This window comes from Thamnophis sirtalis, unplaced genomic scaffold (genome assembly GCF_051295495.1).
Source record: "Thamnophis sirtalis isolate CommonGarterSnake01/CBP01778 unplaced genomic scaffold, rThaSir2_p1.2 scaffold_2, whole genome shotgun sequence".
Lineage (NCBI taxonomy): Eukaryota > Metazoa > Chordata > Lepidosauria > Squamata > Natricidae > Thamnophis > Thamnophis sirtalis.
Window position 1 is genome coordinate 39,841,471 of NW_028261382.1, and position 140,230 is coordinate 39,981,700.

The 140,230-nt window shown below is 46.6% G+C and overlaps 8 protein-coding genes across 10 annotated transcripts; 1 reads left to right on the top strand and 7 right to left on the bottom strand.

Moving 5' to 3' along the window:
• Positions 1 to 4,420: 4,420 nt before the first annotated feature.
• On the bottom strand, positions 4,421 to 43,699 carry RORC (RAR related orphan receptor C). 3 transcript variants are annotated; one of them, XM_087705039.1, is made up of 11 exons: positions 43,463 to 43,699; positions 31,440 to 31,472; positions 12,522 to 12,607; positions 12,109 to 12,250; positions 10,826 to 11,326; positions 10,080 to 10,201; positions 9,667 to 9,799; positions 8,824 to 8,931; positions 7,638 to 7,748; positions 7,177 to 7,286; positions 4,421 to 6,192 (listed from the first exon to the last, which is right to left on the bottom strand). In XM_087705039.1, the coding sequence occupies exons 2-11, from the start codon at positions 31,456 to 31,458 to the stop codon at positions 6,025 to 6,027; spliced, it is 1,500 nt and encodes a 499-aa protein (XP_087561165.1). In that variant the 5' UTR covers positions 31,459 to 31,472; positions 43,463 to 43,699; the 3' UTR covers positions 4,421 to 6,024. The 3 variants fall into 3 exon arrangements, with proteins under 3 accessions (XP_087561165.1, XP_087561166.1, XP_087561167.1); XM_087705040.1 differs by lacking the exon at positions 43,463 to 43,699 and adding an exon at positions 37,429 to 37,536; XM_087705041.1 differs by lacking the exon at positions 43,463 to 43,699 and adding an exon at positions 37,442 to 37,481.
• A 5,646-nt stretch (positions 43,700 to 49,345) lies between these two features.
• Positions 49,346 to 53,090, bottom strand: C2CD4D (C2 calcium dependent domain containing 4D). Its single transcript, XM_087705042.1, is given in 3 exon segments — positions 49,346 to 50,492; positions 50,494 to 51,470; positions 52,757 to 53,090. Coding segments are annotated over 2 exon segments (1,056 nt in total). The 5' UTR covers positions 51,394 to 51,470; positions 52,757 to 53,090; the 3' UTR covers positions 49,346 to 50,336.
• A 2,826-nt stretch (positions 53,091 to 55,916) lies between these two features.
• LOC106543935 (acyl-coenzyme A thioesterase THEM4) lies at positions 55,917 to 61,181 on the bottom strand. The gene is made up of 6 exons (XM_087705045.1): positions 60,112 to 61,181; positions 59,660 to 59,813; positions 58,295 to 58,463; positions 57,855 to 57,965; positions 57,016 to 57,140; positions 55,917 to 56,638 (listed from the first exon to the last, which is right to left on the bottom strand). The coding sequence occupies exons 1-6, from the start codon at positions 60,235 to 60,237 to the stop codon at positions 56,580 to 56,582; spliced, it is 744 nt and encodes a 247-aa protein (XP_087561171.1). The 5' UTR covers positions 60,238 to 61,181; the 3' UTR covers positions 55,917 to 56,579.
• A 567-nt stretch (positions 61,182 to 61,748) lies between these two features.
• LOC106543944 (acyl-coenzyme A thioesterase THEM4) lies at positions 61,749 to 74,335 on the bottom strand. The gene is made up of 7 exons (XM_087705043.1): positions 73,969 to 74,335; positions 72,144 to 72,375; positions 71,018 to 71,177; positions 69,386 to 69,548; positions 67,754 to 67,864; positions 65,205 to 65,329; positions 61,749 to 64,910 (listed from the first exon to the last, which is right to left on the bottom strand). Exons 2-7 carry the CDS (start codon positions 72,273 to 72,275, stop codon positions 64,843 to 64,845), a joined length of 759 nt encoding a protein of 252 aa, XP_087561169.1. The 5' UTR covers positions 72,276 to 72,375; positions 73,969 to 74,335; the 3' UTR covers positions 61,749 to 64,842.
• Positions 74,336 to 77,509: 3,174 nt separating this feature from the next.
• Positions 77,510 to 88,581, bottom strand: S100A10 (S100 calcium binding protein A10). The gene is made up of 3 exons (XM_014060049.2): positions 88,473 to 88,581; positions 78,797 to 78,954; positions 77,510 to 77,987 (listed from the first exon to the last, which is right to left on the bottom strand). The coding sequence occupies exons 2-3, from the start codon at positions 78,926 to 78,928 to the stop codon at positions 77,823 to 77,825; spliced, it is 297 nt and encodes a 98-aa protein (XP_013915524.2). The 5' UTR covers positions 78,929 to 78,954; positions 88,473 to 88,581; the 3' UTR covers positions 77,510 to 77,822.
• Positions 88,582 to 93,100: 4,519 nt separating this feature from the next.
• Positions 93,101 to 99,165, bottom strand: S100A11 (S100 calcium binding protein A11). The gene is made up of 3 exons (XM_087705046.1): positions 99,006 to 99,165; positions 94,840 to 94,998; positions 93,101 to 93,390 (listed from the first exon to the last, which is right to left on the bottom strand). Exons 1-3 carry the CDS (start codon positions 99,006 to 99,008, stop codon positions 93,229 to 93,231), a joined length of 324 nt encoding a protein of 107 aa, XP_087561172.1. The 5' UTR covers positions 99,009 to 99,165; the 3' UTR covers positions 93,101 to 93,228.
• A 3,774-nt stretch (positions 99,166 to 102,939) lies between these two features.
• LOC148048645 (uncharacterized) lies at positions 102,940 to 106,697 on the bottom strand. The gene is made up of 2 exons (XM_087703689.1): positions 106,560 to 106,697; positions 102,940 to 105,987 (listed from the first exon to the last, which is right to left on the bottom strand). The coding sequence occupies exons 1-2, from the start codon at positions 106,695 to 106,697 to the stop codon at positions 102,940 to 102,942; spliced, it is 3,186 nt and encodes a 1,061-aa protein (XP_087559815.1).
• Positions 106,698 to 111,612: 4,915 nt separating this feature from the next.
• LOC148048646 (uncharacterized) lies at positions 111,613 to 113,767 on the top strand. The gene is made up of 2 exons (XM_087705047.1): positions 111,613 to 111,750; positions 111,885 to 113,767. The coding sequence occupies exons 1-2, from the start codon at positions 111,613 to 111,615 to the stop codon at positions 113,685 to 113,687; spliced, it is 1,941 nt and encodes a 646-aa protein (XP_087561173.1). The 3' UTR covers positions 113,688 to 113,767.
• Positions 113,768 to 140,230: the final 26,463 nt, after the last annotated feature.

Here is a 140,230-nt window from a genome sequence, read left to right on the forward strand (position 1 = left end):
CCCCCTAGAAAAGAGGCTAAGACTGGAGGAACAGAATAACAGTCGGGAGGGACCTGGGGAGGTCTTCTAGTCCAACCCCCTGCTTGAGCAGGAGACTCTAGACCATCTCAGACAAAGAGCTGTCCAGCCTCTTCCTGAAATCCTCCAGTGATGGAGAAGGAAGGAAGGAAGGAAGGAAGGAAGGAAGGAAGGAAGGAAGGAAGGAAAGCAAAATAACAGAATAAAAAGTAGGAAGGGACCTGGGGAGGTCTTCTAGTCCAACCCCCTGCTTGAGCAGGAGACCCTAGACCATCTCAGACAAAGAGCTGTCCAGCCTCTTCCTGAAATCCTCCAGTGATGGAGAAGGAAGGAAGGAAGGAAGGAAGGAAGGAAGGAAGGAAGGAAGGAAGGAAAGCAAAATAACAGAATGAAGAGTAGGAAGGGACCTTGGAGGTCTTCTAGCCCAACCCTCTGCTCAAGCAGGAGATCCTAGACCATTCCAGAACATATGCTAGTCCAATATCTTCTTAAAAAGTAATGGGGCATTCACAGCTTCTGGTGGCAAGCTGTTCCACTGGCTAATTGTTCTCACTGTCAGGGAATTTCTCCTTAATTCCAGGCATGGAATGGTTTCCACCCATTGCTTCTTGTCCTGCCTTTAGGGGCTTCGCGAGAAGAACATTCCTGGCTTAATCTTGGCCTCGAAAATCAAACCACTTTCTTTCTCTCTCCTCACCACTTCCAAACCACGAACCCTAACAATAACACACACACACACACACACACACACACCTTTATCATATTGTCCTTAGCGCACCAACAAAAAAAGATTTGGGAAAGCTTCCGCAGGGCCGCTTCAGAAGATAAATCTTTTTTTTTCCATCGCCGAAAGTTTAAGGGCCGGAACGTGAAACGGCTCGCTTGCTAAAGCTCTCCAACATTTCCTAGCCAAGCGCTGGGATTGAGATGTCGGGGGTGTGACTGATGAGCTCTGGGAGGCCCCAGTGGGTAGATGCTGCTATGTAGCAAATTGGGGGGGGTCTTTAGAGAAGTAGGAAAAGAAAAAGTGTTTTGGGTTAAGAAAAATATATTTTAAGGGAAGCAGAGACAGGGAGGGAATAAGAAAATATCCTGAAGGGTTTTTGGGGAGGAATTTGGAGAGGCCTGTTCGGTCCTCGCTCCTTTGACGGAGAACAAAGTGTGATGCAACGTTGGCACCTCGCACATTTTCAAGGGTGTGTGTGTGTGTGTGTGTGTGATGGCTTCCGCAGCATCCCCGGCTCGCAATTTGCACCTTAATGGGAACATTTAATTAACCCAATGCAGTCAAAGTAGGACAAGAAGAGGCAGCAAGAGAAGATGATTTTTTAAAATAAAAAAACAACAACAACCACCACCTTAAATGGGAGATTTTTATGCTTTGCAATTATGGATTTAACAGAGAGGATTGGGGGGGGGGGGAAATATCAGAATTTTCCCCTTTCTGTATATGAATTTTAAATAAATAGCAATACGTCGAGAATCAACCCCCCCTCCCCTCCTCATTTTTCCTCTGGTTTTTAATCCTGGGAGGATTAAATCCCCTTGCGCTCCAGGTCGGTGCAAACTTCTAGTCCTCATTGAGGAGCCTGGATTTAAAGAGCCGCTTCACTCGCGAAGGCACCGCATCGAATCCTGATATACAGGATTATAACAAGTCCCTGCTGTTGGATATGAAATCCCTGGGGCATTTTATCAGATGTTTGAGCTTACCTTGCTGGTTTTATGGCTGGGCAACTCCAAATTCCAAAGCTTCCGGTTTAAAAAAAAAATGAATCCCTTATAGGTAAAGGTGAAGGATCCCTTGGCACATATGTGGTTCCTGACTCTAGGGGGCGCTGTTCACCTCTGTTTCAAAGCCGAAGAGCCAGCGCTGTCCGAAGACGTCTCCGTGGTCATGTGGCCAGCATGATTCAACACCGAAGGAGCACGGAACGCTGTTCCCTTCCCACCAAAGGTGGTTCCTATTTGTCTACTTGCATTTTCTACGTCCTTTCGAACTGCTAGGTTGGCAGAAGCTGGGACAAGTCACGGGAGCTCACTCCGTTAAGCAGCGCCGGGGATTCGAACCGCCGACCTTTTCTGATCGACAAGCTCAGCGTCTTAAGCCACTGAGCCACTGGGTATAGGGACGGCCTTTTAAATCCCTTGGCCAAGAGTCTTCCTTCTGGATGTGGCGGTGGATTGACAACCCACACATTAACTGGGGCAGAGAAACGCCAGATGGGAAACCAGGCTCACCGCTGCGTCTTCCCCCGAAACTCCTCCATAAATCTGTATTTTTTTAAAAAAGTACAATTATATTTTAAGAGAGAGTCTCTCTCCCTGCCGGATTTTGCTGTCCTGACTCTTCGGAATCCGCCTATTTTTATTCCTCACCGAGGCCTTGGCACATTCAAACGCGACAACAATTGTGGGCTGAAATCGTTGCTCCGGATAGTTTCTTTAAAAAGAAGGTGTGGGGGGGAAAAAAGAGAGGTCTTTGCGTGTTACGTTAGCACCCACCCAAGGAAACGGGGGGGGGGGGGGGCGAAAGCTTCCTTTTTACCTTTCGGCCTCCCCCCGCTGAAACCACGCAGAGTTGCAACGGGGGACCTCCATTCAACGCAGCCCAGCCACGCGCAGAAAACCTCACCTTCCTTCAATCCCTTCATCCAATCTTTTGCAAGATTTCCTTGCAACTTCCCAGCAGCTTCTCCCGGTCCAACCCCCCCCTCCCCCAAGTGTCTGGATTCTCACCTGGGGCTTTTGCATGCCGGACCCCTGATTAGGGGTTAGGTTCACACATGCCAAGCTGCCCGAACTCGAACCCTACCGAGTCTCCTTTTTAACGGAGCGAGCGATTTTTGCAACTGCTTCCTGAACGAAATAAAAAACATCCAGCTTGAACCCTCTTCTGCTTCTAAAGAGAAGTCGGGCAGGTGCCTCGCCTGCAAACAGCTCAGAAATAGCTCAGAAATAGCTCAGAAATAGCTCAGAAATAGCTCAGAAATAGCTCAGAAACGAACGAACTGCATACCTGGGTCACACACCGGTCTAAGAGTCCGTCTCCCGTCCCTCCGTCGTCTCTCCTCTGTGTCTGTCATCCCAGCCTTGAGAACCTTCCCTTCTCGACTTTCTGCAATTTTTCTTCTGGCTCTTTTATTTATTTTTACCGCTGCTCAGCACTCACAGCAACAAAGCAGGACGACAACAACACACACACACACACACGCTCACATCCTCGCAAACCGAAGCCGCTGCCGGTTTTCATTCCAGCAACCCGACGGAAAAGAGAGCGCGTGAAATTGATCGATTGGCTCGAGAGTCCAAGATCAAAACCCGGCCCTACGTTTCCGGCTTAGGGTGGGTGGGTTTCCCACGCTGGGGAGCCCACCAATTGAGTCCCATTTTTTTTCCCCTGGAGAAAAAGAACTGTGGCTGATGGCTTATCGCGGTTTCCCTTATCGATGGGTGAAGGGTTTTGCGGGCTGTAAACTGGTAACAGGACGGGTTAATTTTGTTCGATTAATTGTGTGCATGTCATCAACAAACAGTCTCAGATTCTTAAGCATGGATGTTTGTTTTTTCCTACTGCATGAAGCAAACTCCTCATCCCGACAAAAAACTCTTTTATTAATTTGCTGTGAATTCTGCTCCTTCACATCCAACAAAGTCTTTCAAGGGAGGATTTACGGTCACAGACCTTATCTGGCTTGGAGAGCTGCCAAGCCGATCTCTGCAGAACTTGGCCAGGAGTCTCGGAGAGTCACGAACCGATGAAGCGAACTAATGGTCTCCTGCAAACTCCACTCCCTTGTCGCTCCTCTTTTATGTCCTCTGGGAGGGGCCATTCACTGTCCACCTTACTCCCAAGTTAACCCCTGTTCTTTAGCTGTTCCCTTCGTTTGGTAACTCTGCACATGCGCACACTGGGAACAGGCTCCAGCTGTTCTTCTGCCTCACTGATGTCTGACTCCGAAGGCAGCTGAGAACTGACTTCGCAACTAACAAGATCAAGATAGGTCTGGGGGCTTCAAGGTGTGTGTGTGTGGGGGGGGAGATACTTTATTTTCCCAATCATCGCACATTTTAATCTGCACGTCCCTTAACAGCCGAGAAGTGTCCCATTTCTAAAATTTAAATTTCTAGCGGTGTCTAAAGCGGCCACTGAATTCTGACCATTCAGCAACTTATTCCAAAGATCACGAAGGGACATCAGAATAATTAAAAGACCGTTTGCCAGGACCGTAGATGAGAAAATTGGAACTCCTCCTGTGCGGATTTGATCCGTTGCCTTTCCAATGCTCAGCGGGTTGCCTTTCCACGTGGAAACCCCCCCCCCCAAATAAAACAAGGGTAATAGCAATAAGAAAAATAAAGTGAGCCAGCAAACGAATAAAAAAGACTCCAACCGCCGTACCAATTTGCACCGTGGTTTAATTAAATTAAAAAGTAGGCTAAAAGGTTTCTAAAGACCAACTTCTCTCCACATAGCTTGAAAAAAAATAAAACTTTTTCAACCGGTTATATTTACACAGCCTCCCCCACCCCCTCCCCAACCCGTTCTTTAAATATTTCAAACTATTTTTTTTTTTAGAAATCCAAGGAAAAAGATTAGAAGAATAGAAAAAAAGCCCTGGAGTTTTGGTCCACGTACAGTAGTGGATTTTTCTGTGCAAATGGTGAGTGGCGTCACCCTTTTTCTTGACGGAAAAGCTAAGAGCATCTCAATTCGCGAGGGTTTTAAATATCAGACCAACACGGGGTTACCTGGCGGTTTATAGCAATAGCATATAGACTTATATACCGCTTCATAGGGCTTTCAGCCCTCTCTAAGCGGTTTACAGAGTCAGCATATTGCCCCCAACAACAATCCGGGTCCTCATTTCACCCACCTCGGAAGGATGGAAGGCTGAGTCAACCTTGAGCCAGTGAGATTTGAACAGCCGAACTGCAAAATTGCCGTCAGCTGAAGTAGCCTGCAGTGCTGCATTTAACCACTGCGCCACCTCGGCTCTCTTGGTTTATCCAAGATTGTCGTCTTATCAATTCCCACATGGGTGAAGCTATTACCGGAAGTGTCAAGATGCCAGTCGGAATGCTGGCCGGGGAAATACCAGCTTTTCTACCTGATCCCCGAAAAAAAAGCTTCTTAAAATTGACCAGCTGATTGGCGGGGAGGATCGGCTCCCGGAATACTCCCAATCAGCTGTTCCCAGCTGCAGGGATTGCCACAGACCCTCCGCGCTTCGTGGTTTTGGCTACATTTGGTGTATAAGACGCACCCCAATTTTCACCTTCTTTCAGGCGGGGGGGAAAAGTGCGTCTTATACTCCGAAAAATTTGGTTTCTAGATTGCCACTCCAAAAGGTGCTTAGGTGTATCCTGACAAACACACTTTTGGGCAAGTCCAGAAGTTGAGGTCAACTTGGCGAAGTGACAGTACAAAGAGAAAGAAAGGGGGGCAGGGGTGTGTGTGAAACAGCCAAGGATTCCTTTGTTATCAAAATACAGACTTAGCAGAAAAATAAAATCTATCGTAAAGAAGTGCATCTCTCCCTCTCTCTAGAAATGCTTACATATATATACATTTCTTTTGAACTTGGCCAACGGTCTCTTGCCGTTAAAATGGCACAAATGAGGTATTTTGGGGCATCGGCCGAGCGTGTTTGCGGCGTCCGGCGTTGCCTTCCCACAAATCTGTATCAGGGTGGATTTCTCTGTCTCGCACAATCCCCCACTTATTGCTTCTTGCCTCCATGGCAGCTAAACCCTTAAACGTAAACTGGAACACTTTGAGGGGTCCCTCCGAGGGGGGGGGGAGACAGGTGACCCTGGCTTGTTTTTCTTCCAGGATGAAGCGGGACGCCCCCAAAATGAGGACAGACGAGCGATGACCCACTCCTTGTCCACTCTCGCCGGCTCTCTTTGTTGACTGCTTCCCTCGAGCCGATTCTTCGTTTCGCGCCTGGCTTCCAGGGGACCGCGAGGCGACGCCTCCTCAGCTTGTGAGGAGGGGAGGGTTTACACCCCTGTGGGCCCCTGGATCAGCGGGTCGGAGTCTGAACTGAAGAGCTCTTTGTACAGCGGTGGGAAAACCGCGTGGACGAACATGGGGTAGGTCTGGCGGAAGGACCAGAGCTTCTCCACGTGCTGGGAACAGAGACTTCGCAACTTTCCTTTGGGCGGCAACTGGAGAGGGAGAAAGTGGGAGAGAACGAGATACTCTCACCTGGGTCTGGCTCAGCTGGAAGGGGCCCCATTGTAGGAGATGACCAGGCTGAGCCCGAAAGAGGGGTCAAACACATCCATAAGACACGAATCCCTGCATGGCCGTAAGAGATCTAATTCCAGCCCATCTTGAATGCCTTTATTATCTCCCGCTCTTTTCCCCTTAACAGTCAGTTGGCCAGATTCTTGCAGAGAGCTTAAGCTTGCAAAAAAAAAAAAACCTTTACACTCATTTCAACTCATTTGAACTAAGTCACAAATCCCTGCATGGCCACAAGAGATCTACGTCCAGCCCGTCTTTAATGCCTTTATTATCTCCCGCTCTTTTCCCCTTAACAGTCAGTTGGCCAGATTCTTGCAGAGAGCTTAAGCTTAAAAAAAAAAACCTTTACACTCATTTGAACTGCCCGAATCTCTCTGATTTCCCTGGTGTTTTGACACCCATCAAGATTCACGCCATGCCGGCTTGTCCCAGAGAGATTAGTTACTGCTTTGGAGCTAAAGTTTCACCTAATCTTTGGTTTTTCATTCCTAGGTGTAAAGTCTTGCTTTTCTCTACGTTTAAATTTCATTGCGTTGAGTAGGGCCCAGGGTTCAAGTCTGCCAAGATCCATTTGGACTCTTTGAGCTTGTCCTCTGGGGTCCTGCCAGCAATTTGGATAAGCACCAGGAAGCAAGACGAGAAGCAACGGATGGAAACTAATCAAGGAGAGAAGCAACCTAGAACTAAGGAGGAATTTCCTGACAGGGAGGACAATTAACCTGCGGAACGACTTGCCTCCAGAAGGTGCTTCATCACTGGTGATTTTTTACGAAAATATTGGAAAGCCATTTGTCTGAATTGATATAGGGTCTCCTGTTGGGCTAGAAGACCTCCAAGGTCCCTTCCGACTCTGTTCTTCTGTATTCTTTCCTCCGCTCTTCGAAACCCTGGTCGAGACTCACCTTTGCCAAAATGCCTTCCCGGTGGTTTTTCTGCAACATCTGTCTGAAGGCCACTTCGAGGTTGTTTTGCAAATAGGCCACTTTGCTTCTCTCTTGCAGCCACGGGCGATCTGCAAAACAGAGAGAGAGAGAAAGAAACCTGCTGGGTTTGCGAAAGCCAACGGTGGGATCTCAGATGACTGCAGCAGGCTTGGGAGGGGTGCAACTCATTGGGGAATGTGATTTATGACACAGACTGAAGGGAGGGAAGGAGCAGGGGTACAGTTCAGTATGACACTGACTGCGACAAGAGCTTGCCTGTGGTGATCCTAATAAATGACTAGTTTTGTATTGAAACTTGGCTCGATACTCATGAATCAATTAGGGCATAACCTCCTCAACTCTGCAACAGTCAATGGAGTGCAGTCAAAAGAGCGAGAGGGCTGAAGTTGAACTCCGCCACCAGAAAACTTGGTTCTTACTTGCGTTGATCAACACCAAGGCTGTGAAAAGAGCAATTTCGTTCTCGGAGAAGTGGAGCGAACACAGGCTGTGTGTGAAGTCAAAGATGGAGTTGATCAGTTCGCTGCAACCTGAGGAAAGCAAGACTCGTTGTTCAAACCACACTCCAAAGAGGAGGAGGAGGCAAAGAAAGAGAAGTCGGAGAAGAGGAAGAGGCGAAGGAAGACGAGGAGGAAGAGGAAGAAAAGGAGGAGACAGGAGGAAAGAGGAGAGGGGGGGAAGAAGAGGAGGAGGAGGAGCAGACAAAAAAGAGAAGAGAAGGAAGGAGGAAGAGGAGGAAGGTGAGAATGAAGAGGAGACAGAGGAAAGAAGAGGAGAGGAAGAGGAGCAGGAAGAAGAAGAGGAGGAGGAGCAGATGAAAAAGAGGAGGAGGAGAGAAGGAAGGAGGAAGAGGAGGAGGAGAGGAGGAAGGTGAGAATGAAGAGGAGGAGACAGAGGAAAGAAGAAGAGAGGAAGAGGAGGAGGAGAGGAGGAAGAGGAGGAGAAGAGAAGGAAGGAGGAAGAGGAGGAGGAGAGGAGGAAGAGGAGAACATCTATGGAAGTTCTCAGTCGTCCAGATCATGGTTATCCCCAAAGTGCTTTTTTCAAGAGGCAACTGGACTTCCTCGTTGTTCTGTGAAGACATTTTGCTTCTCACCCAAGAAGCTTCCTCGAGTTCTGACTGAATGGTGGGGAACAGAAGGATTCCTGCAAGGAGTATCCATCTTTCCGGTCCTCTCCATCCAGTCAGAGCTGAAGAACCTTCTTGGATGAGAAGTGAAACGTCTTCAAACCCACCCACCTACCCCCAATGAAAGTCCAGTTGCCTCTTAAAAAGGCACCTTTGGGACGAGGAAGAGGAGGAGGAGGAGGAAGAGGAGGAGGAGGAGACACAGAAGGAAAAAGAGGAGTGGGAGAAGGAAGGACAGAACAATTTAATGTTCCTCTCTGGGGAAGTTAGATGTATCTTGGAAACCAACTCCTGGAGCTGCAACCACTTCACAATGCCAGTTGACGTTCCTCAAACTTTCTCAAGGAGCAGCCTTCCACCTTGCCCCCCAAAACTATTTGCTAGACCCCTCTTCTAGGCCCTACTTTAGACCCCCAACTCCAAATCTATGGGGGGATTCCATCCTTCTTGACCCAGCAAGTAGGACGCTCTCGTACCTAGAGATTTGAAGACTTCTGGGCCAGCGTATTTGCCCTCAAAGAAGACTGTCCGGTTCTCAGAATTGAAGGCTCGGCACATCCTCACCAGAACGACCTCCATGGCACCTGAAAGGGGGGAGAAGAATGACATCAGCCCAGTCAATCCTTCCATTTTTTGGGGGGTGGGGAGAGGAACTTGGGTTGAACTCCTCAGCTTGGACCGAAATGGGTATGTTCTGCACCCCTTAATGATTGCTCGTTCTGGTCCCTCCCCATGTTTGGGACAGGAACAATTTTGGGGACTTTCTCACGCTTCTCATCCAGCCGAACAAAAGTTCTCTAGTTGGGTTACTAAATAACAAGAAGATGGTGAAAAAGATTGAAAACATTAAGAGCAAGGTAAAGGTTCTCATATGTGCTAGTCGTTCCCAACTCTAGGGGGCGGTGCTCATCTCCGTTTCAAAGCCGAAGAGCCAGCGCTGTCCGAAGACGTCTCCCTGGTCATGTGGCCGGCATGACTCAACGCCGAATGCACATGGAACGCTGTTACCTTCCCACCAAAGGTGGTCCCTATTTTTCCACTTGCATTTTTTACATTCTTTCGGACTGCTAGGTTGGCAGAAGCTGGGGCAAGTAACGGGAGCTCACTCCGTTACGCGGCGCTGGGGGTTCGAACTGCCAAACTGCCGATCAACAAGTTCAGCGTCTTAGAATCTCAGCCACCCGTCATAAAAATGGCCCTTAAAAAATCACACGATAAAAGGAAGCATCGTTTTGTTCTCCAGTGGAAAGGCAGTGGTAGGAACCCGAGCCACAAAAGGACTCTCGGGAACTCAGTGCGGCATCATTCGCACCCCTTACCTGCTTTGAGAAGCACGATCTGGTCGTTCTGGCAAAGGTCCATGAAGCCCCCCATCCGCTTGGCGAACTCCACCACATATTGGATGGCTTCCGTGATGCGGCAGGCGCAACGTTCCCACATTTCCTCCATAGTCTAATGGGAGAGAGAGAGAGAGAGAAAGAGAAGATGATGAAGAAGTTTGGGTGGATTGCGAGCAAACAGAGGGGAGTAAAGGTTCAGAGGAACTAGCACTGAAGACGTTCCCTAGTTGGGTCATGAAATCTCTGCAAGGAAACCACCCAGCTCAGAAAGCAACAAGGACACCACAGTCGTCGTCGTCGTTGTCCTTGTCCTCCTCCTCCTCCTCCTCCTCCTTAATCAGAACTTTAAGATGCGTTTTTTCTCTCTGAGAGTGGGTGGAACCCCATTGTACCTTCTTCTGGTAGCTCCCAATTTCTTCTCGGGTGAAGGTTTCCCACCTCAGCAGCTGGAGGTCTTCCAAGCGAAGCTGACAGGTCTCCCGGTAGGACTTGAGGACATTCTGGGTTAAGTGCTCTGCAGGGTGAAGACAACAAGATGGCCCCATATCTGCAAACTGGAATCCCACAGAAGATGTCCTGGGTCCAGCCTCAGCTGCCTTGGCTTCTGTTGCTTGCCCTAAGCCTGAACTTGAGAAGTTGGCTCAAAACCCCATGTTTTGTCTTGGACAAGAAGACCTCCAAGGTCCCTTCCAACTCTGTTATTCTGTATTCTGAGCAGGGGCTGGACTAGAAGACCTCCAAGGTGCCTTCCAACTCTGTTATTCTGTATTCTGAGCAGGGGGCTGGACTAGAAGACCTCCAAGGTGCCTTCCAACTCTGTTATTCTGTATTCTGAGCAGGGGGCTGGACTAGAAGACCTCCAAGGTGCCTTCCAATTCATTCTGTATTCTGAGCAGTGGGTAGACTAGAAGACCTCTGAGGTCCCTTCCAACTCTATTATTCTATATTCTGGGCAACGGATCAGACTAGAAGACCTCCAAAGTCCCTTCCAACTCTGTTATTCTGTATTCTGAGCAGGGGGTGGACTAGAAGACCTCCAAGGTCCCTTCCAATTCTTGTTATTCTTCTGAAGACTCCCACACTGCCCACTTAATACTTCTTTTTCTTCCAGCCTTTCTGAAAACCTCCATTCACTCACCAATCTCCGTTAGCGAAGGATGCGGGCACTCCAAGAAGCCGGTGAAGCTCGGGTTGGCATAGACGTCAAGGGTCTCGCTGGCTGCTGTGTGATCTGCTCTGGTGACATTCGGGGACAGGAGGTCTGGTGACGCCTGCGTCTCCATAGCGTAATAGACGCTGGTCCTGGGTTCTACCTTGATGACCCCAGGACCATACCCTTTCTTGAAGAAGTCCTGCTGGTCCTCACCCAGGAGTATCTGCGCCTTGGGGAGTCCGTTAGAGTAGGCCAAGCCCGCCGTCTCATCTGGAGACTGGCTAAGGCGGGTCTGTCTGGTGAGGAGTGCAGGGGAGCCTTCTCGGAAATCTGGAGAAGGGTCCAGCTTGAGTTGACCGTTGGCCATGCCCAAGGAGAAGGTGGAGCTCTCTCCGCCTTGATGTTGTTGTTGCTGCTGCAGCTGTTTCTGGACTTCGGCGTGGAGGCTGTCTCGTTGCTTCTTCGACATCCGGCCAAATTTGACAGCTGGAAGAGAAGATGAATTAGGGGATGGTTCTCTAGAGATAAAAATGGACTTAAAACATGAGCAATTTTGAGTTTATTCAGGAGTCACTTGACGCTCCTGAACATCTCCAACCTGATTCTTCTCCCCCTTGTCCCACTTTGCGGTGTGTCACCGCCAAAGTGAGGCAAGGGACAGAGGGAATGTCTCCAAATCTGAGTGCGCCATGTTGCGTTTAGAAATCCGGGGAAATCTTAGAAGACTTGGGAACTGTTAAGATATTTAATTTAGTAACTGGAACAGTAAATAAATATAAGTATAATCTTTATTGTCATTGTACTTAAATACAATGAAATTGGTTGTATGGGCCAGAACACAGAGTTGTGGTTGATTGGTTGGAGAGAGGAGGCTCCTGCATGAGAAAATGTATGCTATGATTGATTGCTGTGGGTGTAAAAGGGGAGTTTCCCTTTTTCCCGCTTTTTTCTTCTGTGTGCTCTGTTTACTGCTGTGTAATTTACCTCATACGATTTACCTCACACGATTTACCTCACACGATTTACCTCACACGATTTACCTCACGTGATTTACCTCACACGATTTACCTCATGCGATTTACCTCATGCAATTTACCTCATGTTAGTGTGCTCCTGACTATCTTGTCTGCTGTCGATATAGATGTTTAAATATACTTATTTACATAAAATTACAAGTTCCTGTCAGTGTCTCTAACTTCGTTTGGACACCAGCTGCGCAATTCCCTGACAGGAGCCCTCCCTGAGGTGCACCTCAACATGGGTCTTACCGTCACGGGACATGCCGAGGCTGAGACATTTCTGCAGGCGACAGTGTTGGCAGCGGTTGCGGCTGGTGCGGTCAATTGGACAGTTTTGTTGCCGAGTACAAGAATAGGTCATGTTCCCTTGCTGGCTGCGTCGGAAGAAACCCTGGAGAGGAAGCCAAGAAGATGAACTGAGAAGATGGATCTTTGGTAACTTCACTGGTGGCCTCCAAGATGTTGTGAAGCCCAACAGTCCAGTGGTCCATCAGTGAAGAGAGCCAAAATTGGTTCAGTAGAGATTTATGGCCATCTGCTTCCAGAAAAAGGAGACCCTTCCTCCCCCAGGAGAATCTTCTACATAGAAGAGGGAACAATTATGGCCAAGAGGACTCAGGCCAACGCTCAAGATCCCAGCGATCGAGGAGACCATTCCCCACCTTGCATCCTTCGCAAGTGATGACCCCGTAGTGGATCCCGGAAGATTTGTCTCCACAGATCTTGCAGGGGATCACTTCAATCTGGGCTGTGTGGGGAAAAGAAGACAAGAAGAAGTTGGACTCTTGAGAGAAGCACGCGGGAAGCAGTGGGGGAACCAGCAAGCGGACAAGCCGTGTTCTGATCAAACCAGGATCCGCAGATGGTCCTTTTTTTTCACTGTTGGAGAAAGTCAACTACCAAGATTAGACAGCAATTCTCCAGCTGTTAGTCAAAAGACCTTGCAGTGTTCATCACAGTCCACCAGAGGGCAGTGTTGCCCACGTTCGCGGTAGTGACTTTCACAAGGACCCCCCCCCCCAAAAAAAGTACTTGGTGGAAAACAGACCTTTAACATCCTTCCCTTGCCAAGGTGTACATCCCACCAAAAATTGTGCATAAATCAGTGATAGAGGCTGTGGAGGGAGATGTTGTGGCCCACCAGTGGCCAGTGGAGCTGGTAGTAGATTCGGACAGTGAGGAGGGTTGGGGAGGAAGATGGGCCAGTTCTGGAGTCTGGGGAAGGCTCGGATGAGGGCTCTGTGTCGGAGGCAGAGAGTGGGCCAGGGCCGTCTGACAGTTATCAGCTGCCTTCAGAGTCAGACATCAGTGGGGCAGAAGAACAGCTGGAGCCTGTTCCCAGTGTGCGCATGCGCAGAGTTGCCGGACGAAGGGAACAGCTAAAGAACAGGAGTCGACTTGGGAGTCAAGCCACAGGTGGACGGTGAATGGCCCCTCCCAGAGGAAATAAAAGAGGAGCGACAGGGGAGTGGAGTTTGCAGGAGACCATCAGTTCGCTTAATTGGTTCGTGACTCTCCGAGACTCCTGGCCAAGTTCTGCAGAGATCGGCCTGGCAGCTCTCCAAGCGAGATAAGGTCTGTGACCGTAAATCCTCCCTCGAAAGACTTTGCTGGATGGGAAGGAGCAGAATTCACGGGAAATTAATAAACGGGTTTTTTGTCAGGACGAGGAGTTTCCTTCATGCTCTGGGGAAGCCTCGGTCAGAACAGGAGGTACAATCCAGACCGGGAAGATGGAAGGGCAGTACAGCTAAGTTCCTGCCTTACAATACTTCATTTAATAACCACTAGACGTTACAACAGCACAGAAAAAAAGTGACTGATGATCAGTGTTCACACTTACGGCCATGCTAGCATCACATGATTAACATTCAGATGCCTGGCAATGGATTCATATTTATGACGTTCGCAGCGTCCCGGGGTCACGCGATCTGTTTTCGTGAACTTCTGACAAGCAAAGTAACGGGGAAGCCCGATTCACTTAATAACTGCATGTCTCACTTAACCACTGCCGTGATTCGCTTCTCAACGGGGGCAAGCGAGGTTGTAAAATGGGGTAAAACGCGGTCAACACAAGCCTCCCTTTTTTTCCCCCCGACGCCGGGGCGACGTCGAACGGCCGCTAAACAACTCGAGGACTCCCGTACGTGCGCAATCTCCCTTCCCCATCGCCTCACCTGCCGCTATCTCCCTCCGATCTCCCCCACCCCCCAACCCCGTCGTCACAAAACAACGAGCGGAAAAGACAAAAAAAAAGGAGAGAAGGCATCGCAAAAAAAAAACCACAACGGCCCGATATTTTCTTCCCCTTCGACTTCAAACGCCCGATACTGGTAAGCCAAGACTTTGGGGGGAGCTGAGTTGAGTCAGCTTTTCAGTTACTCAGCCGGTACTCCTTGACGGAGTTGCCAGTAAGAAGCACTCTCACTTTTAGCCAAAAAATAAAAAATAAAAATAAAATTTTTTTTTGTGTGGTCCTGCCGGTAAATTAGACTTTTCAACTCGAGGTCAACAGGGTGCAGCCAATCGAAAGCACGCGCGCGCGCACACACACACACAAACACACACACACACATACACACACAGGTGTGTGTGTGTGTGTGTGCGTGAAGAATACACTGTGGTCAGGAACCAGCATGCTTTTCTTCCCCCCTCACCCACGACTCCCCGTCCGGTGACGGACTTGCTGGGGTTACTACGGCGTCCACGGACACAGGAGGGCTGGCCCAGGGGTGACCAGTGATACTGGCTCACTGCTGTCCGCGGGGTTTTATTTGTGAGTGTGGGGGGGGGGGTGTCTGCATTTCGAAAGGGAGGGACGGGGGGACCCTGGGCCCTCAAGTCTGGCTTACTCCGATGTCCCGCAGTGGGCCCCCCCCCTCCACGCTTCCCCTGGCACAGCAGAGTATTCTTGCACCAAGGGGACGGTCGAGGGTCAACTCCAGCCAGGAAGAGCTGACCTCCCACCTCCATTTCGGTTGGGGTCTTTTTTTCTCATTTATTTAAGAGCCAAGGTGGCGCAGTGGTTAAATGCAGCACTGCAGGCTACTGCTAGATCAGCAGTTCAGCGGTTCAAATCCCACCGGCTCAGGGTTGACTCAGCCTTCCATCCTTCCGAGGTGGGTGAAATGAGGACCCGGATTGTTGGGGGCGATATGCTGACTCTCTGTAAACCGCTTAGAGAGGCCTGAAAGGCCTATGAAGCGGTATATAAGTCTACTGCTATTGCTATTGCTATATTGCTATTATTCCAACCTTCCCTTTTTCTGAACCAAAACCCTTCTTTGCACCTGTTTGCGAACACAACACACACCCCCCCCCAAAACCCACACCGGCACTCGAGATGGGATGCCTCCCCTCCCCGCTCCCCTTCACCCCCCTCCACTCCCCCCCTCCCCACGGCACAGGGGTGCCCACAATCTGGGGAGAAGGAGGGAAGATCCGTTAACACTTTCCCCACATGAATCAAACCGACGAGCTGCTCGAGCTTTTTGAGACGGGGACTCAACTCCCCCGCGCACCCGAGGAGGAGGACGAGTTACTCAGCGCTCTCTCGGATGCTGACAAAAGAAGAACTCGGGGGAGGGGCTCCCCCCCAATCTTAAGAACGAACAAAGTTTGGTTAGAACGGAGGAAATGCTCCAACGCTGGAGGTCTTTAAGAGGAGGTGGGGATATCTGCTTGTCTGAAGTGGTGTAGGGTTTCCTGCCTAAGCAGGGGGTTGGACTAGAAGGCCTCCGAGGTCCCTTCCAACTCTCTTGTTCTATTCTATTCTATATTCTATATTCTATTCTTCATTCCAATATTTATTCTATTTTTCATTTCAATATTTATTCTATTCTATTCTATTCTATTCTATAGATTCCATATTCTATTCTATTCTATTCTCCATATTCTATTCTATTCTATTCTATCATATCCTATCAATTCCATCTTCTCTTCTCTTCTCTTCCATTCCATCTTCTATTCTAATTCTATTCTATTCTTCATTCCAATATTTATTCTATTTTTCATTTCAATATTTATTATATTCTATTCTATAGATTCCATCTTCTATTCTATTCGATTCCATCTTCTATTCTATTCTATTCTATTCCATATTCTATTCTATTCTATTCTATCGATTCCATCTTCTCTACTCTTCTATTCGATTCCATATTCTATTCTATTCTATTCTATTCTATTCTATTCTATCGATTCCATATTCTATTCTATTCTATTCTATTCTATCGATTCCATATTCTATCCTGTTCTGTTCTTTTCTATTGATTCCATATTCTATTCTATTCTATTCTATACTATTTATTCTACTCTATCGATTCCATCTTCTATTCTGTTCTTTTCTTTTCTATTCTATCGATTCCATCTTCTATTCTATTCTATTCTCTATAGAAAGGAAGATAAAAGAAAAAAATAAGGGGGAAGAGAAGGAGGAAGGAGAGAAGGAAGGAGAGAAGGAAGGAGAGAAGGAGGAAGAGAAGGCAGAGGAAGTGAAGGAGGGAGGAGGGAGGGAGGGAGGGAAAGGAGAGAGGGAGAGAGGAAGGAAGGAAGAAAGGAAGGAAGGCTCACGCTCTATTCTCTGCAGAAGACAATAGCCACCTCCATTCCCAGATGCTCTAATTTCTCTGGGGCAATTAAGGGCAAGAATTCCCACTTTCCCAATGAAACCAGCCCTATAAATAGGCATTTCCACCCACGCCACGAGCTTAATTGACGCCTTCCACTTCCCTGCCTGGCTAATTTGGCAGCCGGCGACCGAAATAGCGACTCCTGATAAGATTCCTCCCTCCCTCCCTACGGGGGCCACCCTGGGACGCCCCACCCCACCCCTGCGAAGCATCCTGAGCCCTCGCCCTGCCCGGAAAGATGGAGTAGCTTTGATGGTTTCAATGGGCCTTTCCTTTTTCTACACCAGGGAGAGAGAGAGAAGGAGAGAGAGTGAATGAGGAAGGGAGGGAGAGAGAGAGGGAGAGAGAGATGGAGGGAAGGAGGGAGCGAGAGAAGGAGAAAGAGAGAGGGGGGAGAGAGGGAGGAAGGAGAGAGAGAGGGAAAATATGTCTTTTTTCCAAAGAGATACTCATTTTTGTTTTACTGAGCATATCCTTCCACCCTGTGTCTCTTTTCCTTTTTCCTTTCCTTTTCTCCTTCACTCCTTCCCCCCTTCCTTTTCTCCTTCTGTTCATTCCTTCCCATCTTTCTTTGGAAAGAGAAGCTATCTATTCCTTCCTTCCTCCCTCTTTCTTTCTTTCTTTCTTTCTTTCTTCTTTCTTTCTTCTTTCTTTCTTTTTCTTTCTTTCTTTCCTTCCTTCCTCCTTCTTTCTTTCTTTCCTTCCTTTCTTTTTTCCTTCCTTCTTTCTTTCTTTCCTTCCTTTCTTTTTTCCTTCTTTCCTTCCTTCCTTCCTTCTTTCCTTCCTTCTTTTCTTCCTTCCTTCCTTTCTCTTTCCTTCCTTCCTTCCTTCCTTCCTTCTTTCTTTCTTTCTTTCTTTCTTTCTTTCTTCTTTCCTTCCTTCCTTCCTTCCTTCCTTCCTTCCTTCCTTCCTTCCTTCCTTTCTCCTTCCTTCCTTCCTTCCTTCCTTCCTTCCTTCCTTCCTTCCTTCCTTCTTTCTTTCTTTCTTTCTTTCTTTCTTTCTTTCTTTCTTTCTTTCTTTCTTTCTTCCTCTCTCTCCCCCTTGGTCCTTCTTTCCATTCCAAGCCAGCTGAAGCTGATAAAGATCAGAGGAATCCTCGGTCCGCCTACCTTCTCCTCTTGGCCTCTCTGGTTTCGTGGCCCGGCCCTGCCTCCCAGGCCATCCAGAGGACCAACGCCACCCCAAGGCTTTCTAAAGCTCTCCGCCACCCTTGCTGGACGGGCACTGCCAAGCACAGCTGGCAAGCACCCAGGTCTGGAGTACCCATAAGAAGAGAATGGATCTGCGCTGAATAAGCCTAGCACTGATGATGTTACCTAGTTTGGTTATGAAACATCTGCAAGAAAACACGGAGCCCAGAGAACACCCTGGAGCCCACAGCCCTCCCCCACTCCACTCCGCAAACCCCTCTCCCTTTTCCAGCACTGATGCGGCTATCTAGCTTGGTAACGAGACGTCTGCAAGGAAACCACCCAGCTCAGATATCACCCAGGATTCCATAGCCTTCTCCTCCTCCTCCTCTTCTCCTTCACAAACTCTTTTAGCCCTGATGATGTTACCCAGTTGGGTCACGAAAAGCACGAAGCAGATCCCTGGTCCCAATAAAACCCCTTTTATGAAACGAATGCAAATTCCTCTCCTTCGCCTTCAGGCCCAGGCCTGGCAAAAAGTATTTCAAAGGAGTATTTATGACGACAGACCTTATCTATCTTGGAAAGCTGCCATGTAAATATTTTCCAAATGAGGAATGACTTGGGCACAGAGTCTCTGAGATTCACGGACAGATCTTCACACTCCTGAAACGAATCTAACGAACGAACGAATGGTTTTCTGCAAAAAAAACCCTTCCCTTTCGTTCATCTTTTATGTCCTCTGGGAGTACACCAACAGAGTTAGGAAAATTTTGAAATCTAAATTGAATGGTGGAAATACAATCAAGGCCATAAATACCTGGGCAATACCAGTTATAAGATACACAGCTGGCATAGTTAACTGGACACAAGCTGATTTGGACCTTTGGGACCGAAAAACCAGGAAACTAATGACAATGCACTACAGTTTACATCCACGTGGTGATACTGATAGACTATATCTGCCCCAAAAATCAGGTGGCAGAGGATTATTACAAGTGAAGCAAACAGTTGAAGAAGAAAAACATGCACTGGCTGATTATTTAAAAGAAAGTCAAGAACATCTATTAATCGAAGTAAAGAACAAAAATCTACTGAAGGCCCAACAGACAAAACAAGAATACAGAAAAGATGTGATAAAATCAAGAATGGAGAGTTGGCAGAACAAAGCACTGCATGGCCAATTTCTGGAAAAAATAAAAGATAAAGTGGACAGTGAACAAACTTGGTGATGGTTAACAGCAGGTACATTAAAGAAAGAAACAGAGTCACTAATCCTGGCTGCGCAAGAACAAGCTATCCGCACAAATGCCATTAAGGCCAAAATCGAAAAATCCTCTGATGATACCAGATGCAGACTTTGCAAAGAAGCTGATGAAACTGTTGATCACATACTCAGCTGCTGTAAAAAAATCGCACAGACTGATTATAAATTGCGGCACAATTCAGTAGCACAAATGATCCATTGGAACTTGTGCAAAAATTATAATATTAAAACAGCAACAAACTGGTGGGAACTTCAGCCTGAAAAAGTCACCGAAAATCAGATGGTCAAGATCTTGTGGGATTTCCGTATACAAACGGACAAAATACTGGCGCATAATACACCAGACATCACACTGGTTGAGAAAAACAAGGTCACAATCAAAGACATCGCAATACCAGGTGATAGCAGGGTCGCCGAGAAAAAACATGAAAAAATCGCAAGATACCAGGACTTAAAAATCGAAGCTCAACGACTATGGCACAAACCAGCAGTGGTAATTCCAGTGGTAATCGGCACACTGGGTGCTATTCCAAAAGCACTGGAATTACATTTAAAACAGTTAAAACTTGACAAAATCACCATCAGTCAAATGCAAAAAGCCGCACTGCTTGGATCTGCACGCATATTACGAAAATACGTTACGACGTCCTAGGCCCCTGGGTGGGGCCCGACTAGTAACCAATGCCAAATCCGGCGAAACAACCGGCTGCTGTGATACAATTCTGTTGTAATAATAATAATAATAAAATGATTAAAAACTTGGTGTGGGAAGACGCTGAGCTGAGTTATTTTTTCCTTTCATATACATTCACAAATATACATTCTTGTTGAAAGGAAGAAGGGGGAAGGAAGAAAGAGGGAAGGAGAGGAGGGTGGAAGGGAGAGGAAGAGAAGGAGAGAGGGTAGGAAGGGGAAGAGGAAGAGGAGCGGGAGAAAGGCAAGGGAGGAAGGAAGGAGAGGAAGAAGGAAGAAAGTAGAAAAGGGAGGGAGGGAGAAAAGAAAGGGAAAACGAGGTGGAAGGGATGGTAAATAAAGCAATATATAAAGTATATTATAACCTACTAAAGGAAATAATAAATGTATAAGAATGACAAATGTATAGAAGAATAACATCTATGTGAATGCATACTTGAAATGTTATGTAAGAGAATAACAAATACTTTTTTTTCTGGAAATAATAATAATAAAATGATAAAAAACTTGGTGTGGGAAGACGCTGAGATAAGTCGCTCTATCAGAAGCCGTCAATCAGAACCCGAGTTCATTCTTCACCACAATCAGTCCTTTTGCCCCCGCCAAGAAGCTGGTTTTTTTTTGTCACCCAACAACTCTTGGGTTGAGTCATTCCCCCCCCACCCCAAAATCCAGCTGAAATTGCTGAGATCCAAACACACCCCTCCCTGCCCCCCCTCCCTGCCCCCTCCATTTTCAAATATCATCTTGCTTCCTCCCCCCCGCACCATCCAGCGACTTGCAAAGAAGCACAATCCACAGCCCCTTCTGCCTCATCGTCAAGATTGCAATCGGCAAAACGCCGGCGCGATATTTATCTTGGAAGTGGCAAGATTTCTCCGCTCGAGTTCAACATGTGTGTTTGGTGAGTGAGTGAGTGCGTGTGTGTGTGTGTGTGTGTGTGTAGCGACAAACTTGAGAGCAGGGAGGAATTGACTCAACCCAACCCAGAGATCACACATCCAGGTGGCCCTCGGATCAAAATTGCAGGTGGCACACAGAGAACAGCGAGGCTAAAATTGGTTTTTCCTCGGCTGTTTGTTGCCGCTGTTGCAGTTCGCACAAACCCCTTCCTTTATTTCTTTCTTTCTTTTTGTTTCTTTTATAAATGGAAGTTTTTATTTATTTTTTATTACAGATTTTGACACGTTTTACAAACCAAGTTTTCCCTTTTTTACATCCTCTTACGCAGACAATCCATCTTACACCATCGTTCTGTTTCAAATTTCGCCCGTCTCATTCCCTTTCCATGTTTTGGATCTTAAAAGCTTATTTTCTCCTTAATACGTAAACAATATATCCTTCATGGCCGCTTCAGAGTTAAACCAAATTTCATGTTTCATCTGTTAAGTCTGTTTTACCGTAATTGGCACACGTGCTCCGTTTTTACACATAGAGAGCACTTAACTCAATGAATTATCCGCAGTTAATCATATTACTATGATTCCCTTGTATCTTAGTTAGCTACATGCCGTTAACAATATTAATAAATTCCACTTTAATCTGCTAATACATCCCTTCTTTCCTTTCCTCCTCCTTTAACCATTTTCTCTCGGTCGCTCAAAAATTCCACTTCTTTTTAATTTCTTTCCTTCCTGCCATTCTCCTAGTTTCTTCTTTTTCTTCTTTTTATAATTATTGTACCTTTTTTTTTTCCAAAACCGCTTTACTCACTTTTAATTCCATTATTCTAGCAGGATATTTTCTAGTTTTCCTCCACTATATTCTTCCTGGTTGTTCGATTGTTACAAGAAACGCCTCTTTTAAGGGGGCTGCATGTCAGCAGTGGCCTCCCTCCCCAACAGGAGCAAACAAGGATCAATGCAAAAAAAAATATCTTTCTTATTTGGGGAGGCGGTCCAGCCTCTCTTGGAGGGTCAAAAAACCTCCTTCAAACTTTTATATTTTAACTCACAGCCTGACAGGTAGGCTCAGCCAAGGGGCAGCCACGAGCCTCGAGATTTGAACTCGGGACAGCCCGGTTTTTATGATATCGTCCCACGGGCTGCCTCCCCAAATTATTATTATTAGCCTCCAAGCCTTCAAAAAGCAGAATTGTCCAGTTGTGAGTTTCCACGGGTGAATGATCATCTCAGCATCTCCAAAGCTGTCCAGATCTTGGGAAAAGGGAATTCTGGGAATCGCCGGAGCGGCAAAAACTCCTCACATTGGACGAAGAACAAAATTTTTAACAAGGGGAGGTGGAAGATTAAGAGATAAATAAGTCTTAGCAGCTTTGCTCCACGTTGCAGTCTGGAAATGCTCTTTTAAGGAAGGTGCTGAGAACGCTTTGCAAAATACATGAGGATATTAAAAAAAGAATCCTTTGACACACACACACTCATCCAGGAAGGGGCTAATCCTCGCCCTTACGACCTCAATCGAGCCTCAAACTCCTGTCGCAAAGTGAGACCTTTGCAAAGTGAGTCTTGCTTCGTTTTTACGACCTCCTTTGCCCCGGTTGCTAAATTAATTTCTGCAGTGGGTAACCCGGCTGTTAAGTGAAACCTGGCTTCCCCGGGGGTCGCAAAAGCGGATCGCGCGACACCCCGTCCCACCCCACCCTCGGGGACACTGCAACGGTCGTAAGTACGAACTGCTTGCCAAGCGTTTTGAATTTTGAGCCCCTGATCACGGCGAGGCTGCAAAGATGCCTGTGAAAAACGCTCGCCTTTTTTTCCAAGCTCGTCGTAACTTGAAACGGTCAGTAAATGAACATTGGTAAATCTAGGACTATCTGTAAGAGCATCTCCACCCCGTTGGCAGAAAATGGCTTTCTTTTTCTCTCTCTTCAGATTTCTCATGCCTTCCTTTTTTGTGCTGGCACGAAAAATCTGAAAAAATCATATTTCTGCCGAAGTATTTTGGGTCCCTATTCTCTTCGGGATGAGTTTGGCCGGACAAGTCCATTTTTATCTATTTATTTGTCAAATTTATTTATTTATCGCACTGCATCTTGACCCAAGAGGCAAAATAAAGCATTGACTCTCCGACAGGGAAACGAGGAGACTTGCAAAAGTTAGAAAGGAAAGGAAGGAGAAACCATGAAATTAAATGGTTCATGTTAAATTAAAACCATGCCGTGTTTTGCAAATTTGCAATCTGGGCAAAATCTGCATTTATATGCCCAATACGTGAGGATAAAGCAAGTGAAAACAAGGGGTTTGCAGAACTGACAGATTTTAGCCAGTCATTTTCATACAACACCTTTGTGTGCATGGTGGAGTGAAATGTATATAAAAGAGGCATTTCTGAAAATGTATCATCGGTTTTATTTTTAGCTTCAGTTCGGGAATGGCTTTAAATCAAACCTAAGCCACCAAAAGTGGGGTGTGGGGGGGGGGAGGGAAGAAACGTAATTATCAGCGTATTTAAAAAGTTATCTCTGCTGTAGGATGGGAATTGTTGAAGGTTTGGGGAATATTACACTGATAGAACCTGAATATCGGCTTGAAGAAAGCTACTGGCTTCCCACCCCATTCCCTGTATGATGCAGTCCTTCTCTTAACAACTTTTAAAATTATTCCCACTCTTGTCTGTTTCTTTTTTATAAAATCATTTTCCAATTTTTAAATTCGTTTTCCAATCTGCAATTTTTCTGCTCAATTAAAATGAAAAAGAAATCCACCAATCTGGAAAGTTTTGAGTAATTAAAACAAGCCTTGTTTTAAGATAGAATAATGTATGTATGTATGTATGTATGTATGTATGTATGTATGTATGTATCTATCTATCTATCTATCTATCTATCTATCTATCTATCTATCTATCTATCTATCTATCTATCTATCTATCTATCTATCATCTACCTCTATCTATCTATCTATCTATCTATCTATCTATCTATCTATCTATCTATCTATCTATCTATCTATCTATCTATCTATCTATCTATCTATCTATCTATCTATCTAACTAACTAAATAACTAAATAACTATCTATCATCTATCTATCTACCTACCTACCTACCTTATCTATCTCTCTCTCTCTCTCTCTCTATCTATCTATCTCTATCTATCTATCTCTATCTCTATCTCTATATCATCTATATCTATATCTATCTATCTATCTATCTATCTATCTATCTATCTATCTATCTATCTATCTATCTATCTATCTAACTAAATAACTAAATAACTAAATAACTAAATAACTAAATAACTAAATAACTAAATAACTAAATAACTAAATAACTATCTATCATCTATCATCTATCTATCTATCTATCTATCTATCTATCTATCTATCTATCTATCTATCTATCTATCTATCTACCTACCTACCTACCTACCTACCTACCTACCTACCTTATCTCTCTCTCTCTCCCTCTCTATCTATCTATCTATCTATCTATCTATCTATCTATCTATCTATCTATCTATCATCTATCTATCATCTATCTATCTATCTATCTATCTATCTATCTATCTATCTATCTATCTATCTATCTATCTATCTATCATCTTATTTTTCCTTCTATTGTTTGATGGGACATTTTCAGTCAATGAGCCTGCTAATCAACTCCTTTTCTGGATAAATATGCCATGCATATACAACAGAAGGAAAAATAATATACATAAAATACTATCTAAAATATTTTATGTATTTATAAAATTAAATATATAAAAATAATATTTAAAAACCGTATCTGGGCTCTTCCAAAAGCTTGTTTGTTTTCTCAGCTATCTTGGCTACAAATTTGTGAAGTTTATAGACAGTTAAAAAAATAACCATTGCAAATCTCTTTCTAAATAGAAATAAATTTCTGTATATTTTCTTTCTCTCCTGTTCTACTCCTGGGCAATTTTTAAAAAACCTAATCAGGGCAAAAATCTTTTCTTTCAACCGCTTCAAAAACAGTTCCTTGCATTAACACGGCACAGAAATAATATTTGAGAAATATCTTTAAAGATCCGGCTAATGCAAGTGGGCACTTTTGGATGAATGAAAACATTTTGACAATTTTAAATTTTCAAATCTGAACCTCGAGAGAAGGAAAAAAAAATGTCGCATCTCCCAGGGAGGAATTTGCAAATAACGTCTTTAAAACTCCATCCTCACTTTGAAAAATGCAGAAAAGGAGAGCGAACAATTGAAAAAGAACCAACATCCTTTAAGAAATATTTCAAAATATTCGGAAGAGGCGGTGTGTTTTACAAATATATTCTGAGGACGCAAACGTTGCATAAACCTTTCCATGTTTCGGTTCTGTTTTGGCTGCGAATTTGCAGAAAAACCCGACTAGGTTTTTCCATCAAAAAAGGAAAAAGAAGGATTTTGAAAGCAAAATCTCTCCAACTGCGTCGACTATCAAAAAAAAAAAAAGGACCTATTTAGCCATAGGGAATAAAAGAAATCAGAAAAAAGTGATTATTTTCTCTTTGATTTCCTTTTTTTTTCTTCGCTTTGCAAATTTTCTTTGCTATTCGTACTTTACGCCTTAGAAGAGACACAAAAAGGGCATTTTTGACACAAGGCAAACAAATTGTCTCAAAAGAAGGATCCCCAAAACCCTACTGGTTCTCACAGTCAGAAACGCACCACTAAAAAGACCCCCCATCCTACCACACCAAAAGGTTTCCTGAAAAAAGCAATTATGCATCTCTGAATCTCGGTTTTGCAATGTGAGAAATCGAGAATTTCAGTTCGATAAATCTAGCGCTTTTGACAGATTTTACAACTTTAGCAATTTACGATAGGGATGCTTCCATCTTTCTCATTTTAGAATGAATGGATATATATGCGCACATCTTGCGGAGAGAGAGAGAGAGAGAGAGGGAGAGAGAGAGAGAGAGAGAGAGAGAGAGAGAGAGAGAGAGAGAGAGAGAGAGTTGGAAAAAGGGATGTATTTAGGTCAGATTGGGGACAGATCTTAAAATTCCTTGTGAGGTTTTAAAAAAAAGGAGTTGTGAAAATGTATGTGGTTTCCTCTCTGCTTTAATATAGTGAATTTGTGGGAAAGAGAAAAGGGGGAAGGAGAGAAAGAAAGAAAGAAAAAGAAAGAAGAAAGAAGAGAAAAAGAGAAAGAAAAAGAAAGAAAATAAAGAGAAAGAGAAAAAAAGAAAAAGAATAGAGAGAGAGAGAGAGAGAGAAAGAAAGAAAGAAAGAAAGAAAGAAAGAAAGAAAGATAGATAGATAGATAGATAGACTTTCATTAATTTTCGGTGCAATGGAACAATTTATCCGTTCTCCGAGGGGAACTGGGGCTGAATTTACATCAAAATTGTTCTGTTTTTCCCAGGTTGCTACAGCGTAATTCTACAAATGGAGGTAAATATCATTTTTAAGTCTTGTTTATTGTTTATTTTTATTTCTTTATTCAATTTCTATTCAATTAACTACCAGAGTTATTAATGCACATAAGAGATAGGATGAATAGTCTTCCTTCCTTCCTCTTTCTTTCTTTCTTTCTTTCTTTCTTTCTTTTTTTCTTTCTTTCTTTCTTTCTTTCTTCCCTATTGCTTGCTTTTTCTCTCTTTTTTCTTTCTTTGCTCTCTCTTCCCCTTTTTCTTTCCTTTTCCTTCCACTTTCCTTCATTCTCTATTACTCCCCCCACCCCTTCCCCTCCTCTTTTTCCTCCTTCTCACTCGGTGGCTCAGCGGCCAAGACGCTGAGCTTGCCGATCAGAAAAGTTGGCAGTTTGGCGGTTCGAATCCCTACTACAAGGTCTCTTGTGTGAGCAGGGGGTTGGACTAGATGACCTCCAAGGTCCCTTCCAACTCTGTTTACTGTTTGTCTTCTTCCGATTTACAGTGAGTACTTGCTGCTAAGAGGCCCAGGATTTCTCTTGAGTTCCTCTTGATATTGCACAATGAAACCTCTCCGTGCTGGGTTTATCTTATCTTATCTGTCCTTATCTTGTGTCTAGTTTCATCTTATTTCCAGGAGACACCTAAAGACGCATTCAGAGTTTCCGAAACGGTGAACAAGCCCGACAAATCGCAACCATCAGAGAAATCACGAACCATAACACTCATCCACCGCGCCCTGAGACAAGCACATCCCAGATGAAATCGAACCTGTGTTTTTTCAAGACGCGGCAGCGTAGAAAAAAAGGATGCCACAGTTAACCTGGCTTGTTTCCTGCCCCCCCAAACTGAGATTCTGCGAGAATTTTCTGGGATTCCGCAAGAGGATGGTTAAAAGAAGGAGGGAAGCCGATTTTCTCCCATGGGAGTCGTGCCTCTTGAAGAGGAATTTGCAGAAACATTTATTCCCTTCTTAAACTTTCAGTTTCAAGAAGTTTGGGGAAACTTTCCTTTCCTTTTTAAAGTTAAGCTTCAAGAAGTCTGAAGCAACTTTTCCGTTTTAAAGTTCGAGAACTTTAAAGAAGCAACTTTTCCTTTTTAAAAAGCTTCAAGAAGTTTGAAGCAACTTTAGTTTTTTAAAAGCTTCAAGAAGTTTGAAGCAACTTTTCCTTTTTAAAAAGCTTCAGGAAGTTTGAAGCAACTTTAGTTTTTTAAAAGTTTCAAGAACTTTGAAGCAACTTTTCCTTTTTAAAAAGCTTCAAGGAGTTTGAAGCAACTTTAGTTTTTTAAAAGTTTCAAGAACTTTGAAGCAACTTTTCCTTTTTAAAAAGCTTCAAGAAGTTTGAAGCAACTTTAGTTTTTTAAAAGTTTCAAGAACTTTGAAGCAACTTTTCCTTTTTAAAAAGCTTCAGGAAGTTTGAAGCAACTTTAGTTTTTTAAAAGTTTCAAGAAGTTTGAAGCAACTTTTCCTTTTTTTTTTTTTAAAGCTTCAAGAAATCTGAAGAAACTTTAAAAAAAAGTTTTAAGGAGTTTGGAGAAACTTTTCATTTTAAAAAGTTTCAAGAACTTTGAAGCAACTTTTCTTTTTCAAAAGTTTCAAGAAGTTTAAAGAAACTTTTTTCCCCCGTTTTTTACATTTTAAGACCCGAACAAGTTTGGAAACTTCTGCTCCCCGTGTACCAAGCAGATGCCCGCTCCGACATGCCATCCCCAGTGCCGGTACCTCGCATGATGCCAGTGGGCCGTGGGGCAGCTTCAGAGAGGCAGGTGCCTTGATTCTGCCACACCTGTTCAGCTGGGAGATGCCAGGTGCCGAGATCGAACCTCGGAGGCCGCTCTGCGAACGTCCGTCCAATTTTCTACAACTTCCTTTCTCGTTTCGGAAAAGGCGACCTGGGAGCGAGTGAGTCTCCAGGTAATGTACTCACCTCAAGACTGTCGTTCCCGGGGGCCAATCGGAAGCCCCGTCTGCATTTTGGGGGTGGGGAAAAAGAAGGGAGAAACCGACGGCAGTGGGCTGGAAAGTTTGAAAACCGCAAAGAGGAAAAAAGAGCGAGAAACAGAACAACCACAAAAAGGACCAAGTTTCCATTAGCAAAAGAAAAAAGAAAGAGCAAGAGGGATGTGTTTTTTGGGGGGGGGGGTGTTCCTACTTGGAGAGAAAGAGACAGGGGCTCGCCAGCAAGTCTTTCAAGATTTGTGCTGAAGACAGCTCCCTCTCTCTCTCTCTCTCTCTCTCTCTCTCTCTCTCTCGTCTCGATGGAATGCAGATTGGCTCACTGATTCGAGCGATCTGTCTTTGGCCGATCTTGTTTGTCCGGTGTCTGTCGCTCTTTCTGCAGGTACGGAGAAGTCGGTGATGGGGAGGGAGTGAAGATGGGGTGGGGGTGGGATATAATCTTGAAATCCCTTATGAAAAGGGCAGCCTCTCTTAGGATCCTGGAAATTTCAAAAGCTGGGGAAACACCTTGATTTAAGCAATTAAAACTGCTGTTGAACTCTGAACAAAAAACTATCTCTCTCTTTCTCTCCCTCTCTCTCTCTCTCCATCTATCTATCTATCTATCTATCTATCTATCTATCTATCTATCTATCTATCTATCTATCTATCTATCTATCTATCTATCTATCTATCTATCTACCTACCTACCTACCTACCTACCTACCTACCTACCTACCTACCTACCTACCTACATTATTTCTATCAATCAATCTATCTTCATTTCTCTCTCTCTCTCACTCTCATCTATCTATCTATCTATCTATCTATCTATCTATCTATCTATCTATCTATCTATTTACCTACATTATTTCTATCAATCAATCTATCTTCATTTCTCTCTCTCTCTCTCTCTCATCTATCTATCACCTATCTATCTATCTATCTATCTATCTATCTATCTATCTATCTATCTACCTACCTACCTACCTACCTACCTACCTACCTACCTATCATCCATCTATCTATCTATCTATCTATCTATCTATCTATCTATCTATCTATCTATCTATCTATCTATCTATCATCTATCTATCTCTGTCTATCTACCTACATTCTATCTATCTATCTATCTATCTATCTATCTATCTATCTATCTATCTATCTATCTATCTATCTATCTACATTATTTCAATCCATCTATATGTCTGTCTGTCTGTCTATTTACCTACCTACATTATTTCTATCTGTCTGTCTGTCTATCTATGAAAAAAATCATGAGCCAATTTTAATTTATTTTTGTTTATCAAATTTTGGTACAGCCAAACTCACTCACAGAGTTGACTCTGGACTGTTCATAGCTAAATTGGCTTTTCAGCATCTTTCAAGACAGATATATATATATATATATATCAATGAGATCTTAATAATTATACACTAAATTAAGATTGTTGGGACGTCTATTCAAAATCTTTGGTAAACCTAAGGCTTCCCTCCTTCCTCCTCCAGGCCCTTTTAAAAAAAACATTTAACTGATTATAAATGATTGGGGATAATTAAGGCCTCCTCCGTTCGTTTTATCCGATGAGAAATTCTCTTTTCAACCCTAAAAGCGGGATTATTATTATTATTATTATTATTATTATTATTTATTTATTTATTTATTTTTAAAAATGCCCTCTATTTATCTGAATTAGTGTCACTTAGATCAGATGTACGATGTGGAAATTTAATCAATGAATAGGGTTTTTTTTTAAAAAAATTAAATGCTCTACTCGCTGAGGTTTTTGGGATCTTTTGTGAGAGAACAGGACAGTTTCCAATGATTCGGTTAATCCAGAAAAAATATTATTTTTAAAAGGGTTTAAAAAAGCCAAACCTGATTTCTCTGTGATTTCCCCCCCCCTCTGGGTGGGGAATGGCATGGGATAGTCCCAATTTTACATCTCACCCGCTTTTCTAAGAGAGATGACTATATAAAGTCAAACCAGGCTGGTCCGTGTTTTTTTTGGGGGGGGGGTCACCACAGCCCCGAAGAGAATGACGTCAGGTGGAAAGATTCATTTCCAGTACAGACCCTTCCCCCCCCCCAATTTTGGGTGCTGGTGGGGGCCACAAGGGGACCGGGCACGCCACAGAGGATGCAACAACCCATGATGCTCATCGGGCACACAGGATGGGGTTGCATCGCGCACGTAAACTGTGCCAGGTACCCCACAAAGAGGAAGCTAAGGTGTGCCCACCTCCCACGCCTAGAGGCCCCAAATTTCTGGGGAAAACAAAACAAAACACCAAGACCAAAACAACCCCCAGATTTGGGGGACTGACAAAAACAAAATAATTTTGTATATAGAGAAACTACTTATATGATATATAAAAAGACAATAATGATTTTAATGTATAAGAGTGGGAGGATTTGAACACCTTGGTATAATTGTAGGTAGTGACCATTTTATATTAGAAAGATCTTTGCATATTAAATGGATCAATGATGATGTAAGGAACAATTGATATATACATGAATTGAAATACTTAACCACTCTATGGATTAATCATTAATGATGGGGAACTATTCTTGGAACTCTGGATGATTGGTGACATTGTGGTCAATTGAAAACATGAATGAATATTATAAATTAATGGGAATTCTTTGTTCCAATCTCCGCTTTTTCTTCTTGGAAATAGGTGGTATTATAATACTTTAAAGGCTTATTGTTATTTGATAGATAATTATGAATTTAAGGAAATATGGATTGCTACAAATGAAAGAGTATTAATGGTAATTTGAACACATAATGCTCAATGACGGCGAAATATTCAGTTAAGAGAATGATAACAACCAATTTAAGAAATACATAAAACGGTCGAACGACAGAATGATAGAATAATAGAATGTCAAGGAGAATAAATTTAAGAAAACAACCGAAAGATAAAAATGACAGAACCATAGAATCACATATAATAAATTTAAGGAATGAAATGAAATAACCGAATGATAAAATGATAGAATAATAACGCCGCATTTAAGAAATACATAAAACGACCGAATGACAGAGTAATAGAATGTGCAATGATAATGAATTTAAGAAATAAAGAAAACAACTGAATGGATAATACAAAGGAATAACGATAACAAATTTAAGAAATACATAAATGACAGGATGACGAAATGATATAATAAGAGAGCGATAACGGTAGCAAGTGTAAGGGATAAATAAAATGACAGAACGATAGAAAAATCGAGTGGTAACAACTGAAAACAATGTTAAGGAATTAAATACATTGATAAGAGTAATAAGAACTGAGAATGAACAAATGTTAAGAAATGAAAGGACAGAAAGACAGAATAATCGAGGGATAATGGCAGCAAACAAATGTAAATAAATAAAACGATGGGGGGGTCATAGAATCATAGAGTCCTAGGGCTGCAGGGGACCTCAGAGGCCATCTAGTCCAACCCCACAAACCTGCCCAAGGCAGAAATCCTTCTGGAAAAAATGGCGATCTGATCTTTCCTTGAAAACTTTGCAAACTCCAAATTGAGCGCCTTTCCCACCGTCCTGGTTTCTCCCCCTCCCCAGTGAAACCCAGAAGCCTCCCCCCCACCCCGCCCAGCCCCCGCCATGGGTACTCACAGGTGTGCGTCTTCTTCATGGCCGCAGCAGCTCCTGAAAGAAAGGAGGAGGAGGAAGAGGTGAAACCAGGGCCTCTCGGGGCCACGGAGATGCCAGCTTTGAAACAGCCCTTCCCAAAAGCATCAATCTTGCCTCTCGCCCACGTCCCTCCTGACAGGCTCTTGGCTAAGATGCTGTGACGTCATGGGAGGTTTTCCCACAAGGAGCCACCAGCCACGGGAGGTGAGCCCATGGCCCACCTGTTGCAACAGGGGAGGCAAAGCACCATGGGCTTGGAGGAGGAGGAGGAGGAGGAGGAGGAAGAGAAAGAAGAAGAAGAAAAGAGGAAGAAGAGGAAGAGGAGGAGGAGGAGGAGAAGTGGGGGAGGAGGAAGGAAGGAAGGAGAAGAAGGAGAAGATAGGAGGAGGAAGAAGAGAAAGAACGAAAGAGGAAGAAGAGGAGGAGGGGCAAGGAAGAAGAAGGAGGAGGAGAAGGAGAAGAGTAGGAGGAAGAAGAGAAAGAAGAAAAGAGGAAGAAGAGGAGGAGGAGGAAGGAGAAGAGGAGGAGACGGAAGAAGGAGAAGAGGAGGAGGAGGAAGGAAGAAGAAGGAGAAGGAGAAGAGGAGGAAGGAGGAAGAAGAAGGAGGAGGAGGAAGAGAAAGAAGAAGAGGAGGAGGAAGGAGAATAAGGAGAAGAGGAAGAGGGGGAAGAAGAAAAGGACAAGGAGGAAGGAAGAAGGAGAAGAGGAAGAGGAGGAGAAAGAGGAGAAGAGGAAGGAAGGAGAAGAAGGAGAAGGAGAAGAGGCGGAGGAAGAATCTTTGGTGCTCTCTGAGCTTGGTGGCTTTCTTGCAGACATTTAATTACCCAACTAGGTAACATCATCAGTGCTACAGGAGTGTTGGGTTTGCAGGGAAGAAGATAAGATGATGATGATGATGAAGAGGAGGAGGAGGAATGAGAGGGGGAGGAAGAGGAGGAAAAGGAAAAAGACAACAACTGTGGGCTCCTCGGTGCTTTCCCCACAAATATTTCATGACCCAGCTAGGTAACACCATCAGTGCTAGAAAGGAGAAAGGGTTTCGCGGGGAGGACAGGAGAATGAGAATAAGGAGGGGAGGAGGAGGAGGAGGAGGAGGAGGAAGAAGAAGAAGAGAAAGAAGAAGAAAAGAGGAAGAAGAAGGAGGAGAAGAAGGAGAAGAGGAGGAAGAAGAAGAGAAAGAAGAAAAGAGGAAGAAGAAGAAGAAGAGGAGGAGGAGAAGCAGGAAGGACATGAGAAGGGAGGGGAGAGCTTCAAAGGAGCAGCACCCCCCCCCAGCCCCAAAAAGCCATGGGAGAAAAGGGGGGCCGCCATTTATTTTCGGCCACAAGGGGGCAGCCTTTCGATCACACCTATCTTGGCTGGAGTTGGGTTCCTCCTCCCCTTCCCCCCCACCCCCGGGAGTGGGGAGGGGCAGAATGGGGCACGATAACCAGCCCTCCCCCTCCCAGTTCTAAAGTGAGGAGAGTCTCACCCGCTTCTTCACACTTCTCTAATCGACGGGGTCGGGAGTTCGAATTCTGACACAAACACACACAGCCCGGAAGAGCGATACCCCCCCTCCCAAACCTTGCTATGCAGGCATACCAAAGGGAGTTTGAGAGTTTATCCTTGTTTGAGCACGTTTAAGAAACGAAACAAAACAACTAAGCCACTTTTCCAAACTTTTGCAAACTTTTAGGCATTAACGCAACCACAACACACAATGTCTAAAATGCAACAAATCTCATTCTCCCCACAAACACTTCCCTATTTTGGAATCACCTCTCCTGGATTATTCCCAACGCAGCTGGGATATTCTCGGTCTCTGCCAGTGCACTGCAGGAATCAGGCAACCGAGAAGGGCCAGGCCTTCCTACTTAAGCAGAAAACAAGGCTGCTAGTCCTCATGAGCCCCAGAGAGTTTTGCTTTTTTGGGGGGGGGGGGTTGGTTTTTTTTGCAAGGAAATATCAAAAGCCGCTTCTGGGTGACTGCTGCAGAATTTCAGCGTTGATCTTCCTTGATATAAATCGACAGATCGGAGTTTGCGGCTTTCGTGAGGAGATGAAAAGATTGGCAGAAGAGTGCAGGCTGAAATTTGAGAGAGAGAGAGAGGGTGGGGGAGAGAGAGTGAATGAGGGAGGGAGAGGAAGAGGAGAGAGAGGAGGGGAGACAGAGTGAATGAGGGAGGGAGAGAGAGAGGAGAGAGAGGGAGGGAGGGAAGGAGAGAAAGAGGAGGAGAGAGATAGGACAGAGGAGAGAGGGGACAGAGTGTGAATGAGGGAAGGAGGGAGAGAAGGAGAGAGAGAGAGGGAGGGAAGGAGAGAGAGAGAAGGAGAGAGAGAGAGGGAGGCAGGGAAGGAGAGAAAGAGGGGGGAGAGAGAGGACAGAGGAGAGAGGGGGAGAGAATGAGGGAGGAAGAGAAGGAGAGAGAGAGGAGGGGAGACAGAGTGAATGAGGGAGGGGGAGAGAGAGAAGGAGAGAGAGAGAGAGGGAGGGAAGGAGAGAGAGAGAGAAGAAGACAGTGAGTGAGGGAAGGAAGGAGAGAAAGAGGAGGAGGAGAGAGAGAGGACAGAGGAGAGAAGGGGGCAGAGAGTGAATGTGGGAGGGAGAGAAGGAGAGAGAGAGGAGGAGAGACAGAGTGAATGAATGAGGGAGGGAGGGAGAGGAGAGAGAGAGGGAGGGAGGGAAGGAGAGAGAGAGGAGAGAAAGAGAGGGAGGGAGGGAAGGAGAGAAAGAGGAGGGAGAGAGAGGACAGAGGAGAGAGGGGGAGAGAGTGAATGAGTGAGGGAGGGAAGGAGAGAGAGGGGGAGGGAGGGAAGGAGAGAAAGAGGGGGGGAGAGAGGACAGAGGTGAGAGAGGGGGGGAAGGAGAGGGAAGGAGAGAAAGAGAGAGGGAGGGCAGGAGGAACTCACAAACAAACCTGTCTTTTTATCTCTGAATTTCTTTCTTTTTTTAAAAAAATCCTCAAACAGGCAATTTTGCCGACTGAAAACATAAAAATGCCAGTATCACCACGGGCCGAGCCAGAAGTAGCCAACTCTGCAAAAGTTATTTATTATTTAAACATTGAAATAATATTTAAAAATGATTTAGAAATTATTTTAAAAATGAAACGAAAAAGTTCTTTCGTTTGTTCAGTATTTGGATAATAATAAAAGCTACTTTTTTCTCTTTTTGGGGGGCTTCCGAAGATCCCCCTTCATTCAGGTTTGTTGCTAAGACCATGCAAAATACGAAAATGGGCCCTGATTCCATCCACACGCCAGGAAAAACGCGAGAAAAAGGGCCGGTTTAAAGAAAAGAGGAGAAAATGTAGCTGAGAAAGGATTAATTATTTTGGCAACAAAGGGAACCGAACTTCCACCATGGTTACCTACAAGCAAACACTCCAGGTAGCTTTGTCTGAGGCCAAACAGTTCGCAGAGGGTTTCTTCTCTTTGTGTTCCTTCCCCCAAATAATAATAATAATAAATAATAATAATAATTTACCTGCACTTGAACATTCTTATGCTACAAAAAACCAGCTTACTTGGAACAGCTTCTATCCTCCAAAGTTACCTTAATGGTTTCTAGGTCCTTGGTTAGGACTCGAGCTGTTGAGCTACCAACCAGCCCCAAATCTCACCAAAGATTAACATAATAATAATAATAATAATAATAATAATAATAATAATAATAATAATAGTAATGATGCTAGAGCTGGGTCTACTCTGGTTAAAAGGCCATACAAAATTTCTTTTTATGACTAGCTGATAAATGGATATTGATATGTTTGCCGCCTTGATACAGAAAGATAAATGATAATTAGATAGATGATAGATAATAGATAATATAGATAGATTAGATAGATGATATAGATAGATGATTGATGATAGATTAGATAGATGATAATTAGATAGATGATTGATAGATAGATGGATGGATAGATAGATAGATATAATGTAGGTAAATAGATAGACAGATGTAAATAGATAGAAATAATGAAGATAGATAGATAGATAGATGATAGATAGATAGATGATAGATAGATAGATAGATAGATAGATAGATAGATAGGATAGATGATAGATTAGATAGATGATAATTAGATTGGTAGATAGATGATTGATAGATGATTGATAGATAATAGATAAATAGATAGATAGATAGGATAGATAGATAGATAGATAGATAGATAGATAGATAGATAAGATAGATAGATAGATAGATAGATGATAGATAGATAGATAGATGATAGATAGATAGATAGATAGATAGATAGATAGATAGATAGATAGGATAGATGATAGATTAGATAGATGATAATTAGATTGGTAGATAGATGATTGATAGATGATTGATAGATAATAGATAGATAGATAGATAGATAGATAGGATAGATAGATAGGATAGATAGATAGATAGATAGATAGATAGGATAGATGATAGATTAGATAGATGATAATTAGATTGGTAGATAGATGATTGATAGATGATTGATAGAAGATAGATAGATAGATAGATAGATAGATAGATAGATAGATAGATAGATAGGATAGATAGATAGATAGGATAGATAGATAGATAGATAGATAGATAGATAGATAGATAGATAGATAGGATAGATGATAGATTAGATAGATGATAATTAGATGATAGATAGATAGATAGATAGATAGATAGATAAGATAGATAGATAGATAGATAGATAGATAGATAGATAGATAGGATAGATGATAGATTAGATAGATGATAATTAGATGATAGATAGATAGATAGATAGATAGATAGATAGATAGATAAGATAGATAGATAGATAGATAGATAGATAGATAGATAGATAGATAGATAGATAGGATAGATAGATAGATAGATAGATAGATAGATAGATAGATAGATAGATAGATAGGATAGATAGATAGATAGATAGATAGATAGATAGATAGATAGATAGATAGATAGATAGATAGGATAGATGATAGATTAGATAGATGATAATTAGATGATAGATAGATAGATAGATAGATAGATAGATAGATAGATAAGATAGATAGATAGATAGATAGATAGATAAGATAGATAGATAGATAGATAGATAGATAGATAGATAGATAGGATAGATAGATAGATAGATAGATAGATAGATAGATAGATAGGATAGATGATAGATTAGATAGATGATAATTAGATGATAGATAGATAGATAGATAGATAGATAAGATAGATAGATAGATAGATAGATAGATAGATAAGATAGATAGATAGATAGATAGATAGATAGATAGATAGATAGATAGGATAGATAGATAGATAGATAGATAGATAGATAGATAGATAGGATAGATGATAGATTAGATAGATGATAATTAGATTGGTAGATAGATGATTGATAGATGATTGATAGAAGATAGATAGATAGATAGATAGATAGGATAGATAGATAGATAGGATAGATAGATAGATAGATAGATAGATAGATAGATAGATAGATAGATAGATAGATAGATAGATAGATAGAGATAGATGATAGATTAGATAGATGATAATTAGATGATAGATAGATAGATAGATAGATAGATAGATAGGATAGATGATAGATTAGATAGATGATAATTAGATGATAGATAGATAGATAGATAGATAGATAGATAGATAGATAGATAGATAGATAGATAGATAGATAGATAGGAAACGTAGCATGGGTTTCAGCCGGAAGGCAGCCAAGCTCATTCTGCCATCTTGCTCCTTGGAAGCAATGGGTATATAGATATACTGTCTATCTGGTGGGTGGGGGGGTGGGTGGGGGTGGGAAAGAGGTGAGGTTAATTCTTTGGGGGGGGGGTCTTTTCAAAGGCTTCCTAAGGGTTGCCCAAGGCAGAAGGAAAAAGAGTGGCTGGAAAGACACCGAGGACGCCCTCCCCAAATCTCCTCCCCCAAAGACTCCTGCTGGGGAATCGGCTTCTGGGCGCCTGAGCTGCTGTCAGCCCGTCCTCACTTGAACTCGGCACTTACATAACTCCCTTACCAGGTCCTGGCAGGCAGCCAGTCCCGGGGCGCGGAGCCAACGCCAGCCAGCTGCAAAGCTTCTCTGCGTCTCCAGGCTGTAAAGTCAAAACTGAGAGAGAGGGAGGGGGAGGGGGGGAGGGAGGGAGAGGGAAAGAGAGAAAGAGTGAAAGAAATAAAGAGACAGAGAAAGAAAAAGAGAGAAAGAAAAAGAGAGAAAAATACAAATAAAGAGGGAGAGAAAGACAGAGAGAGAAAGAGAAAGAGGGACAAAGAGAAATAAAGAGAAAGAGAGAAAGAGAGAGAGACAGAAAAAGAGAAAGGAACAAAGAGAAATAAAGAGAGAGAGAGAGAAAGAGAGACAGAAAAAGAGAAAAATGAAGAGAAATAAAGAGAGAAAGAGAAAGAGAAAGACAAAGAGAGAAAGACAGAGAGAAAGAGAGCCAAAGAGAAATAAAGAGAGAAAGAGAAATAAAGAGAAAGACAGAGAGAGAGAGAGAAAGAGAGACAGAAAAAGAGAAAGGAACAAAGAGAAATAAAGAGAGAAAGAGAGAGATACAGAAAGAAAAAGAGAGAAAGAAAGAGAGAGAAAAATCAAAACAAAGAAAGAGAGAGAGAAAGACAGAGAGAAAGAGAGAAAGAGGGACAAAGAGAAATAAAGAGAGAAAGAGAAATAAAGAGAGGGAAAGGGAGAGAGATAAAGACAGAAAAAGAGAAAGAGGGACGAAGAGAAATAAAGACAGAAAGAGAAAGAGAGAGAGAGAGAGATTAAGACAGGGAGAAAAGAGAAAGAGGGAGGAAGAGAAATAAAGAGAGAGAGAGAGAGAAATGGAGAAAGAAATAAAGATTGGCTGAATCCAAGCCTGCCCTCTCCCAAGAGATTTGCGCTAAGGGTGAAAAATCTAGTGGCAAGGAGTTCCAGAGACCCAGGGATTCAGCTGATCTCGTGCCCAGGGCCGCTCAGCCAGCGTGGCAGAAGATGGGGGCTGCCCCTAACGCAAAGCAGGTCAGCTCCGGTGCCAAGGAAGCTCACGCAGCGCGTTGGCACCGAATTCCTCCCTTGGCTGTCCTACCTCGCAGGGTTGCTGAGAGGACGGGAGGCGGGGAGAGGAGAACGGGGAGGGGAGGGGTTTGAGCCAGTCCGCTCAATGCCCAGCCGAGTCTTAAGCGGTGCCAGGATTAATTCGAACCCTGCTGGCACCGCGAAGGCGCCGTTCACCGCATCGGCCGTCCAACGCAGACGTCACGTCGAGACGCATGCCACCACACACAACACAACACACCGGCACACAAACGCCCACTCCTTCTCCACTGGGAGGGACTCTAGGCCCCGCCCAAGCTGGCTCGCAACTCCCCGCACACCCAGAGTGGCGTAAGGAGGTGGTGTAAGAACAGGGGGGGTGCCTTACGGGTGAGACACAGACGCCGAACTCGCACAGGGTGCCTGGATGGCAAGCGGGCCCATCGCAAAGGTTTATCCAGCATCCATTCCGTGCTACGTTGGAAAGGAGGCCACTCAGAAATCAACCCCTCTGCGGGAATCAGGCCTGATTTGCATAGCCCCACCCCCAGCCTTCCTTAATTGGCCCTGCCGGAGCAGAGGGGATTCTGGGACCATTTCCCTTCCAAGGGACACTCTCCTCCCTGCCCGCTTTAGCATTCTCTGAGCATGCACAGAGTTCTTTCCGCCTCCAATCAGGAATATTTGAGGCCAATCAAGGAGCTAGTCCTCAGCCTCGCTCTTAGTCTCTCTTTGCAAATTCCCGGACGGAGGTTGGGAGACCCAAAGCCCACCCCGTGTCCAATTTTCCCCACCTCTTTCCGGTACCCCAAAGGATACAGGTAGCCTTCGACTTACGACGGTTCATTTAGCGACCATTCAAACTTACGACGGCACTGAAAAAAGGGTATTTTCACACTTACGACCGTTGTGGCATCTCCAGGGTCAGGTGATCAAAATTCAGACGCTCTGGGCAAACTGACTCATATTTATGACAGTCGTAGCATCCCAGGTGGGGGTTCTACATGATCCTCTTTTGCGACCTTCCGACAAGCCAGGTCCACGGGGGGAGTCGGATTCACTTAATGACCGTGTTACTGACTTAACGACGGCGGTGATTCGCTTACGAACTTGGGTGGCCAGAAAGGTCGTAAAACGAGGTAAAATTCTGCTGGACGAAAGTTCCTCACTTAGCAGCAGAAACCCGGGGCTCAATCACTGTCATAAGGTCGAGGACTGCCTGTGTTCGTGTGCAATTGATATTTGCAAGAAGGAAAATTGCGGCCTTGAGAAGATTCTGGAAGGGTGAGCCGCTTGGCTTCCCGACGGGCTGAAGCTTTCAAAACAGAGGAAATTCCCGGGCAGGGCGAGAAGAAATGACAAGCAGTGAAACTGACTAGATCAGCTTCGGATTCCTTCTCAGGGCTGGAGAAACAGACCGGATCAAAGACAGTGTCAATTTCTAAGCCGGGACTTAGTTAGTTGACTCGGTTGCCTAACCAGGATAAACAAAAGTTTATTTGGCAACAGTGTCGGCCTTTGGAAGCGCTTTGGAAGGATCCGGGAAAACTGACCCAAGTCCGGTCAGTTTCCAGGCCAAGGAAACAAAAACAGGAAGGAGTAAATAAGGCCTCGAGATTTGCTGCGGGGCCCTTCAAGAAGGAGGGGGCTACCCCGGTTTCAACCAGGTCCGAAGCCCCCTTGGGTATCCCCGGCTTCAAATGGTTGGCTTAAAGCCTACCTTGCAGGGCTGTGAGTCGCATCCTACCAAGGTGGGGAAAAGAAAGAAGTTGAATTGGATGTGATTTCCTCCAGCGCTTTGCAGGGTAAAAGGAAGAGTAATAGTAATAGTAATAATAGTAATAGTAAGAGCTTTCGCACAACATTAAAGAGAGTAACAAACAGCCCAACTATTTCCTTTTTGCAGGTAATATATGAGACAGGTAATATATGAGACAGGTAATATATGAGACAGGTAATATAGGATGCATATATTTTAAGAAGGTAGCAACCCGTATCAACCATTAGTTGATACAGTCCATGGTTTTTGTAAAGCATTTTTTAATGTTCAGTTGCCTGGATTTCATGTTTAATGGATAAAGTAAATAATAATAACAATACTACTACTACTACTACTACTACTACTACTACTACTACTAGTAATAATAATAGTAATAATAATAGTAGTAGTAATACTAATACTAATACTACCACCACTACTATTAATAATAATAATGCTAATACTACTACTACTACTACCACTAATACTAATACCACTAATACTAATACTAATACTAATAGTAGTAATACTACTACTATTACTAACACGAACAATACTAATAATCGTAATAATATTAGTAGTAATACTAATGCCAATACTAATACTACTACTAATACCACTAATACCACTAATAATACTACTAATACTAATACCGCTAATACTACTAATACTAATAGTAGTAATAACACTACTACTACTACTACTACTACTAACACTAACAATACATCATCATCATCATCATCATCATCACTACTACTACTACTACTAGTGATGATGATGATGATGATGATGATGTCTGGAGACAGCAGAAGAGAAGAGAAAGAAGTGTCTGTCTGTCTGTCTGTCTGTCTTCTATCTTAAGAGCCAAGGTGGCACAGTGGTTAAATGCAGCACTGCAGGCTACTGCTAGATCAGCAGTTCAGCGGTTCAAATCTCAGCGGCTCAGGGTCGACTCAGCCTTCCATCCTTCCGAGGTGGGTGAAATGAGGACCCGGATTGTTGTTGGGGGCGATATGCTGACTCTCTGTAAACCGCTTAGAGAGGCCTGAAAGGCCTATGAAGCGGTATATAAGTCTACTGCTACTACTACTACTATCTATCATCTGCCTCCCCACCTTTCCAAGAGGGGCTGCGCTGGGGGTCAAAGGGCAAAAGGGGTGATTGGGGAAAGAGGCTGTGGATGCCGGCAGCGAAACCAGAAACTGGCAAGGCAAGTTGGCAATCTCACATATTTCTCTGCCTCAAAGCCAGATACCATCTCTCTCTCTCTCTTCCCTCTTCTCTCTCTCTCTTCCCTCTCTCTCTCTCTCTCTCTCTCTCTTCCCTCTCTCTCTCTCTCTCTCTTCCCTCTCTCTCTCTCTTCCCTCTCTCTCTCTCTCTCTCTCTCTCGTCACTTTTCTCTTTCTTTCTCTGTCTGCCTTTCTCTATCTCTCCTCTCCTCTCTTTCTCTCTCTTTGCTTTTTCTCTTTCTCTATCTTTCTCTTCCTCTTTATCTCTCCTTTCTCTTTGCTTTTCTCTTTTTCTGTCTCTTTTTCTCTTTTTCTTTCTCTTTTCTTTCTCTTCCCTTTGTTTCTCTCTTTCTGTCTCTTTCTCTTTATCTCTATTTCTATCTCTTCTGTTCTATCTCTCTCTCTCCTCTTTCTCTTTGCTTCTCTCTTTTTCTGTCTCTTTATCTATCTTTCTCTTTTCTTTCTCTTTTCTTTGTTTCTCTCTTTCTTTCTGTCGCTGTCTCTATCTCTCACTTTATCTCTATTTCTCCCTCTTCTCTCTTTCCTCTTTCTTTTTGCTGCTTTCTCTGTCTCTTTATCTATATTATACTTTCTCTCTCTTCTCTTTCTCTTCTCTTTGCTTCTCTCTTTCTGTCTCTTTCTCTATCTTTCTTTTTATCTCTATTTCTATCTCTTCTATCTATCCCTCTCCTCTTTCTCTTTGCTTCTATCTTTCTCTTTCTCTCTTTCCTCTTTCTCTTCTCTTTGCTTCTCTCTTTTTGTCTCTTTCTCTCTTTCCCTTCTCTGATCTTCTCTCTCTCTCTATCTCTCTCTCTCTATCTCTCTTTCTTTCTTTCTCTGTCTCTCCTCTCTCTCCCCCACAAAACCAGGGCTGCAAAGTACTGCAAATTACTTAATTGAGGTCCTGGGCAGCTGGAGACAGGTTTGTCAACAATCTCCAGAGCGCTCCACTCCTTCATGAGGACTAGAATCCTGCAGGAGAAGCCAAGCTTGCTAAGATGGTGAACACACACACACACACACACAAAAGTTGGTTGGGGGGGGGGGCAATCAAGCAGAAGTTGACTGGGAAATGATTTGGGGATTCCCCCTTGCCCATTGCAAGGGGAGGAGGATCCCTGTCCAGCCACATGGGAGTGGTAGTCCTGCCTTAAGCAGGACAAGGTTTTAGTAGAGGTTTCTGAGATGAATCCAAGTGGTCTTGTGTCCCCCCCCACTCCCCCCACAAGACCCAGACCTCGTCCCTGCCAGACTCCCATAATCCTCACCCAACGGGCCGAGGACGATGGGAATTGGTGGCCCAGCCTAGCCAAAAGCAGGAAGCTTAAAGGAAGCTGCTCTGGGGATGTGAAACGGGGAAGGGGGAGGGAAATACCTCCCACTATCCTTGCCCCCTCCTCTTGCAAATGGGGCAAACCCACCCCCCCATGGGGGTAGAAGGCAGCCTCCGAGCCCCCCACCCCAAACTTCTCCACGCCTGGGCTGTGCAAGGCAGAAAGTTTTTTAAAAGACCCCCTCCCTTAAATAAAAGCAGAAAAGAGCCCCCCTCCCGAACAATGGGGGGGTGTAATAGACAATGAAGGTGACCCCAAGATTAGAGGGGGGGTCGCGAATCCTCACCCCACCGCTTCCCAGGTACGCACGACCCCGCGGCCCATGCGGCGCAGCCAGAGCCCTTGGAATGGCGGGAGAGCCTTACCTGGGGAATGGGCGTCCCGGCCGCCCCACCCTCGCGCAAATTCAACCGGTGAAGCTCGCTTCCACGCTCCGCCCATCCGCCGGACCCTATTCTTCCGGGATGATGGGCTTTGTGGTGCAGCCCGATGAAGGGGAGATTTCCCCACCCCCACAGAGACCCCCCTCCCTTCCTTGAAGCGGTCATTCCACCGGTGAAGCTTAAGGGGGGGCGTAAAGGGGGCGCCGCGCCCGTTTCCCCCCTGCGCGCAGCAGCCGGCTATTCGCCCGGCGAAGCTGCCTTTCCTCTCCTCGGAAAACAAGTGATTCTCCCCCCCCCCTCCGGAGCTGAAGCCTTACCTGTGGCATGCCTGCCTGCCTGCCTGCCTGCCTTCCTCTCCCCTGGCTGCTCCTGCTTCGCTCTGCGGAGGCGTGGCGAGGCCGGCAGAAGCTCCCCAGGTGAGGCTGGAGAGGCGCTCACCTGGGCAAGCTCGGGCTTCACCCGACGAACTCCCGCCTGGCAAAACGGGGCTGCCGAATAGTCCTGAATCAATCCCGGTTCATCCTAATTGGAGAGGCGGGCGGGGGTCCCGCGGGGCAGAGAGAGAGACCCCACCCCCACCCCCCCTTTGCCAGGCAGACAGGGCACCGGGGAAGCCGCGCCCCCCCCCTCTCGGGCTCCCGCCGACAGCGCTCGATTGGCCGCGGCTGCAGCAGCCGCCCAGCTGCCTTACACAACTCGGCGCCGCTGGATCGGGGCCAGCCCCCCCCTTTCCCTTCCCTCGGCTTCCCCCTCCCCCCTCCCCTCGCCACGCCGAAGCCGCGTGAGCCGCCCGCCCCCGCCGCACGTGCGCTCCCGCGTGCAAAAAGCCCTTGCACGCCCAGCTGGAGAGAAGGAGGCGAGACTGTGTGTGTGTGTGTGTGTAAAAGAAAAGGAGGTTGCGGGGCGAGTAAAAACTCCGCTCGGGTTCTTTGCACGCCCAGCCGCAGAGAAAGCGGGGCTCTATGTGTGTGTGTGTGTGTGCGTGTGTGCGTGTGTGTGAACGCGTGTAAAAGAAAGGGAGGTTGCGGGGCATGTAAAAACTCCGCTCGGGTCTCTTGCACGCCCAGCTGTGTGTATGTATGAGAGAGCGAAAGTGATAGATAGATAGATAGATAGATAGATAGATAGATAGATAGATAGATAGATAGATAGATAGATAGATAGATAGATAGATAGATAGATAGATATGAGAGAGGGAGAGATATAGATCGATAGATAGATAGATAGATAGATAGATAGATAGATAGATAGATAGATAGATATGAGAGAGGGAGAGATATAGAATAGATAGATAGATAGATAGATAGATAGATAGATAGATAGATAGATATGAGAGGGAGAGATATAGAATAGATAGATAGATAGATAGATAGATAGATAGATAGATAGATAGATAGATAGATAGATAGATAGATATGAGAGAGGGAGAGATATAGAATAGATAGATAGATAGATAGATAGATAGATAGATAGATAGATAGATATGAGAGAGGGAGAGATAGATAGATAGATAGATAGATAGATAGATATGAGAGAGGGAGAGATATAGATAGATAGATAGATAGATAGATAGATAGATAGATAGATAGATAGATAGATAAAGATATAGATAGATAAAGATATAGATAGATAGATAGATAGATAGATAGATAGATATAGATATAGATATAGATAGATAAAGATATAGATAGATAGATAGATAGATAGATAGATAGATAGATAGATAGATAGATAGACAGATAGACAGATAGATATAGATATAGATAGATAAAGATATAGATAGATAGATAGATAGATAGATAGATAGATAGATATAGATATAGATAGATAAAGATATAGATAGATAGATAGATAGATAGATAGATATAGATATAGATAGATAAAGATATAGATAGATAGATAGATAGATAGATAGATAGATAGATAGATAGACAGATAGATAGATATGAGAGAGGGAGAGATATAGATAGATAGATAGATAGATAGATAGATAGATAGATAGATAGATAGATAGATAGATATGAGAGAGGGAGAGATATAGATAGATAGATAGATAGATAGATAGATAGATAGATAGATAGATAGATAGATAGACAGACAGACAGACGGACAGACAGGTAGATAGATGATAAAGAGAGAGAGGGAGAGAGACGGGGGGGTAACGGCGTGTGTGTGTCAGAGAGAGAGAGCGCACGCACACGTGTGCTTGCAAAAATGCCCCTGTGGCCCTTGGTACTTGCAGAGGCGGCCTGGTTGTGTGTGTGTGTGTGTGTGTGTGTGTGTGTGTGTGTGTGTGTGTGTGTGTATTAAAAGGGGGCAGAGACAGACGTGCAAAAACTCCACTCAGGCTCTCGAAAGAAGGCGTGACCCATGTACGTGTGATTGTGTGTGTAATAATAAAGAGAGAGAGACAGAGAGAGTTAAAAGTTGCCTTTCAAGTGAGCTCCCTGTGCCAGGACCAGTCTACCAGACTCTGGAAGGAGATGCCCGAGTACAGAACTCCTCCTCCCAGGGACAGGCAGGGGATGATGGGTTGCTGCTCCCCAGCCCTCCCAACGGGGGGCGCCAGTCAACCCTGCCCGGGAAGGAAGGAGGGGCGGCACCCCCATCCCCCCCACGGGCTTCTCCCCTCCCCCCACCCTTTCGGCTGGGCACACCCTCACCAGGGATAATTATTGTTTACGTGCTCCGCTGGCTGGGGCACATGGATCCTCGCCCTGGGGCTGCTGCGGTGGTTCAGGCCGTCGGAGGGGTGGTGGTGTGTAGTGTGCAGTGGCATCTCACCTGTGCCAGGTGCCAAACCGCCTTCCCCAAATGCCAACCTGGGGATCCTCCCACCGTCCCGCAGAGGCTGATGGGGTTTATGCAATCTCTACTCGCTGGGCAGGCAGCAACTCCAACCGGAAGATTGGAAATCTCAAATTCTGGTTTGTGGAAAGGGGGCCAAGAGGTGATGCCACCACAATTGCAAAATAAACGCACCCATTCACTGGGTTTAGCTCGGCCTCTCCATCCAGAGTAGATTTGCTTACGAAACAAACCTTTTTATTCTCCCAAGGAAATCTAGTCAAAAGCCATAATATATATTAATATCTATCTATCTATCTATCTATCTATCTATCTATCTATCTATCTATCTATCTATCTATCTATCTATCTATCATCTATCTATCATCTATCTATCATCTATCTATGTCCATCTCTCTCTTCTATCTATCTATCTATCTATCTATCTATCTATCTATCTATCTATCTATCTATCTATCTATCTATCATCTATCTATCATCTATCTATCTATCTATCTATCTATCTATCTATCTATCTATCATCTATCTATCTATCTATCATCTATCTATCTATCTATCTATCTATCTATCTATCTATCTATCTATCTATCTATCTATCATCTATCTATGTCCATCTCTCTCTTCTATCTATCTATCTATCTATCTATCTATCTATCTATCTATCTATCTATCTATCATCTATCTATCTATCTATCTATCATCTATCTATCTATCTATCTATCTATCTATCTATCTCTATCTATCTATCTATCTATCTATCTATCTATCTATCTATCTATCTATCATCTATCTATCATCTATATCTATCTATCATCTATCTATCTATCTATCATCTATCTATCTATCTATCTATCTATCTATCTATCTATCTATCTATCTATCTATCTATCTATCTATCTATCATCTATCTATGTCCATCTCTCTCTTTATCTATCTATCTATCTATCTATCTATCTATCTATCTATCTATCTATCTATCTATCTATCTATCTATCTATCTATCTATCTATTATCTATCTATCTATCTATCTATCTATCTATCATCTATGTCCATCTCTCTCTTCTATCTATCTATCTATCTATCTATCTATCTATCTATCTATCTATCTATCTATCTATCTATCTATCTATCATCTATCTATGTCCATCTCTCTCTTCTATCTATCTATCTATCTATCTATCTATCTATCTATCTATCTATCTATCTATCTATCTATCTATCTATCTATCTATCATCTATCTATCTATCTATCTATCTATCTATCTATCTATCTATCATCTATCTATCTATCTATCTATCTATCTATCTATCTATCTATCTATCTATCTATCTATCTGTTTTCCTCCCCTACTTCTCCCTGGGGAGGGGGTGGCGTCCCACGGCTGTGCTGCCCCCTGGTGGAGAGGCCCTTCCCGCACCCCAGAAAAGCAGGCTGCGTCCTGCCCAACCTTTCGGGGTGCCAAGCGAGCCCTTGCCAGCTGCCTTATATAACTTCGGGAGTGACTCACCCGGCTTTTGATCCCAAGAGCGGAGAATAGTTTTGATATTAGTGCCAGGAACGTTGCAAGGAGCTAGTCCTCAAGGCAAAAAACAAAAACATTACCAAGACGGGCAAACTTGTGACGGGCACAGGGAGAAATCCATCGGGTGGACGGCTGGACCAGGCCAGGAGGGTTTTTAGCTGACCTTCAGAAGCCTCTCCGGAGTGTGGCCTTGCTTTCTTCGCTCCGGTTGAGCCTCCCTGTTTAAGAGCAGTCTACCTCGAGAACCTCCAGGGGGCAAAACCCATGGGCAGAGATGTCTCCGTCCTCTTCTCCCGTGCGTCTCTGCATCTAGACTTTTGAGTCTGCTCGTTCCCTCCTCTTCCTCTTGAGGGAATAAGACCGCGCTTTTCTTTCACTTCCCGTCCTACCTCGCAGGGGGATATCGCAAAGCGGTATCGGCCTGCAGCTGGCAGGCCCAAATTCCAAGAAAAGGCTTCGATCCACAGCGGGTATCCCGGGATACCCGAATAAATATTAAAAATATGTAATATTTTTAATATTAAAAATATTAAAAAATATTACAACTTTTGGGACAGAGATGCAAAACGGAATTAATTCGCCGTCGAATAACCACTTTTATTTTGAATCCCACTTTTTAAGCAATAACTCGAGGCAGCAATCATATCGGACGCCCCTTCCTCCTGATATTTTTTAAACTTAACAGGCTGCCCAACTTTCAATGACTCCATCGAAGGAGTAGTTAAAGTGCCAAAGTTTTTAAAACTTTGGGAAAAGTTTGCAGTCCTCATGGGGGACCCGAAGTGTATTATTAACGGCTCTTCCTTGTTATTAATTTTATCGGGAGCTCTTGACGAAGCATCTGGAGGTGACGCCCTCCTAATAAGAGTCTTTTTAATGAAAGGGATCAAATCCGCCAGATGTAGTTTGACGCTGGGTGTGTTTTGCCGTTTTTCAAACAGGTAAGATGTATTTCACCTATGCATTTAATCAATTATCATCATTACTTAGAAGGCAGCTATGTGTTAAACCTGCTTATAAAATCTCAGGGTCAAATATATACATTTCTTTTCGACGAATGCATTTTTTCCTGGGCTCGGTCCTTCCTTATCGCCACCGAATCAGCTTATAAAGAAAAGTCAGGGTACTAGTCCTCAGCACGGCTAGAATTTAAAATGTTCTGAAAGGAGGAGGATCTGGGTGCCCTAGTGAGACTTTTCCTAGCTGAAAGTTAGCAAACGGACTCAGATACAGAAATGGAAGCGGTTCCGTGGGTTTAAACACATTTGCCAAGGATAAAAGTAGAATAAATCGATTTTTTCCCCCCCACCAGTAAAGTTGGGGAAACTTAGAACGCTGGTCCCAGCCCGCCCTCGTGTGGTTGGACCAGGTATGGCAAGCATCTTCTGAACTATTCATAAATGAGGAATCTAAATGAAAAACTATTAAAAGTATTAAAAAGAGAGCCGAACGCTTGCAGTGACATCCTATTTTTTTAAATTTCTAAATTTTGCAAAGCTTCTCTCTCCCCCCTCCCTCCCCGGTGCCAAGAGAGGCCCTCTTGTGGCCGAGCCGGGCATTGCAAGAGGAAAAGGCAGGGAAAATTACCTTTAAAAGGAGTGCAATTTTTTTTTTAATTAGTGAATTCACTATTCAGTGATTTAAGGGCAACTTTGACTTGGAAATCTACAGGGAAGGAGAAAAAAGAAGCGAGCAGTAAATGGCTCCCTCTGGTGGCTGCAAACGGTTTTCTCACCATGAAAAGAAATGCTGCCCTCTGGTGGCAAAAGTTGGGTACGTGGACAACAGGTAGTTTTAAAAAAATGAAGGAACTCCGTTAAGTAGCCAAGTTAAACAAGAAACGAGGCCCAAACATGTGTAAAAAAACAACACACTTTATACTTTTATATTTTTAATACAGCCCGTAATGGCAATTTTGTGACTTTAAACACAACGCACACCTAAAACAACGTTGTGTGAAATGAAGACAAAGGGATTTCTGAAAAGGGAGCGGCTGGCTCAGCTTTCTAGCCAGCTGCTCTCTCGGAGAAGAGATTATTATGAGAATTACAGGCTTGGGATATGCTGAGGCCATCTAGTCCAACCCCTGGTTTAATGCCAGTTCAACCCCTTGCAAGGCTGGGCTGTGTGCGAAACATCCATCATTCGGCTGCAACACCACAATTCTGGGATTCTCCTCAAATGTGGGGGGCTGCCCCACCAATGACGGGGTGCAGACAATTCCAAAGCAGATATGGGTCGAATGAAAAACCGGATGGAATTCCATTGCTTCTATCGTCGACTGATTCCTGCTATACCACCGTCGGCCTCAAGGTGGCAGTGACACCCCGGGCGGCAGAGCTCCCTCTGGTGGCCGTTGCCTGCATTGAGCGCACAGGTACTCCTCAACTTAATGCCTCTCGTCGAGCCGGGGATGGAGGCGGTTGTTGTGCCTGGTTTTAGGACTTTCCTTGCCCGCGGCCATTAAGTGAATCATGCCCTTAAGCAAATCGGGGCCCATGTACTGAATCTATTGACTTCGCAGGGGATCATGTGACCCCTGCAACTGTCCTACTTGCCAAGTGCCCTAATTCTAATCACGTCACCTTGGGGAGGCTGTGCCGGTCGTAATGCGAGGATTGGCCCTAAGTCTCTTTTTTTAAAGCACCATCATAACATTGAACGGTCGCTAAGTGAGTGGACGTACGTCAAGGACCGCCTACGTCAAAGCGTAGACCCTGTGGGCAGAAGTCACTTCTTAGCCTCTCCGTCATGAAGGATGAAGGTTAACCTCCATTTACAGCGATGGTTGGCCCTCCTGTCCTCCGCGAGGACATCTATACCACCCCCAGTCCTTCTCGGCCAAGCGCCCCCCCCCATTCAGGGCAGAAGAGAATCCAGCGGGACGTCACACTCGCCCAACACGACGTCGCGCCGCAGGCTGCACGATTTGTTCAGCACTTTCATCCTCAGGCTGCGCCGCGGGAGCTCCTCCGGGGACACCCCGTCGAAGAAGAAGTCCTCGTTGAAGATGGGGGTTGCGGGTCCTCTTGATGATGGCGCTGCGCTGCCTTTGACCCGGGCCGGGGCGCAGCTGCAGGACCACGCAGCAGTGGATGTGGCGAAGGCTGCCCTGCGGCGAGTAGAAGCCTTCCGCGCTCACCAGCCGCACCCGTAGGCTGCCCGGCGGCTGGAGGTACTCGCTGGAAAGGCGCAGCTGCCCGCCTTGGCTGACCGTCAAGGTGACCTCTTTGGTCAGCCGCTGGCGGCAGCGCATCAAGTCCAGGGGGAACAGCGGCGACAGGGACCAAGCGCTCGGCGAGATCCAGGGAGGGTCGGCCTCGCGGCGCAAGCAGCAGGGACTGGTGTCCGTGGAACTGGTGTCCTCTGTGGAGTAAGAGCTGGGGCGCAGCATGTGAGGGGAGCGGCATGCCAAACGCCGCCGGTGCCCGTAGCCATGGCACGGCAGAAGCCCACTGAGAGGACGTGTGGGCACGGGGGAATTATACGGGGAGTTTTCTGCGGAAGAAGCGGTGTCACTATCCAGGCCTGGAGCGGGCTGCGGAAAGGGCCTTGTCCGTGGGGAGGAGAAGCAGCCGGCTTGCCCTCGGTGGGGCGCGGGTCTGCTGTGGAACAACGATTCCCGCCGCCAGGTATTGGGGCTTTCGGGCAGGCACCCCAAGTCCATCGGGGTTGGCAGGTGGATCATAGTGGGAGCGCCTGGGAGTCGTGCTCCGGCCCGGTGTCTCTCCCGCACCGTGACGCCCTCGTTTTTGACCGTGGAGGTCTGCGCCTCGCTCGGCCTGGGGCTCCCAGCCGCACGGCGGCCTTGGAGGGTGGCGAGGTTGGGCGGGATGAAAAAGGAGGGGATGGTGTCGGGGGTCAGCACGTTGGGGCACGCGGGTCGGGCGCCGCGCGTCTTTCTCTTGGAAAACATCTCAGATCGGGCCGAGGGAGCAAAAACCGCAAGCTCGCCCCGAGACGAAAGGAGCCATCGGGACGAATCACGTCGACCTGGGAGGAAATCGAAGGAAAACCAGTTAGAACCAATCGGACCCATCGCTCCGCCTGCAACCTCCAATCAAGCCCGCTTCCTTCAACCAGCTTCCGCCACCTCGAAAAGTTTTCAGACCTCACGAGGACTAGTGGCTTGTCTCGGAAGCAACGGGCCTTTTGATGTGTTTATGGCTAAGCTTGGCTGGTTTGGATCCATTTATTTTTTAAAAAAATGTGATTTTCAGGCTTGTTTCCTGTGGACAAATGGATAAATAAGTAAATACACTGAAAAGCAGCAACAAAATCGGCCGAAAAACCTTGGGCAGGTGACCCCCAAAAAACAACACCCCCAGGAAGTCCCGGTTAATTCCTCGAAGGGGAGCCCCTCCCCTTCCCCGCCGATGTAGTTTTTGGCAGCGGGAAGAAGACAATCAATTGAAACCCGGAGAACTTGCTGGAAACAAACCCCCCTCTCCTGCCTCGCCTCCCTGTCACGGTTCCTGGGATTTTACAACGGAGACAAAACCTCCTATGTTTGGCAGAAGGGGAGACAAAAAAGGCCCCAAAATGGGTTTTCCAGCCTCCTTCCGCTTGGGAAAGAGTGCCAAGAGGTGATTTGTGCCCCCGCCGCAAAGCCACTGAGTTCGTGAATGTGGCCGCCTGCCCAGGTGTGGCTTCGAAACAGGTGTTGACGGGGGATTAAGTCCCGTCGTCGGGGAAATGTCAGGAGGCGTGGAAGACCAGGCACGACAAATCCCCAGCGAACAACTGGCAAGTGTGTGCGTGTCTGTGTGTGTCTGTGAGACCTACCCACGCTTCCCCCCATCTTCTTTCCTCGTTCGCCCTCCCCTCCAAACCTGCTGACCCATTTGGCAGCAGGAGAGCGGGGCCTCTGAGCATGCGCAGAGTGTAAAAGGAATCCAAGAGGGTCAGGGAGATGCCTTGGGTGGGAGATTTCGGGGAGGGGGAAATATCAAAGCTTTTAAGCTTCATAGTTTACGCTATTTCCACGCCGGAGGTGAGAACGGCGTGGCGCAAATGTCAAATATATCCGGAGGAAGAAGCTTTGGGGCAGGAGAAAAACTGGGGAAAAAAGTTAAGGAAGATTGTGAAAGTTGTGTTGTTTTTTTCCCCTCCCACACCCCCAACCCGTTATCCTTGCAAAACCATACAAAGGGGACGAAAATACAGATTTGTCCCCGCAAGGATAATGGAAGGGGGGGGCCCTTGTACCTGCTGGTACGAGAAACTGCACACCCCTCCACTTTCCAAATGCCCCATCCCTCTTAGAACCCCCCAATTACCTGGACATCCTTTCTCCTCCTCCTCCTCTCTTCCTTCATCCTTTTCCAACCTGCCTGCGTGGCCCTCCGACACTCCGACTGGCACGACACAAACTTTCCATGTTGTTGTTTATCGTCTGGAGCGTTGCGACGTCACCGTGGGTTGTTGCTTCAGCTGCAAACGAAGCCGGTCTCGTTTGGGGTCTCACGCCACGGCAAATAAACAACCCACCACATTCCCACAGGTCAAAGTTCAACGTTTTGTCGGTCGGGAAAGCATCCCGGCTCAAAACTGAGCCGCCATCCGATCGGAAGCGGGCTTTGGGATTTGGACGCCGTCGAGCCAGCCTCTCAATGTCTCTGCAAAAGGCTTTTCCTCCTGCCGTTGGCAAGCTGCCCCCTCTCCGATCAGGTTTGGCACACAAGAGCCAGAACAAAGGGGCCATTCTTTGAAGCCCGGAGAAATGTTTGCACACCGTGCCAGGCCAAGGAAACATGGACCGCCTCCCTGCCGCGAGGTGTGCCCGTTGTTGCAATCCTCCAGGCCGACGGTTGATTGACTGGCCCTCTCTCGTTCGGCCCGCGTGGTGTTTTCTTTTTAATTAACCCATCATTGTTTGTGTAGAAAACACAATAGTGCTGTTGCTAACCTGGGTAACAAAGACACACAACTTTTTCCCGCAATGTCCCGTGTGTGTGTTTGTGTCCAAAATTGGATTGCTCCCATTAGCGGAATATTTAGGGGAAAACGACGAAGGAGAGGAGAAAAAAAAATGTGTGTTGCGTGTTATCGATACACAGTCCTTGACTTACAACAGTGTTTAGTGACTTTTCAAAGCTACCACGCACTGAAAAGTGGAAGGGGGCAGTTTCTCAAACTTATGCCCGTTGCAGAGATCCCCGTGGAGTCAAAACTCAGATGTTTGGAAACCACTGGCTCATATTTATGACAGTTGTATGTTCCGGAGTCGTGTGTCATGTGATCCCGGGGTTCATAGGATCCCTTTCTGTGACCTTCTTGACGAGCAAAGTCAACAGAGAAGCCAGATTCGTTTAACAACCGTTTTCAGGTAATGAGGATTTAATAGCTGCCGGCTGATGTAAGGTTGTAAGCCGTAAACTGTCAGCTGATGCAATGAGAATGAGTCGAAACGCTGACAGCTGTGTTACTAACTTAAGAACTGTGGGGATTCGCTTAACAATGGTGACAAAGTTGTAAAAGGGGGCAAAACTCATCTGACAAACGTCTCGCTTAGAGGCAGAAATTCCGGGCTCAATTATCGTCGTTAAGTGGAAGCCTGTGTAAGTGTCTTTTATGGCCTGATGAGCTACGGGAATGTCTCTTTTTCTGCCCATTATGCAACTGAGGGCTAAGCTGTCTCTTATCTGTCTGTTCCCAAGGCAGAAACTCTTCCACTCGTTCCTCAAGGCCATTCCCACATCCCATTAAACATTGCCCGTTCTCTTTGAGAGACTGAAAATGCTCTCGGGAGGCTAAATGTTTCCTTTTGGCCCAGTTGGGCCTCCTTAGACTGCAATCCTCATGCTTCATGAGCCTATTCTTTTACTCATCCAGTTGCCACAATATAAAAAAAGATGTGGAGACTCTGGGATGGGTGCAGAGAAGAGCAACGAAGACGATTAGGGGACCGGAGGCCAAAAACTATGAATGACGGTTGCAGGAATTGGGAACGTCACTTGCAGTTAGCAATAGCAGTTAGACTTATATACCGCTTCATAGGGCTTTCAGGCCTCTCTAAGCGGTTTACAGAGTCAGCATATCGCCCCCCACAGTCTGGGTCCTCATTTCACCCACCTCGGAAGGATGGAAGGCTGAGTCAACCTTGAGCCGGTGTGATTAGAACCGCTGAACTGCAGATAAGTCAGCTGAAGTGGCCTGCAGTACTGCACCACCTCGGCTCTTGAAAAGAAGGACTAGGGCGGGACGGGACATGATAGCAGGGTGCTGATATTTGAGGGGGGGGGGCACCTGTTCTCCAAAGCAGGATGAGAAGCAACGGATGGAAACTAATTCTAGGCGAGGACCAATTTAGAACGAAGGAGAAATTTCCTGGCAGTGAGACCAATGGAACAGCTCGCCTTCTGAAGTTGGGTTTTTAAAAGAAGAGATTGGGCCTCCTGCTTGAGCAGGGGGTTGGACTAGAGGACCTCCAAGGTCCCTTCCAGCTCTGGGATTGTTATTTATTCCGTTCAACACAAGGCCACGCCTCTATTCTACTTCAGCACCAGGGACAGCTGCCAAAATGCCAGGATGACGGACAGCTCCCTGTTTAGCCAGGAGCCAAAGATTTCAAAATGTGTTAGCGATGATCTCCAAAACCTTCCTCGTGAACCCAGAGCCTCTCCAGGAGATGGATGCTTAAGCCCCCATTGTTAAGTGACACCAGTTTTAGGAGGGGGGGAAAAAGAGGGGGTTACGACTCAATTTTTCACAGGAAAGCCACTTTTGAGAACAAAATAGATTCAGGGCACTTGAATTTATATAGAGTATATAAATAAACATTTCTCACCCACAAAATAAATTGCCATTAAGCATTCCGTTATTTTTTTTAAGTATTAAGAACCAAGTTGACTATCTGCTTCATGAAGCTAATCCAGAGCTGTTCTCTACCAAAGAAGACACTTCATTAGGAAAATATAATTAATAGGGACCACATCTTGGCTTGGAAAGCAAACAGCATTAAGTCTGGATAGTATTTGAATGGATACTAAAATAAGAGCAGTTGAGAAATATCTCCGAAGAAGGTAATAACAAGCCACTTCCTTACTGTGGCCAAATAATTATTCTCCAAATAATTAACGACATTCACTTAATGTTTGTTTTTTTTAATTTTGCAAAAGGAAGCTTTCATCACCTGGACTATAAACATATTTAGAAACTTGGGAAGGCAGGGGGGGAAAAAACCCTGTTCCCATTCCTGTAAGATGATGGGTCTTCTGGCAGAACTGGGAGAAGATTCTAGATTTCCCGCTTGCAAAATCAAGAGGAGATCATGAATCATTTTGAAAGTCTATTCCCCACCGCCCCCCGGGAAGAGAAACAAGGTTTTGAGTCTCCAATCCCAGCTTCTCCTTCAAGGGTGTGCAAATAACACTTATCCGGCTGTTTTTCCAACCCCCCCCCCCCAAAAAAAGTTGAGATTTCAGGAAACTTTGTGAGTGTTTTGCCCCGCCAGTGTAACTGGCAGCTGATTCAGACAGTGAGGAGGGTTGGGGAGGAACCTGGGCCAGTCCTGGAGTCTGGGAAAGGCTCTGATGAGGGGTCTGTGTCGGAGGCAGAAAGGGGGCCAGGGCCGTCTGACAATTATCAGCTGCCTTCGGAGTTGGACATCAGTGAGGCAGAAGAACAGCTGGAGCCTGTTCCCAGTGTGTGCATGCACAGAGTTGCCAGAGGAAGGGAACAGCTAAAGAACAGGGGTCGACTTGGGAGTAAAGCCACAGATGAATGGCCCCTCCCATGGGGAATAAAAGAGGAGCAGAAGGGGAGTGGAGTTTGCAGGAGACAATTAGTTAGTTTGTTCATTCGTTCGTTTCAGGAGTGTGAAGATCTGTCCGTGAATCTCTGAGACTCTGTGCCCAAGTCATTCCTCATTTGGAAAATATTTACATGGCAGCTTTCCAAGCTAGATAAGGTCTGTGGTCATAAATACTCCTTTGAAAGACTGTTCGCCAGGCCTGGGCTGCGTGTGGAAGGAGAGGAATTCACACGCGTTTCATAAAAGGGGTTTTTTGTCGGGACCAGGAATCTGCCTCGCGCTTTTCTTGAGGAAGTCTCGGTCGGAAGAGTGAGAATCCCACAAACGGCCGCCGTTGGCGGGGAAAATCAGTTGGAGTTGGTCACTGGATGGGAAGAAGTCTTCACGTCCAGATGGATCAAGAGAGCTGCAGCCGGGGAGACAAAGAGATGGAGAAAAGGATTGGATTTGAGGAGGAAATTGTTGGGAGAGGAGATGTGGATGCTTTTCTCCCTTTGGCTGAGTTGTGTCTCCGGGGGTTCCACCACACCTGCTGAACCACACCCGCCCTGCAGAAGAACAAGAGACACCTGTCCTCCACCCGGCCCATCTGCGCTAAAAGGGAGGAGAAACCCAGAAGATGAGAAAAAGGAGACAAGGAAAACAGAAAGGTGAGTAGATAAACGTGGATTGCGCCCTTTTCTTGTTTTTCTTTTCTTCCGAAGGAAGCTCAAAAGAGACCTTTTTTTCCCAAGGATGAGAGCCAACCAGAGGGCCCCCGCTGGATTCTACAGGTGAACTCACCTGTGGCTTCTGCGTGAAGGTTTTGTGCATCAGCGCTCTGCACACACCCGGACAGAAATATCTTCTTCTCTTCTACTTTCTCCACCTTGGTTTCCACGAGGACTACAGAGCCCAGCGGGATGAGGCTGGAAGGGGGAAGGATGGTTAAATCTCTCTGTGGGTTCTCCCCTGCCTGCAGCCAAAGCAGAGGGATCTATCCAGGCTGGTTGGTCTGGCTTTGCTAAGATCCAAGTGGAAATACAGGCTAGGAATTCAGGCAGTCCTCATTCAGTGACTGTGCAAAGCTACGATGCGACTTAGGGCCATTTCCACACTGACAACCCTGGCTGCATTCCCCGTGGCCGCACAGTTCGTAATTCAGATCCTCGGCAACTGACTTGTATTTACGACAGTTGCAGTGTCCCCTGGGGTGTGTGTGTGTGTCACACGATCCCCTTTTGCGACCGGCAAAGCCAACGGGGAAGCCCGCTTCATTTAACGGCGGCGTTATGAAATTGAAAACCGGAGGGATTCCCTTAACAAGGGTGGCAAGGAAGGATCATAAAGTGGGGGGGGGGGGCGCGAAACCTCTCCGAACAAATGTCTCACTTAGCAACAGAAACCTCGGGCTTCATTGTAGTCGCAAGACGAGGACCGCCTATAGGCCGGAGAAGCAAGCCGCCCGTCTCTCTCCGAGACGGCGTAATAGAAAGACAAGAGTTGGTAGAATCGGACAAAATTCACGGCACCGGCGTCTCACTCAGCCACGGAAAAATCTGGGGCTCAACCGTGGTTATTAGCCGAGGGACCCCTCCGCGCTCAACCTGGGGGGCGCCAGGAGACACCGAGTCCTCGCTTACCTCTTGTAGTTCACGGAAAGGTTGGCGGTCAGCACGATGCCGAAGGCGCAGATGCCGCAACTCGCAAAGGTGTGATCCAGGATGGCGGCCACGGCCCCCCCGTGCACGAATCTGGATCGAGGCGGGAGTCGACATCGGAAGAGGCGGGAGGGGACCGGAAAAAGCGCGGGGAAGAGCAACAGTTAGAGGACAGGAGGCTAAAACATACGAAGAACGGTTGCAGGAACTGGGGATGTCCAGTTTTAAGGAAAAGAAGGACTAGGGGAGGACATGATAGCATCTTCTAGTATTTGAGGGGCTGCTTGGGGAGGGGGGGGGAGATTGGACTAGATGACCAAAAGGTCCCTTCTTGTTAATTTTATTCAACGTTAGAAAACAGACTGGAAGAATGTCCGACGGGATGTGGAGACGCGGCCTCCGATCAACCTCTCCAAGCTCACCCGATCATCCCTTCCAAATAGGACCCCGGTTGGAGAAGGACCATCATCCGTCTCTCCGAGTCGTTGTAAAACATGGCAAACTCGAACCCGCGGCCTTCGGTAGCCACGTTTCGGACGAACAAGCAGGCGTCTTGATGCTTTCTCGGCGTGTACCCTGATTTGCTGCGGACTACGAAAGGGAGGCGGGGAGGAAAAAAAAAACGACGAAAGAAAAAACGAAGAGATTTAAAGTTTGGAAAAAGTAAATTCTCTTTATTTTTATTAGATTTGCGGTTCGGGCTAAAATAAAACAGAGATCAGAAATGCTGTCCCCCCCAGGGAGGAGGAAAAATCATCCAGACATAGAATATTTGGCGGGGGGGGGGGAAGTAAAATTGGTTGCAGGGAGTGGGGGGGGTCACGATTGGGAGTTAATTTTTGAACCAGGCTACGAAAGAAATCAAGGGTGGCTCAGTGGCTAAGACGCTGTGCTTGTTGATCAAAAAAGAGCAGTTCGAATCCCCAGCGCCGCATAACGGAGCGAGCTCCCGTTACTTGTCCCAGCTTCCGTCAACCTAGCAGTTCGAAATCACACAAAAAACGCAAGTAGAAAAATAGGAGCCACCTTTGGTGGGAAGGGAACAGTGTTCCGTGCGCCTTCGGCGTTGAGTCATGCCGGCCACATGACCACGGAGACGTCTTCGGACAGCGCTGGCTCTTCGGCTTTGAAAACGGAGATGAGCACCGCCCCCTAGAGTTGGGAACGACTAGCGCAGATGTGCAAGGGGAATTCTTACCTTTAGAATATTTGGGGTGGGGGGGAAGGAGAATTGGTTGGGGGGATGTCACAAGGGTGACGATTGGGAATTAATTTTTGAACCAGGCTACGGGAGAAAAGTTGGTGGAAAATTATCCCCGCATGTTAAAAGCAAAACTTGGATTTGGGAATTTTCTTCCGCTTCAGAGGTGGGTCTCTTGTCCTTAATTGCACCCACATTATCTGACCCCCCAACCAGCATCTTACACACCCATAACTTGAGCTCAGGTTTCTGAGAGCTGGAAGCCCACTCATCTTCAAGAGGCCAAGTTGAGGACCGCGACCTTTAACTTGTGACGTGTTTTGAGAGCCAGAACTTGCATCCTACGACCTGAGGGCATCTAAGGTGGCATTACCCAAGAATTGCCAAATTGAAGATGGGTGGAGTTCCAACTCCCAGAAATCGGAATTCGCCCATCTCCGCAAGGTTGAGCAACCCCCGTGGAGGGGAAGGACCACGATTCGGGCAAACCAAAGGACGAAGACGGAGAACTTTCCTAACAAGCGGACGTTTGGAGAAGGAAGGCCGCTCCGGGAGGAAATTTTTTGAGCGGGATGGAAAGACTGACCTGGCATACTGTCCACGCAGTTGTTATAACTGGGTATGCGTTCCCACGGCCCGTCCTCGGACATCTTGGTGAACTTCTCAAACTGGGCCATCATCTCTCGGCTCCAACTTGGGTTGGGGAGACCAAAGTCCTTGAGAGACTGGTGGGGCTGTTGCTGGGAAGGAAGGAAGACAAGATACTTGCGTTGAGGGACCCCACTCATGCCCACAAGATGCTTCAAGGCACATGGGTGGGTTATTTGCAGGTCTTCTATCTTCTCTGTCCATCCCGTCAGGTCTCTTAGGCTCGGAGTTCCCTCTCTGAATGCAGGAGGCTCAACCTTCTGAGGATCCTCCAGCAGCATCTCCTTAGGATCCCAGAACCTTTTAGATGGTCCTCCAAAACCAGGGATGAAGAGGTTTATTTGGAGAGGGTGGTCCTCCCCTTCTTTTTAAACCCTCCCCAATACTCACTGTGGAGGTCCTTCGGGACAGCACACGGGGATGTTGCACCAAGAGTCCTTTCGTTGTTGACTCACGAGGTATCCTGGTGGCCAATCCTTTGACCCTCTGGTTGACGCTCCTCAAAACGCGATGCATTCTGAACCGTCTGAGCTCTTGGGAAGGGTGTCTTCTGCTCTGAAGCTCTTTCTACGGGCAGAACTCAACTCCCAACAGCTTTAATAGGTCCCTCCCTTCCGTCAGCAGTGGAGGAAGTTCACCCAGGACCAATTGGACTTAAGGCTATTGTTCCTTCCTTCCAGGGAAGACACACCCTCAAAATCGAGAAGGACTTGAGAAGTTTCCTTCTTGGAAAAGATCAAAGAGTAGATCAAATAAGCATGCTTGTTGCTTGGCAGGCTTTGAAGATGTCCACAGTTAGGATTATGGTTAGAGTTAGAGGTGCAAGCAGAGATGATACATAGCTCCATCATGCTCAACTTGACAGACGCGGGCCCTCCTATTAGTAAGAAAGCATCTCCCGAGCGAAGGCAAATATGTTTCCCAAGATAATGATGTGAGATTAAATTTGGGTCGGTCACCAGAGATTCTTCTCTTCCAAGCTTTGGAACTCACGCTGGAACCCATCTTCAGGGAATTTCCACTGGAAGACAAGCTTCGGGCTGTTCCGTGACTTGTGTTCATGTGATGCAGCAACTACAATTGTCGTCCGATTGCCGTGTTGATGGCTGGCGACCGGCTGTCGTTTCCTTGTGCCGCCAATCCCCCGGGGCTCCTAAGTGTTTGATAGGCTGGTGGGAATTCAGCACTCCTGTTGACGGACGAAGGGCCCGTTTCCCAATCACTTCCCTGGCTGTTTTTGGGCCTGCTCGGCCAACAATCGTAGTTGCTGCGGAATTGAATGCGTGTCCTTGTTGGCTGCGATGCGAGGCTACCAAGGACCGACTGCTTGCTTGTGTTCTTATCTCTCGATCTTGCAAAAGATCTCCTTAAGAAACAATCCACTTTGGCTTGAGCACAGCCAGGGACCAGGAATACTGATGGTGAGACCAAAGTTTTTCTCACCAGGTTGTCATTTCCCAAATCTGGTTCCCAGTTGTATCTCGGACACCTTTATGAGGTTTGCTTGGCCATAGCCATGTTCTCGGACATGGGTCGGCAACCTTAAACACTATCCATAGAGCCACAAATGTCCTAACCGGAAACCCCCATTCAATTCTGGAGCCGACTGGAAGTCCGGTTCCCCCCACTGTAATCTCCCTCCTAGTGTGGCGTCCTTTTTCCTCCACCTGCCCTAACCGAAAGCCCTATCAATTGTGGAGCCGACCGGTGACAGAGAGCCGCAACAGAGGGACGAAAGAGCCACATGCGGCTCTGGAGCCGCAGATTGCTGATCCTTTTTCTAGGAAGTTTTTCCCTCTTCCAAAAACCAACTTGTTCCTGGAACCTGTGTTTAAGAGTATTTCTCCACCTGGGGGACTCTTAAATTAAAATTAATGAGGGGTTTGGAAATTATCTCCCCACCCCCACCCCCAATCCTTGACTTGTGGCCATTTTCCTGCTTAGCACCCAGCTGGCATCAGGAAAATCAGGAAGAACAGCAGGAATTTACGCAAACCGGTTCCCAAGGATGAAACAAGATACACATAAAAGAGTGAGTACATTTATTGTTCTCGTTTGCAATCGCCAGGCTGTCATTCAAACCAACATGTAATAAAAACACGTGCGTAAAAGGTAAGTGCCTGTCAAGCGTGCAGCGTGTCCCACACTGAGCATTCTCAAGGCGTTTCCATACACAAGACAAACATGACATATCGAAAAGGAGAAGTTCATTTTGGAATGTTGCGGAGAAGTACGTAGGAAGAATACAAAAAGAGAAGTTCCTATAATGTCCTAAACTATCGGCTGTTTCACCTCTGTTCTATCTTACACCCACGCCTGGCTTCCTGTGCCCCTCCTTTACAACTTGCCACGCTGCTCCAGTAAGGTTTGTTGCAACTTAATAAAAACGAATTAATCCCTCATAATTGTCTCCTATTAGTTGGTTTTGTCGTTAAATCAAATCCTTAATTTTTTCAACACCACTACTCCGTGGGGAATAGACAGCGTGAAGTTTCCACTTAATTCCGAAAACCTAGGACACAGTTTTTGTCACCTGAGCTGTGAAGTTCACATGCTTCAGGAACAAAATGAACAGGTAGAATCCATTTAAACACACATTAACTACAAGGATGAAACTTTTCTCGTGTCCTTTTGGATTGGAGACATCTTAAGTTTCAATTACCTTGAGGGTGCAACAAAGACTTAAGACACGCCTAAGAATTTCAACAGACAGTACATCAAATTAATCGTCCAATTACCTAGGAATTTCCCATTCAATACATGGCTTAGGACCAGGATACCTGCGAGACCGTTCTCATAACTCGGCAAGTGTTGCCACGAGCCGTCCTCGGACATCTTGGCGAACTTCTCAAACTGGTCCATCATCTCTCGGCTCCCAACTTGGGGTTGGGGAAGCCAAGGTCCTGGAGAGGCTGGTGGGGCCGTTGGTGGGAAGGAAGACAAGATACTTGCGTTGAGGGACCCCACAGGACGCTTCAAGGGACATGGGTGGGTTATTTGCAGGTCTTCTATCTTCTCTGTCCATCCCGCCAGGTCTCTTAGGCTCCGAGTTCCCTCTCTGAATGCAGGAGGCTCAACCTTCTGAGGATCCTCCAGCATCTCCTTAGGATCCCAGAACCTTTTAGATGGTCCTCCAAAACCAGGGATGAAGAAGTTTATTTGGAGAGGGTGGTCCTTCGGGACAGCAAACGGGGATGTTGCACCAAGAGTCCTTTCGTTGTTGACTCACGAGGTTTCCTGGTGGCCAATCCTTTTGACCCTCTGGTTGACGCTCCTCAAAACACGATGCATTCTGAACCGTCTGAACCGCTGAGCTCTTGGGAAGCGTGTCTTCTTCTCTGAAGCTCTTTCTTCGGGCAGAACTCAACTCCCAACAGTTTTAAGAGTCCCCTCCCTTCCATCAGCAGTGGGGGAAAGTCACCCAGGACCAGTTGGAGTAAGCCTATAGTGTCTTCCTTCCAGTGAAGATACACCCTCAAAATCTAGGAGGACTTGAGAAGTGGCTGGTCCCCCCCTCCCCAAATGATTTATGCCAAGAACTTTCCACAATAAACCTGGATACGTTCACCTGGCCTTAATCCCAGATTCGTGGGCACATTCTCTCCGAGATTGAACCAGCAACCTGTTGCTCAACTGGCACTGAAGATGCCAAGTTACACAAGAGAGGCCGAGTTCTATGTAACGCATCTCTGGTATTTCTCCACCCAGGGGACCCTTAAATTAAAATTAACGAATGACCATACAGGCCGTGAGGGATGTGGACATGGTCTCCTCTTTTGCCATCCCTGACCCTGTGACCGTTTTTCTCCTTAGCTCCCAGCCGTCATCAGGAAAGCCAGGAAGAAAAAGAATTTACGCAAAACGTTTCCCAAGGACGAAACAAGAGCAGACACATTGTAGAGAATAAATTATATTTTAACTTTCTCGTTTGCAATTTCGCGGTTACTCAAACCAACATGTAAAATACTTGTGTAGAAGTAGGGTAAGTACTAAATAATCCTCCCACAAGGCACTCAGAAGGCGGGGCAAAGAGGTAGGCATCTAACGAGGCACCCCAAGGCATAAGGTTTGGCACCGCACAGACCGCGAGAAGACCCAGTGAAGAGGTTGTTGAATGCGGGATGCTGTGATTGTCAGCACTTGGGCAGAAACCTTCTCAGGTGTCGGTGACCAACCAGGTAAGGCTGCCCCGCTGGACCGTACGGCACCTGGGGGGGGTCTCCCTTTTCACTCAACCTCCTTCTCTGCAACCATCCCCAAGAAGAGCGGCTCTCAAAAGCGACAATCTGGATATAAGATAGATCAGGGGCCGGCAAGCTGTGGCTCCGGAGCCGCATGTGGCTCTTTTCATCCCTCGGCTGCGGCTCCCTGTTCGCTGGTCGGCTCCACAATTGATAGGGCTTTCGATTAGGACCGGTAGAGGAAGGAGGAGGCCGCGCTAGGTGAAGACTCTATGGTGGGGGAACCGGGCTTCCGGTCAGCTCCAGAATTGAACGGGGGGGCATCCGGAGAGGACTTTTGTGGCTCCTTTTGAGTGTTTAAGGTTAGATTCCGACCCCCTGGGTTAGAATGTCACTGTGGAGAGTCCTCCTCTTCCTCCTCAAACCCCACTCCTTCTAGCCTTGTTGCCGTTGCAAACTTGGGTCCAGAAACATCTGCAAGGAAACCACCCAGGAGAGAGAGACACCCCCCCCCCACCATCCCCAACAACCCCACAGTCCAATATCGATGTTTTTCTTCGACTCCACCCGTTCGGAAGCTCGGCCCAAAAGAAAACTTCTGCCACGTGTAAAAGGGTGAAAATAAAAACACACGCTCGAAGGGTCGAGAATCGGGGAGCGAGTTCGAAAGCAGCCGGAAAACACCCATCGGGCTTCAGAACCAGGGCACCCAGATCAAGAGTTACAAGGTGACAACCCGACGGGAAATATAGCTTTTTGGGATTCACGGCCTCCTCCGCCACCAAGGTGCCAAACAGGTGTGAGAGTTCCAATTTTGACCTGTTGTTGTTCCCCCCCAGTTGTGCAAAGAAGGCAGGAGAGACACCGATGAAGCTCTGAGCGGGGCTTGTAGTGGGAGAGCTGAGGAAGAGGAAGGGGGAGCTGGGTCTGTGGATGTCCGTTAAAGGAAGATGCTGGGATCCGTTTCTTTCTGGGGCGAAGAGGAGGGCTGCAGTTCGATGAAGAGACCTTAAAAAAAAAAACCAGGAGAGAAACAAAGGAGAAATAGACAATTCGAGGCTAGGAAAGTAGGATATTAGCGAAAACCGAATCAGGCAATCAAGGTAGCCACTCCTGCCCTCTATTTCTCAACACCTGGAGGGCTTTTGACCACGCTGCTTGGGATTCTGGGAACTGTAGTCTGGGGAATGGGGGGGGGGAAGGGAAACCCAGGTTGAAGTGACTCTGTACAGGTAACTCTCGACAGATCACTGAGTGGCCGCTCAAAGTTACGACCGCGGCCCTATGCTACGACAGACTTACCGGTGGCCTCTGCATGGAGGGTCTGACCGTCCGCGCTCCGGATTTCGCCGCTGGCAAAGATCTTCCTGCCTTCGATTTTGTCCACCCTGGAGTCCACCAGGACCACGGAGCCCAAGGCCACGGGACTGAATGAAGGGGGAGGGAAAAAGGCCAAGGGTTACCAGACGCCAGCAGGTTCCTCACTCAGCAACCGCGGCAAGGGAGTTGACTTAACAAACAGAAACCTGAGCTTCTATTGCCGTCGTAAGTTCAAGGCAGCCTGCCTGGACAATGCAAACACAATACTATTCAAAAAAAATAATACAAAGACATGTCTGGTGGTCATTCTTTTCCCCCCAATCTTGTTAGGAGGCTGAGAGATTCACTTTTGGAACAAAACCAAACCTTACAGAAAGGGTTTGTTTATATTCTTATGGGGAAAAAAAGTTGTGATTTGATGTCAATGCCTTAATTTTAAAGCGACAGAGAGAGAGTCAATGTTTCTTTCTCGGATAACTCAAATGTTAAATATTAACCCTGGAATTAAAAAGGAAAAAAACCCTCAAAATTGGCACACCCGGAAGAGTTGAGAAATGTCCCATCTGCCCAATTCCGATTTTGGTTCTTCTTCTACAAAGACGATTAAGGGGACTGGAGGCTAAAACATATGAGGAACGGTTGCAGGAACTGGGTATGTCTAGTTTAAGAGAAAGAAGGACTATGGGAGACATGATAGCAGTCTTCCTGTATCTCAGGGGCTGCCACAAAGAAGAGGGAGTCAAACTATTCTCCAAAGCACCAGAGGGCAGGACAAGAAGCAATGGGTGGAAACTAATCAAGGAGAGAAGCAACTTAGAACTAAGGAGACAATTCCTGACAGTCAGAACAATTAATCAGTGGAACAGAAGTTGCCTCCAGAAGTTGTGAATGCTCCAACACTGGAGATTTTTACGAAGAGGTTGGATAGCCATTAGTCTGAAGTGGTGTAGGGTTTCCTGCCTAAGCAGGGGGTTGGACTAGAAGACCTCCAAGGTCCCTTCCAACTCTGTTATTCTATTCTATTCTTTAGTCTATTCTATTCTTTAGTCTATTCTATTCCTATTCTATTCTATTCTACATTCCAATATTTATTCTATTCTATTCTATTTCTATTCCTATTCTCTTCTCTTTTTTTCAATATATTTTTATTATTTTTACATTCAAAACAATGCAGTGCCCCAAAGTCGGAGTGACTATACATTAAACATTATATACAGCTAGTCACAACTATTGACAATTAGCCTACTAAATACATTATCAATCCTTCTGTCCAAACACAGTATATAGAGTTTCTTCCAGTCTTGTCCCCTTGTCTTATACCAGTCATAAAATCTGTTCCAGACTTCAAAATATTCCGATTCCCCTTCATTTTTAAGTTCGAGAGTGAGCCTATCTGCTTCCGCGCAGGCCAACACTTTTCTGATTATATCTAGCTCTGACGGTGTATTTTCTTTTTCCCCAATACTGCGCATAAGTTATGCGCGCCGTAGTTAGTACATGAATAATTAAATAAAGTGTATCTTTCTTAAACCCCTCCGGTAGGTGGCGCAGTGGTTAAATGCAGCACTGCAGGCTACTGCTAGATCAGCAGTTCAGCGGTTCAAATCTCACCGGCTCAGGGTTGACTCAGCCTTCCATCCTTCCGAGGTGGGTAAAATGAGGACCCAGATTGTTGGGGGCGATATGCTGACTCTCTGTAAACCGCTTAGAGAGGCCTGAAAGGCCTATGAAGCGGTATATAAGTCTACTGCTATTGCTATTCTTTATTCTGTATTCCTATTCCTATTCCTATATTCTATTCTATTCTATTCTTATTTCCTATTCTATTCTATATTCCTATTCTATTCTTATTTCCTATTCTATATTCTATTCTTTATTCCAATTCTATTCTATCCTTATTTCCTATTCTATATTCAATTCTATTCTTTACTCTATTGTATTCCTATTTCTATTTCCATTCCTATATTCTATTCTAATTTCCTATTCTATATTCTATTCTATTCTTTATTCTGTATTCCTATTACTATTTCTATTCCTATATTCTATTCTATTTCCATTCCTATATTCTATTCTATTCTTATTTCCTATTCTATATTCTATTCTATTTTTTATTCTATTGTATTCCTATTTCTATTTCCATTCCTATATTCTATTCTAATTTCCTATTCTATATTCTATTCTATTCCAAGAGCCAAGGTGGCGCAGTGGTTAAATGCAGCACTGCAGGCTACTGCTAGATCAGCAGTTCAGCGGTTCAAATCTCACCGGCTCAGGGTTGACTCAGCCTTCCATCCTTCCGAGGTGGGTAAAATGAGGACCCAGATTGTTGGGGGCAATATGCTGACTCTCTGTAAACCGCTTAGAGAGGGCTGAAAGCCCTATGAAGCGGTATATAAGTCTAACTGCTACTGCTATTGCTATTATACCTAGGAGAAAAACTTCAGGTTTAAACAAGATTTGGTCTCCCACCATTCCCTATTCTCTCCAAAACAAACCTTAATTCAATTCTCCTTTCTTAAGGAGGCACTGACCTCTTGTAGTTTATGTTGAGGTTAGCGGTCACCACCTTGTGGGTGATGAAGATGACGCTGGCCCCTACCGTGCTGTCCAGGATAGTGGCGATGGCGCCGCCGTGGGCGAACCTTGAGAAGAGGCAGAATAAAAATAAAGCTGAATGAGAGATACTTGAAGAAAGAGGGAAGTTGCAAACTCACAAAACGGGATTTAAACCAGGACGGGGTGGCTGAGCTTTGTTGGGTGAAGGTTCAATGCCAGGGGATGATCCATATAGAGAGATCCATATTTATTGATGATTAAACTTGTATTTAGGGACACGGTGGCTCAGTGGCTGAGACGCTGAGCTTGTCAATCAGAAAGGTTGGCAGTTCGGCGGTTCGAATCCCTAGTGCCGCGTAATGAAGTGAGCTCCCGTGACTTGTCCCAGCTTCTGCCAACCTAGCAGTTCGAAAGCACGTAAAAAATGCAAGTAGAAAAATAGGAACCATCTTTGGTGGGAAGGTAATAACAGCGTTCTCTGCACCTTCGGCATTGAGTCATGTCGGCCACATGACCATGGAGACGTCTTCAGACAGAGCTGGCTCTTCGGCTTTGAAACGGAGATGAGCAGCGCCCCCTAGAGTCGGGAGCGACTAGCGCAGATGTGCGAGGGGAACCTTTACCTTAAACTTGTATGTATTTATTAAATTGATTTGCCTCCACCTCATCACCAGATGATGCTGGACGGCTGACGACATTGAAAGGAATAGAACAATAGTTTAGTATCACTGAATGGCACAGAGACAGAAACAGAACCTCTAAGTGAAGATTTCCTAGCTACAAGAAATGAACTTAAATATAAACACACACACACACAAATGTATTTTTGCAGCTTAGAACGACGTTTCTAATCGTCCTGTTAAGATTTCAAATTTTATATTCTGTGTGTCGTGTTTTACTCCCGTGTTCTTACTGAAATAGGATGGGAATGTGCCACAGGTAAAGATTCCCCTCGTATATTGGTGCTGGTCATTCCCGACTCTAGGGGGCGCTGCTCATCTCCGTTTCAAAGCCGAAGAGCCAGCGCCGTGCGAAGACGTCTCCCTTGGTCATGTGGCCGGCGTGACTCGATGCCGAAGGCGCCCGGAACGCTGTTCCCTTCCCACCAAAGGTGGTTCCTATTTTTCTACTCGCATTCTTTATGTGCTCTCGAACTGCTAGGCGCTGGGGATTCGAACTGCCAAACTGCCGACCTTTCTGATTGACAAGCTCAGCGTCTTAGCCACTAAGCCACCGAGTCCCTCTGAATTATATTAGAGCCACCTTTTGATAGAATAGCAATCAAGAAGGAGATGAAGCCTGCAGAATCTTGGTTTCCTTATTTTCCAAAGCACCAGAAAGCAGCAGGGCAAGAAACAACGGATGGAAAGAATCTGGAACTAAGGAAAAACTTACTAACAGGGAGAATTAATCAGTGGAACAGAAGTTGCCTCCGTTAAGTTGTGAGTTACTCCATCACTGGAGACTGGAGAGCCACTTGTCTGAAACGGTAGAGGGTCTCCTGCTTGAGCAGAGGGTTGGACTAGAAGACCTCCAAGGTCCCTTCTCTTCTGATTTATACTCTGAATTATTTAAACTGGGTTTGGTGTTTTTTTCTTAAGGCTCACCCCAAACGCCCCTCGAGGTAGGGCCCTATTTGGAAGACGGCCGCCACCCTCCTCTCCGAAGGTTTCAGGAACATGGCGTACTCAAAGCCCAAGCCTTCCCCTTCGATACTTCGGAGAAAGAGGCGGTTTTTTTGGTTTCCGAGTTCTTCCTTTTGGCGTCCTTCTGCAGAAGCAACAACAACAACAAAAAAAAGGCAGCATTAGTCGAGTTTGGACCTCCTAAGTGAAACTAGAGGTAGTCCTCAACTTACAACCACGACAATTTATGTTGCTAAGCGAGGCGGGAGATGTTTGCCCCGTTTTCTGGCAACGGCTAAATACGAGGCACCTGAATTTTGACCTCGTGGATGCTGCAATGCTCTCAGGTCTAAAAAAAATATGACTGCAAACACACTTCAGTGTGCTCTACTTTCAAACCGTCACTAAATGAACAGTCGCAAGCCAAGGACGTTTCGTACCATTTTTTGGGATGGGTCAGAGAAAGGAACCAGCGGTGAGCTGGAGGTGATACGACTAACCTTAGCCTTCGACTAACAGCCATCCATTTAGGACACCGTTCAGTTACAAGGTCACTGGGAAAAATCACTTGCAACTGGGTCCTCTCTTTTAGAACTAGAACAACGAAGAGAGAAAGGGAAAGCAAAAAGGGAGGAAGGGAGGAAAGAAGAGAAAGAGAGATGGAAGAAAGGAAGAGAAGAAAAGGGAAGAAAGGAAAGAAAGAAAGAAAGAAAAGAAAGAAAGAAAGAAAGAAAAGAGAGACAGATAGAGAGTGAGAAGGAAGGAAGGAAAGAAAAAAAGAAGCTTGCCTGGAAAATGACCAGAGAAACTTTGGTAAGATGGCAGCTTCTGAAGAAAGAAAGAAAGGAAAGAGAAAAAGAAAGAAAGAAAGAAAGAAAGAAAGAAAGAAAGAAAGAAGGAAAGAAAGAAGGAAGGAAAAGCTTTCCTGGAAAATGATCAGAGAAACTTTGGTAAGATGGAAGCTTCTGAAGAAAGAAAGAAAGAAAGAAAGAAAGAAAGAAAGAAAGAAAGAAAGAAAGAAAGAAAGAAAGAAAAGAGAGACAGATAGAGAGTGAGAAGGAAGGAAGGAAAGAAAAAAAGAAGCTTGCCTGGAAAATGACCAGAGAAACTTTGGTAAGATGGCAGCTTCTGAAGAAAGAAAGGAAAGAGAAAAAGAAAGAAAGAAAGAAAGAAAGAAAGAAAGAAAGAAAGAAGGAAGGAAGGAAAAGCTTTCCTGGAAAATGATCAGAGAAACTTTGGTAAGATGGAAGCTTCTGAAGAAAGAAAGAAAGAAAGAAAGAAAGAAAGAAAGAAAGAAAGAAAGAAAGAAAGAGGAAGGAAGGAAAGAATGAAAAGCTTTCCTGGAAAATGACCAGAGAAACTTTGGTAAGATGGCAGCTTCTGAAGAAAGAAAGAAAGAAAGAAAGAAAGAAAGAAAGAAAGAAAGAAAGAAAGAAAGAAAGAAAGAAAGAAAGAAAGAGGAAGGAAGGAAGAAAAGAAAGAAAAGCTTGCCTGGAAGATGATCAGAGAAACTTCGGTAAGATGGAAGCTTCTGAAGAAAGAAAGAAGGAAAGACAGAAAGACAGAAAGACAGAAAGAGGAAGGAAGGAAGGAAGAAAAGAAAGAAAAGCTTGCCTGGAAGATGATCAGAGAAACTTCGGTAAGATGGGAGCTTCTTCCAGCTGCCATCCTTCGTCATCTCCATGTAGCGGTTGAACTGGAGCATCATTTCTTGGCTCCAGCTGGGGTTGGGGACAGCCCGGTCTACACTTTTCTCTGACGTGAGTATAAAAGCCTGAAAAACAGAAAGTGGACATTAGAACGTGCAACAAGAAGTCCAGAGGGGACCTTGGAGATCTTCTAGTCCAACCCCCAACATTAGCCCAATGTTGTACGCTAGTAAAATAACCGCAGAGGGGAAAACAAGGGCCGGGGGATTTAAACTCAAACTACTTCAAACATGCCTCAAATCTCTGAAGCTCACCTGCCCTGGTCACTTGGGGAAGAGATGTCACCTTGGGTCACCCACCAAACCTGGCGTAGAAGAGGGATGGGCAACCCCGGGCCCCTTTATGACCTTTGGACTCCAACTCCCAGAATTCCCGGGAGTTGAAGTCCACAGGTCGTAAAGGGGCCAGAGGTGCTCATCCCTGGTTTAAAACAGGGTGGATTTGATTTAAATCAAGTCAATTTAAATCACGATTTAAATCACGATTTAAATCACTAGTAAAAAGGCTGGATTTCAATCAACTTGATTTCAATCAACTTGATTTCAATCGTGAGTTTTAAAGAGCCACTGGCTCCTCCTCTGACCCACTCAGAATATACAGCCTCGTGCTACCTAACCTCCATTTCATGCTGAATAAATTATGAATGTGTCTTAAATAGAAAACTATCTTTAGATAGATTGTTTACTCCAAAAGCATTTTATTAAAATACATTTGATAAAAAAGCAAAAAAATCCAATTAAAAAATTTAAAAATCTAACATATATATTTTTTTAAAAAAATGATTCTTATCCACCCTGGCTTAAAAGCCACGAAACCTGGCTTGATGGAGTTATGCTAAACCCAATGGAAACAAGCTACGATGCATGCAACAGTGTTTATCAGACACAACCAGAGCTTGCGTGAAGACGGTGGCTGAAAATTCACCGCCAATCAAAGTTATCCCCCCCCCCCAAAAAAAACTAAACCCCCTCCCAAGATTCTCAGGGCTGGTTAGGAAAAAAGAACGAATAAACTCTTTTTGTGATACTCACGTGTGAATTTCCTTGTAGCTTGTGGGAGAAACGCTGGGGGACCCCCGTGGGAAGGATTGTGCCCTGTGCCCCATTTCTAGGGGTCACGAAGCAAGGAAGACCTCTTCCTAACCTCGCCCAGTTCCTCAGCATGACTTCCGTGATTCAAAAGAGCAGCCTCCTTATTGGCAGCCAAATTCAGCTCTTCCTCCAGGTAAACAAGAGGCAAGAGAGGAAAATGTCAGTGCTCCACCTGTCCAACGAATGTGAGTGACAGTTTAACCACAGACCCAGCTTTAATCTTGTTGCTAAACTTAACTGAACTTAGTTCCCCATCCTTTCTGGGTTCTCACGGACTCTAGTCCTCATTTTCCCCAGCCGGTAGGCCAGATTTTTATTGATTGATTTATTTTTCATCAAGCATGAATTAGGTAACACATATATTGTGTAAACATCATTATGAATACATGAAATGGATACGATTGCAAGGGAATATTAGGACAGGACAATAAAGGATTCTAATACCCACACACGTGTGTGTGTATATATGTGTGTGTGTATTAGAATCCTTTATTGGCCAAGTGTGATTAGACACACAAGGAATTTGTCTCTGGTGCATAAGCTGTGTATGTATGTGTGTGCATGTGTGCGTGTATGTATGTCTGTCTGTCTGTGTGTGTGTGTTTGAATGTGTATGTATATATGTGTATTAAAATTCTTTTTTGGCCACCTGTGATTAGACACACAAGGAATTTGTCTCTGGTGCATAAACTGTGTGTGTGTATGTGTGTGTGTGTATAATATATATATATATATCCGTGTGTGTGTGTATGTATATTATATATATATATGTGTGTGTGTGTATATTATATATATATATGTGTTTGTATGTATGTATGTATATTATATATATATATATATATATATATATATATATATATATGTGTGTGTGTGTGTGTGTGTGTGTGTGTGTGTGTGTGTGTGTGTATTAGAATCCTTTATTGGCCAAGTGTGATTAGATACACAAGGAATTTGTCTCTGGTGCATAAGCTGTGTATGTATGTGTGTGCATGTGTGTGTATGTATGTATGTATGTATATATGTATATGTGTGTGTTTGTGTGTGTATGTATGTATGTATATGTATGTGTGTGTGTGTGTGAATGTGTATGTACATATGTGTATTAAAATCCTTGGCCACCTGTGATTAGACGCACAAGGAATTTGCCTGCAATGCATAGGCTCTCTGTGTACACACACACACACACACACACACTTATACACTGGAGACAAATTCCTTGTGTGTCTAATAGCACTTGCCCAATAAAGGATTCTAATTCTAACCCCCCCCCCACACCCCTAATCTATAATCTATACCTATTTATAGCCATATTTCTAGATCTATACTCCATAATTATACATTATAGATCATTACGTACATTCCATGTCGGTGTGCGTGTGTGTGTGTATCACCAATATGTAACTATAATCCATCCATCCATCCATCTAGTTCCACATATTCTCTCACATGATGACCTTTATTTTTTGACTCCTGCCTGCTTAAACGACGCCAGGGTTTTATTTTTATTTTGTCTCGACAAAGAATTCACCGAGGAGGCCGAAGCCACCAAATGGGGGATTATTTCAGTGCCCCCCCTCCCCTCTCTCCCCCCTTTGGGAAACTCAGCAGGCCTACCTGGCAGGGCTGTCATTCCTCTCAGGCGCCGCCTGGAAGGGAAGGGAAGGCCGTATCCCCAGCACGACCCCTTGCCCTTTGACCTCCTTCCCTGCCCGCGTGACCCCCCCTGACCTCCGACCCCCAACCGCCGAGCGCGCGCCTGACTCACCTGCCTCTCCCTCGGGAATGAGCTGCGAGGTCAGACGCCGGCTCATGACGTCACGCGAGGGAGGGGGCGTGGCCGCGCGTCACGTTCGTTGTCGTCGTCTTCTTTGTGGGCGGGGCTGTCCCCGACGCATGCGCGGCTCCGCGCTCTCTTCAGGCGTAAGGGGGTGGTGGTGCACGCAGCGCATGCGCCCGCCCTTCAGCGCGCTCCTCTCTCTTTTTTTCCCCCCCACTCGCTCGCCGAGGTAAGGAAATGTCTCCTCGCCTTATGGAGAAGAATATGGTGATGTCTCGCTTACCAACACACACACACACTTCCTCACTATTTAGCCGCCCGATCCCTCCCAGGCGTTCTGTGCCTTTAAAGGGGGTCTGTCACTCAAGGCGAGGTATCCAATCAGGCGCTGCCCTGCCTCCCCAGTTCTTCTAAGACTCTCATGCATTGGTCCTTAGATGTGCCAGTCCGGCCCACTCGGATGCCCCAATCACGTGCCTTCCCTAAGCATTGCTCTTCTCCCATTGGATAAGCCGACCGGCAATCTAGTGTGGCGTGACGAGCCGCACCCCCAGCCTTACACATCAAACCGTGACTCAGCAGGGTGCCGCTGACGTATCCATTCGCCTTCCCTGATTGGCCAAGGGGAGTGTCAATCGCGACCTGGGTGGAACCTCCCTCTTGCAGAGCCAAAAAGTGCTTTTTGCACGAGCAGCGGCCTTTTGCACATGCTCAGAGGCCCCAAAACTCTCATTTAAGACCTTTCTGGCCCTTGAGTGCTTTTGTGCATGGGGCAAAAATCCCCTTTTCCCAAGGGAAAGGCATTCCCTGAGCATGTGCAGAGTTCCCCAAGGAAACCACCCCTCTTTTTTCAAAGCAGCTGGCAGCATCTTTCCTTCTGCAGAAAGCCGCAGCCTTTGGGCATAGCAATAGCAATAGCAATAGCAGTTAGACTTATATACCGCTTCATGGGGCTTTCAGCCCTCTCTAAGCGGTTTACAGAGTCAGCATATTGCCCCCAACAACAATCCGGGTTCTCATTTCACCCACCTCGGAAGGATGGAAGGCTGAGTCAACCTTGAGCCGGTGAGATTAGAACCGCTGAACTGCAGATAGCAGTCAGCTGAAGTAGCCTGCAGTACTACACCCTAACCACTGCGCCACCTCGGCATCAAGATGACTTCACTCTGCAGCGGGAGTGGACCAAAAACGTTTACCAGAGGTTGCTGGCAGAAGAAGAACCAGCATTAAATCATGGCTTAACGCCCGCCTGGAACTGTCCCCGATGAATCATGCAAGGGAAAAAAAAATTAAATACGAAGCTCATCTCGTGCCAAGAACATCGGCTCTGCTTGGGCTGCAGCCTCAAACTGGAAAAAAGGGAAAGACCCTTCCGCAGCTGGAAGGCGAGCCTCTCAGGGAGCTTGCCTCCACCCAATTCCTGACCTGCTGGTTTTCCTTTATGCAAGGATTTTTAAAAACAGCCGCAAAAATAGGCAGGAAAAATAGCTTAACTTAATAGCAATAGCAGTTAGACTTATATACCGCTTCATAGGGCTTTCAGCCCTCTCTAAGCAGTTTACAGAGTCAGCATATCGCCCCCCCACAGTCTGGGTCCTCATTTCACCCACCTTGGAAGGATGGAAGGCTGAGTCAACCTTGAGCCGGTGAGATTAGAACCGCTGAACTGCAGATAGCAGTCAGCTGAAGTGGCCTGCAGTACTGCACCCTAACCACTGCGCCACCTCGGCTCTTGATGATAGAAACACCTCCAAAAAGAAGGACGTCTCCTTTACAACTTCTACATCTCTACTGTTGCATGGGAATTTTTGGGAGTTGAAGTCTGGCTGTTCTTTAAAATTGCTGAAACATTTGGTTTAAAAAAAGGAGCAAAAAACTCCCCTTTTCGAAAAGCTAATAAACACAACAAAAGTCTTGTCGCTCATCTGGATTCGCCCCGTTCCTTTCCCTCCCCCTTTCGGGCACGAAAACCAGGCCACGGACGGATCGGAAGAACATTTCCCTTCCCATTCAAATCGGAAGTGCGTTTTCGAGATGGCAAGGATCAAAAATGCAAAAAGAAAGGATTTTAGGAAGGTTATTTGTTGGATGCATTTCAAAGTCCCTTCTTCCCCCATCTGGAAATGTTTGCAAAGACCAGCAATTAAGAATGACTGGTTTGGCCATGTCTGATTTCTCTCTATTGTCTTGGCAACCTTCAGTATTTTTGGCTTAAACCCCAAGGGCAGGAAACATGCAGAGGGATGAATCACCCCAGCCACCGCACCAGAAAATCACCCTCCCCTCTTTCAAAAGCCTGCCTAGGCTTGTGAAAATCACAAGTGTGGTTTGCCATGTTACTCCACTCCAGAAAACAACTCTTACCATCTCCCGAGTCTAGAAAATTCTGTGTTTCGTATTGGGCAAAGTCTTCCCCCTTCGGCCTCCCGGGATTGCTATGGAGCTGGGCAGTTTTAGCAATAGCAATAGCAGTTAGACTTATATACCGCTTCATAGGGCTTTCAGCCCTCTCTAAGCGGTTTACAGAGTCAGCGTATTGCCCCCAACAATCTGGGTCCTCATTTCACCCACCTCGGAAGGATGGAAGGCTGAGTCAACCCTGAGCCGGTGAGATTTGAACCGCCAAACTGCAGCTAACAGTCAGCTGAAGTAGCCTGCAGTGCTGCACTCTAACCACTGCGCCACCTCGGCTCTAAGTCTTGACTTTGAGGCCATCAATTCATCAAAAAAGAAAGAACTCCTGCCCTCAAACCATAACAGGAAGGAAAACAGCCCAAGACCCGCTAATAATATTCTACTAGCGCAAATAGGGACGTGGGGGCTCAATGGCCGAGGCGCTGAGCTTGTCGATCAGAAAGGTCGGCAGTTCGACTTCCTAGCGCCGCGTAACAGAGCGAGCTCCCGTGACTTGTCCCGGCTTCTGCCAACCTAGCAGTTTGAAAGCACGTAAAAATGCAAGTAGAAAAATAGGGAACCATCTTTGGTGGGAAGATAACAGCGTCCTGTGCGCCTTTGGCATTTAGTCATACCGGCCACATCATCACGGAGACATCTTCAGGTAGTGCTGACTCTTCGGCTTTGAAACGGAGATAACCACCGCCCCCTAGAGTCGGGAACGACGCACGCATGTGCAAGGGGAACTTTTACCTTTTCAGCTCAAATATTGCAGATGAAAACGGAGTGCAGGGTTTGTTTCCTAAGCCATTTATTTATCCCAATGGGAAACAAACACCCATTTATTTGAAAATTTTCTCTTGCTGCTCCGTTAAAAAGAAACCCCTCTCGCAATCAAAATTATTCTGATTAGATTCAGGCACTTCTCTTAAAATTATTTTTTTTCTGAATAGAGCTCCACCGTTTCCCTCCCGTGCCGCTGATTCGTGTTTTGAAACTACCTAGGATGAGACACACAATCGTGGTTTGATGCCAGACCGTTATTAAAAACCTTTGGAGCCTGTCCAGACTACTAGTATAGTTATTGGAGTTTTATTCCCGCTAATCATAATAATAGAATAGACAGACCAATACAAAAAAAAAAGAGAGAGATTTATTTTTGGGCCTAGGACACAGCATGAGGGCAAACCGAAGCGCATTTCCTGGTGGAAACAAGGTGGCCTGTTATGTGTTTTTTTCACAATTTGATATTAGGGGTTAGTTTCTCCTGGACGTTGTCAGCTCTGGTGGTTAGGCCTGGGACAACACGTGCCACTTCGAAGCAGAATGGACTGGCTTGGACGGGGGATCAGGCAGGCGAGGGCGCGCATGGCGGGCACCGTTGAAGCTCTCCCTGGGCCGAAACGGGCCGTCAGTGCTTGGGAAAGAGCCAGCTGAGTCTGCCCGCTTCAGTACTTCTTTCCCGTCGGCTTCATTTTCTTAACGTAATACTCGTTGCAGCCGTTGGTCAACCCGGCAAAGAGGGACAGGTAGCCTTCAAAGCTGATTTTGCCGTCCCGGCATTCCTCCAGGTTCTTCATGATCCGGTCGATAGCCATGGGGTCCTTCTGATTCTAGAGGTGGGTTTGAAAAAAAAAGGGCAGGAGGAAAAGATGAGATGGTCATGACGGAGGAGATGAGGAAGACGAGGATGGGGAGATGATGGTGATGGAGGAGGAGGATGAGATGGTTATACGGTTATGGGGAAGGAAGAGGAGAAGACGAAGAGGTTGAGGAGATGGTCATGATGAAGGAGAAGGAGATGAGGTGGAAGATGAGATGATTGTGATGAAGGGGATGATAGGGTTGAAGAGATGGTCATGATTTAGAAGGAGATGAGAAGATGGAGGATGAGGGGATGGAGAAAGGATGGGGTGATTATGATGGAGAAGGAGGAGATGAGGTTGAGGAGATCGTCACGAGAAGGAGGTGAGATGGAGGAGGATGAGGAGATGATCATGATAGAAAAGGAGGATTGGATGGTTATGATGGAGAAAGAGAAAGTGAGGTGGAGAAGAAGAGGAGGAGATGACAATGAGAAGGAAGAACATGTGAGGATCGTGGTGGAGAAGGTGGAGGAGGAGATGTTGGGAGGACCACGAAGGAGAAGAGATGATGATCAAGATGGAGGTGACGAGAAGGACAAGATAAGATGATCAGGATGGAGGACACGATGAGATGAGACGGAGAAGATGATGATGGGGAAGATGATGAGAAGGAGGACGAATAAGATTATCATGATGATGGGGAAGACAACAAGAAGGAGACGGTTAGAATGGAGGACGAGAAGGAGAGAAAGGAGAAGGAAGGGTGTTCGTTTCACAGGGGCGACTCTCTACCAGAGAAAGGGGAGGACACCCCCACACCGCTTCTCTTCACTCACCTCCATGTACCCCGGCACCTCTTTTTCCATCAGCACCCGCAGGTCCTCCTTGGTTAGGTAGTTCTTGTCGCCGGCAAATTTGTGGAAGGTAAACATGACAGTCTCCATAGCATGCTCCAGCTGGGAAGGCATCTTGGCAGGGGTTTCAAGGAGGCAGACTGAGTCGAAGGAAGGAAGGAATGAAGGAGAGAGAGAAGGGAAGAAAGAAAAAAAGAAGGAGGCAGGAAAGAGAAAAAGAAAAAGAAAGAGAGGCAAGAAAGAAAGGGGAAAAAAGGAAAAAGGAAGGAAGGAGGCAAGAAAAAAGTAAGAGGCAAGAAAGAGAAAGAAAGAAGAGGAAAGGAAGAAAGGAAGGCAAGGAGAAAAAAGAAGGGACAAGAAAGAAAGGGAGAGAAAAACAAGGGAAAGAAAGAAAAAAGGCAAAGAAAGAAAGAAAGAGAAAGAAAGAAAGAAAGGCAAGGAGAAAAAAGTAAAGAGATAAGAAAGAAAGGGCGAGAAAAAGAAAAGAAAGGCAAAAACGAGAGGGAAAGAAAGCGAAGCAGGAAAGAAAGAGGGAAAAAAGGCAAGGAAGAAACAGAAAGAAAGAGAAGGGAAAGAAAGAAAAAAGGCAAGAAAGAAAGAAAGAAAAGCAAGAAAAAAGTAAGAGGCAAGAAAGAAAGGCAAGGAGAAAAAAGAAGAGACAAGAAAAGGGAGAGAAAAAGAAAAAGGCAAAAAAGAGAGGGAAAGAAAGCGAAGCAGGAAAGAAAGAGGGAAAGAAAGAAAAAAAGGCAAGAAAGAAATGGAAAGAAAGAAAGAAAGGCAAGGAGAGAAAAGAAGGAAGAGGCAAGAAAAAAGGAAAGGAAAAAAGGCAGGAAAGAAAGAAAAGAAAGAAAAAAGCAGGAAAGAGGGAAAGAAAAAAAAGTTATTTATAGGTTATTCCCTCTTCTCATCAAATCCCAGGAGGGTTGGAGAATCTCGCCCAACAACGACCCAACCCATGTCGGTAATTTTAGAACAATAGTCCTCAACTTACAACCATTTGGGATTTAGCGACTGTTGGATGTTGCAAGGGCGATGGGGAAAAATGACTTTGCAACCATGACTCACAGCCGTTGCAGCAGCCCCATGGCTCAAGTGATCGGAATTCGGTGCTTGGCAACCACCATGTATTTTGCAAACGGTTGTGGCTTCCTGGGGTTGCATGATCCCATTTGGGGAATATAATCAATAATGGGAAAACCAGGGATTCGTTTAACGACCGTGCGATGACGCGAACCGCAGTGATCAGCCGAATAACCGTGTGTGTGTGTGTATGTGTTTTTTACAAAAGGCCATAAAATTGGGCTCGTTTTGACTCGAATTTTTATTTGGAGCGAACACAAATCAACCGGCACGGAATCGATAAGAGACCACATCATTTTAAAAAAAAGAATTCCTATGTTATAAATTCTCAAAAGTTTGGAGTTATCGCGCAAACTGTCCGAAGAAACGAGGGTCACCATTTTTGCCGTTTTGTAAAAAAAAAAAAACACCCACAAAAACCAAACCCTCCTTTGCATCGCCTAAACCCCTTCGAATCCATCCTTGGATGCTTTCAAAAAGAAGGGGGTTGGACTAGATGACCTACAAGGTCCCTTCCCAGCGTCTGTTTCTGAATGGAATCCGCCCATTTCCCCAGCTGGCGAGGCCCTTCCAGACAGGAGAAAGTCCAACTTTCCCGTTGCCCAAGTCTCATTCTGACCCTGCCTCGTTGGATAAAGGCCAGCTGCTACAGCTCGCACAAACACACACACACACCCCACAACCGGATGTCTAATTGCAGGCACACGTCTCTCGTCCCCCCCGGGAGGCTGATCCACGCAGAGAGGAATGAGCAGAGTACAATCCTGGGTCGAAGATTACCTAAACGGATCTCTCTCGCGCGGGGTGACTCACCCCAGGCGAGTAATACACCGAAGAATTTAGGACTCGCCTTTCTGGTTTAAGGAAGGGCCGGTGGAACTCCACGCCCCGACTCCTGTCACCGTTGCACAGTGGAATTTATGGCATTTGCAATGCACCTAATCCTGGGGGGGGGGGGGAGGAATAGAATGGGGAAAGGAGATTTTAGGAAGGAAGGAAGGGGAAAGAGAAAAAGAAAGGCGGTAGGAAAGAAACAGAAATAAGGAAAGGATGAAGGAAAGGAAGGAAGGGAAGAAAAGGAAGGAAGGAAAGGAGAGAAAGAAGAAAGGAAAGAAGGAAGGAAAGAAAAGAAAGAAGGAAGGGAAAGAAAAAGGACAAAAAAAGGAAGGGAAAAGAGAAAAAGAAAGGAAAGAAGAAATAAGGAAAGGAAAGGACAAAGGAAAGAAAGGAAGGAAGAAAGGGAAGAAAAGGAAGGAAGGAAAGGAGAAAGAAGAAAGGAAATAAGGAAAGAAAGAAGAAAAAAAGGAAGGAAGGAAGGGAAAGAAAAAGGAAGAAAAAAGGAAGGGAAAAGAGAAAGAAAGGAAAGAAGAAATAAGGAAAGGAAAGGACGAAGGAAATGAAGAAAGGGAAGAAAAGGAAGGAAGGAAAGGAGAAAGAAGAAAGGAAATAAGGAAAGAAAAGAAAAAAGGAAGGAAGGGAAAGAAAAAGGAAGAAAAAAGGAAGGGATAAGAGAAAGAAAGGAAAGAAGAAATAAGGAAAGGAATGGAAAGGACAAAGGAAGAAAAGAGGAAGGAAAGAAAAGAAAGGAAGGAAAAGTGAAAGGAGGAAGTGAGGAAAGAAAGGAAAAAAAAGGAAAGGAGTGGAAAGGAAGGAAGGAAAGAAAAAAAGGAAGGAAAGGAAGAAGAAAAAGGAAAGAAATAAGGAAAGGAGGAAGGAAAAGACAGAAGGAAGAAAAAAAGAAAGGAAAGAAAAATCCACAGAACTCTGCCTTAAGCTAACGTGGCCAATTCAAAATTGGAAGTATTCAATTTTGTAAAAAAAGAAAGACTTTTACTTCTCCCAGCCAGGTGAAATTAAGTTGGACACCTCGGTTAGAGGTGAATTTCGTTTGCCACGTGGCTTTATTCTTATTCGCAAAGACTGGATACTTTTAAACCCCTGGCGGTGTTCCCCGCTCCCCCCCCCCAGAGACCCCTGTCTCTGGATCCAATATTCCTTAGAAATGCTGATTATTTTGAAAGTTTTGATACACTGCGACTCTGAAAAGCTTTCTACTTGTATCCGCTGATTTGGCCTTCGACACATTGTTCTTCCGCAGGTTGTTACACTCCCCCCCCCCACAAAACCACACCCAGGCAGGGTTGTACCAGAGAGAATCTAAAGTTCAATCCCATCATTTTTGACTTTCGCTCTCCCTGGGCAGCAAACGGGACCCAGTTGATTCCTGCGAAACCGGAAACAATTTGAAAAACCAGATCGATTTGGCGGTGCCCAGAATCTTCCCTTTGCCAGAACTGCATTTTTCTTTTCAGCCCAAATAATAACAATTGTTCTCCTTCCACATTCCCTCCTGCAAACTTTCCCCAGCACAAAAAGTGGCACCATCACCCTGAGATTAAAATTGTTCTTTTTTGTGTCTGTGTGTGTCTGTTTTGCAGCCTGGCACCGAGGGGAAGTAACGGAGCTTCACCGCAAAAACCAACGGCTGATTCACTCCTGATTGTAGCTTCCAGAGGGGCGTTCCCCTAAGATGGCTTTGAAAGAGCGCAGAGGGAGAAGTGAGTCCCCCTCCATCTCCTCCTCCTCATCGTTGCAATGAGTAAGCAAAAGTGTGATTTGGGCACTATGCCCACCGTCCCGGCCTTTGCTGCAATCCCAGCACAGTTTTTTTTCCTGCCACCCATGGGTGTGTCCCCCGACTCCCTTAGCATCATTTCTCAGCCCTCGGAGCTGTGCTTCTATTGAATGAACTCAAACCCCTTTGAGCCGAACCAAAAATAAGAATAATAAAATTCAGCTTCCAAAAGCAACCACTTCACAACGGAGATATAAAAAGCAGAAGAAACTTCTTTTTTTTTTAAAAAAAAATAAAGTTTCCCCTCCGGTACATTTCTCCCTGCGGGACGTGGTCAGCCTTAAAGCTCCAAACCTTGCTCTCTTAGGGACTAGCAACTTGGTTCTTTTAAATCTCTCCTTGTAAAAGTAACTTCGGGATCATCCTTTTTCCCTGTGTTTTTTTTTTTTTGGAGATCCCTTCGGCTAAAGAGCTTTGGATGAAATGAAACCCCAGTTAAAGCATAGAATGCAATTCTTGATTTAGAAAAAAAAAACCAACATTTTCTGTGAAAAAAAATATAAGCTAAATATTGGTAGATATCTAAATAAGCTAAATTTTGGTAGTTATTTAAATAAACTAAATATTGGTAGATATCTAAATAAGCTAAATATTGGTAGTTATTTAAATAAACTAAATATTGGGAGATATTTAAATAAACTAAATATTGGGAGATATTTAAATAAGCTAAATATTGGGAGATATTTAAATAAGCTAAATATTGGGAGATATTTAAATAAACTAAATATTGGGAGATATTTAAATAAGCTAAATATTGGGAGATATTTAAATAAGTTAAATATTGGGAGATATTTAAATAAACTAAATATTGGGAGATATTTAAATAAGCTAAATATTGGGAGATATTTACATAAACTAAATATTGGGAAATATTTAAACTAAATATTGGGAGATGTTTAAATAAACTGGATTAAGGTAGGTATTTAAATAAGCTAGATATTGGTACATATTTAAATTTGTGGGGAGCGTACATGCAATAAACTCAACAGCCAAATTTGCTCTTGTTTGTTAAAATTGAGGTTTTTTCCCCCCTCCTAGTACAGTGATGGTGAACCTTTTGGGCACCAAGTGCCGAAAAAGTCGCACGGAAACATCGCACAAGCGCTCGTCAGCGCCAAGCTCCAGAAAAGCCGAACTTTCCGGGTGCTGGCATGCATAGGCGCCCGATAATCAGCTGGCCCGCGGGCACGCGCGCACCGGTTTTCGGCACCGCCGCGCGCGCCAAGGACAGCTGATCATCGCGTGTGCATGCGCGCCCGAAACCAGGGAGGCAAACAGGCAAGGCCGCGCGTGATGGGCCACTGCTTTGAGCCTGCTTGCCATGGGTTAAATATCACGGCCCTGGCAAATACTTCTGTGCCCTTTCCGCAAAGCACAGGAGATCGCGCTCTCCTGTCTCAGCCTGGGTGGTAGAGTGCTCTTAAAAAGGTAGGCTCTCTCTTTCTCTCTCTCTAGCTCAGAGGTCGTGAGTCTGTTGGTTTCGAAAGCTGCCTAAATTAGTGTTCGTGCCTTGCTTGGCCTGGGGTAGGGTTTATTTTAAGTACCCTTTATTTGGCCAAGTGTGATCAGACACACAAGGGTGGGTTTTTTTTTTTTAAAGCTCCTGAAAATTCACCGGGGCCCCTTTCCGCCCCCCCCACCTCTACCCACCCACCGCTTCTCATCCAGGAATTAAAAATGACGCCTCGAAACTTTGCAAGAGAAACAAAGAGAGAAGGCTTTGCTTGTTTACATCTGTTGGGCAAGACAATTCTCCTCCTCTCCTTCCTAAACATCCACCCTATGGGAGTGTAATGGAGTCTCTTTTTTCTGACAGTTTTTTCCGATCCTTCGGAGGAGGGCTGGGTGTGGCTGTTTCCTACCCAGAAACTCCGAAGTCTGCCTTGCCAGACATGAATGCTAGCCAAGCCCTGGAGATGGGAGACTGTGAGATTTCTAAACAGCCAGCAGGGAGGCCCTCAAGCTTTTCCAAGAACATATTGCAAAGTCCTTTCATGATGCAGAGAAAGAGAGAGAGAGACTAGAGAGAGACAGCGAAAGAGAGAGAAACATATATATATATATAGAGAAAGAGAGAGACAGAGAAATAGAATAAGAAACAGAAAGAGAGAAAGAGAGAGACTAGAGAGAGACAGCAAAAGAGAGAGAAACATATGTATACAGAGAGAGAAACATAACAGAGAGAGAAACAGACAGAGACGGAGAAATAGAATAAGAAACAGAGAGAAACAGACAGACACACACAGAGAGAAATAGAATAAGAAACAGAAAGAGAGGGACTAGAGTGAGACAGCAAAAGAGATAGAAACATATGTATACAGAGAGAGAAACAGACAGAGAGAGAAACAGACAGAGACGGAGAAATAGAATAAGAAACAGAGAGAAACAGAGAGAGAAACAGAGACAGACACACACACAGAGAAATAGTATAAGAAACAGAAAGAGAGAAAGAGAGACTAGAGAGAGACAGCAAAAGAGAGAGAAACAGAGAGAAACAGAGACAGACACACACAGAGAGAAATAGAATAAGAAACACAGAGAGAAAAGCAAAAAGAGAAACAGACAGACACAAACACAGAGAGAGAAATAAAATGAGAAACTGAAAGAGAGAAAGAAAGAAAAAAACAGTGAGAGAAAGAAAGGCAGAGAGAGAAAGAAATGGAGGGAGGGAAGTAAGGAAGGGCGATAGAAGGAGAAGGAAAGGAAAGAAAAAAGAAATGGAGAAAGAGGGAAGAAAAACTAGAGACAGAAAGAAGGAAATATGGATATAGATAGATAGATAGATAGATAGATAGATAGATAGATAGATAGATAGATGGATTTGCAAGCCAAGATTCCTATTTATGCTCATTTGCAAGCTATATGCATGCCCTATTTTTGCAGAAAGGACATGCCAGGGGTTTAGGAGGCCGAGCCAGTCCCCGTCCTCCCCCCCCCCCCCCCGAAGCTCACAAGCTGGATGGAGAGAAAGCAACCTTCCCTCTCGGAGGTTTCCCCCAAAACTGGGGAAGGTAGACTGCTCCCGAAGCTGGGGGCTCCCTTAAACCAAGGCAGCTTAATCCTTTGGCTGGCCCCAGGAGGGTCTTTCAGGATCGATTGACTGAAGAGAGGGAGTCAGCCACCATCGCAGGGAATATTATAAAGAAATGAATAGATGTGGGAAGCGATGGGGGGGGGGAAGCTAAGCCCAGCCCCCCCATTTTTGAATTATCTCAAACCGCTGCCGATTATTTATCTTTGGGTTGGATTTGGTGTGACTGATCCTAAGAGATTCCAAGATTATTTGCCTCGCTAAGTAACCATTCTTAGCTTTTTGACGTATGCCAACCGACCACGCAAAAGGTTCATTCCCTCCCCCCCTCAGCCCCTCCCCAAATCAGCCTTTGGAAGGACCTTAGAGGTCACTTAGTCTAACCCCTGCCTGGGGCCAATTCTAGGAAATTAAACCAGCAATTTTTTCCCCGCACGGCTGCAGAAGGCGAGGTATAGTATAAATGGAATTTTTCTGCCTTTCTACTTGTATCTACGGCGGGACAATATTAAGCCAACGGTGGGATTTTCACCTGTGGTTGGGGAACTCCCGGCCACTAGATGCCATATAATCCATGAGCTCGGATGACTTCCCAAAGGCCAGGGGGTTGGAAAGAAAATTCCCGGATTCATGGAGACTTCAGGGGTGCCTCCACAAATAGGCGCAGTCTACTTTACAGCCCCCCAAATGGGGGAAGCCAGCGGCAGTGCCCCATATGTGGCCTTCCCTCCCACACCTGGGGGGGAAAAGCAGCATCTTGATCTAGAAGGGCGTGGCACTGCCAAAGTGGAACCTCCAGGCAACAGGGGCAGTCTACCTCTAGGAATCCCCAAGGGAGAAAACGTTTTGCCAAAGCGGATCTGGCAAGGCGTGGCTGCTCCAGATGAAGCCTCCAGGCACAAAAGCACTCTATCTGTTAAGAACTAACGCCCCCCAATCTCCACCACCACCCCCGCATAGCGCAGAGAAGCAACTTCAGCTTGTTTTAAATCTGGAGTTTGGGTGGAACCTCCATGCATAGAGACAGTCTACCTTTAAGAATTACCCCCTCCCCACAAAAAAAAATCTGAAGGCTTGATCTAGCAAGGTGTGGCCAACCAAATGGAACCTCCACACAGAGAGGCAGTCTACCTGCCTGCAACCCCCTCCCAAAAAACTGGATCTAGCCCCAAATGGAACCTCCATGCAGAGAAGCAGTCTACCTTCCTGCAAACTCCCAAGCAAAGCTGGATGTAGAAAGGCGTGGCCACCCCAGAGGACCGAAGCAGTCTACCTTTTAAGGACACCCCCCCCCCCAAAAATACCCTGCAGGCTGGCTCTAACACTTCGCTTTTAAGTCTGGAATTTGGGGCCTCTCAGCCCACCACCCAGCCACAGATGGAGCAGGGGAAGGGAAGAATCCACCCTTGTGAATTTTGTTCCTTGCCCGTGTCTTCCGAGCCCCACCCAGCCGGTTTCTAAAATGGAAGGGGGGGGGGGAGAAGAGGCAGGGCTGGGTGATCCCAGATGGAGGGAGCCTCTCTCTGGCCTTAAGCCATATTATGTAGGTCAGGGAAAGTCAAGAGGAGAAAGGAACACCCTGCTGTCTGGTTTCGCCCACGATTCTTGGTTTGCTTGCAAATGACTTGCTTTTTTTCTGCTCCCCCCCTCAAAAAAAAAAAAGTTTTCAGCTTGGCAATTTGACCAGGGTGAGCCCCCCCCACTCCTTCCTTCCATCAGATCACAGCAAGAACTTCAAAACCAGACCCCCACAACTTCTGGCATCCTTTCACTTCCCACCTCCCCAAAACCTCGCGAAGCACTTTGAAAAAACTTTTTTGGGGAGGGGGAACGGATTAAAAAAAAAACAACAACCTTCAAGCTTAAAATCGTGGCGGAAAAAGTTTTGGAAGAAAAAGCCAAAGACTTTTTCCAGCCACCCCCCCCCCCACCTCCCAAAATCTCCTGCCACCCACCCAGCCACACCCAAATACAATACCAGCACCACCCCCTCTCTCAAAAAGCAAAGGAATTTAAAGTCCTTTGCAACTTAAAACATTTGGAGTGAATTGGAAAAATGCACCCTTTGGAAACCCCTCAGTGCAGGCTTCTCACTTGGGGTGAAAACCCCAGACCCTTAGGAAGACTGAGGACTAGCTCCTTGTCTCTCCTTTGCAGCTCAGGGAAAGAGTTCCCCTCCTAACGCTTCCCGGGGAGGGCGAAAAACTGAAAACCTTTGAAGAGAGGATGCCCAAGTTCCTATCTTCACGCCCTGCTAGTAGAAACAGACGTCTTTGCAGGATTTGGTCTCCGGCTGTTGGGCAATGCATGACGGAGGGGTGGGTGTGGGTAGGGGAAGAGCATTCTGGCTTCCCCAGTGCAGGGTGGTACTCATCTACCCCCCCATCCCGCCTCTCCCACCCACCCCCAAAAGAAAAGCGCCTCTCCAAAAAATGGAGAGACCTCTCCAAATCTGTTGGCAGCGTTTTGCGCAAAGCGGACCTCGTGTCCCCCCTCCGTCCCCCCCCCGGGCGGTGTCTCATCAGGCCACACACGTACGCAGTGCCTACTACACCCCCCCTCCCGGCCACACCCTGAGCCAGAAATGCGGGTTTTCCGAGCCCCACTTCTGCCCCCCCAAACCAGCCTAAATGTTCCTGCCAAAAAAGGCACAAAGAGGATGGGGGACCCCTTTCTCCTCTCTCTGCATTTCTCTTCCCTCTCTTCTTCCCGGAGGGGAGGGAAAGAAACACCCGCCTCCACCCACCCACCCCTCCGTTTCAGGATCCAGAGGGTCGCAGCCGATTCTTTTTTATTTGGAGGCGGGGGCTCCCCGGGACAGCCCTGCGCCCCGCTTTTACGCGCGCCTGGCTTTTACGCGAGCCCCGTTACGCGCGGCGGAGAGAGAAGGAGGGAGAGAGATAGATACTCACCCGGGCAGAAAGCAGCCTGGAGCGACGGCTGGCAGAGGGAGAAGTGAGGTTTGGCCGGCCACCGCCTCCGCAACACTCGCTGGGCTGGGCTGGGCTAGGCTGGGCCGGGCCGGGGGCGGAGAAGCCGGACTGGCATCTGCAGACGCGCGGGAGAAGCCGAGGTTTTGGAGAGGCGCCAGAAAGCTGGGCGTCGGACCCTTAGAGCTCTTTCCTGGGCCAAGGGGGATTGTCCTTGGGCGGGCTGCCCAGTCTTAAGTTGCAAACGATTAGAAGAGAGGGAAGAGTAGAAGATAAGAGAATAGAAGAGAGAAAAGAAAGGAGAATAGAGACTAGAGAAGAGGGGAGAATAGAGAATAGAGAAGAGAATAGAGATATTGATTGATAGATGATAGACAGAGATATAGATAGATACAGATACAGTAGATAGATGGAGAGAGAGAGATACAGTAGATAGCTAGAGATAGAGATGTAGATAAAGATGGTAGAGATATAGATAGATAGATAGATAGATGATAAAGAGATAGATAGATAGATAGAGAGAAAAGGGATAGGTAGGTAGGTAGGTAGGTAGGTAGATAGATAGATAGATAGATAGAGATAGATAGATAGATGATAGAGAAAAGAGATAGATAGATAGATGATAAAGAGATAGATAGAGAGAAAAGGGATAGGTAGGTAGGTAGGTAGGTAGATAGATAGATATAGATAGATTATAGAGAAAAGAGATAGATATATAGATGATAAAGAGATAGATAGATAGATAGATAGAAAGAAAAGGGATAGGTAGGTAGGTAGGTAGGTAGATAGATAGAGATAGATAGATGATAGAGAAAAGAGATAGATAGATAGATAGATAGATAGATAGATAGATACAGATAGATGATAGATAGAAAAATAAATACAGATAAACAGATTCATAGAGATACTAGATATAGATAAATCTTATAGAGAGATTATAGAAATAGAGAGATAGATGATATAGACAGAGATAGATATTTACAGTTTTTTCCCCTAAAATTCTGGTTTTTGTCTGTAATTATGGGATACCGAGTGTAGATTAATGAGGAAAAAACAATTGCATTTCAACCACTGTAGAATCAGGCCGCAGCATAACAAAATTTACCAAAGTGCCTAAGGAGCTCTGAATAGTTTCTGGAATGCACTGTGTGTGTGTGTGTGTGTGTGTGTGTGTGTAAATTGGAATTGACATCAAGGGAAAAGAGAGGAGATCAAACAGGCCCCATCAAAAGCTATTCTGCATTCTTTGGTGTGTGTGTCCCCCCCCAATAACTTTTCCTGCCCTTCCCACCTGTTTTTCCTCCTCCGCATTCCTGAATTCCATCCCGCTAGATGCAAACTCTCACGTGTTATTCTGGGTGACTGCCTCCCTATTGTTGCACACACACACAGACACACACACACACACTCAGGATGCAGGGTGCAGAGTCAGGAAAATATGCAGTCTCTGTAGGGAAAAAAATCAACAACAACTTGCCTTTCAGAAGTTGTGGGTAACGGGAGGTTTTTAAAGAAGAGATTCAAGATTCAAGATTTAATTTATTTGTATGCCGCCCTTCTCCGGCTGACTGTCGGTTGCCATGTGTCCGAATTTTCACCAGGTGTGAAAAGGCATGGTCAGAAGTGTGAAAAATGTCCATAAGCCACCTTTTTGGAATGCCGTTGTAACTTCGAACTTCACTTAAACAAACTTTGTTTTGTTTTTGTTTTGGGGTGTGTTTATTTTATGGTGCGTTCTCTCCACGTTGCATCTACTGGTCTCCGAAGAAACTCCAGATTTCAAATCAAAGCAAGCTTTGAGGTTTGGAATTAATTTGCTAGGTCCGGAGAGAGAGGAGTTTTAATGGATTGACTAAATTTTGCTGGGAGAAAAAAATCTCGAGATCTGGCTATTTTTGGAGGGAGTGTCAACCTCCCTTTCCACATTTCGATCTCAATTACATTATTAATTAACGAATCACTTAATTCTCCCACAAATACACGCAGGTTTATTCCAGGCTAGCTGTCCTGGGCTGCCACGCCTTTGCCAGGCTCAATTTGCAAGACTTTTCCATCCGACGGCTGTTATCTCTGCTCCTTTCTTTCCTGCTTCCTTGGAAACTTGGATTTATTTATCTTTTTAACAGGTATCGTTTCTCGCAATTCTTCTGGCCAGGAAAAGAAATCAAATCTCTTCCACCAATTTCCCAATTTCCATGCCCCCCCACCCCTCCAACAAAAATGTTTGCAGTATATGCCGCCAGCTCTCTTGTTTCTTTACGAAGGCACCCAGCCGATAATCCGGTGTTGCCCCGGGTATTTATTTATAATGTCCGGACCAAATATAATTTCTAATGGTGGATTTTCCTCCTTAACCAGAGGGAGCCTCCTTGTGGAGGACTGTGAATCCGTTACCGTGGCAACTCCACTGTGCTGTACAGAAGAAGCCATTTTGCGGAAGTACAGTAGAGGCCGTTTGAAGGCACAACAGGATGTATTTTAACAGAACACCCCCCCGAGGAGTATTAGGGGTATCTTACCGCCACAGTATTTGTTTCCATAGAGTAAAGTCATCGGTGTATCAAGTTTGGTTGAAATTGCTCAAGGCATTCCAGAGTTATGCTGGAACATACATACATACACACACACACAGAGTGAGAGCCATTTTTATAGATATAGATTTGTGGTCAAATATGATTCTCGGGGCAGGTGATAATATTTGAGGCACAGCAGTAGAGGAAGACTACGCGAGGAGATTGGGTGGTGGTTGTGTTTGTGTGTTTGTGTCTCTCTGTGTGTGTAATCCCAGCTGGTTGTGTTATTTAGGGAGAAGTATGATGCAAACAGCTTGACTAATTTGTGCGATGTGCCAAGGTTGAATTGTGCAACGGAGATTTCGCATCGGTGGCTGGGGGCCTTAAAACCGCCGTTGTCTTGGGAGGCAAATATTTGTGGATTTTTCAGCCGCTGGGTGGATCAACTCCCTGCACCTGTCAATCCAAATGAACCAGATGAGGTGCAGTCTCACCTGTGCATTACTTGGAGGCTGACGTCACCTGGTGTAGCCCCCTTTTTTTTACCTGGGAGGACTGTACCACCGTGGGAACTGTGAGCCCCGGGGGGGGGGAATCCAGGAGACAGGAAGAAGCAATGGGAAAAAGGTTGAATACTTCTTTCCACCACGAATGGGGCGTCGGAAAGGAAGCGAGGCCAAAAAAATAAAATAATGAAAAAATTGCAATCAAAGCTGAGGAATGTCCCGCCCTAGCTGATTATTGCAATGGGGAGGGAGTTCCCACCCTGAGCAAAAATATTCCACTCTTTTCCCCCACCTAGTTGTATAAACAGGGATGAGTTTTTCAACCTCGGCAACTTGAAGAGACGGGCAGACTTCAACTCCCAGGATTCCCCTGCCAATGTGGCATTCTGGGAGTTGAAGTCTGCCCGTCTTCAAGTGGCCGAGGTTGAGAGACAGCTTTAAATAGGTTTAATTTGATTTCAACCTGGGGCAGGTTGGTGCCGCCTAAGAGGAGGAGGAAGAGAAGGGAGAAAAAGGGGAGGAAGAGGAAGGGGAGGAAGAGAAGGGAGAAAAGGGAGGAAGAGGAGGAGGGAGAGGAAGAGTGGAAGGAAAAGGAGGAGGAAGATAAAAGGGGGACGAAGAGGGGGAGGAAGAGGAAGATGGGAGGAAGAGGAAGAAGAAAGGAAGAGGAGGGGGAGGAAGAAGAGGAAAGGAAGAGAAGGAAGTGGGAGAAGAGGAGGAGGAAGTGGGAGAAAAAGAGGAGGAAGGAGGATGGGGAGGAGGAAGAGGGGGAGGAGGAAGAAAGAAAGGAAGAGGAGGGGGAGGAAGAAGGAGAAGGAAGAGGAAGTGGGAGAAGAAGAGAGGGAGGAAGGAGGAGGGGAGGAGGAGGTAGTACCAAGCACCTGATTTTTGCAAATGCCAACTCTCGGTGACACGGCCATTATTCACCGCTGGTGACAAATAGCCGAAACGGAATTCTTTGCAGGTCCAGTTATGTATCTGGGTGTGTTTTGCCCCGAGTTCAAAAATGTAACTTTGGAGGACATAAACGATGTGCGTACTGCCCTCTAGTGGTTCAACCTGGTATGGCCCGTTTAGGAAGGCGCGGGTTAAATTTTTGAATGGCGGGTTTTTGCAAAGTGAAGCTGCCAGAAGAACAGCAGCTCCGAAATAATCAGGCTCGACTTGGGAGTTAAAGCCGCAGGTGGGCGGTGAATGGCCCCTCCCACAGGAAATAAAAGAGGAGCGAAAGTGGGGGGGGGGGCTTTTGCAGGAAACAATCTGGTCGTTTGTTTCCGGAGTGTGAAGATCTGTCCATGAATCTCACAAGTCTCTCCTTGCACAGCACCGTGTTTGTTGAATGCGAATGAGAGGAATTTACATTTGTTTAATAAAAGGAGTTTCGTCGGGACCAGGTCGAGGTGCTCATTCCACAAACATAAAGGACTAGCACCTTTATTTTTAAAACTCAAATTGTTTCAGAGTCGGGGTTCAGATGTCCTGAGTGGTTCCTTTTCAACCAAGGCTAACTTTCCCTATCCTGCAAATACATAACCCCGTTTGACCAGCGCAGCTCTCTGCTCCTTCGTGCACGGACAAACCAGAAGCCTGCTTTTTATTCATTCTCGATTTTATTCAAACTTTTAACAAGGAAAACAAAAAGTGAAGGAAGTTTGCGCACGTCCTTCCCTGATTTTTGGAATGCTTTGGATGACAAGATTTGAAATCGCCCGGATGCCTTCAGTGTCTTTTGGGGGGGGCGGGCGCAGATGCCATGTGGTGATGGCAGGCCTCCGCCAGGCCCCCGATGAGGTTCAAGAACTCGGAAAAGTCCAGCTGCCCGTCGTTGTTCATGTCCAGCTTTTTCATCATACGGTCGACGACGCCTGGATCTTTCTGGTTCTGCAAACAATTTTTTGAAAAAAAAGATCATAGGAGATCAGCTGGGCCTTTTTTTGGACCTGTCAAAATGAATTCCTTGAGGGACAGGGAGACCAAAATCTCATAAGATCTTAGTAAGACCTGGAATCCTGCGTCCAGTTTTGGTCACCACGTTGCCAAAAACGAGGTAGAGACTTTGGAAAAAGGGCAGAGTGACTGAGATGATTAAAAGCCTGGAGACTAAACCAGAGGTGAAATTCAGCAGGTTCTGACCAGTTCTGGAGAACCGGTAGCGGAAATTTTGAGTAGTTCAGAGAACCGGCAAATACCACCTCTGGCTGGCCGCGCCCCTTCTGTTCTCTGCCTCCCGAGTCCCAGCTGATTAGAAGGAAATGGAGATTTTACAGTACCCTTCTCACCAAGCCACACCCACCAAGCCACGCCCACAGAACCAGTAGTTAAATTTTTTTTGAATCCCACCACTGAACTAAATCATATGAAGAACAGCTGCAGGAATTGGGTCTGGCAAGTCTAGAGAAAAGAAGGACTAGGGGCAGTGGTGGGTTTCAAATCCCGTTCCAACCGGTACGGTTGGAACGGGGCCCGCGTTGTGCTCATGGACACGCGCAACGTACGCATGAATCTTAGCCACTCCGTGACGCTCCGTGACACTCCAGCTGCTCCGTGGAGCGTTGTGCAGGGGCTGTATGCGCCATGCGCCTGCGTGGAAGCGCAGACACCTTTAAATACCGCTAAGGAGCTCGTGCGGGCGAGTGGGCCCTCCAGAGCACCATACAGGAACGGTATCTGGCTCCAATATGCGCGTACCGGGGCGTACCACCTGCAACTCACCACTGATTAGCGAGGACATGATAACAGTCTTCCAGTATTTGAGGGGCTGCCCAAAAGAAGAGGGGGGTCAACATTTTCCAAAGCAAGACAGGAAACAATGGACGGACACTAATCAAGGAGAGAAGCAACCTTGAACCGAGGCAAAACTTCTTAACAGTGAAAATAATTGACCCGTGGAACTGCTTGCCACCAGAAGTTGTGGGTGCTCCAACACACTGGAGGTTTTTAAGAAGAGATTGGACAACCATTTGTCCAAAATGGTATAGGGTTTCCTGCCTGGCAGGGGGTTGGACTAGAAGACCTCTGAGGTCCCCTTCCCGCTCTGTTGTTCTGCTATCTCAGCATTTTTACATCCTGGTAACACATTGGATTGGAAACAATACCCCAAATATCTCTTTTGTTTGCTTTGAAAGTGTTGATTGAACCATCGTTCGCCTTGTTCCAAAAACAGTAAAAACATCGAACTAGGCGTCGGTGCCTATCCCCATTTGCAATTCTACATCCCACCACCGGGGGGAGCCCAAGCAGGAGGATTCTTAAGCTGAATTCTTGGGAGGAAAAAATAAAAAACCACGTTTCCCAGCTATATCGAAGAGATACATCAACTGTAAATCATACCTTGGTGAAAGAGGCCAGCTCCGTATCCATGAATGTTTTGAATTCCTTCTTGGAGAGAGTCTTGCTATCTCCCTCCCTCCCAGCGTAGCGCTGGAAGACGGCCAGCAGCGACTCGATGCAACGCTCGGTTTCGGTGGGGCCCATAGTGCACCTGGACGACTGCAGAAGTGGAAAAAGTTGCGTTTTTAAAAATGGGCCTCCTTCGCTTCCGAATATTGCGACGATGCGCGCTTCGCGAAAAGGCGCATCTTGTTTCCAATGGGAGCCCGAAGGGAGAAGATAATTGTTCTGACACAGCCTTAGCAGAAACAAGAAACAGAACTCCTTGTCCCAACCCCCCCTCTCTTTATTTAATCTCCTGTGAATTTAATGGCATTCACACACACCGAAAAGTCCAGGCAATAGTCCTTCGAAGAGCTAACCGAAGTAACAGACTTTATCAGCTTCTGGCAATAATCGCCAGGCTGTGAGCTCCCAGCCGAAAGGCTGCAGATTAAGTTCTGGCAAGCAGCGAAGCACAATGAGCCAAATCTTCAGAAATACGAACTGTTGCCTCCTACGATCACCACTCCTTCTATTTATTCCCCAGCCAGGGAGGGGCCATTCAGTGTTCACATGCGCCTTGCTTCCCAAGTTGACTCCTCGTCCGCTGTTCTCCTCTCCTAACCACTCTGTGCATATGTGCATCAGGAACAGGCCCCAGCTGTTCTTCCTCCTCACTCATCTCGGCCTCCAGAGGCGGCTGCCTCCTCCCCTCTTCCAGTGGCCAAGATTGAGAAATGCTAGCCTACAATGTGGGTTAACTTCAGAGCTAATTAAGTTTAGGTTAATTTCAGAGCTAATTAAGTTTGGGTTAACTTCAGAGCTAATTAAGTTTAGGTTAACTTCAGAGCTAATTAAGTTTAGGTTAATTTCAGAGATAATTAAGTTTGGGTTAACTTCAGAGCTGGTTCAGTTTGCCTGCCCCCTACTGGAGTTACTTTTAAGTTTGAAGAGAGTCTTTCAAATAATAGCAATAGCAATAGCAATAGCAGTAGACTTATATACCGCTTCATAGGCCTTTCAGGCCTCTCTAAGCGGTTTACAGAGAGTCAGCATATTGCCCCCAACAATCTGGGTCCTCATTTTACCCACCTCGGAAGGATGGAAGGCTGAGTCAACCCTGAGCCGGTGAGATTTGAACCGCTGACCTGCTGATCTAGCAGTAGCCTGCAGTGCTGCATTTAACCACTGCGCCACCTTGGCTCCTAAATAAATTGCCCCCCCCGCCCCGCCCACCCCCCCAGAGCCGAGGTGGCGCAGTGGTTAAATGCAGCACTGCAGGCTACTTCAGCTGACTGCAGTTCTGCAGTTCGGCTGTTCAAATCTCACCGGCTCAAGGTTGACTCAGCCTTCCATCCTTCCGAGGTGGGTAAAAATGAGGACCCGGATTGTTGTTGGGGGCGATATGCTGACTCTGTAAAACCGCTTAGAGAGGGCTGAAAGCCCCAGGAAGCGGTATATGTCTAACAGCTACTGCTATTGCTATGAGAAAATTCAGGATAGGCCCAGGAAGAGAGAGGCGCTCCAATTCATATCCCAGGGAGCCAATTCAACGAGGGCTCTCTGCTGTTCTTCCATTCGCAGATCAAAACCTGTGCATTTCCACCTAGTGGCCTTGGCTAGAACTTGATTTTTGCTTGCAACGGAAAAAAACTGACGTCAATTTTTGGAGAGAGAGGGGGGAGCGGAGAGAGAGCCCACTGTTTTTTTTTATGTTTTAAAGCTCTAACGACACAACTTGGCAACTTCGGAGGAGAGGCACTCATGAGTTTGGGCTTGCCTTGGCAACATTAAAACCCCTGGCAGCGAAAAGCCACAGAACAAACTTAACATTCTTCTCCAATCTTCCTCCCCTCCCCAGTAACCGCTTCGTTGCGTTCACACAACACTTCCTGGTTACCGGCTGAGCCACCTTTGTGGATTCACACAAGACGTTTGGCGTTACACTCTGAGCTTACACCATGCCTAGGTGAGGCTCCATCTCTGGAGATATTTTGTAAGACCAGATTGACCCATCGTTCGTCTGGAATGGAAAAGGGTCTCTTGCTCGAGCAGGAGGGGGGGTTGGACCAGAAGAACCTCCCAAGCTCCCTTCAACTGTTATTCTGTTAGCCCACCGATACCCCCCTCCCCCTCCCCAACACACAGACAAACTTACAACAAACCCAAGTTAGATTAGCAGATGGTAGACTGACTGGCCCTCATCCAGGTTTTTAACGGAGTCAAATTCAGCATAAGGTGGGAACACACCGAATATTTCTTTTTTAAAAAAAATGAATGAATGACATCCGGAGTAGTTCACCAATATATTTACCCGCAAAAATGTGTAACTCAAGATTTGGGATGCCTTGGTATATAACTCTTCTTGCCTAGTCATTAGTTCTGTTTTGCTTCTGCACCAGTAAGTGTTTTCTCTTACTATCCCTTACGAGCTGACTTTGCAAAAAATCAGCCAAGAAGATTATTTTGCATCTTTTTTTTCATGGCTGAGAGTTACCAATCGAACCACTCCCCAAAGCAAAGGAACGGTGATTTTTTGGGGCAATCCACACTTAGCGAACATATAGTAAACTTTTATAGACTTGGAATGGGGTCTCCAGAGCGTGTCTGGGCAGAAATCCCCCTCCCAGGATCTTATGGGAAGACAATTAAGACCCCAACTCTCTTAATTCCTGCCTAAACTAAAGAGGTGTTTTTCTCCTTGGCGGTGCTTGTAGGCCTCGAACCCTCGTGTGGCAGATCGAAGTTCAACCGGTCAACGACCTGACTTCTGCCTAAGTCTTCCCCCGTTGAATTCCGCTTCCTGGGAGATTTTTGCAAGGAGGAACCCCGAGCCATGGTGGAATTTGAGAAAGCTTGTCCACCGGCATAGCCACACCCTTTCCCGCTGAAAAGAAACGGGAAACCACAGCCCAAAACAGCAAGGACTTGACCTCCCGCTACGCTACGCACTTCTGACCTCGCAGGAAAGGCAAAACCGAATTTTCTATCCCCAGAGGGAATATATTCTGGTGAAAAGAACACATCTTCGGTGGCATGGATGCCCACATGAGAGAGAGAGAGACAGAGACAGAGACAGAGACAAAGAGAAAGAAAGAGAGAGGCAAAGGGAAAAGGATAGGAAGAGAAAAAAGGTAGAGAAAGAGAAGCCAGGAATACAGAGAGGGAGGGTGGGAGAGAGAGAGAGAGAGATGGAGAGAAAAGAAATGAAGACAAGGAGAGAAAGAGAGAGAGAGAAAGAGAGAGAGGCAAAGAGAAAAAGATAGGCAGAAACAAAAGAGATAGAGAGAAAGAGATAGACATAGAGAGAGGGAGAGAGAGAAGAGTGAAGAAAGGAGAGAGGAAAGTGGAAAGAGAAAAAGAGAGACTGAAGGTGGAGAGGAGGGAGAAAGTGAGAAAAAAGAAGCGAAGAGAAAGGGAGAGAGAGAGAGAGAGAGTGAAGGAGAAAAGGATAGGCAGAGATGAAAGAGACAGACAGAGAGAGAGGGAGGGAGAGAGAGAAAGAAGAGTGAAGAAAGAGAGGAGGAAAGTGGAAAGAGAAAAAGAGAGACTGAAGGTGGAGAGGAGAGAAAGTGAAGCGAAAAAAGAAGCGAAGAGAAAGGGGGGGAGAGAGCGAGTGAAGGAGAAAAGGATAGGCAGAGATGAAAGAGATAGAAACAGAGAGAGGCAGAAATAGAGAGAGAAGGAGCGGGAGAGAGGGAGACAGAAGGGAGGCAGATGAGAGCCACACCTTGGTAGCCGCCTCTTGCTCTCCAGGCTGCTGGCGTAGGAATCCCAACACTCCACTTCCCATCATCCCCACCCTCTTAGGAGCAGGGGAACCGGAGTCCCCATCCAAGCTGAAAAGTCTGGAACTGCCTCCCGGGAGACAGAAGTTGGATTCGGTGAACTTTTGGGTCATTCCAGCTGTTTCCCATTTTTCCTCCTTCTCATGGTGTCATTTGTTCCCCTTCTCCTCCAGCCAATTTTCCCTGGCTCTGTTTTTGTTTTTTTTTGGGGGGGGGGGAGACTGCTTCCTTCCCTCTCCCTCCCCCCCCCCAGTTGCAAACGGAGAAGGAAACACTCCTCCCTACGTCTGCCTTGGCATACTTCAGAGGCATCCTCCAAGGCCTGGGCGCGCTTACCATAGCTGTGGTCGGCAACTAGCTGGACAGAGAGGAAAGTTGGCTGTTGCTGGTGAGCTGGTTGGAGACCCGAGTGGCGAAGGGAGGGTTTGGCCCCTCCCCGGTTAAGCCAACGCCCGTCTCTTCCCCGCCTGTTGAGCAATTTTGGCTAAACGACACACTCAGGCAAACACACACACACACACACAAAAACCCTCACATGCCCCACCTTATTTCATTCACTCAGGAATGTGCTTAAAGGGAAGTTGATTTCTCTCTCTCTCCGGTTAACCCACTCAGGCCCACTCTCTTGCTAACTTTTACAGAAATCGGCCACAAACAGGGGGAAAAGCAACCGGTTGAGGTTTCCCAGCTGCTCGGAATCCGCTAGATTTCAGTTTTGAAGACTTCCCAGCAGTTTTGACAGAGAAAACAAATAAATAAATCCCCTTTTGCTGTGTAGCAGGCCGAAATCCAACCGGTAGCCACCTGCCTTCGGCCCAAACCTTCGATTTAAGTTTCCTCCTTGTCCGACTTAAGTGTAAACTTAAGGGGACTCTATTCCTTCCGCAGTTAAGGCGCTGAGCTTGTTGATCAGAAAGAAAGTCAGCAGTTCATCTAATGTAGGTTTCCTGTGTGAGCAGGGGGTTGGACTAGATGACCTCTGAGTTCCCTCCCAACCGTTTTTAACTACATTTTGGATTGGTGTCCTTATTCAGGTGAAACGCAAAGAAAAAGGAAGTTTCCCTCTTGATTTTGAATTTCTCCCCAAATCTGGGAGCCACATTTTTTTTTTTTAAATACACGGAGGAGGGGAAAAACAAAATTCGCCTCGTCTGGTTTTAATCCCCTCCACTTTTTACAAATTTCCTCCTTTGGGGGAAAAATGCAGAACACGCTTTCCGAATGCCGGCGGACGGTTTGCGACGCTTCAAAGCAAGTGGAGGAATGCAGCGGTGAAGGGGGAAAAAAAAATGAAATTTCCCACGACGACAAAGGAGTTCTGTTTTGCAAAGGAAGGATGCGAAAGTGTGGCTTCTGTTTTTACACGGGTAGACAGAAGCAGACTTGAGTATTTTCAGAATTTGGTTTTTCGGACTGAAATCAGAAATCCAAACCCAGCTTGGTCTGACGACCAAATTCTTTCCCAAATTCCTGATCTATAAAATGCTGGAAAAATAACAGGAAATCAGTTTTCTGCAGCGCTGTAATTTTCCTTTGTGCAAGAGGGCCGCAGAGGGGTGAGTCACCCCCCGCTACTCCTCTGAGTAACCACTGAGAAGAAGAACGCAAAAAAAGTTGGAGACACTCATATTTTTCCCGTTGTCTTGTGCCAAGAGAATGGCGTTGACTTTGCCACATACCAGCTTCTCCTCTTCTAGAACACAGCTGGAGGCTTCCCCTAGAACAATGAGGACTAGACTAAAAAAAAGAGACCCCTGTACTTAGGGACGAATTTTGAGTGATTTCCACTCTGCTTTCATCGGGTCTGGATATGAGTGTAACTAATGTGTACTTGGGGATTTTACGAATTGAAGTCGGTATTTTCTGCCGCCTCCCTTGCAGTAGAGAAAGAGAGAGAGAGAGAAAGAACAAAAGGAAGAGAAATGAAAGAAAGAATGAAACAGAAAGAGAAAGAAAGAAAAAGAGGAAAAAAGGAAGGAAGGAAAGAAAACCAAAAGAAAGAGGAAAGGAAAAATCTTTTTTTATTATTATTTTAATTCCTATTGTACCTACATTTTGCAAAAAGTCCATCTTTTTAATATTGAGAACTATCCAGATTTGCCTTGCTGGTGTAAGACGGGCAGTCAATATACTTAATAAATAAATAAAAAACTTTTTTATTTTTAAAAAGAGAGCTTTCTTTTTAGAAGAATTATCCTGAAGATAAGCTGACTTCTCCCTCCGCCCTTTTGCAAACTGGAAAAAGTCCAACAGAGATTTTAAAAAATAAAAAAAAAGAACCGCAGGGTTGTGTGCTAACGAAAAGAATTGGGCAAAAATCCAGATTTAAGTTTTCCCTAGCAACCAAAGGGGAAGGAGGGGGAGGGAAACCCCCACACCTACTTGTTAAGTGAACACCCCTTCCCCATGGACTCTGCTGGTCAGAAGGAAAATATCTTTTAAAATCTTTTTTATCACTTTAATTCTTAGTGTGAATTAAACTTTTGCAAAAGTTGATTGCGAATTGACCAGAGTTATCTTACGGTAAGATGGGCAATCAATATATTTAATAAATAAATGCATAACTTGTCTTTAAAAGAAGAGAGGTATCTTGTTAGGAGAATTTTCTGAAAATAAGCTGACTTCCCTCGCCACCCTCTTGCAAAAACTGGAAAAAGTCCAGCAGAGATTTAAAAAAGAAAAAAGAATTGTGTGCTAAGGGATTGGGCAAAAATAGCAATAGCAATAGCAGTTAGACTTATATACCGCTTCATAGGGCTTCCAGCCCTCTCTAAGCGGTTTACAGAGTCAGCATATCGCCCCCAACAATCCGATAGATAGATAGATAGATGATAGATAGACAGACAGACAGACAGACAGACAGACAGACAGAATGATAGATAGATAAGATGGATGATAGGTAGGTAGATATAGATAGATAAGATGGATGATTGATTGATTGATTGATAGATAGCAATAGCAGTTAGACTTATATACCGCTTCATAGGGCTTTCAGCCCTCTCTAAGCGGTTTACAGAGTCAGCATATTGCCCCCAACAACAATCCGGGTCCTCATTTTACCCACCTTGGAAGGATGGAAGGCTGAGTCAACCCTGAGCCGGTGAGATTTGAACAGCCGAACTGCCGAACTAGCAGTCAGCTGAACTAGCCTGCAGTACTGCACTCTAACCACTGCGCCACCTCGGCTCCTCCAAAAAAAAAAATGATTAAAAAAAAATGATTAAGATTTCTCTCTCCACCGAAAGGAAAGTGGGGGGAGGGTAAACAGAGCCCGTGGCAAGATCTGTGGCAACACAATTGCAGTGGTAGGTGAATGACGAAACCTCTCAGTTGCATTTTTGCGGTTCTGTCCCAACCTTCCCCTTCGCAAGTCGTGACTTGAACGTGAACTTTTTTCTTTTTTTTTAAAAAAAAGAAGCGTCTCTCATTGGCTCTTGAAACGAGCATTTCTCCAAATATTTAACCCTCTTGAAATCCTGGCTGATTTTTCTGTGCTTCACCTTGCGGCCAACAGAGGAATCAACCCCACTTTAAAAATAGCAATAGCAGTTAGACTTATATACCGCTTCATAGGGCTTTCAGCCCTCTCTAAGCGGTTTACAGAGTCAGCATATCGCCCCCAACAGTCTGGGTCCTCATTTCACCCACCTCGGAAGGATGGAAGGCTGAGTCAAACTTGAGCTGGTGAGATTTGAACCGCCGAACTGCAGATAGCAGTCAGCTGAAGTGGCCTGCAGTACTGCACTCTAACCACTGCGCCATCTTGGCTCAAATAAGTAAGGAAATATTGTGGACGAAGGAAACAGAAAGAAGGAGAACGGATGCATTCAATCAGAAGGAATTTATTGAGACTAGAAGGAAGATGTCTAAGGACACCGAAGGGGTTTACATCCGCCTAGATTTGCTCCTTGACGACTCCGGGTAGAATTTGGGGTGTGTTGCGTTCCTCATCTTGTGACCTCCTGTGGAGTTTGGAAGGTATTTCGGAATCGTCGAAGAGGCAAAGGGGCGGATCGAGACCCCGAGTAGCAGAAAACCCAAATGATTATAGAGACCCCCTTGCTTTTTTCTCAACCTTAAGCTTAACACTTCCATGGATACATCCCAAAGGGAAGAGACCAGGATCCCCTTTGTTAGGGTATCACCTTGGACCAAAAGAGCTGATTTTCAGATGATTAGATTAACTGATTAGAACAAAACTCAACAGGATCAAAGAACATCTGTGGAAAGAAGCCAAGCGAGCTTCAAGCTCGCATCTTCATCTCAACTTCTAGGGTTGCTCCTGCTTCTTCTGGGCCAACAGATATTCGTACAGTGGGTTGCAAACCACGGACGGTTTGCTTTCCACCAGAGAACCGCTCGGCTTCTCCATGACGGCTTGTTGGACATCGTCCTCCAAAGGCGGCTGAGATTCCTGGGCCCATGAGCCACTTCCGTCGTCTTCCTCCCCTTTGGGTTCCTCCATCTCAGGTTGAGGAGCTTCTCCCTCACGGTGGACTTGCTGTTGGTTGAGAGCAGCAAGTTCTTGAGCTTCGCCTCCCTCTCCAGCCGGAGAGACCTCAGACTCGCCTTCAACTTGGGGGGCTGGCGTGGGATGGTACCCTTGGACCCAGCTTTCCTGGCCCTCGGTGATCTGTCGTTCGCTTGGTTGGGAGATAGTTCTCTTGCCTACAGGTGAACCTCCTTTTCGTTGGGCTTGATCCACTCCAGCGTCTTGGCCTTCGGTTTGATGGTGTTGCAGCCACCGTCTTTGCGGACCTCTCTGTTCTGGTCCAGACAAACGTTGGCTCTCTCTTGTGACCTGGTGCTGCTCACGTGGACTCACCGGGCTTCGTTCTGCCTTAGATTGTCCAGGCTTCCTTGATGGTTGAACTTCACCAGACTCTGGTGGCCTTTGGTCTCTCAGCAGACTACGTCCACGGTCAGCGGTTTGATTGGGAACAGAGGTGGCTTCACGTGGCTGAGTGCTGTCCCCCATATTATCTTGTGTTACTTCAATATCCCTGAAATTAGGGTCAGAGGACTGCACTGTCCTCTGATGCTCACCATCTCTTGGGTCAACTTCATATGGGTTGGAAGGCTTCTGATCATCTTCTACTAGGTCAGTTTCTGTGTGGGTCCTCCATCTCTGGTCAGCAGACTCACGTGATGGCGTCCTCCGTGGTCCTTGATCATCTTTAGGGCCAACCTCATAGGTCGGGGCTCTCCTCTGGTTGATCTGACTTGTACCAGAGTCATGGGATAAAGTTCTTCTTGGGTCTCCACCTTCTACTGAGCTAGCCTCATAGGTTTGGGTGTGCCTCTGATCCATGTTTTCATCATCAGAATCATGTCTTGAGGTTCTTCTCTGGTGTTCACTCTCTCTGTGGTGAACTCTACGGAATTGGCCAACATCTCTAACCTCAACATTGCTTCCCCTTTGCCCTTCATCTTCTCTTTGAGCAATTTCAATTGCCCAGATTTGTCTCTGGCCATTGCTTAGTCTATCATAGCTTTGTCTCTTCACTTCTCTTTGTAGAGTATGTCTATATATCTGTTGTTTATTCTGGTCATACTCTCTTGGACTATCCGATGGAGAAATCCTATCTGATTGTCTTGGTCTGATGTTTGCTTCTCTTGGTTGGAGTTGTTCCCTTTCATCAACTCTTGGATCAATCAGCTGATGCCTTCTCATCTCCCTCTCTCTGGGTTCTGAATAACGTGACTGAGGCCTTCTCCTGTCTCTCTCACTGTCCCAGGTTTCACGTTCATAATACCCTTGCCTCTCCTGGTTGTCTTCTCTCTTGGGTGATTCACGAGGCTGGAGCCTTCTCCTTCTTGCGACATCTCTTCCTAGAGAGTGAACTTCGTAATTATGGGGTCTTCTCTGATCATCTCTTCTTGGTTCCTCATATCTTTGCGGTCGGATATATCTGATGTCCCTGGCCACAGGCTCAAGGGACTGGGACCTCCTCCTTCTAACTTCGGTTACTCTGGTATCCTCCCGGCTGAACTCCCGCCTTCTCCGCTCTACGTCCTGAGGATGTTGGGATCTTCTGACCTCTTCTCTGCCTTCGGACTCATGAGATCGGGAAGGTCTGTCCATGTTCTCAAGCTCAGGAGAATAGGGCCTCCTCCTCCTCCTTTCTTGCTCCCTGCGTTCCAAACTTTCCACTTCTTGTCTTCTGGAAGCTTCACGTGGTCGTGGTCTGCTCCACTCATCTTCATCCTGTCTCCTTTCAGATCTTCTGAATTCTTCCTCTTCTGCCTGGATTGCTCTACGAACATCTTCTCTCGATTGAAAGACAGAGCGTCCTCGTCTCCTCCTCCCCTCATTCTCTCTCTGGTCATCTTCATGGAACTGTGATCTTCTCTCACCTTCTCTGGACAATGGGCGATGCTCCTCATACTCCTCTACTGGGCTACGGTGACGAATACGATCTTGGCGCTCATCAGCCACATGGGGTTCAAAGGCACGAGACCTCCGCTCACCGCGCATTTCCAGATCCCTCCTTCCATCTTCCCCTTCTCGCCGTTCACGAGACGGTCGACTTCCTTCAACATCGTAATCTGCATGATCCACTCGTGCTTGAGAACCATATCTGAAGAGTCTTCCCTCAATCTCTTGGCCCCAGCGTTGCCTCATTTCTTCCCTCCTGGATGGGACTACTGGAGAATACAGGTCTTCTTCATCCCTGTCCAGTGGATCCCGAACTTCACGTCTCTCATTGTCATTTCTTCTCACAAGTTCTTGGAATTGACGTGGAGAGTCCTCTTCCAGTATTGATTCCTGTTGTCTCCATTGACGGGGTTCTGGTATCTCAATATCTTCCCACTCTTTGGGCTCAAGGCATCGTTGTTTAGGCTCTCTTTCCTGGTGTTCCTGAGATGGACGGTCTCTCCTATCCCTCAACTCGGGTTCATGTCCTTCAAAGATGCTATCTTCTTGTTCTTCTTCTTCTTCTTCTACTTCTTCTTCTACTTCTACTTCTTTTACAGGTTCGATGGGAAGGTAGCATCCCACCAGTTCCCCCCGTCTTCCTTCCTCAATGGAACGTAGGGAAGCCCCATCCAAGCCTTGTCTCTCATGGACATAGTCTCCCCTCCTTTCCCCATCCTGAAGCTGCCGGCCTCCTCTTTTGGTTCCTCCTGCTTCTCCTTCGCGTAGGGCTCTGCTACTTTCGTCCCGAAGAAGATACTCTCTGGGCTGCAGGTACCTGTAACAACCCTTGGCAATTTGGAAGACGAAAATCAGGTACTCGTTGAAGTCCACCAAGCTGTCTCCATTGACGTCCAGCAGCTTGAACGTGAGCTCAATTGTCTGAGGGTCGCAAGGATTCTGGAAGTGAGGAGAAATCCAAAAGGAAGAGGGTTGGTTTTTGGGACCACCAATAGCACCTCAACATTTTTCACAGTTAAGATGATCATTTATTATGTTTTAAGTGGAACGATATCCAAAGAAGCATTGTCCTGCCCAATAGGATTGTTGAGTGGTTAACTTACCCAACGGCTTCCCCTGCTGGAAATGGGGCCTGTCATCCCTTCAACCCCAAACTCTGGTCTTGGCTCAGCCTACATGTATCCCCTGATTATTCCCCCAGCCCCAATTCCTGTGTTGTAGCTCAGTAGAGCTGGAAGAGACCATAGAGGTTCTCCATCCCACTTCCTGGCTCCTAGAATAGGCTCCACCAGACCATCTCTGATAGGTGACCTTCCAGCCTGGCTTGACATCCTCCACCGAAGGAACACCATGTAAGGATTCACGGTGGACAGTGCAGGATCCAGCCAGAACACGGATGAATGCTGCCATCAGGACATGGCTTGGAATGAAGGGTCCTGAAGATCCATCACGGTGGGCATTGCCCGATGTTGTCCCTCATCACCACCACCTCCCCAACGGTTGGTGCTCACCTCCAAGACTTCAGCAAACTCCTTCTGGATAAGCGTCTTCATTTCTCTCCGGTTGAGAGCGAGGTTGCCATCCTGGCATCGGGCATACTTGTGAAAGATTCCGACGATGGTACAGACACTGTCCAGAAAGTAGCTCATCCTGAAGTCCCTTTCTGCAAAGACAGGGAAAGGGACAATGAAGAAGGGCCTCTAATTTTTCTAGAGTGGCCCCAAAGGGAATTTGTCCTCTAAGGAAACTGCTCAACTCTCCCCCGGTCTTGATTCTCCCCCCAACCCCGATTTTTCAACTCACCCAGCTCAGCAAAATCAGGGGAACAGCCTCCGAGACAAAAGTGTGGAAGCACCAGGAAGCCAAACCCCTTTTATAGGTTGGCTAATTGTACCATGCAAGGCGACACCCTCTTGAGAGGACAATCTGATTCATCTTCAGCCCGGGCTCGTTCCACCTTTCTGTTTTCGGGACAAATTGCTCGGCGACTTGTAATTTCCACCTTGTTCGTTGTCATGTTCCCCCACATGGAAGCCTAAAATAGCATTCGCTGTCTCTCTGCAATTTTAAAAAAGGAGGAAAGAAGCGTGCCTGCCATAGCTTGTGGGGTGATCATCAACGTCTTCCCCTGCTTCTGACGTGCCCATGGTTGGGTTCGATCTGGGCATCATACCATGTAAGGGTTGGAAGAGATGAATTCCATGGCACGTGCAGGTTTCTTGATTCGTCTTAAGTTCAAAAGCCAAGGTTGGTTTCCAGAAGGAAGAGGGTTTAAGCTTTGGCGGGAGAACATGAGCTCTTGTGACCACACCAGGACTTATGGTTTGATCTGGTGCAGAATTCCACGGTTTATGGTCCAGAAGAGACCTATCAATCAACGGCTTTTTGCTCTATTCATCTTTCCTCCAGGTTGGGAAGCAATATATCCCAGAATGATAGATCTTGTAGACCAAGAATGGGTGAGGTCTAAATCTCTGTCATCGCCCAGCAGGAGAACCTCAAGGAACCTCTGTCACCAATAGAGGGAGTCAAACAAATGGCCTTGGTGAAGGACAGATTTATCTTCCCAAGCTTCAACTTCTTATTTTTCTTGCAAAAAAAACACCCCTACAAGGAGAAACAGAACCAAGTTTTGGGGGGTATGAATGTTCTCCAGGAGCCCAAGCTTACGTGACCCTCCCCTCACTTTCCAATTTTTTAAATTAACCTTAACCTTAGCAACTTTAAGGTAGGTGGACTTCAACTCCCAGAAGCCCTCAACCAGCAGGATTGGAGACAGTTTGGAGCACGGAAATGTTTGGGACCCCGTTGAGTTTTGAATCCAAGCTTGGAACGTTCCCAATGGGTTAGGGTAGGGTAATCGTGGTAAACAGATGATAAAATGTCTTGGGAAAATGTGCAATAAAAATTATAGTTATGATGTAAGATGTACGGTGAGATCCCTCCACCCTAATCAGTTGGACGTGTTCAACGATGGAATATGTCCTCCACAGAGGGAGCCTTAAAAGAAGGGGACATTTTTTTTAAGGAGGGCTGAGAAGTTCTCAAGAACTTTGGAGACAACCTTGTTTGCCCAACCACAGATGTTTTCTGCAAGGCGGGTCAACGCTGTGACTATTTTCAGAAATATTCCTTTTGTTCTGTTCCTTCAACGTTCCCTGGTCTTTACCCTACACCATTTATCACTTTATTTTAAGGGTCCCTGCCTTGTTTGTTCAACCCGTGGAGGCCACCTCCTTGTTATTTTTTGTTCCCTGCAGAAAAAGGATGTGAGTAATTTTTGTCCTGTCGCCGCTTGTTTTAGCGGCCGGGCTAATTACACCTGGGATAATGATACCTTAACTCATCTAGTGGGTTAAATTTAAATGGGTGTCTTCTCCAAAATGGAGAATGCGGCATCTCTGGTGGGGTGCAAGCTCCAGCTTTTGAATAAAACTCTTGGGCCCGAAAAGGACCTGTTTTGACCATGCCCATGAGAAGATAGAGACCATCGGATCAGTTTTCTTACCGAATTCAGTTGGGTCAGCTTCTCTGTCCTTATGAGAAGTCAAAAACAAACTTCTCTTCCCTTAGTTGTTTCTGCAACCCGCAGCACACCCAAGCTTGTGTCCACCAACATCCCCTTTATGAGCACAATTGTCTCCAGGTTGTGATTTCAGGAAGATATTTAGACGGAACAGCAAGCTGTGACTCGGTGCCAGCACAACGTGGTCATCAGATGCTTTCTCAAGGCTTCAAGACCTTCCCCCTCAAAGCTTCAAGGCATGGCTGAGTGTGGATGATGGATCTTGTCCGGAGAACCCGCCTTCAACAGTTAGTTGAACTTATGACTTGGAGGATTCTTGGGGTTGCATGTGCGAGAATAACAGTTGACCCCCCCCCCCAAAGTCCATCAAGCGGATGGCTAAAGCCTTCGAGATGTTTCTTCACCCTCAACTCCAAGTGTGCTTGTCCAGTGGTGGCTTCTGGGAACGAGTTTGGTGGACCCTGAAAAACGTGGCGTCCCACTGCTTTGAATGTCAATGTGCCAACTTTGATGTTCTGGATCTGATAGGGTTTGAGGAGCTAAGAAACATAGAACAGTTGTACAAATGAAAGTTGACCCCCAAATATTAGAGAGTGGAAAGATTATTCGAGCTGAATCCCACTTTATCTCCACCACTAGTTATTTTGATAGCCAAGCCCTCTCCAAAGGAGCATCGCTCACAGTTGCTGTTCATTACCTGCCATTTTGAACCATGCTAGGAAATTAACTATGCTAGGAAATTAAAAGATGGGAAAGAAGTGGAGATAATGACAGATTTTATTTTCCTGGGCTCCAAGATCACCGCAGATGGGGACTGCAGCCAAGGAATTAAAAGAGGCTTGCTCCTGGGGAGGAAAGCTATGGCAAATCTAGACAGCATCCTAAAAAGCAGAGACATCACCCTGCCAATAAAAGTATGTCTAGTCAAGGCTGTGGTTTCCCCAGTTGCCATGGATGGCTGTGAAGGTTGGGCCATAAGGAAGGCTGAGCGCCAAAGAATGGAGGCCTTTGAACTCTGGTGCTGGAGAAGAAGACTCCTGCATTGAGTCCCTTGGACTGCAAGGCCATCCAACCGGTCAGTCCTGGAGGAGATCCACCCTGGCTGCCCTTTAGAAGGCCAGATCCTGAAGAGGAAACTCAAAGACTTTGGCCACCTAATGAGAAGGAAGGACTCCCTGGAGAAGAGCCTCATGCTGGGAACGATGGAGGGCAGAAGAAGAAGAAGGGGATGGCAGAGAAGGAGGGGGCTGGATGGAGTCACTGAAGCAGTCGGAGTGAGCTTAAATGGACTCCAGAGGATGGGAGAGGACAGGAAGGCCTGGAGGAACATTGTCCATGGGGTTGCGATGGGTCGCAACTAACAACAACAAGGAAGTTAACCAGCCTTACTCATTTCCACCAAAACCCCTGATCTTTTTGGAAAATGGAATTTCAATGTAGGGCAAATGCGACATTTCTCCAAACCCCTGAGCTTCCATGCTTTAGAGTTGAGACCTTCCATCCTTCATTTATTCAGAACGATGAATACGTGAGATGTTCCCTTCCTCTCCTCCTCAAGAACTTCATCCCGGTGGCCCTAAAATTAGCATGATTACCCCAAGGGTGTGAGCTGTCATTTGCTCATGGCGTTATTTATCTTAACAAGAATTGCTGGGGGAAAAAAAATTGTCCCCCACCTTTTGAAAAACAGGAGTGACTAGTCAAAGAGCATAGACTTGTTCTACCAAGAGGTTTTAGGGTGGCAATCAAGTTTGAGCTACTACGGGGATCTCAAATAAGTATTGCTCCCAGCAACACCCGGGAAAGGAAAATATTTTGTAGCCAGGACCCTAAAAGAAGGAAAGGGTGGGGGAATTGAACCCCAGTTTGCATCAAAAATAGACACTCTCTAAGATCCAAGAAGGGATGCAGTGGCTCAGGGGCTAAGACACTGAGCTTGTCGATTAGAAAGGTCGGCAGTTCGGCGGTTCGAATCCCTAGCACCGCGTCACGGAGTGAGCTCCCGTTACTAGTCCCAGCTTCTGCCAACCTAGCAGTTCAGAAAGCACATAAAGTGAACAGTTCTAAGTCAGCTGTTACGAAATAGAGTTGGAAGGAACATTGGAGGTCTTCTAGTCCAGCCCACTGCTGAAGGAGTAGATCCATTCCCAGTCCAGACAAGAGGCTCTCCAGTCTCTTCTTAAAAAAACCTCTTCTCACTAACTAGTAAGGGTTTCTTCCCACCCACGTAATATTTAATCGGGTATCTAACCCAGGAAAGACAGAATTCCGGTGGTTCCCTGGAAACTGATGTTATTTTGGTGTGTTTGTTTAAAAAAAGACGGCTATAAGGGGGTAAGTTGAAATACAAGGATTAACAACCGGCTTGAAAGAGGCGAGGTGTTGCAATACGGGCTGGGCTGGACGTAAATTTATCTATCATCCAAGCAGGGTGTTAGCATCTTTAAGAAATATATAAAAAGGAATTGGATACCTGCTATTCTCCATCAGTTCCCTGAAGGCTTTCAACCATTGAATGTACTGAGCTGGGTGAGTTGAAAACGGATCGTTGCTACGTTGGGAAAGGAATTAAACTTGGGAGGTTTCTGAGAGATTTAGAAAGAGCAAGGACCAAGTTGGAAGGAAGAGAAGTTGGGTTGATTTAAAGGGATTGAGGAGTCATATTTTGGGGCAACGTATCTTGGAAGTAGCTTTGGTGGGACGCGGTGGCTCAGTGGCTAAGACGCTGAGCTTGTCGAGGAGAAGATCAGCAGCTTGGCGGTTCGAATCCCTAGCGCTGTGTAACGGGGTGAGCTCCCGTTCCTTGTCCCAGCTTCTGCCAACCTAGCAGTTCGAAAGCAGGTAAAAATGCAAGTAGAGAAATAGGGACCACCTTTGGTGGGAAGGGAACAGCGTTCCGTTGCGTCTTCGGCGTTGAGTCATGCCAGCCACATGACCACGGAGACGTCTTCGGACAGCGCTGGCTCTTCGGCTTATCCCAGGGCTCTAATATGGGTGCAAATGTTCTTTCCCTTGTTTCTGCAGACAAAATCTCTGACATGGCTGGTCTCGTGGACAGTATCTGCACCATCATCACTGTCTTTCACAAGTATGCCGACAGGAGGGATGAGTGCTCCTCCATGAAGCGAAGGCAGATGAAAAGACTCATCCAAAAAGAGTTTGGTGACATTCTAGAGGTAAGGAGTTTCTACCGAAATGTTGAAGGCTAGTTTGGGATCGTTGGAGGTCGGATGAAGTTGGGAAGAGCTGTCCAGTCTCGAAGTAAAATCTTTGTGATTTCTGGTTGTTGCTTTTTTCCCCCCCTCCCCAGAACCCTCGTGATCCTCAAATTGTCAAGCTGACCTTCCAACTGCTGGACGTGAACGGAGACAACCGCGTCGACTTCAATGAGTTCCTCTTCCTCATCTTTGAAATGGCCACCGCTTGCTATAGCGTCTGGCATCCCCGGGAGTGTCTTTCATACAGTGAGGTACGGAGGAGAGCCGTGAGTGACGAACCGCGTGGGAATGAAAGCAACCGCCGGGAGTTCCTGGAGGAGGACCGGAGAAGAGACGATGTCCGTGACAGGCGAGGTGCCGATAGGACCCCCCTTCAACCCACGGAAGAAGGCAGACAAAGGGAACTTTCCAGTGAACGTCGAGAAGAAGCAGACCGCCACTTTGAAGGACGTGATGGCGAGTTGAGGGATGGTGATAGGAGAGACCGTCCATCTCAGGAAGGTCGGGAAAGAGAGCCTAAACAACGACGCCTTGAGCCCAAAGAGCGGGAAGATATTGAGATACCAGGACCTCGTCAACGGGGACAACGGGAATCAGAACTGGAAGAGGACTCTCCACGCCAGTCCCGAGAACGCGTGAGAAGAAATGACAACGACAGACGTGAAGTTCGGGGTCTGCTGGACAGGGATGAAGAAGACCTGTATTCTCCAATAGTCATATCCAGGAGGGAAGATGGGAGGCGACGTCATGGACGAGGTGCTGAACATGAGGAAGCTGAGAGAAGACTCTTCAGACATGATTCTCCAGCACGAGTGGATCGTGCAGATTACGACGTTGAAAGAAATCATCCGTCTCGTGAACGGCGAGAAAGGGAAGATGGAAGGAGGGAGCTGGAAATGCGCGGTGAGCGGAGGTCTCGTGCCTTTGAACCCCGTGTGGCTGATGAGCGCCAAGATCGTATTCGTCACCGTAGCCCAGTAGAGGAGTATGAGGAACATCGCCCATTGTCCGGAGAAGGTGAGAGAAGATCACAGTTCCATGAAGATGACCAGAGAGAGAGTGAGGGAAGGAGACGAGGGCGCTCTGTCTTTCAATCGAGAGAAGATGTTCGTAGAGCAATCCGGGCAGAAGAGGAAGAAGTCAGAAGATCTGAAAGGAGACGTGTTGAAGATGAGGGGAGCAGACCACGACCACGTGGAGCTTCAAGAAGACAAGAAATGGAAGACCTGGAACGTAGGGAGGAAGAGAGGAGGAGGCCCTATTCTTCTGAGCTTGAGAACATGGACAGACCTTCTCGATCTCATGAATCTGAAGGCAGAGAAGAGGTCAGAAGATCCCAACGTCCTCAGGACGTAGAGCGGAGAAGGCGGGAGTTCAGCCGAGAGGAAACCCGTGCCACAGAAAGCGTAAGGAGGAGACCCCAATCCCAAGAACCTGAATCCAGGGACCCCAAGTATGATAGATCTCAAAGTTTTGAAGAACCACCGAGGAGACCCCGTAACTACGAAGTTCGGTCCCAAGAAAGAGATTCTGAAAGGAGGAGAAGGCTCCAGCCTCGTGAATTAGTTGAGAGAGAAGACAATCAGGAGGGACCACGTTATGAACATGAATCCCGGGACAGGGAGAGAGGTGGGAGACGCGCCATGTCCCTTGAAGCTGAAACCAGAGATGAAGACCGGAGAAGGCCTCAAGAAAGTCCCTCAAGATATGGCGAAAGGGAGAGACTCCCAGAAGGAGATGACCGAATGAGACGTACAGGTCGAGACATGGCGAGCCCTTCTGATGCTGGCCGGAGAGAGCTTGACCCCAGCAGCCCACGGCAGATGTCCAGACGCAGAGTTCCTGAACTCAGAAGATCTGAACCTCGTAACCCTAAGCCAGACACGAAGGGCTAGAAAAGGAAGGTTGAAGCCAAAGTAAGCAGCACCGTGGCTAGTTCTCCAGAACTTGAGAAACCACATTTCCCAGCAGTTCTGGACCAAGATAAGAGTTGCTGGGGACTGTCATTTGATCAACATCTGGAGAGGCTCTGCGCTCCTTGGCCTTTTTTTTTGTGTGGAATCTTTGACCATGAAGCCAACCGGTTTGCTCGTAGTCGTAGCCTTACTATATTCAATAACTCTATATTTTCCCACCTATCCCAGCCATTCGAGGAACGAAGGAACCACGATGAAGAACCAGTTGAAGACATCCATCAAGAGCCTTCCATCAAGGGGGAACCAACGGAAGCCAGCCTGGTTCTTCCTTGATGTCGAACGTGCGAAGGTGTCCTGCGCGAAGGTGTTCACCATTGATCAAGCGGTCAACTCCATTGGGTTGTTGAACACTAGCTGTACTCTATTTTCCCCTTCACCCTTTTTTTCTCTCTTGATTTTTCTAACTTTGGATTTAGGGTAAACGTGGTGGGTTACTGGGTTTTTGGTGGGCTACTGGTGATGGAAATGAAACAAGTTAAATAAAGAGCAGTTTCTTCTAAACAAACTCCACGTTGTTTGTCATTTGAATTGACTTTTGAATTTGAATTTGAATTTCCTTTATTTGTATGCCGCCCTTTTCCCTGGGGGGACTCAGGGCGGCTCACAATTCAAAAAAAGGGGGGGGGAGACAAACAGTATTCCAATATGTAAACAATACAACATATTAAAAGAGAGCACAACAGTCACACAATTCGGGTGGGGTTGGAATCTTAACCCCAGGCCAGCCGGGACAGCCAGATCTTCAAAGCGGCGCGGAAGGATTGGAGGGTGGTGAGGGTCCGAATCTCCACGGGGAGTTCGTTCCAGAGGGTCGGAGCAGCCACCGAGAAGGCTCTCCTCTGGGTAGTTGCCAGTTTGCACTGGCTAGTAGATGGAATTCGGAGGAGGCCTAATCGATGCGATCGTATCGGTCTAGTGGAGGTGATTGGCAGTAGGCGGTCTCTCAAATACCCAGGCCCACTTTTAGCTCTTGGATGGACACATTGTAGTAAACGATGGGAATTCTGCACTAGAGGCAGAAGAAAGTAACAGGTGGAAACTTTACCAAGAAGAGATCCAACCCAGAACTATGGGAAAATGTCCCAATAGGGAGGACAATTAATCAGTGGAACAGCTTCCCTCCAGAAGTTGCGGGTGGTCCATCACTGGAGGTTTTTAAGAAGAGATTGGACAATCATTTGTCTGAATTGGTATAGGGTCTCCTCCTTGAATAGAGGGTTGGATTAGAAGACCTCCAAAGTTCCTTCCAACTCTGATATTCCGAATCCTCTGAGCATGGAGAGCAACATTCTCTAAATCAAGGACTGACAACTTCAGTTCCCAGAATTCCTCCGCTAGCATGGTGTCAATGTCAGGGTTGCAAATAGCACCCAATATAAAATCAGAGTCCAAGGCAAAGGATTCCTCAAAGTTCCAATTGATGAAGAGAGTCATGTTGGCACATCTGGGGAAACCCGAATCTGAAAGCTTCCCGGTTTCCCCACCCAGTTAAAAGTTCAAGACCCTGCTCCAACACCCACAAGTCCATCACATGGTCCAATCTTCCCCTGCCACGAAGACAGATCCCTCCCATCCAGCTCCAAGACAAAGATGACCTTGGCCTTCTAAGAAGAATGTTATTATGGCTACCTATCACCCAACTCCATATAATCCCCCCTCCTGTTTCCCAACAGTAGAAAGTTTGGCAGTCCCAAAAAAGTTTAGATGGCTTGCAGACATGACACATGGGCAGGGAGAGTTGAAGTCCACACATCTTCAAGTTTGCCGTGGTTGAGAAACACAGCTTTGAAACATCCCATAATGCATTGTGTTAAAATAATCTGCTACCTGGTCATTGACCACAGGAGGGTGCCAGAAGACCATCAGATGTTGTTTCTTCTAACTTAAAGCTGTGTAACTGTTCTGCGTTGATAGGACCTTCTAATCGTCAACCAGAAGCTGGGTTTCCATCACAGCAGGCGAGATTTTTGAGTGAGAACGTAACTTCTAAGTGAGAGTGTAGGATTTCTTTTCAGGGATTAAAACTAGTCCCCCCCCCTTTTTAAAAAGATTTTAAAAATACATTCACAATTATATGATCTCATAACTGTTATTAATAATATGTATTTATAACAATTTTTCCCTACTGTTGACAATATACTTGAAGATTGCTTTTTTATCATCCCATAGATCCATCTTATCTTACAACGGTCCTACTTCTTCTTCCCTCCCTCTCTCTTTCCTTCCCTCGTTTCTTCTCTCCTACTCCCCTTCCTTCCCTCCCTTCTTCCCCTTCCCTCCTTCTCTCCTTCCCTCCTTCCTTCCCTCCTTCCTTCCTTCCCTCCTTTCTTTTCTCCTTCTCTCCTTCCTTTCCCCCTTCCTTCTCTCCTTCCTTCCCTCCTTCCTTCCCTCCTTCCTTCTCTCCTTCCCTCCTTCCTTCCCTCCTTCCTTCTCTCCTTCTCTCCTTCCTTCCCTCCTTCCTTCCCTCCTTGCTTCCCTCCCTCCTTCCCTCCTTCCTTCCTACCCCTCTTTCTTCTCTTTCTTCTCTCCTTCCTTCCTTCCCTCCTTGCTTCCCTCCCTCCCTCCTTCCCACCCCCCTTTCTTCTCTTTCTTCTCTCCTTCCTTCCTTCCTCCTCTCCCTTTCCCTTCTCTCCTTCCCCTTCCTCCCCTTTACCCTTCCCCTCTTCTTCCCATTCCTCCCCTCTTTCTTACTCTTACATTCCCTCCCTTTCTTCCTCTGCCTTTCCCTTTCTCCTATTCCTCTCCTTTCTCCTCTCCTTCCTATCTTTCCTTCTACTCCTCCCTCCATCCACTCTATCCGTTGTTGTGTTTACGTATTCTCCTCTTCAGGGGATGACCTGGTTCTCTTTTTCTTTTTTTCCCCTTATTTGAAAGTTATATAAAAAAGGCAAGATTTACAAAATACAAGATACAAAAATAGATAAAGCTCTTTATCTATTTTTGGCGGAATTATTCCTCTTCCAAAGACTCAAAGTGTTCAGAGAAGAGCAACTAAGATGATTAAAGGCCTGGAGACTACAACATATGAAGAACGGTTGCAGGAATTGAGTTTAGCTAGTCTAATGAAAAGACGGACCAGGGATGACATGATGACAGTCTTCCCATATTTGAGGGGCGGCCCCAAAGGAAGGGAGGTCGACCTGTTCTCCAAAGCACCGGAAGGCAGGATAAAAAGCAACGGATGGAAACTAATCAAGGAGAGAAGCAACGTGGAATTAAGGAGAAACTTCCTAACAGTGAGGACAATTAGCCAGTGGAACAGCTAGCCACTCGAAGTCATGGGTGCTCCATCACTGGAGGTTTTGAAGAAGAGACTGGACAGCCACTTGTCTGAAATGGTCCAGGGTCTCCTGCTTGAGTGTGTGGGAGGGGGTTGGACTAGAAGACCTCCAAGGTCCCTTCCAGCTCTATTCTGATTCAAACCAAAGCAGCTTCTAGTTTAGCATTGTTGAGCGTAATGATGTATTTCATTTCATTTTAATTGCACGAAACCAACAGGATTAGGCCAAAATGTAAACTGGATTAAACTCAACCCAAATTAAGTACAGCGGATGGAGTGAGTCTAACGTCTGGATGTTGTTGAGCAGAACAATTCTTCACCACCCCGAAAGCTTTCCTCCCCCTCTCCTTGCCTTTTTCTTTCTTTCTTTCTTTCTTTCTTTCTTTCTTTCTTTCTTTCTTTCTTTCTTTCTTTCTTTCTTCTTTCTTCCTTCCTTCCTTCCTTCCTTCCTTCCTTCCTTCCTTCCTTCCTTCCTTTCTTTCTTGTGCTTTGGAGAATAGCTTGACCCCACCCTCCTCTCTAAGGCAGCCCCTCAAATATTGGAAGGCTGCTCTCGTGTCTCCCTTGGTCCTTCTCTTCACTAGACCAGCCAGGCCCAGTTCCTGCAACCGTTCTTCATATGTTTTAGCCTCCAGTCCCCTCATCATCTTGGTTGCTCTTCTCTGCACTCTTTCTAGAATCTCAACATCTTTTTTATAGTGTGGGGACCAAAACCGGATGCCGTATTCTATGTGTGGTGTAACTAAGGCTTGGATGGAAGTCCATGAGTAAATACATTTCCCCCGCTTAAATCCAGAACTCCCAGCTGAAGTATTTTCAGCTTGAAGTCTTCTAAGCCCAGGTGTTGACCGTAACAATTTCTACTCATGAGTAGCACATGTCTCTTCAGTCAACCAACCCCGGAAGTGTCCTATTTCATAGGTGGAGATCACCAGACAATAGAAGTGGATAGTCTTTCTCACTCTTGACCTTGGAGTCTACGATTGGCAGGCCAATACAAACTCAAAAAGGCGACTTCTTTTTAAGTACGGAATCATTGTGTCGTAAAAAGGAAGCATGCCAGGTGTGCTTGCAAATATATATTTTTTTATTATATCACAGAAAGAAGCATAATTTTTTAGAAAGAATGATTTCGATAGGTTAAGATACACAAGGAATATCACTTGAAGCTGAGCTATGCATTTTCGATCCTTACAGTTGATTGTCTACATTACAACTTTAGGTTGTGACATGGTTGAGCTGGACCATTCCAGCTGGACATCTAAGGCCATGGGGCTCAACTTGGACCACTTGAAGATGAGTGGACTTCAATTCCTAGAACTGAGGTGGCTGGGGATTTGTGGAAGTTGACAAACTTAAAGTAGCCAAGATGGAGAAACATTGAGCTAAGGAGATCTGGAACATTTATAGTATGAACAGAAGCTCAATCATCTTATGAACAATTTTGTCACGCAATTCTGACATTCATTGGCTCATGGGGACATTCACACATTATGGAATGATTGCTGATAAATATTATTGATTTGATATAAAAGCTAGCTGGATAATGGAGGCTGTATCCAATAAACCACCCATCCTGAGCTTCACAAGGTCCTTCTTGTGATAACCAAGGCTAGGTAAGCCTACTGGGAGACAGAGGACAAGAGAGGGAATATGGCTGATGAAGATCTCAGGATTCTTCTCAGAGATTCCTTGCGTGTAGAAACGAAGCATGTTTGAAGCAAGGATCCTGGTTCTTCATAAAGAAGCAAAGGAAGATCTAAACTACTTGAGATCCACCAAGCTTAATGCAGCTCACCCCCTGGCATTTACAGCAAGGGGCTGTGCTTCTCCACCCACGTTTTGTAGATATAGATGGTGAGCAAACCCAGGAAGGTCTTCTCCAAAACTGCCATGAGTCCTGGGTGAGATGGATTGATCTTGTTGAGTCATCTCCATTCCGGTGGTTTTGTGGAGAATTTATTGGCTTTATAGGAAGTGTTTATTGCTTGGTAGACCAGGGAGGAGGGAACTGTAATGGCCTCTGTTTTAGCTGGAACTGGGAAGATTGGAATGGGCGTCGGGGAGAAGAATCTTGGGAGTACTGGACAATTGTGAGATCTCCTGGCTCACCCCGTGGGTATCTCTCAGCTACTTGAGGCCTGGTCAATTCTTGAGACACAGCTCTCTGCTCTGATGGACCACGTTGGCATTGTTCTAATGTGGTGGGATGCCTTTCCTTGTCTTGATGAGGTCGGTAGACTGGCATTTGAGGTTCTTGACGCCTACTTATGACCTGCCCTGGAGCTTGAACATCTTGGTCTTGTTGGACAACCGAACGTTGTTCAACTCCTTGAGATTGGTGTCTCTGTTGGTCATTCTGATTCTGTCCAAGCGTGACCGAACGGGATTCTTGGTCACAAATTTGGACCACCTGGGGATTCCTGAGCTGGGCAGATGCTGATCCTCTTTCTTCAACCTCCACTTGCTGGTTCCTTCCTCCAGAAGGCCTTTGAAGAGTTTCTCGCAATTCCCCAGCTGAGATTTGTTCCATCTCTACAGTGGACCGTTGACTTCTTTCCTGTGCCAATGTTTGGGAGGTCCCTCCCTCCTGACGTGTGCCGCTCTGCTCTTCCACTTGACGTTGTTGGGATGATTGTTGAAGAAGAACATCTTGACTTGCTTCTTGATCTGGGCTGAGGGGTTCCTGAAGACAGCGACGCCTGGGGGGAAGAGCACTTGGATGCCCCTGGGCCTGCCCAGTTCTCATTTCTGACGAAGAACTTTGGAAGGTGAGATTTCCCCTTATCATGTCCTCAATTGATCTCTGAACTGATAGTACCCTCGAGCTTTGTGTTCTTGGGTGAGTAGAAGTCTCTTCCTGTTGGGACTGCTCCTTATCGCCATAACTGGCTTCCAGTCTGGTTCTCTCACTCTCCTGTAACTCAGTCAGTTCCTCTGCATCTAAATTTTTCTTAGGGGGTACAAGTTGCTGGCAAGGACGAGGAGATATTTGTGAGGTTTGGGTCTCCTGCTGTTGTGTGCTGGAGATACCTCTCTGGGATGGTCCATCTCTGGACACTTGTTGAGGTGGGATGTCCCTCTGCTGTGTACTGGAGATATCCCTCTGGGATGGTCCATCTCTGGATATTTGTTGAGGTGGGATGTCCCGCTGCTGTGTACTGGAGATATCCATCTTAGATGGTCCATCTCTGGATATTTGTTGAGGTGGGATGTCCTGCTGCTGAGTGCTGGAGATACCTCTCTGGGATGGTCCATCTCTGGATATTTGTTGAGGTGGGATGTCTCTCTGCTGTGTGCTGGAGATATCCCTCTTAGATGGTCCATCTCTGGATATCTGTTGAGGTGGGATGTCCCTCTGCTGTGTACTGGAGATATCTCTCTGAGATGGTCCATCTCTGGATATTTGTTGAGGTGGGATGTCCCTCTGCTGAGAGATATCCCTCTGAGATGGTCCATCTCTGGATATTTGTTGAGGTGGGATCTCCCTCTGCTGAGAGATATCCCTCTGAGATGGTCCATCTCTGGATATTTGTTGAGGTGGGATCTCCCTCTGCTGTGTACTGGAGATATCCCTCTTGGATGGTCCATCTCTGGATATCTGTTGAGGTGGGATGTCCCTCTGCTGAGAGATATCCCTCTGAGATGGTCCATCTCTGGATATTTGTTGAGGTGGGATGTCCCTCTGCTGAGAGATATCCCTCTGAGATGGTCCATCTCTGGATATTTGTTGAGGTGGGATCTCCCTCTGCTGTGTACTGGAGATATCTCTCTTAGATGGTCCATCTCTGGATATTTGTTGAGGTGGGATCTCCCTCTGCTGTGTACTGGAGATATCCCTCTGAGATGGTCCATCTTTGGACACTTGTTGAGGTGGGATGTCCCTCTGCTGAGAGATATCCCTCTGAGATGGTCCATCTCTGGATATTTGTTGAGGTGGGATGTCCCTCTGCTGAGAGATATCCCTCTGAGATGGTCCATCTCTGGATATTTGTTGAGGTGGGATCTCCCTCTGCTGTGTACTGGAGATATCTCTCTTAGATGGTCCATCTCTGGATATCTGTTGAGGTGGGATGTCCCTTTGCTGTGTACTGGAGATATCTCTCTGAGATGGTCCATCTCTGGATATTTGTTGAGGTGGGATGTCCCTCTGCTGAGATATATCCCTCTGAGATGGTCCATCTCTGGATATTTGTTGAGGTGGGATGTCCCTCTGCTGAGAGATATCCCGCTGAGATGGTCCATCTTTGGACACTTGTTGAGGTGGGATGTCCCTCTGCTGAGAGATATCCCTCTGAGATGGTCCATCTCTGGATATTTGTTGAGGTGGGATGTCCCTCTGCTGTGTACTGGAGATATCCCTCTGAGATGGTCCATCTTTGGACACTTGTTGAGGTGGGATGTCCTGCTGCTGTGTACTGGAGATATCCCTCTTGGATGGTCCATCTCTGGATATCTGTTGAGGTGGGATGTCCCTCTGCTGAGTTCTGAGGTTATCTTTCTGGGATGGTCCACCTGCTGAACCCTGGCATTCTTGGACTTTCTTATAACAGGCTTTGACCACCTTGAAGACCAGGACTGTAAATTCTTCAAAACCCACATTGCCGTCACAGTCGGTGTCTAACAGATGGAGCACTGTCTCAATCGTCTTGGGGTCGTATGGGTCCTGCAAAGAAGAAACCCCCCAAAAAAGATTATAAGAAGATCCATTCGTCTCCTCTCGATTATCCCCCAATACCCCGGAAGGCCTTCGCTCGTGTTCCCTCTTCTAATGGACATCTAATGGGCTTATTTTTGTGGGGGTCCCCCTCATAATCCCATAAATAAATCAGGAAACAGGTTGAAGAATAAAATCAATACCTACAAAGGATCCAAAAATAATATTCTAGAAAGCAAAATGCGGATCCGTTGCTCTTCCTACCCTCCTGCGTTCAACTGCTAAGGTCTTAGGAGTTCGTCACTAGTAACTGGTGCAAACCCTTAGAAAGATTCTTAAAAAATAACACTGTAGGTTTAGGATAATAGGTAGGGAGACCGATTCATAAATTCTGTGCACCTGGCTTGGAGGTCTCAAAGTTGAAGGACCTTTTAGGATGCAAATTTCCTCTTCGGTTGGGCTGACTTGTCTCCCCTGTCCATAACGTGGTGGTTTGGGTTTAGAACTCAGTGGTGGTTCTCCAACATATTTGGAGGCACCAAAGGCCAACAAACCCCAATCGCTTCTAACCATGGCTTGGTGTGTGAGCCACAGCCCAGATTTCGTCCCTTCCTACTCTCTGCTTCCAGTTGTCTACCGTTCTAGACAATCCTTCTTGGTCTCCTCCTTCCTTCTGGCCCAGGTTTCTCAGCACTCACCACGATGACGTCAGCGAACTCCGTTTGAATCAGCCGTTTCAGCTCTCCTTTGCTCAAGGTACTACAGTCCCCATCATCCTTGGCATACTTCTCGAAAATGCAGATGATGCTGCGGATGTTGCGCAGGAGGTGAGACATCTCTTCACACATCTTAAGGGGTCCTGGAATGAAAGAAGAAGAGAGAGAGAGGACAAGGTTGACTTGTGGTGGCCATTCTCCATCTGGGTACAAAAGACTGATTGATGGTCTACAGGTAGGATCTATCACCGTTCCTCTGTCTCCAGGTGCATCTAAGCATACAAAGCTGGTGCTTTTTCAAGGAACAGTGGCTAGAGCAAAGATCCTAGTCCTCATGGACCCCAAGAAACCCCAAGATTGAAGTCGGAACAGAGGAAGCTGCAGTCGGTGTCTGCCTACCTTCTTCTGAAGCAATGTGACGTTTGTGTCAGCCCTGGTCCTTCAACTACTACTCCATTCCTTCCTTGCTCAGATTTGTCAACAACTTCTACGGATCCCTCATCCCACCCCATTTCCCCAGCTTCTATCTCCCAGGAGCATCAATGCATTTTCTCAGCCTCTTCCTCCAGATCTCCTCCTCCTCTTTCATCTTCTCCATCTCCTTCTTCATTTCCTTTTCCATCTCCTCCTTCAACCCCATCTTTTTTCCCTCCATCCTCCTCTTCTCCTCCATCTCCTTCAGCCCCCTTTCCTCCTTCATCCCCTTCCATTTCTTTTTCCTTCAACCTCTTCTCCTTTGTACCCTTCTCCTTCATCTCATTCATCCCTTCTCTATTTCTCTTATCCTCTTTTTCTTCATGTCCTTCAACTTCCTTTTCTTCATCCCCTTTCCTTCGTCTTCATCTCCCCCTCTTTCCTTTGCTCCGTCATCCCCTTCTCCATTTCTTTTTCCTCTTATCCTCTTCTTCATCTCCTTCTCTTTCCTTTCCTCCTTCGTCCCCTTCTCTATCTCTTCCTTCTCCTTCATCCCCTTCTCTTTCTTCTCCATCCCCTTCTCCTCATCTCCTCCTTCATCCCCATCTCCTTCTTCTTCATCCGTGTCTCCTTAATCTCATCCCCTCCTCCTCCCTCCTCCCCTTCCCGTCATCAACACCTTCATTTCCTTCTTCTTCATCCCTTTCCCCTTCATCTCCTCCTTCATCCCCTTCTTCTTCATCCTCTTCTTCCTTTCCTCCTTCATCCCCTTCTCCATCTCTTCCTTCTCCTTCATCCCCTTCTCTTTCTTCTCCATCCCCTTCTCATCTCCTCCTTCATCCCCATCTCCTTCTTCTTCATCCCCTTCCCCTTCATCTCCTCCCTCATCCCCTTCTTCTTCATCCTCTTCTTCCTCTCCTTCCTCTCCTCCTCCTCCTCCTCCTCCCTACAATACTCAGGGCTTCCTTCTCTTCAAAAGCTCCACGGTTTCGCCTCTTCTCCTTCCATCCATCCTTTGGCCCACCTCCCCCTCCCTCCCCCACTCACCTGTTCATCAAGTTCCAGCCGTGCAGAAAAATCACGCCGTTCGGTTGAAGAGGCAGCCGGCAGCCGATACCTTTTTATACCGAGCCTTCTTAATCACGGCTCGGTGGTGGGAACCTCCCTCTTCCAAGGGTGCCCCTCTGATTCAGCCCCCAGCTACGTGGCTCCTTCACTCACCCACCACAACTCAACCTCTCACCTGGCCTTCCACACCTCCCACCCCCGCCCAGGTGAAGAAGAGATTTCCGACACTTCTGTCGTTTTTAACGGGGCATCACACCTGACCGAGCCGGTTGCGCAAGGGCGAGACTGATAAAACCGGGGCTTTTTCCTTTCAAAAAAGTTTATGTTTCAAAGTTGACGGGTTTGATGTTTTTCTTTCCCCGTAGCTGCTAAAGAAACCCATTAAGGAGGCAAAACCCACAAACACTTAACGCACCCTTCTACCCCGCCTTTTGTTTCCACTGACCCCGCAGGTGATTTTTTTCTGGCGTCGTTTTGTCACCCTGCAATGCCGACACCTTCTCTTTCTTTGCAGAAGTAGAGCTCTGAGGTAGACTGCGTCCGTATGAGGAGGCTCTATTCTTCTTTCTCCAGCCTCAGAAAACGAGGAGCCAGTCTGGGACAGATCCCAGATCCATTCCAAAGATGTGTAGGGCTAACATCATTTTGTTAAAAAAAAGAAAAAAGAGAGATATTTCTAGCCTGGAAGTTTTTAAGGAGATGTTGGATATCTCCGTTTGTCTGAAGTGGTGTAGGGTTTCCTGCCTAAACGGGGGGTTCGGCTAGAAGACCTCTAAGTTCCCTTACAACCCTGTTCTTCTATTCCATTCTGTTCTGTTCTATTCTATTCTTGGAGGTCTTCTAGTCCAACCCCTGCTCAGAATGCAGAATAACAGAGTTGGAAGGGACCTCGGAGGTCTTCTAGTCCAGCCCCCTGCTCAGAATACAGAATAACAGAGTTGGAAGGGACCTCAGAGGTCTTCTAGTCCAACCCCCTGGAAATGAACTTTGCATAAAATAATGTACGTGGTACCCTCGGCAAGTATCAGATATTTCTTCACTGTGGACCATAATTTCATTTCCATAAAAACAACTTGTTTGGAAGGAAGGAAGGAAGGAAAAAGGAAGGAAGGAAAAGAAAAGGAAGGAAGGGAAGGAGAAGATGGAGAAGGAAGGAATATAGAAGAGACAGGGAGAGGGAGGGAGGGAGGAAGATGAAAGGGAAGACAGGAAAGAGAAGCAGGCAGGGAGGGAAGGAACTTAAGAAGGAAGGGAGGGAGGAAAAAGAAGGAAGGGAAAGAAAGAAGGAAGGAGGAAGGAAGGAGGGAAGGGAAAGAAAGAAGGAAGGAAGGGAAAGAAAAGGAAGGAAGAACAAGGAAGGAGGAGGGAAGGAAGGAATATAGGAGGGAGGGGAAGAAAGAAAGGAAGGAAGCTGGAAGGAAAGGAGTAATAGAGGGGAGAAATATAGGAGGGAGGGAGAGGAAGGAAGGAAGGAAAGAAAGAAAGAAAGAAAGAAAGAAAGAAAGAAAGAAAGAAAGATCAAGGAGGAAATCTTCCCATTTGCAAGTTTTTCAAACCACACAACAAAGCGGAAAGAGTGATTTTCATAATGGAAAAAGTCTCTGGTTGTATCAGCAGAGGGAGCCCGTTACTCAGAGTCCCAGCGTATAAAGGAGAACATTTGCATTCATGTAATCGTAGAGATCAGCTCAGGTTAACATTTTAAAAAAAAGATAATTTATGTAGATTTTATTTGGGGGCCATTGTCGTCCCCCCTCCCAAATTCCAATAGAAGACAAAACTTTAAAAAAAAACAATCAAAATATTAAAAAAGCAAAAAGGGCATTAAAAAAAGACCAACACATACATATACACAAACATTAACCCCCTACTATAATAATGATTAATACATTACTATGATATTAGTGGGATGCGGTGGCTCAGTGGCTAAGACGCTGAGCTTATCGATCAGAAAGGTCGGCAGCTTGGCGGTTCGAACCCCCAGCGCCGCGTAACGGAGGGAGCTCCCGTGACTTGTCCCAGCTTCTGCCAACCTAGCAGTTCGAAAGCAGGTAAAAAATGCGAGTAGAAAAATAGGAACCACCTTTGGTGGGAAGGGAAAAGCGTTCCGTGCGCCTTCGGCGTTGAGTCATGCCGGCCACATGACCACGGAGACGTCTTCGGACAGCGCTGGCTCTTCGGCTTTGAAACGGAGATGAGCACCGCCCCCTAGAGTCGGGAAGGACTGGCACACAGGTGCAAGGGGAACCTTGACCTTCATATTAGTGCTTTTCATTTTTTTTTAAATGACAATTCATACTTTAAAAAGAGAAGGAGCTGAAAACCCATTCTCCCAAAGCATCATTTTATCAAACCCATCTCCAGATTTTCCTTAAACGTAGACGATAAATCTGGTTGTGTTTGGATTGCACCGGGCGGTAAAAACGTTTGAATGGCGCCGCCGATGTTTTAAGGTAGACCGCACCAAGCCAGGGAGGTTTTGATTGAAAACACACAAAGCCACGTGTCACAAATCAACCAGCTCAAATATGGCCCATCCTGGCGAAGGGCCACATTTAAGTAGTTGTAAAGTCATTGGGCAAACATCTGCTAATGGATGGCAAACCAGGGAGGGGCTGAGGGAAAATCCAATTAGTCAATTAACACCCACAGCCAAAGGATTTTTATCTGGCGGGCGCAGGAAGTGACACTACTTGGGGAGACGGATAAAAAGGCGGACGGCAGCTTTGGGCCCCTCAATCCGTCCCTTGCTGACTTTTGTCGAAGTCTCTGTGTCTTCTCGCAAAGGTTCGGTAAGTCCTTTCTCCGTATTCTCCACAGCCGCGTAAATCTTGATCGTTCCTCTTCGCTCTCTGTCTCTCCTTCCTTCTGCAAGGTTGGTGACATCTTGTTACCCTTGCAAATTCTTTTTGCGGCTTCTGAGTTTTGGCTTGGTCAGCAACAAACACGGTTGGGGGGACTGGGCCTGGCTGGTTTAGGGAAAGAGAAGGACCAGGGGAGACAGGAGAGCATCTTCCAATATTTAGCAATAGCAGTTAGACTTATATACTGCTTCATAGGGCTTTCAGCCCCCTCTAAGCGGTTTACAGAGTCAGCATATCGCCCCCAACAACAATCCGGGTCCTCATTTCACCCACCTCGGAAGGATGGAAGGCTGAGTCAACCCTGAGCCGGTGAGATTTGAACCGCCGAACTGCAGCTAACAGTCAGCTGAAGTGGCCTGCAGTGCTGCACTCTAACCACTGCGCCACCTCGGCTCTATTTGAGGGATTACCACAGAGAGGAGGAAGAGGGTCAAGCTATTCTCCAAGGTCAGACAAGGAATAACGGATGGAAACTGATCAAGGAGAGATTCAACCTGGAAATAAGGAGGAATTTCCTGACAGTGAGAGCAATTCAACCCACGGAAGAGAAGTTGCCTTCAGAAGTTGTGGGAGCTTCATCCCTGGAAGCTTTCAAGAAGAGATTGGACTGGCATTGGTCATAAATGGTGTAGAGTCTCCTGCTTGGGCAGAGTGGGGGTTGGACTAGATGACCTACAAGGTCCCTTCCAACTCTGTTGATCTGCATCTTTAACTTGATCTTGGAAGAAGGTGCAGATGATGGTCCTTTTAAGAGGAAGGCTGGAGAAGCAAGCTACCTGTATCTCTAAGACAGTGTGACAGAATAACAACAGAGTTGGAAGGGGCTTTGGAGGTCTTCTAGTCCAACCCACTCCTCAAGCAGGAGTCTCTATACCGTTCTGGACAAGCAGTTATCTTCTTAAAAAATCCTCCAGTGATGGGACCCCCCCCCCCCAACTTCTGAAGGCAACATGCTCTTCTGGTTGATTGAGGTGGCGCAGTGGTTAGGGTGCAGTACTGCAGGCCACTTCAGCTGACTGCTATCTGCAGTTCGGCGGTTCTAATCTCACCGGCTCAAGGTTGACTCAGCCTTCCATCCTTTCCGAGGTGGGTGAAATGAGGACCCAGACTGTGGGGGGCGATAATGCTGACTCTGTAAACCGCTTAGAGAGGGCTGAGAGCCCTATGAAGCGGTATATAAGTCTAACTGCTATTATATTGCTATTGCTATTGATTGATCTCCATGTCAAGAAATCTTTCTTCAGTTCTAGGTTGCCTCCTCTCCTTGATTAATTTCCATTCACTATTCCTTCTTCCGCCTTCTGATGTTTAATTTAGAGAATAGGTCAATCCCCTCTGTTCCTGGACATGGATTTCTGTAAACAAAGTAGGTTTGGGGGGGGTTCTGGTGGAAGGAGACACCGGTGTTCCATACGTTTCTCATTTCCCCCTTCTCTTCGCAGGCTTCTTCAACCCCTTGAGAACCATGTCCCAACAGAAGCAGGCTTGTAAGGTCCCTCCTTGCCTAGAACCTTGCTGTCCCCCCAAATGTCCCTCCAAGTCTTGCTGCTCACAAGCCAACAAGTCCGTGCCCCAAAGGGGTCCCTGCTGCCCCCCGTGTAAAGATGTGAAATGTCCTCCACAGAAGGCCCAACACCCTCCTAAACAGTGTTGATGGTCGTCGCGATAGAGGAGAAAGGGTGGGTGGGTGAGAAAGAACGTCAATCCACCCTCTTCCGCTGCTGCTTCCAAGCCTTCCCACCCAACGTTCCTCTTGGCGTCCTCGGGAGGTCTCCACCAACGTCTTCTGATTGATCAATCTTCTCAAGAACCTCCAGATTTCGTCCTGTTTCCCGCGGACTGGCTCCCTCGCTTGCAAGAAAAGTTTGAATAAAAATATCTGCTCCTCCACTGAACCGGTTGAGTGTTTGGCTTTTGGGTTTTGCTCTCGGACGAGACGCCTCTGGAGAACATCTGGGGATCCGGCTGGGATCTGAGTTCTAATGCAGTCAAGGGTGCCACAACTCTGGGCAGGCTGATAGGGTCAAAGATGGGGAGCCTCTAATACCTCAATAGACTCCCAAGTCTTATAACACACTTATTAAAGGAAGATCCATTTGGTGGGTCTTCTACTGCACCTTGGATGTTGCAATGGTCAAATGTTGGGGGCCTCCAGGAAGTTAGTTTTCTCAGCGAGATTAATTTCCTTTCTCTGTCTATCTGTCTTGCTCTCTCTCTCTTCCTGTCTCTCTTTTTCTCTCCATCCCTCCAGAGACGGACAGATAGGCAAGCTAAGACCAGACCAATCTTCTCCATAATCCAGAGATAATAATGTTGCCAAAACCGGAGACCATTTGTTAAATGAAGCAGGTGGTTTAGCTAATCTTAGCCTGAAGCTAACCAGGATGCCCAGGGCTATGACTTAATTGAATGGGCGCTCAACTCCTCTGTGTATAATACACGGGAATATTCACTGGGTGCTCATTTGCATGATAGGGAAGGAAGGCAGGGAGGGAGGAAAAAAGAAAGGGAGGAAGAAAGGAAAGAAGGAGAGGGAGGAATAATTAGGGAAGGAAGGATGCAAAAGGGAAGAAAAAGAAGGAAAGGAGAGGAAGGGAGGGAGGGAGGAAGAGTAGGGAAGGATAAAAAAGAGAGGGAAGGAAGCAAGGAAGAAAAGGAAGGAAGGAAGGAAGGAAGGAAGAAAGGAAGGAAAAAATGACAAACTGGTTGAAGGATTCAAAGCCAGCATTGGGAGTTAAACATTTGGCCCAGTTGGATAAACCAATAAAGTCCGTTTTCTCCCGCATCTCAATTTCTCAAGGCTTCAATTCCTCCCCGGCTCATTGTGAAAAGAAACAGAGAGATCCGAAGCATTGCTTAATGAAAACCAGACAAAAATGCCCCCCCCCACCCAAGAGAACAGAACAGCGATCTTTACAAGTTCTGGCTAACCCCGAGTTTCTTGTGATTTGATCCCCTGGATCAACGCCTCGCGTCTTCTGCCGAGCCCAGCCAAACGAAGAAATCACTTCCAAAGATACACACGTAGGAGTAACACAGCCTTTTATTGCAACTTCACAACAGAGGCAGAGCAAATATCTCAGCAAAGGGAATTTTCTGCTCCGACAAGGACAGACACAACCAAATGATATATATATATATATATTTTAAAAGAAATAACTTGTACGACGAAGCACGGGGGGACCAAACCAGAGCGATGTTTCTGGGCTTTGATGCTTTAAAAAAAAGAATATTACCTGGCTGCAACAGGTGATAAAGATAATGTCCAGTTGCTTGAAGATGCTTGAAGGTAAACAGGTGCTGGGAATGGTTTACCCTGAAATGTCTCGCTTAAATGAAGGCGAAAACAGGAATCAGAGGGACAAGATTAAAGGTCTTGGCTGCTCCAGGGTATCCTGGTCTTTAGAATGGGAGGCCCTGAACGCAGGCAGAGAGAATTGTTTTTGTTTCTTCATAAACCTGTTTGCATGATGTGTAAATTCAGGCCAGCAGCCACACCAGGTGTTTCCCCGATAGTTTCGAAGGCAGGAATTGGGGAATGGGTCTTCTCCAAATCCCTTGGAATATTTGCCATGCCCCCTACCCCAAAAACTAGACACTGATAGAGCTAAAACTTTGACACCATAGCAGGAAAGGACATCCAGAAGCAAGGATGGATATTGCAAGATTTTTATTTTTTGTTGGGGGGCAAACCAATTTCCTTTTGGCGCACATCACTATGCCAGAAGTCCTAAACCGGAGTGACTTCGAATCCCCAAACAAAGTTATGTACAGAGCCCAAAATTTCTGCTGTTTAGTGAGACATTTGTTGAGTGAGTTTTGCCGCTGTTATATGACCGTTGTTGCCCCCCGTTGTTAAGTGAATCACCGTGCTGTTAAGTGAGTGGCATGGTTGCAAAGTGAATCCAGGGTCTTATTTCCAGGGAATGAGGAAGCCGAATGTCTGCGGGCAGAAGAATCCGCTTCAAAAATGATCTCCAACCTCGTGACAATTGCACCGGGCTTGGATTTCGCTCTCAATCTTCCCTGCTCTGAAACAGTCTACCAGACTGTTGCTAGAGGAAAGAAGCTGGCTATGTTGGCAGAAGCTGGGGCAAACCGCGGGAGCTCGCCCCGTTACGCGGTGCTTCGGGATTTGAACTGCCGAACTGGCGGCCTTTTCTGATCGACAAGCTCAGCGCGCCTTAGCCGCTGAGCCGCCTTGCCGAATGAAACCCGCTTAAATCCAGCTTTGAATACACCCCTGAGAATAAAACCAGCGGGCGAGCCCGTCAATTTCAGAGGGCCACAAAGGCGGAATTGACTTCTGAGGCCAGGAAGCAGGGCTGGGCTTCCTGTTAAAAAAAAAGAACTTTTTTAACTTTGCGTCCCGGGGACAGAAGAACCAGACGGGAATTTTCAAAGCGGTTCACGCCCCGTGGGTCCTTCCTTGCCTCTCATTAACGCCGATTAAAGAGAATATTTATTCCCCCCCCCCACCGCAAATCAAAGGGCTTCGGTAGATGAGACTTACTCATCCCACATCTGGCACAACACCCCGTATTCTTCTACTAGAAGTGGGGTTTGTAAGATGCCAAGAACAGCGTATTGGCCTCCAGTTCTGGAGAACCGACAGCGGGCTTCACCAAAACAGAGCCGGACGGTTCTAAACACACGACGGAGCCTGGGAACACGTAGGGCATTCCCCCATCGCCTTGTGGGTCCGAACAGCTGCCCGAACAGCTGGATCCACACGCATGGTGTGATGGCGGGGCACAGGCCTCTGCTGTCCCCGCCGAGCAAGGTTGGGGCTCCTCTGGGCAGGGAGAACATGGGTGCAAGGCCCCAGACTCGCACGGGGTGCCAGCAGATCCCGCACATGTTTCGGTGTGCAGGGAGAGGCAAGGCGAGGCACAGGGGACGGCGTCCGCGGTGGGGCACAGGGCAGCCACAAAGGAAGGGACTGCGCATGGCTGCTTGGCTTGGTATGAGAGGTTGCTGGGCGCACTGCAGGCCTCGGGTGGGGCGCAAACACAAGGCTGGACGCGTTGCGCCATGTCGGTGAACGTGCACGGATCCTGAGCGTCCTCCGAACACGCGGCGGCGACGGTCGGTGGAGGAAGCTCTTTGCATCTGCATTGGTAAGCCATACTGGAGAGGGTTAGGACTCAGGTCTGGAAAGGAAAAATGAAAGAAAACAGCCATGCGCTGCAATTATCCGGATTTGTACGTGGGAGCAATTATGCAAAGCGAGGGATCTCTTGCAGGGCAGACGGGAGGGGCCCAGCGGCATCAATGGGGCGGAATAACAGAATTACAGAGTTGGAAGGGACCATGGAGGTCTTCTAGTCCAACCCCCTGCCTAGGCAGGAAACCCTAGATAAATGGCTATCCAACCTCTTCTTAAAGACTTCCAGTGTTGGGGCACTCACAACTTCTGGAACGATTTCTGTTCCACTGATTAATTGTTCTAACTGTCAGGAAATTCCTCTTTTGAAAAGCGAAAGGAAGGATGGAGGAAAGCAAGAAAGGCAGAGGATAGAAAGAAGGAAGGAAGGGGGGAAGGACAGAAGGAAGAAAGGAAGGAAGGAAACAATGAAGAAAGAGAAAAAAGCAAAGAAGGATGAAGGACAGCAAGAAAGGCGAAGGATGGAAAGAAGGAAGGAAGGAAACAACAAAGAAAGAGAAAAGCAAAGGAAGGATGAAGGAAACCAAGAAAGGCAGAGGATAGAAAGAAGGAAGGAAGGGGGGAAGGACAGAAGGAAGAAAGGAAGAAAGGAAGGAAACAATGAAGAAAGAGAAAAAAGCGAAGAAGGATGAAGGAAAGCAAGAAAGGCGAAGGATGGAAAAAAGGAAGGAAGGGGGAAGGAAGGAAGGGGGAAAAGGGAAGGAAGAAAGGGAAACAACAAAGAAGGAGAGAAAAGCAAAGGGAGAATGAAAGAAAGCAAGAAAAGCAGAGGAAGGAAAGAAGGAAGGAAGGGGGGAAGGAAGGAAGAAAGGAAGGAAACAACAAAGAAAGAGAAAAGCAAAGGAAGGATGAAGGAAAGAAAGAAAGGCAGAGGAAGGAAGGAAGAAAAGACAAGCAAGGAAGAAGGAGGGAAGAAAGAAAAGGAAGAAAGGAGGAAGGGAAAAGTAGAGGAAGGAAGTCAGGCAGGCAGAAAAAAAGAAAATCAATAAAGGATGAAAGAAAGAAAGAAGAAGGAAAGAAAGAAAAGCAGTGGAAGGAAGAAAGATAGGAAAAGAAGAAGCAAGAGAATGACGGGAGCGAGAAAGACGGATGAGAAAACACGGCAGGCAGCCCCCCCATCCCTCTAGCCCCTCTCCCTCTCTCTGCCTGATCCCCTCAAATCTCCCCAAAGACATTTCAAAACAATCGGCAAAATTCGCGGCAGACCAAAACCCCAGCAGACCACGACCAGCGGCCAGGCTTTGGTGCGAAACCCGCCACCCCTTTGCGCTCGGCGTTCCCCCAAAGGCCACCCTTTCCCCTGGGTTGTCAGTGCCGAGCTCAGGGACCCAAAGACCCATAGGGCTGCGAAGGCTGACCCAGGCACAGAGGGCGTTTGACTCCATCCAGAAACTCACAAAGGGAGTTACGGGAAAGAAACTCACACGGGAAAGAGTCCAAAGACGGTTCCCAGAATCGTCCTTCAAATGCAGGAGGAGAAACGAAGAAAAATATACACTATATAAATACCTTCCCAAGTCAAGACGAGACTCACCGAACTCTTGCAACGCCCTGGAGAGATGCAGGAGCCACGGAGGTTTGCCGAGAGATGTGACGAGCTCTTTTTTTATACCGAGAGATAGCAATTTTTCCGCCGCTCCGTCGTCTCGGCCCCGCCCACGCCTTTAATTCCCAAATTAGACCAGCTATTAAAAAAAACCCGTGCCTAATATTACAGGCGGGGAGAGGACTTGGCGTCGGATGTTATTCCTCATGCAAATCCTTTCAAGGAATTCCCCCGGCTGTCACTCAAAAGTAGTAGGGCGGTCCTTTCAGAAACGCTTACTTTGACGCCGGTAGGGGACACGCCGGGAAGATGGGTAGCAACGCCCGTCTGATTCTCCCGGGTTGATTGACCCGAATAGCTTCAGCTGACGCTTCATCCAATCATCAGCCCGGTTTTTGGAATCCGTCCGAAAGACACAGCATCAGAGGAAAGATGGATGAGGGGCAGTGGTGGGATTCAGCCGGTTCGCACCTATCCGGGAGAACCGGTTGGTAACGTTCTAAGCAGTTCGGAGAACCGGTTGTTGGAAGAAATCTTATTTTGTTTTTTTTCTCCACTTTACAGGGCTAATCCTGTAAGGAAGGCAGGAAGGAAACATTCTGGTGTTGTTTCTAGCCTCATCTTTTTTGCACTGTTTACGGTAACTGCCTGTCTGGTTAATCCTTATTACCATTCTAACAGCTAAGGCGAAGCGCCCATCGACGTGAGTGACATTGACTTGGCCACGCCCACATGCCCACCGAGCCATGGCCACCCACCCAGCTGGTCATTAGGACGGAGAACTGGTTGTTAAATTATTTGAATCCCACCACTGATGAGGAGGGAGGGGGCTGTTCTGACCTCAGCTTCCCGAGAAGGCATAAATCACAAACTTTGTCCCCCCAAAACCTCTTTCATTTGTAAAGCTGTGAATTATGGCCGTTCACAGCCCGCACGGCTTCCCCACCCATCTGTGAAGAGTCCGGCAGATGTCTGCTCGAGTTGCCGCAGCCTATCAGGGTAATATTGATAGCGCTCACTTTTATCTCCCTTGAAACGCTGCCGGAGACCCAATTGCCAGTTAATTTTGTGTTGTGGCCTTGCAGGAGCCATTGGAGCTGCCACCAGACTCCGACAGCGAGGGGCCCGATGAGTCGGCTCTGGAGGATGTGGAGGACCCTGGACAAGTTTCCGACTCTGAGCAGGGCGCAGAGAGGCTGGTTGGCCACTAGGAGGCACCTGAGCCTTGGACCAGTGGGGAAGAGACAAGGGAGAGTGATCCGGACGCCAGCAGTGAGTTGTTCCTGGATGCACGCCATCGAAGAGCTAATAGGCGTCAGGAACAATTGCGCAGTTACAGGAGGTGATAGCACTCAGCTGGTGGTCATTAGGCTCCTCTCCAGACTATAAAAAAGACTGCTTGTGCACACGCCCCTCTTGCAGAAGTCAACGCAGGAACTAATGTTGGAGAATAGAATTGTGAGCTTGGCAGGCTGGATTGCTGCCCCGGCTTATCTGTGCCGGTTTGCTGCCAAGGACCTGTCTGTCTGTTAATAAATTCCGGAAAGTATCTTTGACTCGGAGTGTGTTGGTGTGGGAAGAGGGGGCGTCACAACAGTTTTGCAAGACCGAACTTAGCACAGAGTCAAACAGAAAGTCTCAGAGCTTGAACCGACTAGATGAACTAATTGCTTCCTGCAAAGGCTCACGTCTTTGTTTGCTCCTCTTTCATGTCTTATGGGAAGGGAGAATCATCTCCAAGCCTGACTCCCGAGTCACCCCCTTTTTTCTTAATTGTTCTCGCCTTCTGGCAGCTCTGCGCAGGCGGGCCCTGGGAAGAGGCTCCCCCTGTTCTTCTGCCTCGCTGATGTTAGACTCCAGAGGCTATAACTCCCAGGTGACTCTGGCCCCCTCTCTGCCTCCGACACAGAGCCCACGCCTGAGCCTTCCCCAGACTCACCACGACAGGGCCAAGGAAAAATACCAAGGAGCCCCCCTGTTCTTCAACTCACGTTCCCAGTTCGATCCCATTCTCTGCAACGGCTTTCTAGCTTGAGCAAAGAAAGAAGGATCTCTTTTAAATTGATCTTGGTGGGGTTTTCAAGACGCTTTGTTTCCTTCCAACAAACTTCCCCCAGAAACGAGGTTTGTGAAAATTTTTCTTAACTATCCCCACCCCCAGGGCGACATTTTCAATATTCATCAGTTGTTCTTCCTCGCAAGGAAACGTGGTTTGACCTGATGGCTGAACGCAGTCATTTTCTGGATCTAAATAATGCACGGAGTTCAAATGAACTTAGTTTGCATAATAGGCAAGTTGAGCCTATTAATAAATCACAAACTTGACTTATTTATATATCAAATTTAGCAACCGCCCGTCTCAATCCCAGACTGATTAAATTAAGCATGGCGTATAGAAGCCTTCCTTCTGCCATCCCCCCCTCCCTCCCTCCCATCTTGCCCTCTAATCCTTCCTTCTTTTCCTTCCCTTTCCTTCCTCTCTAATCTTTCCTTCCTTTCTTCCTCCCTTCTTTCCCTCCCTCCCATCTTCCCTTCCCCTCTAATCCTCCCTTCCTCCATTCTTCCCCTCTTCCCTTCCCCTCTAATCCTTTCCCTTCTTTTTCCTTCCTTCCTCTCTCTCTCCCTCCCTCCCATCTTCTTTTCCCTTCCCTCCCCTTTCATCTAAATAAATCTATCATCTAAGTCTTCCCTCTATCCAGTTATTTTTCTGTCTGTTTGTCGGTCATTTATATCCCCCCCCACCCTCTATCTAGCTATTACCTATCTCTCGGTTTGACTTCCATTGTCATTCATCCACCCACCCATCCCCCATCCCCCATCCATCCATCCATCCATCCCACCCACCCTTCCCTCCCTCCCTCCCTCTCATCCATCCATCCATGCATCCATCCTTTCCTTATGGGCACTGAAATACGTGCCAGTCCACGCACCCTTCCCTCCCTCCCTCCCATCCATCCATCCATCCATCCATCCATCCATCCATCCATCCTTTCCTTATGGGCACTGAAATACGTGCCAGTCCTTTGAAGGATTTCAGAACGCACCAGCAAAGATTCTTTCAACTGCTTTTATTTGCTCTGGATGAGCAGCGAAGGGATAGGAAGAGGAGAGAAAGTCGGCCCGTCCACTAGCAATTTTTTAAAAAAGATCCCCTCCCCAACAATGAAATAGGGGGATCCTTCAGAAGACCCAGAGGCAGAAATCGCAACCCCAGGATGCGGCAGAAGCGGCGAGCAGAGAAACTGTAAATGTGTGCGCCAAAAAACCCCCCGCTTCTCTTGTATGGTGGTGGTGGGTTCAAAAGAAGGAACTCGGGCGAAATTCGCCGAAGAAGGAATTCAGCCTCTGTCGAAGGAGTTGGCCCTCCCACACTCCACACTTCGACGTCGGGCTGCGTCTGTACGAGTTCAGCATTTCTTCACGTTGCACTGGTTCACGCTGACCGGCTGGCACTTCTTCACGCAGACCGCCTCGTCGCAATTTTTCACACACTTCACGCCCTCGCAGGGATCCACGCAAACCACGGTTCCGGGTGCGGCGCATTTCGTGGCACACTTGGTGGCCCCCTTGGAGGCGACGCAGACATTTCCGCAGGGGTCCTGGCAGACCACCGCGGCGGGGGAGACGCAGACAGGGGAAGCGCAGATGGGGGCACAGCCGCCTTGGGTCTGGATGGGGGCACAGCCGCCTTGGGTCTGGATGGGGGCACAGCCGCCTTGGGTCTGGATGGGGGCCACAGATCCACAGCAGGCCGCGCACTGGCAGCCCTGGGGTTGGGGGATGCACACGGCGCTATTTTGCCCCTGGTTCTGGCTCACCGAGATGGTGGTGGCGCAGGGGGCGAAGCCCTGGGTCTGCACCGGAGTGACGACCACGGATCCGCAACTATCGTGGCAAATTTTGGCGCACTGGCCCGGACCTTGTCCTTGGGTCACGCAGATGGCGCCGGTGGGAGAGGCGCAGACTTCGACGCTCTGGCCCTGCGTTGGGGAGACGCAGACGGTGGTGCCGGGACCCACACAGACGGTGGCGCCCTTCAGGCAGGGGGGCGGGAGGCAAGGTTGCTTGCACTGATAAGACATCGGGGGGGCAGGAAGTTGGCTTGTTCTGCAAAAGGAAAACCAGAAAATCAGACGCTTCAGAATTCTTCCTTTGGAACCTCATGACAGAACTCCCGTCTTTCCTCAAAAAACCAGCCCAGCCTTGCCCACGCGGCCATTTTCCCAGCCCCCCAAAAACCTCTCCAAAATGGTGAAAATTTCAAGCACCGAGAAGAAATGTTGCTCAGTGACCAACTGGCTGTTTTGAACGCGAGGACGAGACCTCCCCAAGGTGGATCTCACCCGGTTAAAGAAAAACCCAAGCAGATTTTCCCTCTGCAGAGGAACATGGAACATTCTCCTAATCTCGATACCGTGTTTCCCCGAAAATTCTTTTGACCCCAGAAATAAGCGCTTGGCCTTATTTTCGGGGAGGTCTTATTATTTTTGGGGTGCAGGAGACGGCGAGCGTGGTCACCTCGTGGCTGCTGCTGTGCTGCAATGTTTTTGGGGAGGGCTTATTTTTTGGGGAGGGCTTATTTCAGTGCATGTGCTCAAAAGCCCGATTGGGCTTATTATCCAGGGAGGTCTTATTTTCAGCATTGGAAAGGGACCTTGGAGGTCTTCTAGTCCAACCCCCTGCTCAACCCTCAACCCTGTCGACTCAGGAATAATCCCATTGGATCAAAGAGGCCCCACACGGCGCGAGAAGAGCTGAATTCGCAAAACACCATTTACCACGGATGAATGAGTTATTTTCCAGCCGCTGGGAGAGGCTTTTGCAATCCGCTAACATTCCCAGAAGAAAACCGAAAGAAGGATTAAAGTGAGGGACGTAAAACTGGTTTGCTAGGCCTGATTAAATCTGTGGTATGAATATTGTAAGATAAATATATTTGGGGGAAACTCCTACAGATGCCCCTACCACCGGTTCTTAAAATGCGTTCCATTTCAGTGAGTTTTTGGCTGGTGGGAAGTTTCAACGATACTTTTTCCTAATTGTCTTCTTTGTATTTATACACAATGATCGGCTAGGAAATAGCTGGAAAAAACCTTCCGGAGCCATCTAATCCAATGATAGGAACACGCATCATCTAAAAACACAACACAATTATCATCATTTCTGACACCTTTCTACAAGGGAGACCATTCCATCCTTCCTGTTCTAGAGTCTTGAAGGAGAATCATGTTGGAGGCATCTCCGGCCTCAAATGTTCTCCTTGTTGCTCTGGCTGATCCGTCTTATGCCAACTCTTAACTTCACGTCATGCCAACAGAGATGGCCCCTTAGGTTTCCACCGAGGTGAGCGTGAAGATTTCCTCACAATCAGATCTCCTCACTCTACTTTCCTACAGGGGTTACGTGATGGCTCAAGTGGCTAAGACGCTGAGCTTGTCGATCAGAAAGATTGACGGTTCGAATCCCTAGCACCACCTAACGGAGGGAGCTCCCGTGACCTGTCCCAGCTTCTGCCAACCTAGCAGTTCGAAAGCAGGTATAAAAATGCGAGTAGGAAAATAGGGACCCCCTTTGGTGGGAAGGGAACAGCGTTCCGTGCGCCTTCGGCATTGAGTCATGCCGGCCACATGACCACGGAGACGTCTTCGGACAACGCTGGCTCTTCGGCTTTGAAAGGGAGATGAGCAGCGCCCCCCATGGTCGGGAACGACTAGCACAGATGTGCGAAGGGAATCTTTTCCTTACTGAGCCGAGGTGGCGCAGTGGTTAGGGTGCAGTACTGCAGGCCACTTCAGCTGACTGCTATCTGCAGTTCGGCGGTTCAAATCTCACCGGCTCAAGGTTGACTCAGCCTTCCGAGGTGGGTGAAATGAGGACCCGGATTGTTTTGGGGGCGATATGCTGACTCTGTAAACCGCTTAGAGAGGGCTGAAAGCCCTGTGAAGCGGTATATAAGTCTAACTGCTATTGCTATTGCTATTTTCTACGCCCTGGTTATCCTCTCTCCATCTTTCTTCAACCTTCACTTCTCCTCCCCACCTTCTGGGGATGTCTCCTCCAACCAAATCCACCTCCCTTGTGTGTCTTCCCTCTGTTTCAGTCCTTTCTTTCCTCCCTGTAATTCTCCATCATTTAAGAGATTGCTTTCTCCGGCATCGTCAAGGGCTGGGTTGATCCCTCATTCCTTTCTGTCTAAGCCCCATAAACTGCCCTGAAGACGCCGGAGAAGATTGCTACCTTGACTCTTCCCAACCGTGTTCTGCCTCCCCCGCCACTACTTGATGGTCAAATCCAAGGAAGGTTCTTGCTTGCTAAAGATGTCTTCTGAGATGGACATCTTCTGCAGAAGATGGAGAGCAAGAAGGAGACACTTACCGCAGTGGTTGGTGAGCGGCAGGAAGTTTCCAGGAACCCGATGTTCTCTTGAAGGACACCTTCAGATCTGGTCTCTTTTATATGGCTTGGAGCCGACTGGCCTCCAGGAAGTTGCCCCAGGCGAGAGAGAAATGTATGGTTAGGAGAGTCCCAATGAATTCCACCTAGTGCTCTTCAAATTGCTGACTGACCGGCCTCATTAATTTGGAGTGAGCGGAAGTCCTAATGAGAAGGTTCATACATGTGGAGTGGGAGACTTTGTGGCCTGGTCTTCTGAGACGAGGTTCAGGCACGTGGACGCAGTGGTGGGTTTCAAAAATTTTCGGAACCTCTTCTGTAGGTGTGGCCTGCTTTCCAGGTCCACTGGTGGGACCT

Coding starts and splice junctions, on each gene's coding strand:
- LOC106543935 (XM_087705045.1), bottom strand. CDS start 60,237: ATGCATCGCGTTTTGAGGAGCGTCAACCAGAGGGTCAAAGGATTGGCC. Junction 57,966..58,294: donor TATTTGGAAGGGATGATCGG/GTGAGCTTGGAG, acceptor GCCTCGATCCAG/ATTCGTGCACGGGGGGGCCG. Junction 57,141..57,854: donor CTTTCCGTGAACTACAAGAG/GTAAGCGAGGAC, acceptor TCCCCCTTCCAG/CCTCATCCCGCTGGGCTCTG.
- LOC148048645 (XM_087703689.1), bottom strand. CDS start 106,697: ATGAGCTACTTTCTGGACAGTGTCTGTACCATCGTCGGAATCTTTCAC. Junction 105,988..106,559: donor AGTTTGCTGAAGTCTTGGAG/GTGAGCACCAAC, acceptor CCTCACTTCCAG/AATCCTTGCGACCCTCAGAC.
- S100A10 (XM_014060049.2), bottom strand. CDS start 78,928: ATGCCTTCCCAGCTGGAGCATGCTATGGAGACTGTCATGTTTACCTTC. Junction 77,988..78,796: donor AGGTGCCGGGGTACATGGAG/GTGAGTGAAGAG, acceptor ACCCACCTCTAG/AATCAGAAGGACCCCATGGC.
- LOC106543944 (XM_087705043.1), bottom strand. CDS start 72,275: ATGCTGAGGAACTGGGCGAGGTTAGGAAGAGGTCTTCCTTGCTTCGTG. Junction 71,178..72,143: donor AGCTACAAGGAAATTCACAC/GTGAGTATCACA, acceptor TCTGTTTTTCAG/GCTTTTATACTCACGTCAGA. Junction 69,549..71,017: donor TTTCTCTGATCATCTTCCAG/GCAAGCTTTTCT, acceptor TTGCTTCTGCAG/AAGGACGCCAAAAGGAAGAA.
- S100A11 (XM_087705046.1), bottom strand. Junction 93,391..94,839: donor AGCTGGCCTCTTTCACCAAG/GTATGATTTACA, acceptor AATTGTTTGCAG/AACCAGAAAGATCCAGGCGT.
- RORC (XM_087705039.1), bottom strand. Junction 12,251..12,521: donor TCACTTGCGAAGGATGCAAG/GTGGGGAATGGT, acceptor CTTCCTCTCCAG/GGTTTCTTCCGACGCAGCCA. Junction 11,327..12,108: donor CCTCGGCATGTCCCGTGACG/GTAAGACCCATG, acceptor CTTCTCTTCCAG/CTGTCAAATTTGGCCGGATG.
- LOC148048646 (XM_087705047.1), top strand. CDS start 111,613: ATGGCTGGTCTCGTGGACAGTATCTGCACCATCATCACTGTCTTTCAC. Junction 111,751..111,884: donor AGTTTGGTGACATTCTAGAG/GTAAGGAGTTTC, acceptor CCCCCTCCCCAG/AACCCTCGTGATCCTCAAAT.